We start from the raw sequence: 144179 nt of genomic DNA, 5'->3' as shown, positions 1-144179 counted from the left end.
GACAGCGGAGATCACTGAAAATCATTCCACTGAAAACAAGACTTGACACAAGAAGTAACACAATAACATTACAATCTTACTGTTTTTTTATGAGAATGAATTCCCTTCACACTTTGAAGAAATAACCTCAATCTTCAGTTCTGAGAGATGTTTGTGTTTGTTGTCATTTGTAACTGAATACAGAATAAATGCAAGCTCTAAAATATAGTGAAAAGGCCCAGATGTAGAAGGTGATATATTCATCAATCAGAAGCATCTAAATTTTGCCAAAGTTGGAAATCATCACACTTTATACGCTTGTCATCATACCAGACTACAGTTCATTCAGAATCCTGAACACACATATCTTGAAACCTTCTTCTATTTTCGCTGATTTCCAAGCACATCAGCCAGTTATTAAACTACATTTGTAAAACCACCAACACATTTGGTGAAACCACTCAAAACTGCTTTCATCTGTGTTCAAAACCACACAACAGTCTCACAGTGCCACACACACAGAGCCAAAATAAAAACACTACTGAGCATTCAGTACACACTAAAGTACAGTTTTCCCACATTTCTAAAGCACAAACTGACAAGGAGTCCTAAACCATTTTCCTCAATCAGTTTTTTCTTTGACAAAACCTCAAAACCTTAAGTTTGCAGATCTCATTTAACCTTTTTGCTGATCCTTAAACACAAATTGTGCGTAAAACATTTTGAGATTTTGCCAAATTGGAATTAGTGTTTTAGCAATACAGAAAAAAAAGTAAGATATGCAGAACTGCACCAAAGTGTTTTTTATAAATTCAGCTTTTCATTTTATCTCATTTATTTATTTTACTTTCTGGTAAACCCAGTTTCCAGCTTAAAGAACCATACCTTTGGTTTCCTGCACCATCCAATTCATACTGAACAGTGCAGTAAACCAAGTCAATACAGCTTTATGTATCACTGCAAGGGCAGCAGCGCTATGCAAAGTACACTGTTGTGTAGTTTTGCATCACAGTGTGCAAAATGAAAATGAGCAGACTCTTGAAACTTGCCTAAGTGTAATCCATCACAGCCGGCTTATATCAAAGTAACATTATTATAATTATTAAGACTCAGCAAACATAACACAGAACTCAAAGTTTTCCACAGAGAGGGTCGCACTGTGCCATAATTATAGAGAAGAATCAGCCAAACAAAAATAAAGAAAAAATGTTTGGAGATTTTTATAGCAGTGCTAACGAGCTTTTCAAAGGTTTTCTTGAGTTACTTGGTTTGCTACAGGTTGTTGTAAATCCTCCGGGCTGTAAGTTTTGGTCTATAGCAACGTGTTGTTTGACTGATCGATTTTATCCTACATTATACGTGTTTTTGTCTTTAGCAGTTAGAGGCCCTCTTTGCTTCTCATTCATTTCTGTAGGAACAGTTAGCTGTTATCTGCAGGCAGCTGTTTGTGTTTCTGTGGAAACCTGCAACTGTGACACTCATTACTGCTCTTCCACCAGTTGTCTCCCTCTGAACCATCTGCACTGTTTTCAACCCCCTCTGCAGCTGTGTAACTGCTTTATAATCTTATAGGTGTGAAACTGGACTTCCAAGGTGGTCTTTGTGAATGACTTCTGAATTTGACTGGAAAGGCTGCAGGAAGTTTAGGTGCTGCTGGATCTGCTCAAAGATCTCCTGCAGCAGGACTTTAGATGTCACTTTAAAGTTGTCTCTGTGTAAAACTGCAGAGGCTGCATTTAGGCCACCGTATGACTCTAAAAGCATAAAAATGTGGTCCATAGATGTAGCAGAGATACTGACAGCAAAATGAACGTAAATGATCAGACACAATAGCACCAGTGAAAGTTACATTAGTGGAATATGTACATTATTGCAGGAAATGAATTACTTCATAGGAAGTGAGTTTATTTAACTACTCTATAGACTGTTTGGAAAAATAAAGGTAAAATACAAGTACCTTAAAATTATATGGAGTATTTGGGGGAACCATCAACCATTAAGTTGGGGAGATCTCTCAACCGTAGACAACTGCCAAAAATCTCAGCAGACGTTAAAGGCTTGGCCAGTTGATTGGACACTTAAGTGAGCATTTAAATTTGTCTTATCTGGAAATGTGTCCTGGAAGCAGCATTTACATTCACACTAGTTCAAACAGGCCATTAGCACAGTCGCAGAGCACCTACTGTCATGTGGACAGAGAAGCCGGTTTACCACCTCAAGCTGATCACACCAGAGGCTGATTAACATGGCAGACTGTTCACAAGATAATGTCTCTGGTAGCTATTACTAATGATTTATTTGTAGGTTGAACAGAGCTACTGCATGGCTTTGTTACTTTACAAGGACAGAATTAAACAATCACATTAACTATGTTGTACGTGGAGTCCTGGGCAAATCATTTGAGCTGTAAATAAAATATTTGCAGTTTCACTCAACACAAAAGACACAGCGTTAGTTTGCGTTTACATTTAACATGCAGATGCAAACTAATGGAAGCCCTCTGCGTCTTAACGGGACAATTAAACTATGCTGTGTGATAAAGGAAACTAAGTAGGGTTAAAGGTTTTTGTTGTTTTGCTGTAATATTGGACAGACCCAGACTAGCTGTTTCAACCTGCTTACAGGTTATGCTGAGCTAAGCAAAGCTGTTACAGGGTAGCTTTGTGACGTTTTCCCATTTATAAAATACAAATTTCCTTATTACAGGATTCCTGTGCCAGTGCACCTATGGTTATGTAATCAAATTTTAATAGAAATATTAGACATTATAAGGAAATGTTTTTGACTTGCACACTATATTATTATATTGAACTTTTTAAGTCATTTTAATCGTTTCATGAGTCTAGACAGCTTTAACCCATTCTCTTCCTGTGTATCCTCACAGTCCTCCACTCTACAGAGGAATGAAGGCATTATAGGCATGGAGACGGTCAGGCAGCTGTGTTACCCCACGCTCCTCCCTGGTGTCCGTCCATACCATTGTTTTCTCTCATTGTCTCTACTAGTGTCAGCATGTATAGGTCAGCCTTTCACTAGTAGATACCCTCCTCCACATTCACCCACACCTCCAGGCCCAGATCAAGGAAAAGAGAGTCAACATCAGCTCTTGGACAGACCGACAGATGGACACAACACAGGGGGAAAGAGCTCCATACTTTGGCCGGAAATTCTGGAGGGAAAGATGGACAAAAGATGAGGAGGAGGCAAAGGCGGGAGGCTGCACTGGGTGTTTGAGGGGGTTATGAGAGGGAGGAGGAGGAGATGGAAGTTAATAGAGTGAAGTGACATCTGCACAAAGCTTTGAGTACATTCTGATAACACACCACAGAAAAGAGAGAAAACGTGAATTTAAAAAAGGAGGCATTATTGAGGCACCCTGAGCTCCAATTTTGCTTGAAAGGTGCACATAAATGAAGTTGTTTCTTTCCATTGTTATCATTACTACTGCTTTAAGAGTAGGAAGGAAATCAGCCTTTTTTTCAAACACAGCTGCAGCAACATAGCCTTCCTGTGTTCGTCTCCTCTTTTATGATTATAAAAGTACAAAACAAGGCGGTTTAAAAATAGAAAATAATAACAAACCAAACACAGAAAGCAGAAGAGTGGTAAAAACATGGGAGCAAACGGTGAAGATTCCCAAATGTTCCTGAAGGTTTCTAAAAAAAAAAAGAATATTAGCTACAAAACTAATTTACACTTTGAATGTGATGAAGCTTTTAATAATTTTCTATATATGAAAACTGAGATGGAAATGTAGCTGGGATAGTTTCCACCCCCCTGAACTGGATAGGTGGAATAAAATGGATGGATGGAAGTTTTGTGGGTTGTGTGTTCACACTGTGAGGGAAAAAAGAAAAGAAAAACAGCTTTATCAGGAGTATTTGTGTGTGAATACCCTTGGCTGTTTACAGTTTCTACTTAGTAGATCTTTATCTGTGCAGCTTGCTGGGGAAACTGATGCTGATACCATCATCAGTTTTACAGGGCCTCCTCAGAACAAACTCCATGTACTGATAACATTTAAAAATCTGCCTCATTTAGCATTTGTAATTAGAAGAATTAGAACAACTTTGAATATCGTTGAAATTGTTAATGACACACTTATTACAAGCAGATAAAACCTTGTAAATAGGTCAAAACGTGGGTTTAAAACTCCGTATAAATGTGTCTCACAGCTTCTTTGCTAACCACTCAGCCACCAAGTGTCCTTGTCCTCTTTCTGGACAGTAGATACACTAAACACTTAGCAGCACTGCAGCTGTAGCAGCACCGCATTTCACTCAGAAAAGGGACAAAACTAAAGGCAGAAAAAGACACAAACACTGAACACAGCTGAATCAAAGAACCACTGAGAAGATAAGGCAAGTAAAAGCAGGATGTGCCTTCAGCCCCTTGGCCTAAAGCTGAAAGTCTCCACTAATTATTTCATTTCAAGATTATTACATCTGTAATACAGTGAGAGAAAAAATCCAGACCCGAGGCCAAAGTAAAACGTCGAGCATTAAAATGAAGCAAGTTCTGAATGAACATTCCTGGACAGTCATCATTCTGTGATGCCTCCCTGCGTTTCTGAAATGGCCTAAATTGTGTTGCTGTTGCCGCATTGCTGACAAACTAAAAGAAAAGTGTGGCATCATGTCTAGGAATAAAATTGCCACCCTTGTGGCACTGAGACAGTCCCTTTGTTTGACTGCTAATGTGAGCCATGGGCACTTGTCTCTGTGTGTGTGTGTGTGTGTGTGTGTGTGTGTGTGTGTGTGTGTGTGTGTGTGTGTGTGTGTGTGTGTGTGTGTGTGTGTGTGTGTGTGTGTGTGTGTGTGTGTGTGTATACGCACATACATCTTGAATATTGCATAGAAAGCAGCTGGCAGCAGTTGGGCTGCCCATCTGTCAGATTCAGTGCTGGGGCTTCATTTTTAGGAGATCAGACAGAGAGTTATTAATCACAGATGAGGTCATGGATTAAAAATTAATAAGTTCCACAAGTATTGGAGGTAACGTTATTAAATGTTCATAAACTCAACAATTAGCAGCTCTTGACTATTATCTCCCAAATGATTGATTCCTTATTAATACTGAATTAATTGGGTTTCATGCCATTCATCAGAGTAGGGATTAACCTTCCTGTTTAGAAAGCAGTCACTGTATTGAGGCAGCACTAATTTAAAAAGAGTGACTCCCACATTTTCTGACCAGCGATATTTAAAAAATCCTGTAATTTCACTCTTCATTCTGCTGGTTACTCTTTTGCAGTTAAAAATGTCCCTTAAATGAGTCACATGACAACCTTAAAACTGTATTTATCACTATTTATTATGAAGTTTCCCAAAAAGGTCATAAATGCATTCACTGATTCAATGTTAGAGCTGCTGCAACCAAGTCATCTTTATTAATGGTATGATGCCACCTACTGGTGACACTGGCACAAGACAACAAAGGAAGAAGCTACAAAACTTTTTTCTCTCTCTATTCTTATTGAAATAAAGGTATTCCAAGAGAGGATCCACAAATTATGCAGATAATCCCTGATCATTTCCATAATCGTGGAGATTATGCAAACTGAACAGAATTGGGTATTAACTGGTCTGTTACTGTAGGAAAGGTTTCTCTCAGAAGAGATATTTGACTTCCAAGTGTTTTTTTTTGTGTGTGTTTTTTTAGTTTGCTTGCCGTCATGTTAACATGAGTTAACTCCTCTCAGCAAATGGCATTCATTTGAAGCTATAAGAAGCAGCTTTGGCACCAGTTTCTCCTGACAGTCTTTTTTTCTCTTTTAATTGGTTTTCTGTGACTTATCCACGCGTGAAAGTGATCCGTTATACAGTAATTTAATGTCATTCATCACAAGCAGCTACAATAACAGTGTTTGGCTGACACAAAATACCAAGACACCGCTGGTCATGCATTAAAGGTACAGCAAGGTGCCATGCCACACCAGATCACAATACAAGCCTTCACAGTGTCACACAATGAAAGAAACACCACAAACTAATATAATATAATATAATATAATATAATATAATATAATATAATATAATATAATATAATATGAAAGGTGGAAAAATATTACGTGTGTTAAAGTTGTTTTGTCTAATGACCACATGGGGGCAGTGTTTGCACTGTTTACACCAGTGATTGTAAAATATGTTTACTGGAGTCATTAGCTTGCACCTGGTTGCTCTCATAGACTGTATATATATAGTAGTTTATGGTTGTTCACTGTCACTTCATGTTCTGTAGATTTCTCAGTAAAGTGGAAACAAAATCATAAATTCTGTGTTACTGGAACGTGTCGTCTGTAAACAGCACAATAACAGTAAAAACAGTAAATCACAGAATGACTGTGTACTGTGGAGATCTGCTGACACCGATTCAAAACACAAATTATATTTTAAAGTACAGCCACAATTGGATGTATTTATTATTCAGCAAATCCAGGAGTATTAAGTCCTCGGGGTGAGCAGAGGCCAAAACAACAAACAAAACATGTTGCCACACCAATTGCAGCCAGTTAGCTACGTAGGCAAATTAGCATACTTCTATATACATATATACAGACATCTTCACAAAAACAAAGCAGGTGTTGCCCAAAATTAAACAAAAATACAATAAGATTACGCCTAGGATCAGTTAACTTTATGTGGAAAATGTTAACCCATTAATTAAACATGTAAAGGAGAAAATGACTAGTTGGATGAAGCTTCCTGTATCTTTCTTGGGCAGGATTAATTTAATTAAAATGGCAATACTTCATAAAATAACATACCCTATGTCTATGCTCTTTTTAATTTTAAAAAGGAACCATCTTAAGGACATTAGTAAGGCTATCTCTGACTTTATTTGGGCTGGTCGTAAACCTAAAATCAAATCAGATATTCTACAGCTTTCTAAGCAACAAGGGGGATGGGGCCTACCTAATGTAACACACTACATAATGTTAATGCAAGCTAAAATGATTTCAGTATGGGCTGGCCGACAGACAAAGCCACCATGGTATGTCATAGAAACGGTACTGTGTAAACCCTTTTCCCCAATAAACACTTTGGACAAACGTAGACATGAACTTCCAGTTATGGCCAGTTAAAACCCCATGATTACAAATGTCATTAAAACTTGGCAGTGTTTGAAAAAATTATTTGGGATACAGCGTACACTTTCCTGTCTTACATTGCTCATAAATAATACAGACCTATCAGGGGGGGGGGCAATGGAGCCAAATTTAAAAACTGGGAGGATTTAGGAATTCATAGTGTTTATGACCTCTGGGATAAAGGGAAATTTAAATCATTTGAAACCATAAAAACTCAGTATAACTTACCCAAAACTGAATTCTATAAGTATCTTCAGGTTAGACACTTCGTCGAGAAGATACTTTTGGATAGCCAGAAACAAAACCACTTTGTCTCTAAGTTTTATTCAGTTCTACAACATCGTACTGATGACAGGTTATCAATTTTACGATTGTCTTGGGCAACACTTTTGAAAACAACAATAGACCCCAATGAATGGGAGGATATTATTTTACTGCCTTCTAAGATATCAATATGTAACAGATATAAGGAGATGCAATATAATATATTACATAAAGCTTATGTATCTCCTTACATGTACAGTAAATTTACAACTGGGACCCCTCCAAACTGCTTAAAATGTAAAGTACAAAAGGGAACTACAGTCCACTGTCTCTGGGAATGTGAAAAGATTCAGAAGTTTTGGGAGGCTGTGTGCAAAGAGGTCAGCAGCGTGATTGGACAGCAACTAAAGTCTGATGCATTATTATGGCTGTTGGGACTTTTACCTGATCCATTTAAAAGGTATAAGGACACAATAAACTTTCTTCTTATGGTGGCCAGGAAAGCAGTGATGAGGAAATGGGTGGGTGATGAGCCACCATCACTTCCGTTGTGGAAAAATATGATCTCAGATACAATAACTTTGGAAAGGCTGAGGTTCTGTGTCAATGGACAATATCATCTGTTCAAAGCAAAGTTTGGTATGGTGCTGAAACGAATGCTGATAAAGATTAAATCATATGTAGAATGACTATGCAAAAGGACCTATAAGTGATGCTATATGTTATCTGGTGTTTGCGTCACTGTAATGGAGCTGCGTTTTCTTTATAAGTGTACAAGCTGGACTGTTAAATGACTAAAATGTTCAATAAAAATATTATTAAAAACAAACAAAACAAAAATACAACAGCAGTCATAACTTCACACTGACCCATGAATCATTCAGGCATAAAAAGGCACCAAACTCAAGGGATGAACCATAACAGACAACTTTGAAAATAACCTTAAGAGACTTTATTACAGCAGCCTGTTGCATAAACACATCATTTTCCCCATTTCTTTCATTGAATCTTTGAAAAAATGCCAAAGATAACACAGTTTGACATCCGTAAAATAGTATTGTTGCACCAACAAGTTAATTCAAATAGAGCTATTAGCTGAAAACCTGACGCATCTTGGTGTGGTGTGCAGTGGGGGGCAAAATCTATCTCCAGCATATGAAGAGTCTGCAAGTCATGTCTTTAAGAAATAGGGGGAAAATCCAGCAAAGACCTGACGCATGACCCGAGAGATAAATCTGGCCCTTCAGTTGGTCCATCTAATGCTCGCTGAAGCCTCATCAGAAATAGTCTCAGTAGAAGGCTGGCTGTCAAGAAGCCATCCATAAGGAAGGGAAATTACACAAGAACTGGACTGAAAATCAGTGGAAACAGATCTGCTTCAAATTGTCATCAATATGTACAGAGGAGGTCAGGAGAGAGGCTCAACAGTGAGTGTGTGCAGCCATCTGTGAAACACGGTGGAGGCTCTGTCATGGTTTGGTGCTGCATTTCAGCCAGTGCTGATGGAGATCCTGTCAAACTTGATGGAATTATGAACCAAAGGTGCCATCAGATTTTGACCCACCATGCAATACCGTCTGGAAAATGTCTGATTGGCAACTGCTTTATTTTTCAGCATGACAGTGATCCCAAACACGCTGCCAATGCAGTAAAAGCAAACAGCAACGTAAAAACACACAGTGGAACACAATCAGTCATGGACTGGCCTCCCCAGAGCCCAGACTTCAACATTATCGAAGCAGCGTGGGATAGAGCACCACTGAATAATCACCGCCTGGTCATTCTGTCAAAAATGAGACAGTGTGAATGGAGTTTAGCCAAGGACGTATTTGTGTGCTGACGTCTCTATTCTCTGCAGTCAAGGCTCCAGATGACAAAGAAAAAAAACACCTCAAATGTTGTGATTGAATCACTTAGCATTTGTTTGTTGCTGTCAAACTCTTGAACAATGTGTTGGAGAATCTGGGGACTTTGCTTCTCAAGACTCAAACTTCTCAGCAAAAAACCCCACCCCACCAGATCCCTTGTTTGGAGGAGGAGACATTTTAAATGTGCTTATTCTATAAGGTTATTATGCAGCTAATAATAAAACTAAAAAAATAAACAGAGAAGAAATGGTGGCTCTGATGGATTACCAATTTTAGCCTTTCAGGTAAAAACTGAAGAGAGGTGGATGAAAATTGTTGATAATCTCTTCCTGGAAGATGTGAAAAAAATAATGTACAGAAAATAAAGCCCGCTTTAGAAAATGTCCCAATTAGACAGGATTTCTATTTTTCCAAATCTACAGAAAAAAAAAAAGCCAGGTTGCTTCAATCATCTGAAGCCAAACACAGTGGGGACTGATGTTATCTAAAGATTTAACACAGGCAAACAGCAGCTTAGCCTTCACTGTACAATGAAAATGGCTTTCATTCAGGTTTAAATGTCCCCAACACAACCCTGATCTATGCAGTGATGACACAAATAATTTTACTTCACACTGAAGCCATCCATTTAAACCCTTTAAGCCATAAACATTAGTTTGACAGAGGTGAGAATTGTATTTTCCCCAGACTACCTATAAATGTGCAACTTTCCTTTGCTGGTAAGAAGCAATGTGAGAGGAAACGCCCCCACTGGAATTTACAACCTTGCCTCCTTTCCTTGGTTCATCCCTTGTGGCTTTTCTTTCATTAACAAGCTGTCATCCCTTTTACAAAAAGCTGATCTTATGTCACAAAAAAATCTATAGTAGACAAATGTGGGGAATAATAGAGAAGTGAAATCGATCCGTAAAGCTCGCTATTCGTTTGTGTTCTCTTTTTTATCTGGGCAATCATTAGAGCTTCATTTTGAAACACAAGACTGCAGCAAACAGTGTGCACATTTCTCTGATGCAGTGCTCCTTCTTAAACCTGACGTCAGCATAATGTTGTCACATTATTTTTGCTGAGCAGTCTGGGTGTTGGACACGGATAAAAGTTGTCCATTATATTATATATATAACAGTCCATTATATTTGACTCTGATCATATTCATGGATCCGGGTCATATCAAATGTTACATGTCCATGGACAACAGTGACATGCAACACATTTTTTCAGCTGCTAAATGGAGTTTTCCATGTTAAATCCAAGTAGCCTGCAAATCCAGAATCTGGATCAAATCCAGATGATGTTCAGTTTGGCACTTCAGTTCTTGACCCTCCGCAACTGTGTACAAATATGGGGGGGGGGGGGGGGGGGGGGGTGTCTCTGGCAGTGCTTTCTTCAATAACTGATGGATGACTTTGTTTACTGTATTAGAAATATTGAACAGACTCAACTCACCCGCTCAAAAATATTGCTCCAAACAGAAAACACATATTATGATTTCTGAGAACCGTTTTGTGTCTGTGCTTATAATTTGGTTTCTAAGGGAATGAGGATTCTGATATGTACAAGCTTCACTTCACTGATGAACTTCACTGTGTGAACACAAACTTCTCAGAGCTCCCCCGGCCCGGGTCTAGAGGGGGCCCAGATGGGAGAGAGAATAGAATAGAACTTTATTGTCATTATACACTGCTCAAACTAAAGGGAACACTCAAATAACACATCCTAGATCTGAATGAATGAAATATTCTCATTGAATACTTTGTTCTGTACAAAGTTGAATGTGCTGACAACAAAATCACACAGAAATCATTAATCATTTATTAACCACTGGAGGCCTGGATTTGGAATCACACACAAAATTAAAGTGGAAAAACTTTGATGTAATGTCCTTAAAACAAGTCAAAACGAGGCTCAGTATTGTGTGTGGCCTCCACGTGCCTATATGACCTCCCTCCAACACCTGGGCATGCTCCTGATGAGGTGGAGGATGGTCTCCTGAGGGATCTCCTCCCAGACCTGGATAAAGCATCCGCCAACTCCTGGACAGTCTGTGGTGCAACATGACGTTGGTGGATGGAGCGAGACATGATGTCCCAGATGTGCTCAATCGGATTCAGGTCTGGGGAACGTGCGGGCCAGTCCATAGCTTCAATGCCTTCATCTTGCAGGAACTGCTGAAACACTCCAGCCACATGAGGTCTAGCATTGTCCTGCATTAGGAGGAACCCAGGGCCAACCGCACCAGCATATGGTCTCACAAGGGTTCTGAGGATCTCATCTCGGTACCTAATGGCAGTCATGCTACCTCTGGCGAGCACATGGAGGGCTGTGTGGCCCTCCAAAGAAATGCCACCCCACATCATTACTGACCCACTGCCAAACTAGTCATGCTGAAGGATGTTGCAGGCAGCAGATCGCTCTCCACAGCGTCTCCAGACTCTGTCACGTCTGTCACAGGTGCTCAGTGTGAACCTGCTTTCACCTGTGAAGAGCACAGGGCGCCAGTGGCGAATATGACAATCCTGGTGTTCTCTGGCAAATGCCAAGCGTCCTGCACGGTGTTGGGCTGTGGACCCCCATCTGTGGATGTCGGACCCTCATACCATCCTCATGGAGTCAGTTTCTAACCGTCTGTGCAGACACATGCACATTTGTGGCCTGCTGGAGGTCATTTTGCAGGGCTCTGGCAGTGCTCGTCCTGTTCCTCCTTGCACAAAGGCAGAGGTAGCGGTCCTGCTGCTGGGTTGTTGCCCTCCTACAGCCTCCTTCATGTCTCCTGGTGTACTGGCCTGTCTCCTGGTAGCACCTCCAGCCTCTGGACGCTACGCTTACAGACACAGCAAACCTTGCCACAGCTCGCATTGATGTGCCATCCTGGATGAGCTGCACTACCTGAGCCACTTGTGTGGGTTGTAGATGCTGCAGTAGTTTTGTTTGGACAGTAAAATACAGCTTGCCCTCGCACGTTTCTGCTCTTCGCCTTCCTTCTTCAGATGAGGACCCTCCCACACTCGCACGTAAAGAATCAGTTCGTACAGTGTGGAGGAAAAGCAGGCCCGTTCTTAAGCATTTTGCCAGTTTGTCGGTGAACGCTCTGTCTGTCTGTTCCTTATGCCACACAGATGCTGCAGTAGTTTTGTTTGGACCATAAAATACCTTGGTGACACAATAGCATTCTCTCCCACGTTCGTGCCTTTCAGCTTCCGTGCCCAGATGAGGACCCACCCACTCTTGCATGTAAAGGGTCAGTTTGCAGTGCACAGAGGAGTCGAGTCCGTCTCATGCTACCACGAGTGTGAAAACACCACCAACATTCAAAAGTGACCAAAACATCAGCCAGAAAGCATAGATACTGAGAAGTGGTCTGTGTTCCCCACCTGCAGAACCACTCCTTTATTGAGTGTGTCTTGCTAATTGCCAATAATTTCCACCTGTTGTCTATTCCATTTGCACAACAGCATGTGAAATTGATTGTCAATCAGTGTTGCTTCCTAAGTGGACAGTTTGATTTCACAGAAGTTTGATTTACTTGGAGTTATATTGTGTTGTTTATGTGTTCCCTTTATTTTTTTGAGCAGTGTACATGCAATGAAATTTGTTCAGAACAACCATACAAGAGTAGGACAGACAAGACTAACATAGGGGAGATGGGTGTCTGCAGCTGCAGCCACTAGGGGGCCACCAGCACAATCAATCCCAGGAAAGGGAAAACAGAAACAATGGGAGAGTTAGGTTAAAAAAAATTCATCAGGCCTCTGTCATGTCTGAGGAGAGGTGGAGAAGGCGGGCCCTCTTCTGATTGTATCCCGATGTGCATGGTGTCCATCCCGCTTTACATCACCCATCGTTCATGTTTTACACGGGGTTTTAAAGGTTGCCACAGTCAGGACTGAGTCACGGTTGCTAAAAACTTTACAAGAAAATATTGAATAAGAGGTTGTGCTGCATGACTGACTTTATTTTCACTCTCACATTTAACTTTATGACACGCAAATTTTCAAGTGGATCGCCGATATTATAATGTGGGCTTTTTAATTAGTTATAAATGTCCAAAGTGTGATAGTAGTTAAGCAAATTATTTCAAGCATTAATTATTTTAAAAGTTGTGTAGATGTATTGATACGGTAGATGTAATTTTCTATTTTAAACCAATTTTGATACACTGAGAGTCAACACAGGTATTCTACACACTGGGTGTTTTAGATTAAAATCACTGAAGATTTGTACTACATTTAGGGTTGGGAAATATATCGAGCAATATGAAACAGATGTAATATGTTTTGAAATTTGATATGGTAATCTTGTGATATTACTTGTGAAAGACTTTTAAGCTGTGGGTTAACCTTATTCTGCACTTTGTTTTTGTCTTTTTGAAATATTTACCTAGATAAGTGCCGAGTTCATGCGCATTACCATCCTGCTTATTCCGAAGTTTACGGTGCAGCTGGACCACTAGCTTGGCCAAAGTTCTCCGCAAGAAAGGAGAAGCAGTAGGACACAAAATCAAAAACTTTATGGCTGTCATTGACAAGGTTTGTGTATAATTACTTGCATACTAACATTGCTGCATATAGTTTGCATAATTATTCTGCCACCCCACTATCCACCTTTATACTAACCCAAGTCACATAAGACTGTACTCAGCTATGGCCTTTCACACTTATCCCTGCCCTTGTTGTTAACTGACAAGTGCACCTGTAGCCAAATGGGATTTTATGAATGCATCTGTTACCTTACCTCTCACTTTTAGGGACATTTCCATGTTCCAAATGTTAATGACTTTTTTATGCAGCATATTTCCTCTTTTGTTTTGGAGAACGACTCCATTGCAACAAGAAGATCTTGCAGCCTCCAAGCACTAGCTTTGTATCTCAAAGAAGACCCTGGAAAGCTAGTGAAGGAGTACGGAGTAAGTGTCAGTTATAAAAGGGACATTTTCATTCAAAGTTGAGCTAAATAAGCACTCATCAAGGCATCAAATTTTGTAATTCACTCACCAAGATTCAATGCCTTTGTGATAGAGAGTTGTTAAGTTTTACCACCACATTCACTTTCATTGGGCCTACAGATATCAGATAATATGATTTTCTAACTTTGATGAACCTACCCACTACCAGTTATTTTTTAGAAGTTTTTCCTTAATATTGTTTACAATATTAAAACACTATTTTTCCTTAATAGTGTTTACATTTATCCGCCCACAAAGAAGTAAAATAGTGCTGGGGAGGCCCAGGGCCCATTCTAGCCTGCTCTTTGGGTGGGCAGCTGGAAGTAACCGGTGGGCTACTTGGATGAGGACAAAACCATAGGTTAGAGCAACTAACTAGTGACCTGCAGGTTGCTAGTTTGAGACTCTGGCATCTCCTCTCTTAGATGCTTGTAAACAGCAATAAGGATGATAAACACCTGACCAAAGCAACATTTCTGACACTAAATGATTCAGTGCCTGTGCAGCAGCTGTAGGATGGTTTCTACAGGCTGAAGAACAGCAGTCGCTGCAGGAATCAACATCACTGCACTTATTTTTCTTTAAGTAGGAGAGTCGGGGTCCTCCTGAGGAAAGTTGGAGGGATTGGCATTTCATTTTCTGCATCCTGGTGAACTTTTTCACCAAATGTACTTGAACACCTCAGATGTGTTTCAGCAGGATTTCTGCTCGTATTAAAAACTTTCTGTACTTTTATGTCACACAGCTCTTCCTTCTAGCTTCTCCATCACACTGTGTGTGTGTGTGTGTGTGTGTGTGTGTGTGTGTGTGTGTGTGTGTGTGTGTGTGTGTGTGTGTGTGTGTGTGTGTGTGTGTGTGTGTGTGTGTGTGTGTGTGTGTGTGTTGCACCAGCACAGTTTATGCAGCTTGCAGAGCAACATTTTTCTGAGGTGTCCATTGACTTACAGTGATGAAGTAATTGGGAGCAACACACTGAACAACTGAAGTGAAACATGACACCAACACTGCTGGGCTTTGGTACACACAGAGAAAATATGCACAGGTGTTTGTTTATATAATTAAGAACTTTATGACTTTTGTGTTTTCATCTAGTCAAATCCATCAGAAAACATTTAAATGTCATATCTTTATTTTTTAATACTTACTGCTACAGTATGTCTAGTGAGTTTAATAATATTGTTATGATGCAGGACCTCCATCAGTGAACACAGAAAAATTTGACTGCTCTTTATGACCATTTTGAACACACACATTGTGTTATACATGAATACATGAAAGAATATGTCTTACTCAGGCTACTGTAATGAATTATTCTAATTGTTACATAACCCAATGAAAACAACTGAGATGTTCACCTCTCTCTGAAAGACCATCAGAGTCATGGTGCCGTGTCTGCACAGAGGATGTTTATCCATCAGCCCAAAGGGTGATGGATAAACAACATGAGTGGCACTCTGTAGCAGTGATAAATTTACATAATGCTTTGATTACAATTTGGGGTCCATGGGGCACTTTTGGCCCTGGGCCATAGTTTGTCGATGTGTGTTCTGCAAGCAAGTGTGACGGGTCAGCAGACATCTGTAACACCTCTGGGCACTTGCTTTGGAGTATCTCACTTTATCAACTTCTACCTCACTCGTCCACCAGAGGTCAGCAGATGTTTAGCAGTCCCTGGGTCTACCTATGAGTCTGTGTGTGGTCCTGTTTGAAGTGTTCAGTCTACTCTTGTAAAAACACTAAATTAGCCACTGTGCCCCACCACCACCACTCTTTGCTTTAGCAGGCAGGGACGTGAGATGTAATGTGCCTTTAGGTGGGCCGTCCGCTTTAATTACTGCACTCTGTCCATCATTGCCCACAGTCAGCAAATCTGTCTTTGTTTGTCATTTCTCCAAGGAGACGGCTGCTTTGATCTGCTGTTAAAGGCTCTGATTGCTCAGCTCAAAGTTACATGACAGACACAAAAGACTACAGCCAAGGTGGGTCAACTGTAAACCTGGAACTGAGGCTTCAAGTCCACATAGATGAGTGGACAGGAACTTTAAAGCACCCTATAAAAACTCACAGACTCACCATTACAGTAACTTATGTTTATGTTTGGCCCACCACGATATTAAAAGATAAGAATGAGAGATACCAAAACATAAAGCAACTTGAGGTGCCAGAGATTTGACGCTATATAAATGAAACTGAATTGAACTGAATACTGCTTCAACCAGTCCCAGCTCTCGAAGAGGCCAGTCCATGTCTGATAGTGTTCTATTGTGAGTGTGTTGTTTTTTATCCAGGCATGCTTTTACTGCATTGGAAATCTGTTTGGGATAATTGTCTTATTGAAACATGTTGAAACTGTGCTCAGACGTTTTCGAGGTGGCACTGCATGGTGGATCAAGATCTGATGGTAGTTTTCTGAGTTCATTTTGACAAGATCCCCAACATCGCTGACTGAAACGCAGACCCAAGCAGCGACAGAGCCTCAGCCATGCTTTACAGATGGCTGCAGACACTCACTCTCTCCTTACTGTCACATTTGGATTTGTGACTCCTAACTTTCTCTTTCCAGGTATTTTTTAGTCCAGTTTTTGTGTTATTTTCCATCCTGCAGCCTTTCCTCCCCGTTTCCCTCCCACTGAGCCACTGAGATCATTTCTGATGAGGCTTCAGTGAACAGTAGATGGATCGGCTGAAGGACCAGATGCATCTCTCAGGTGCTGTCAGATCTTTTATGGATTTTTCCTGAGGACATGATTTTCAGGCATTTTTAATCTGCTGCAGATAGATTTTGCTACTTCTTTTTTCCCCCTTCATTTGTCCAGTGTCCTCAGTTTTGTTTTGTTTTTTGTTAAGAACACACTGCACACCATGCTAAGATATGCCAAGTTTTCAGTTAGCAGCTCTTTGGGAATCACCTTGGAGCAAAAATACTATTTTATGTCTGTGAAACTCTGTTATCTTTGGCATTTTTAATATAATCGACTAAAGAAATGGGAACTAATTATGTGTTTTTAGGCTGCAAGTAACAAAGTGCCAGAAGATACAATTAGCTCTTTGCTAAATTGGCTGTTATGTGTAGACATGACAATGAATGATTCATAGGTCAGTTTTTTTTTTAAACACACAAACACACACACACAGGTCTGGCTCCATGAAAGAAAAATATAAAGAGGGGTGGCTCAAGACTTTTATATTTATTAAAACATTTTTATTTATTCTATTACCAAAATTAAAACATAAGAATGAAAGCAGAGGAAAAATACATTTTCATAAATGTAGACAACAGAAACAAACCCACAAAGATTTATGTTCACCTATTAAACTCTTTCATCTCATAAACCAGTGAATTAAATGGTCTAAAGCACTATTGCTTTGGACTTTCAAGGACCTTTTAGAACAACAGGGCTCTGTCTGATCTGTAACTCAGAACTATTATGCATGATGAGCTATAAAGGTGATCTCTGCCTGTAGGTCCTTGAATGCATCCCTGTTGCATTATGCCTTTTAACTTGGATTCTCTGGAGGGAGCTTTTTCATATTTCTACGCCCCTCAGAGAAGAGATGCTTGCAGCTGCAGAATGAACATCAGAGCTGAACAAGCATATGCTTGAGATGTGCGGCTATTTTAAAACTCTGTTTATCCGTCCACTGTCAGAAAGTGCACTGTTTTGTAAAATGTTTAAGATGCTTTTAATTTGTAAAACTGGCAGTGTTTGTTTGTTAATGTTTCAGGAAAAGAGTTTGCATAAAGTACAAATGGACATCTGCTAATGCAGGTCACATATTCCTGTCAGGTTTTCAGCTTATATCATTAGTCTTAGTAAAATAAGCTCATTTTCAGACCATTTTCTGATTTCAAACATTCATTAGAGCTTTATCACCAACCAGACAGTTTGAATACACAGGGTTGTCATCATTTCCTATAACAGGGCTGAGGAGCTGAGTGTGTGTGTGTGTGTGTGTGGGGGGGGGGGGGGGGGGGGGGGGGGGGTCAGCACCATAAGCAAACAGAGAATGTGAAGAGAGGAAATGGCTTGCCCCCATAATCACAGCCCAGGAGCAGCAGTGCATTCAGCTCGCAGCGCCAGGGTGCTTGGCCTCTCTCTGTCTTCTTTCAATGCTGCAGCACCCTGCAAGAAGTGCTTTATAGACAAGCTCTGACACCCACAGGAAGTGTAAACAGAGGTCAAGTGTTAAAGTCCAACCCGCCAATTCTCACCTCCATTAAAGATAGAGGGGGTCCCTCAGTGCACCTGGGAAGAGCTGCCCCTTTCAAACTCTGAATGGTTTCAAAAATAACCTTATCAGTCAGTAAAGATGTGAAATATCTACAATTTATGAAATAAAATGGCTGCAGTGACATAAAAAAGTAACATTTCATTATTAAATGTGGTTTATGCCATCTGAACAAAAACATAACATTTAAAAGATTGGAAATGAAACTTAGAACTACAAGGTAAACTGGCAAAAAACAACCACCAGCCTTTATTACTTAAAAGATTAATACTTTTTTTAACAGTGTGATTACAGACAGCATCCTATTTTAAATGTCTTAAACAGTTGATCTGGCTTTGTCAGAAGGTTTAAAAATGCCTTCCACAAAAATAAGTTATAAAGGATTTGTTTAAATAAATGTGATGAAAAGACAAGACAAGATGGTTAAGCTTGATTAACAGACTGTTAGCTGTGGGTTTCTCTTTATTGCAGAAATGACAGAGCAGTATCAATCATAATTAAATATTTGATATTTGATTTGATTCAAAGGACCAACATCCTCCGCTTCTCCGAAGTCAGGTTGTAATGGCAGTGGGCTAAGCACGGTATTCCAGGCGTCCTCCTCCCCAGCCACACTTTCCAGTTCCACCATCGGGGATCCCATGTTGTGCCCAGGGCAAGTACAGCATGGTCTGGGTCTACCCCCAGGTCTCCTCCCAGTTGTGTGTGCCCCAAAAACCTCCAACGGGAGATGCCCAGGAGTCATCCTAACCAGATTCCCAAACCACCTCAGCTGGCTCCTTTCACCGTCGCAGACTGCTCCGGGGGATTTTAAGTGTAAGGATTGTTTTAAATACTTGGATGAAAATCCTGTGCCAGACCTTTACTGCAGCTGCCTTCAGTTGCTACTTGTTTTTGCGTCTCTCTGCCTTCAGTTTTGTATTTAATAAATGAAAAGCACGCTCTACTGGGTTGAGATCAGGTGAAGGACTTGGCCATTGAAGAAGATGGATGCCTATGGGTACGGGAAAGCGCCCTTAATTTTACTGTATTTATGAAACAGATGTTGCCAAATTTGTAGCACACAGTTACAGTTAGGTCCATAATTTGTTGGACAAAGAGATGATTTTTGTAGTTTTGCCTCTGTACACCGCCACATGTGGCCTTGTTATTACAGGACACATGAAGCAAACATAATATCTGGATTCAAAGTGTTTCTAATCTTCAAAGGACTGAATGCACTGACCATCTCAGCAACACCAAAAGACCTGAAAGATCACGGAAGACAACCAAAGTGCACGATGACAGAATTATTTCCATGATTAATTAGAACAATGTCACATCTTGATGTTTTCTGCAGTGGTGTACAGAAAACTGTCACTTAGGAGTTTTGTCTTATAGTGGACACACAAATTTCCTGGAGCTGATGCTGATCAAAGCATGCATGGTGGTGGTATGATACACATACACCACTGGTTAGGCTGAGACAGTTTGTTTGCTGCTGTTAGTTGGTTAGGTTTAAAACTACTTGGTTATATTTAGTTAAAGATCGTGGATGCAGTGCGAATAACTGCATGTAAAATCTCATATTTCCATATTTGTCACTGCTGGTTGGATAGTACTTCATAGTACAATCTGATGTAAATTTATAACATTTACCACGTAACAACCGAGCAGCAGAGTATGAGAGATATCAGTAGAGATGATGATATAGATTATATAGGAATGGCACTACACTCTTAACCCAGATATTAATTGTAATTAAACGTTTTAGTAATCATTACTTATTCTTTCGTGTTTGGTAAAAATGTTGTCCCATTACTAAATCAAATTAGTTAACTGTACTTTTCTACACAAATATAGAGTGTAATGAACTTGTTAAGCAGAGATTACTAAAGATATTATGTTTTTGAAGTGAAGGGGCGGGGCATATTCAAACTCAGTCCTGCTGCAACATGCACCGTGGCAAGTTCAACGACTCCTGACTGGTAAGTGTGAAGAATAACTATTTTAAATAATTCTAGCTATTTCTTTGCTTAAAAGATAGCTGAGTTCCATGTGCAGATATAACTGAAAATTATAGTTACAGCCTACCGCCACCATTATCGACACTTTGGTAAAGTGAGGGGTTTTGGAATCGAAGTTAAATATCGCGAGTGGAGTGGCGAGCGCGAATGTTAGCATTGGCTTAGTGTTAGCATACTGACGAGTCTCAGTTTATAACGGACAGTTACTTTAGGAGAGATGTACTTTGCTGAAATAAACCTTTATTACACCAAGTTTAAGCCGAGTGTATCCTGTCTCTGAGGGTAATTTTTTTTAATCGAAAAAGCCGCTCCAGTAGTGTCAAGACAGCTAAATGCTATCGTTAGCTTAGCGTTTCACATCGTTCGTAACAGCATGTGCTTGTGTTAACCTAGTCCACGTTTTTTTTCTATACGGTTTCGTATGTACTGAAATGTAATGGTCGGACACAAAGGTTGAAATCTTGTATGACTAAAGAGCTGAAGCTGAGGTTATCGCCAGTTCTTCTTCTCCACCTCTGATCTCCAGACTCTTAAAATACAGAACTGACAACAAGTTAGAAACGTTATTAAACCTGTCAATTGTCTGCAGACAGAAGGGTAAGCCTAACTCATTTGGCAATATTTTAACTCTAATGTGAAATGGGAAAACAAAATTTTCAGGCTGAGAACAGAAATTTCAAAGGGAGACAGTATTTCAAAGTACCATATTTCCTTGATCACTGATGACATGGTTGTGGACAAGTGTGCTAAAATTTTTATTATTTTTTGTTCTTACAGGTCCGTGTGAAGATGCAGTGGAAGTGCAAATACTGTGAGTTTACATCAGAGAAAAGGGGTTACCTCTTAAAACATTACAGGCTAAAACATGGAAGCTACACCAGAACTGTACCATTTCCTTGCTTACACCAAGAGTGTTTATGCACATTTAAGTCCATCAGTGCACTTAGGGTCCACTTATCCAAAATTCACCAGAAAGACCAAGATGCACAACTGTGTGAAACACTGACCTTTCACTGTCAGTCCTGTGATTTTTCTGCTGCTTGCACAGAGGCAGTTTTTATCACTCACTTGCGGAGTACACATTTAAAAGTTAATCACAGAGTCCACTGTCCATATAATGGGTGTAACTTTCATACTACTGTGTACTCCACATTCAATGCACACAGAAGTAAACAGCACAGAACAGGCAATTGGAAGATGTTCAAACCAGAAATAGTGTCTGGTAGTGAAACCAATGAAGTGGCAGAAGAGGAACATGGGCCCCCAAACAACACTGTTGATTTAGAAGGCAGCGAAGAGTCCAGCAATGAAGAGCATCATGATCTTGGGAAACAGTTGGAGCACAACCTAGCTGCTCTTTTTTTAAAGATGCAAACCATCCTCCACATTCCACAAAGTTCTATCGATGAAGTTATACAACAGCTCCTACATTTAAGTGAACTGTCCCAACCACTGCTGCACAATTCAGTCAAGGACATTTTGAAGCTACACACAGATGTAGATGATTCAACTGTGAAACAGGTAGTCAGGGCTGCCTCAGAGAGCAATATCATACTAAAGTATTGTGGCAAGGGTGGCTCCTTATCAACCTCTAAAAGGAGAGCAGCATATGTAAACAAAAACTTTGATGTGGTTATGCCAGTTGAGTACTTTATTGCCAGGGAAAAGAAATCTAGTGCTGTATATGTTCCTATAAATGCCATGTTACAGAAAATGTTGAACAGGGCAGACATTTTAGATAAAGCTCTTCCAGTACAAAAACATGTGCCACATGAGTACAGTACATACAGAGATGGTTTGTACTGTAAAGGAAATGGCCTCCTTAACAGCGAGGAATTCAGAATCGCTGTTGGACTTTACACAGATGATTTTGAAGTGTCCAATCCATTAGGGACATCTAAGAAGAAACATAAAATGAGTGCAGTGTATTGGGTGCTTGCCAATGTGCCATCAAAATATAGGTCCACACTCCAGTCCATTCAACTTGCTCTTTTATGTAAAGCCTCTGATGTAAAAGAATATGGCTATGCTAAATTTCTTCATCCTCTGATCCAGGATCTGGTTTCTTTGGAGCAAGATGGCCTATATGTTGAGAAGTTGGGAGCATGTGTCAAAGGCACAGTGTTGTATGTGGCTGCTGATAACTTGGCTGCTCATTCTTTTGCAGGATTCTTTGAGAGCTTTGGAGTGGACAAGTTCTGCAGGTTCTGCATGGCAACGAGGAGTGAGATCCAAGACAAGGAGGTAAGCTCGGGCTCTTTTGAACCCCGAACTGCAGACATTCACAACAAACAGGTACAGGAGGTACAGCAGGATCCCACTTTGGCAAAACAGTATGGTGTAAAGGGACGATGTGTACTAACTGACAGTCTGGAGCACTTTCATGTTGCTCGTGGCTATCCCCCTGACATCCTACACGACCTTTTTGAAGGGGTTGTTCCTGTTGAGTTATCACTCTGCATTTCAGAACTGATTTCTAAGAAATATTTCACATTAGAAACACTGAACCATGCTATCAAATCTTTTGCATATGCTTTTCATGACAAAACTGACCAGCCTCAGCCTATTGCCCAAGGCTTCTCTACCAAAGGGACCATAGGTGGAAATGGCCATGAGAACTGGGCTCTAATCAGGTTGCTCCCACTTCTCATTGGCCATAAAGTGCCTGAAGGGGACGATGCCTGGAACGTTCTGATGCTCCTTAAAGATATTGTTGAATTGGCTGTAGCAACAAGGCACACTGAAGAGTCTATACATTTCTTTGACTGCAAAGTGTCAGAACACAGAGAACTGTTGCAAACTACATTCCCAAATTTCAAATTGCGTCCAAAACACCACTTCATTGAGCATTATCCTGAGATGATTAAGGCATTTGGCCCACTGTCAGATGTCTGGACAATGCGTTTCGAGGGAAAACATAAATTCTTCAAGCGGGTCATTCGTAATGCACACAACTTCAGACATGTGGCACTTACACTGGCTGTAAAGCATCAGAAAATGATGGCTTACTGTTTGGACACAAGTTCGTTTTTCAAGCCCTCAGTTGAGCTGGACAAAGTTACCACAGCACTGATCACATCTTTCCCCGAGAATGTCCAACAAGTTTTCTGCAAGAGAGTACCCCAGCTTACAAAGGTTCTGGTTGCATCATCAGTCTCTGTAGATGGAATTAGATATTGTGCTGATATGATACTCTCTGTCGGTTCATGTTCAGGCCTCCCAAATTTCAAACAGATCAAGCAGATTGTGGCAATAAACACAGAGATCTTGTTTGTGTGCAATACAATGACGGCATGGTACCATGAACATTTCAGATCATTTGAACTCTGTGGCAGCGCAAATCCCTCTTTGTGTGTGGTGGAACTAAAAGAGCTGAATGATGTTTTCCCTCTGTCAGCATACAGATTTGGAGAAAATTCAGCAGTGACACTCACTCGCTATATTCTGTGTTGAGAAACCACAAGTGTTGTCAGTACTAGCATTGCTCTGGATAGAGTCTAAATGTAAGCCTAATTGGTAATTTTGTATCTTTTTTGATAAGCCATATGTTAAACTGAATATCTATGTCTTTGTGTATATATTTCTAATAAGCTATTTTTTTTATTTCCAAGATGGCAGCACACCAGAAGATGACCTTGAGAGTAATTTTCACAGAGACAGATATAAGAAAGGTTGTTCTGAATACAAGACCTACTACAGTGGAGGATTTGATAGGCAAGCTTAAAGAATCACTGGGACTTAATTTCAACTTCAGTCTCCAGTACCAAGATCCTGAATTCAATTATGAAGTGTGCAATCTGACAGATATCGAAGATCTTCCTGAAAAACCAACAGTCAAGGTCATCCCTCTACTTGAGTTGGTATCTGTCTCAACATCTGAAGAAATTTTGAGTGGCACACCCAGTGTAGCAGATACAGAGATCCTCTCTACATCCTCGCAGGAGCGACAGAAACAGTGGCCAGATTGTTTTGATATCCCAGATTTTTCTGTTGATGTAGCATATAGACTTAGGCAAGCAGATCTTCAGTTTCTTCGTGATGGTACGCACCTGAAAGTAACAAAAGAGCTGAAACATGAGATTCTTGAAAGATTGGCAGAGAGCATGTATAGTTACACAGCATACCCAAATAATGCTCAGTTCGAAAGTGTTGCACAAGCCCTCATAAGCAAGCACCCCTCTCTCCAGGAGCGAGGCTCAACCAGTCGCTGTAGCGGCTGGAAAAATAGTCTAAAATTTAAAATGGCTAATTACAGAACAAAGCGCAGAAGATCAGGGTGCCTTGATGTAGCAGTAAATGCAGGGAAACGAGGAGGGCATTCAACTGAAGGAGAACCAGCCAACAAGAACATCAAGAAGGCAAAGAAAGGCGAGATCAACTTCTTACCCAACTTTCCAGACGGATTTAATCAGGTAGCCCTTGAGGGTGCCCGCAAAGACTTGGTTAATGAAATGCAGAAGAGAACACCAAATGGACAGCTTGTAAAAGAGAAGATGGATCTGACGTTTGCATTGAGAAGAAAAGAGGTGGTGGAGTCAGAACCTGCCGTATGTGAGATGGTGGAACGTTGGCCTGCTCTTTTCACAGAAGATCAGGTTAGTTCATTCATGAATAAAATAATGAGAACTTTTTTTTTTAAATATGTGTCTGTGTTTCTCTTAGGAAACTGCCTTTATAAAACCTAAAAATATTTATCTGTTAGCCATTCCCACTGTCAGCAAAAAAAAAAGTAATTTTACCATGCAGGACATGGTAGTTGCTATCTACAGCTGCCTTTATCTTTTTTTGGTAAGGAATATTGTATATTGAGTTGGTCGTTATTGTGAAATCAACACCCTGATGCAGAACTCTGATTTCAGATTATTCTGAAGAGGTTTATCATCTATTAATTCCCTATTCACGGTACGCTATCCTGCTTATTAAAAGGTTACTTGCCAACAAAAATATATAATTTGACACAAAATATTAATAGTCTGTTTATATGTAGCAATGGTCTGCTACACAAAAGTAACACAATACTACAAACAATCAGGGCAGTAGAAAAGCAACTCCTGTGTTGTGTGCGGTACAAAGTTTTTGTTAAAGAAGTTTGACTAGAATAACTGAAATATCCCCAAATTTAAAGTGTTAAGTGAGTGAGTTGAAGGGGGCTTTGTGTTTTACAGCTGACCATGTCCACACCTGTGCAATTTTTATTGCTGTCCTCACTCTGGTGCTTCCACCTTCAGTTATTATTTCTGTATTTTGCAGGTATGCATGGAGTTCAACAGGATTGTTGGCAAGAATCTCAAACAGGAATTCTATGAGAGCATTGATCGGCACAGTCCTCGTCTTATCGAGATTTTTCGATCCAAGAGAGGGAACATTGGCCAAATGTTGACACAGCTTTCCCAACAAACAAAGGTTGGTCCTATTAATCACTTGCATTGTGTGCAACAGCTCATGTAATGACTTGGCTTTAAGTCCAACTGTATTTATTTTCATGCTTCACATAGATTGTTGAAATGATTAAAAGATTTTGAATTTAGGGATGGAAAAACAAGGCTGAGTTTCTGAACTTCACTTAAACTTTCAGAGAACTTCAGTAAAACCTGCTAGTTCTTCTCAGTGTTAAGGGTGTTACTGTCTCAGTGGGTTAATTAACCATGAGCCATGTATTTCTTAAATTTTAGGGAATGTGCCTTCAAAAGTCCTTGATTACCATTAGGGATGCACTGATATTAAAATGTGGGATGATATCGATACCCGATATTAATATTGCTGTTATGGCAGATAACTGATAATGTATACAATATATATATTTCACTACCCTTTCGACACCTTGGAAAAAACAAAACAATCCCACAGCTGACATTGATTCTCTGCTTCAGATGAACTCCTCACAATCTTGCGCTGCATTGCTGTCACATGACCAAACAAATACCACATGACCAACCTCCTCCCCTGCCCGTCCGGAATCAAATGACAAGAAGATGGAAATAGATATGGGTTGTTAATATTGGCCCAGTTTTGTTTATCGGACCAATACTCACATGTTAACAAATGACTAATATTGGCTGATACCGATGTTAATGCCGATATATTGTACATTCGTAATAACGATGCTTAAGAAGATGTGGGGACTTTATATTTTTTGATACAATCAATTGTGCTTAGTTACTTGCTTATTTTTGTCATTTTACTGCCCAAAAGACTGCAGAGCCAACTGATATTCGAACACTGGTGCTCAGAGGACTTCCTGTTATCCTTGGTGACAACCCCACAGACTTCTACAAACCAGCCTTTGTAAGTAATTTTACTTAAAGACTACCTAAAGGAACAATAACAACTCAATCTTGAATTTTCACTCTTATACACGGTTCTCATGGGTCTTTGAAATACTTTAAATTCTTTAATATTTACTTTGCAATAATGTTTTGCAGCTGTGTTGTATGACCTATTTATCCAAAGTCAGTGTATTACTTGAATTAAGTGCCATTTGACACGGCCCCGGTTTGGAGAAGCAGCAGAGGTACTGGTGTAGGAAACTAAGCAATATACTGCTGTGATCAGTGTTTATAACAACATTATTTTAGCCACCTAAAAAATCTAGATCAGTGAAATGTACACTATACACAGAATATTTTCACTGCATTACCTTACTGTCAGTCAGACTTCTGACATAAAATTACTTTTATATAAGTTGTATATAGATTTCTCCTGCCAAACTTCATAGACAAAATCTGTTTACTTTGCTGAACAGAGGAACGGCTCTTCTACTGCTGCCTCAGTCTGTTCGATTGTGTTATTATTTGATTGGTTTGGATTCACTAAAATCACACAGTAGCACACATTTAAGGATCAAGGACATGCTAGACTAACAACTCTTGTGTTCTGTGAGGTAAAATTACTAATTTTTCCTATGGCATTTGGTTGGCATGAAGAGAGTGCTGTAACTTAATTTTCTAGTCAGATAGGTCCGTTGGACAGCAGTTTGAGATGCTGAAAATAGTATGCGTCCACTAAAACTGATATAAATTTTTTGACTTATCTAAAAATACAAGTTGCAGCAGTACATTGCTTATCTACCTACACTGATCCACCTGCTGCTTCTCCAAAGTGGGGAAAGGCTGACCACCATCTACTGTAGGTAAGTATGCTGACCATCTGTAAGCACCTCATGCAACCCACTTTAAAGGGATAGTTTTTTTTTTTTTTTTTTATATATATATCTTAATTTATATCTTATGCTATGCTGTGTTGGGTTCATGTCAGGATTTGGGCATAGACAGACAGGCGTGGGAAAACAGATGGCAGTTCCAGTGATTGAAGAAAACTTGTGAGCATAGTTTTAAACAATTCAAAGGATAAGGTATTGTTCCACTTAGCACTAGCACATGAAGATGCTGGATAGATGTTCTTTTGTGGAGCTCCAACTCATTCAACATTTACACTAGGAAACTAGGGCTGCATAGCATGATAAAACAGATATGACAGAAATTTCAATTTGATTGTGGAAGTTATTTTTTTTTATCAATTATTGATGGTCACTGAAATATCACTGTTGTGCTCTTGTCATTTATAAAGGACTCAGATGATGATGACTCTTTCCGCAACATTGACATTGGGATCCTCCTTGTTGAACCTGAAGGTGCTGTGCCCTCATCCTCCCTGCATCTCAGTCCAGCCTCACTAAAAATTGTCATTGAGGGAGAAGTGGTGATGGACAACATTCAAGACCTGCCAAAAGCTATGTGTCTTCTCTTTGGACTTGCATATGCAATGCATCTCAGTTACCCCATTTCTATGAAGTTCACGTTCCAGTTCATCCAACAGGTATTTCTTGAGCTGGGCCACGTTGAACTAAAACCAAAGTTACAAACATTGAAAAACCAGCTTGCGATGTAACGAAATGTCTTGTGTGTTGTCAGTGAACAGTCAGGGGGTTGAAAATATACTCAATGCAGATGGAGTTGATAAAGTTGCTCTTATCTAATGCAGTTCAGTGCAGCAGTACTGCCACAACTTTTATTTCTTAAGAAAGTTTGTAATGTTCAGCTTACAGTGTTATAAGAGACATCAGTGTCCAGCCACTTGTACTCTAAAAAACAGGATTTAGAAGTGTATGCTCAGGGCTCCATAGTAATATTTAGTTGATACAGTTAAAGGAAAATTCAGCACTTTTCATGTAAACGTCCAGTTTGTGTTGATGGTAAATGTAGTCATTTGAAGCAGTAAATTCAAAATAATGTAATTCTTCCTCAACAGCAACATTACTGCTTATTTTACAGGTTTTTTCAGTCAATAGCAGCACAGGAATTTATTGCTTCAGTTGATTACATTTACTAACAACACAGACTGTACATTTACATAAAACATGCAAAATCTTCCCTTAAACATAGTTGATCTGTTCATTTTCCAAGTTGGAGATTGTGTCCTATTTTAAGGTGTCCAGTTTTTTCAAAAGGATGCAAATATTTTTGTTGAATGCTGCTGCATTTGTATTCCTTCTCTAAACATGTTAGAATTGAGTTCAAGCACATATGCCTATTTTTACTTGCCTTTTGTATGGCAAACTTTTTTTTGAATGGCTACTGTTTTGATACTTTTTTATACTTCTGAAAAACATGACAAACTACAGTTAAAATTGTCTTTTGCGTAAGTATTCTGCAAAAAATAAAATATTGGAATGTTGAAATGTATTTGATTTATTCTCTTTACAATTTAGTGTTACATTCAATACAACTTGAACATAAAAAGGGTAATAGGAAGAGGGTAAGAGGAAATGTTATTAATTATATTAACAAAATATAAATAGCTTTAAATGTTAAATTGCTTATTTGCTTTACAGTTTAGCTTAAAAGTAATTTTCACTCTTAATCCAAATTAGTTGAGTTTACTAGAAAATCGCGTGGAAACTCGTTGCCTTAAACCATTCTAGTTTTTACACAAAGATGAAACTAAACATGTTTAGTTGTGTTAACTTAGAACCTTAGTGCAATGTATCAAACATGTTCAGTAGTATTTACTAAAATTGATTAGCTCACATAAATAGGAAGAAATTTATATGAGGTAATCAATTTTAGTTAAGACTACTAAACATGTTTAGTTGTGTTAACTTAGAACCTTAGTACAATGTATCAAACATGTTTAGTAGTATTTACTAAAATTGATTAGCTCACATAAATGGGAAGAAATTTATATGAGGTAATCAATTTTAGTAAAGACTACTAAACATATTTAGTTTCATCTTTGTGTAAAAACTAGAATGGTTTAAGGCAACGAGTTTCCACGCGATTTTCTAGTAAACTCAACTAATTTGGGTTAAGAGTGTATGGATAGGAATAGTAAAGAACAAATAAAAATATAATAATAATATAAAAAATAAAAGATAGCAAGAAAATAATAAATAACAGAAGAAAATAATAATGTATATTTATCTTATATACAGGGGAAAAAACTGTTTTATGGCAGCAGCAGAAGACAGCAGGCAGTTTGCGCAATGAAGAAAAAATATTGCAGTGAAAACAGGACAGCATTTGTGCAATGAGCACGCACTGAGGTGAGTGTAGGTTTGTGTGCATAGTGTGTATGTAATGTATGTGTATGTGTAAGGTGCAGTGATGATGTTTTAAGTCCAGTCAGATGTCAGGTGTGTAAGTCTGGGATGTGGGTGAGTTATACAGTCTTACTGGGCAGGAACTATTTCCTGTATCGTTGCTTTGAGCAGCGGGGTTGTGAGGATCTATTGCTGGATCTACTTTTGAGGTTGTGTACTGTGTTGTGAAGGGGGTGAGAGGCATCGCTCACGATGGCTTTTTGTCAGCAAATATATCTTTAAAAACAAATCCAAACACCCAAAATTCAGCAAGAAGAACAGCAGGAAACGATGAGTCAAACCTTAATTTAAAAAAACTGGAATAATCAAAGCTTCTAAACTTCCAATTAAATTGTAACTTTTTGTTTGTTTTAACTTTTTTTATTGTGTCCCTTCTGAACTCAGTTGAAATCCATTTCACAATATTTGGAGCAGCTTACGGTCTGTTTCCTAGAAAAATTGTAATCACATTAAAAATATACATACAGTATAATTTGTTTCTCCTTTCAAAGTGTCAGCGGTTACCTCCTTATACTTCTGTACCTACTAGCAGGCATTTTTAGGCACTGAACATTAAGGCTATTATGAAGCCTACCAAAGCTCAGTGCTGATGTGGTACTACTGGTACCACATCAGCGTGGAATGCAGTGTTGTAAGGCTGCAGTCATTTCACATATCCCATGAAGCCAGGCTGAGTTACACCCACAATCATCTGCACCGGCTACACATACTGTACGGCAACCAATCAAAGTTCAGGCATAATTTTTGACAGTGCATGCCACAATGCATGCACTGTAAGAGCAGCAGCAGTAACTCCTGAAAGTAAAATGGAGTTCAGGGTTCAGCAGCAACTTCAGGCTATGCAGTGCTGCTTTAGATTACTAAGCTTAGCGTGTTAGCGTGCTGAATTTGCACTAAACACAAGTTGGGAATTCAATCAGTTTTGCAGGTATTTGGTCATAAAGTTAATTAGTAACAAAATGAAGTTTTGACCTAAAGTGGGGCCAGAGGAGAAGCTGGTAGATCGACACAGTTCTCAGAAAGCAGAAGAAGGAGAGCTGAAACACATTTCATGGCAAGCAAAACCTTTAAAAGAACCATCTTAAAACCACAAATGTCCCCCTCATGGTGGTCCTGGAAGAAAATACATGGGAGGAGGTGTTGACTGAGGATAAAAGTACCTGTTAATAATTTACATAAATATATATTTAAGTACCTGACTGACATGATAACTGAGTTGCTAGCATGGCTACTGAAATGCAGTTTTTATTATGTCTCCCCATCATCACTTTATTTTTAACCAAATGACTGATTAAAATCCCAATTTTTACAGTATTAAAAGTTACTCTGAGGGAACTGGACCCTTATTTTGAATTTTGTTTTGCAGAAATCAACGATCGACAGACTTTAGCCCGGCACGATGGTCGCCTGCCTGACAGCTGGAATACTCTGATGCTTCGGTCTCTGTAAAGCAAGAAAGTTAATCCTTCATTAAGGCGACAGTATAGATGATTATGTATGTAAATGGGTGGAGGATATCAGCTCATACACACACAGCTCCATTCACAGCTCCGGTGTCGATGGTAGAGAGCAGAGCTGCAGTAAGCGAAGGCCTTCTCTGCTGCCACACATGTTAATGGAAAACACACAGTCTACACAGTGGCGTGAAAAAGAGTCTGCTTTCAATACTGTAATTACTTTATTGATTGAAGTAATTACAAATCTCACCTTTATGCTGACTTTTGCTCATCTTCTGCTCTTTCAATGAGATGAGGTCCTGTAGAGCTGAATGAAGTACATGTATGTGCGCATGCACGCCGGACAGGCAGCTAAAAGGCCCGTGGACTGAGGCTGTGATAAGACTGCAGGTAAACACATTCAGGTCTCAGGATCTGGGCCAGTAAAGTGCCAAAAGAATCAAATATACACAACACAGTCCCATCAGGCTTTGAACTATAGGACTGATATATGATTGAAAGATTTTGATCTATATAACACTAATGATTGATGGCACAGGTATAAAGTGTTTTACAGTCAAAGACTTGTTTGCAAAGGCCTGTAACCCACTCAGCTGTACCCTCAAAGGTTGTGACAAGCCCTGACTTAAAAAAAGGTGTAATAGCGATGAATGAATTGTGTGCTCACACATTTATTTATTTAAGCACTATTGAGGATTAAAGAGTCATTTATATGAATACTTGTGCACACTTTTATCTTTGTGTATTTTTAACCTGCAGCTTGAAGTCAAATAACTCACCCAGACAAGCAAAACTTTGTTGTACTCTGTTGTAAAACGACAATAAAACTTCTAATCATATTAAGAAAGGCTTCCTTGGTAACTAGAGTATTTTAGAGGCCTAAATAGATAAAACTATATTTGCACTTATAGATTTTAAATCAGAAATAGTTTGGTGCATAGCAACAACAAATTAAAACGGGCAATAAAATGGAAAAAATAAAACATACCTGTTCTGTGTTATGCAGTTCACATGCTGTAAATTATGGTTATTTTTATGCTGATTTCTCTTATTTATCTATTTCTTTGCATCTAAAGGTTATGTTTAATATTCTGTTTTTTCATCTATATTAACACTGTGAGGGATACAAAAATACACAAAATTTATATTTCATTTAAAATTGTATTTTAAATTAAATATGTATAAACTGAAATATGACCATTGACAACATTACAAATTGTCCAAAGCATGTTGGTAAGTGTAGAGGCAGGAATCACTTTTATATGTCGATTTTTTTCCCACTCAGATTTGTTTTTATACTGTGGTTTTATACATAATCCCAGAGGTTCAAGCACTGAAGCTCATTTTAAAGACTGTTTTTGCCTGTAGTAGGTTTACTTGCTTCTTTTAAGAAATTAAAACACACACACACACACACACACACACACACACACACACACACACACACACACACACACACACACACAGAAAGTAACAATCTCCAAAATCTTGACAGTCTCTAAGAAACTTATGGCCCATGTTTTGGTTTCAGCTTTAGGCCACATCAGTTTCTTCATCTGACCGCCTACAGTGAATGTGTATTGGAGTCAGACGGCACAAACCTGCCCATTCACTGGACTCTCATTCATAGTCAAGGTGAGGGCCAAAGCCCAGCAGCCCCATGTAGTGCCTAATGGCTCCCACTGGCAAAGTGATAGAAGCAGGTCGTTCTTGATCGTTTCGTAAGTGGCTTCATAATAAAGTCATTAGTGAGGAATGTGTGTGGACAGGAAAGGCCGAGATTACAGTGCATGTTAAAGATGTCGAGCAGGTGAGAACAAGATCCCTTTCACCGCAGCAATAATGATGATGATGATGATGATGATAGTGTTTCTCTTTACTTTTGTGTCATCGAGTTGTCGGCGTGCAGAGCGACACAGACACAGTTTGTCACTTTTATTTATGTAGCTCTCACTTTCATGCACCATGAGCCAAAGTAATATTTGTGACGTCCAAAGTTTGGAAATGATGACTTTGATCGTTAAAGCTCCTCATTTATTAAAGAGGAAGTAAAACTTACTAACAGGAAAACAGAAGCATGAGGGTAAACATGTATTTCCAGGAAACATAGAAAATGACCACATACTCAAGTTTTAGTGCACATTTCCTCCAGAGGTGGATTTTATTTTATTTTACTTGAACTTCTGTTTCATAGGATAATGTATTTTTTGCTTCAATAAATGTGTATAAAAGCATGAAGCTTACTATAGCACATACTGTTTAATATATACCAGTCTGAGAATGTTAGGTTTGTTTCTACTGACTACTTTTATTTTTTTTATTATGCTTGTGTGCTTTTGATTAAAAACAACACCTTTGTTGCTGCCATTATAACTTGGGTAAACACTCAAAGTATACTTTCACAACTGAATCCCAAATGAAATGAGAATCTGAATGCCACCCCATCATTGACACACTACTGTGATTTTTGTCTCCTATAGGAGTGAAGCCGTGCATGCTTGCTGGTTGTATTAACTTTGATGGCATCTGTAGGAGCAGCTGATGGTTTTCTCATATTTAATTGAACGTGATGTGTATGAAGAACTGTTGTTTAAATCTCTGATGATGAAACTGGGTTGTTAAATGTGTGGAATTGTTTCACTTTCTAGTAAATTTTGGATTTTACTCCTCGTGTTAATTTGCCTTTATAAATGCAGTTTTGGCTGTCCACCAAGTTACCTCAGTTTTTTTTTTTTTTTTGGGGGGGGGGGGGGGGGGGGGGGGTATTGTAAGACTCTTCTATCTTTGTGGAGTTGTGCACCATTCACAGAAGTTAAACAAATACCAAGAGGTGACAGAAAAATGAGCCATCACTGCATGCACCCAGCTGCTGAATGACTAAGTGATGCTGATGAGTTTCAAGCTTTTGCTGAGAGTCTCATTTGGGGAGGATGGCCTGTAGAGCTATTAGGGAGCAGCCCTCAGTTCTCTTTCTTCTCTGGAGCCATGACTATGAAAAGGGAACTCTGGGACAAAGGTGCGTGTATTCCCTGTCTGGCTCCAATACACAAGCATGCTGCAGCAACACTGCAGCTCTGCGACTACCTTAACTCTGAGATGACAGGGTTTTATTTAAGGTTAATTCACAATATAATGAAGCAAGTGTTTTGTAGATAAAGTAGCGCCATTAGATTTCAGATTTGCAGGTGAATTTTTGGAGGGCTTGGCTGAAAATAGCAACAAAACTCATCTTTAGCAAAATGGTCATAAAAGGCAGGAAATGTCCATCAGCAGTTCCCACAGCTCACTGTGAAGCCTTTAAAGACTTTCTTTATCATCTATATTCCATGTTTGTCCATCATAATAGAAAAGAAACATAGAAATTTACACATTTATCGAATTAGAACATTGTTTGTGGGTTTAAAATACTATTTGAAAAAAAAAATCTGGTTCTTAAAATTAATCTAGACTATTTTTGCATTTATGTAGTAATAGTCTTGGCCTGACAAAAAGAAGGTAAGCTTGATCATTTTAATGTTATCACTTCTTTTGATAATTTTCTACACAACAATACACATTTTTTCTCTCACAGATAAGGCCTTGTTCAATAAATATTTTTTAAAGCGTTTTTTTCTGTGAAACCTCTTAAATGTTCCTTCCACCTTGAAGTCTTTCTTGTTTCAGGACTAAATGTGAATTAAAGGACATGTCGGGGCAGAGGGTTTACACACCGTTCCTGGGGTGGGTGGTCCGGTCGTAGAGGCATCAGAAGAAGCATCCTTTATTGTTCAGGCCGAGTCGAGAAAGTCTGTGTTTGCCCTCTTCATTAGACAGTCTAGTGTCAGCCAAAGAGAATAAATAAATCGACCGGAGGTCAAAGGGAATGAGCGTTTCGCTTCGGTGTTTAAATGTGTTTTAACAGTTACTTAAGGCTCGGGAGACGCTCTCTGTCACTTCCAAATGATGGAAATGAGCCTGGAAAGTTTGCAGAGCTGGCAATAATCCAGGTTGAAAGCGAGGATGTTTTTGTCCTAGTAGTGTAAAATCACCTCCTTAAAGAAAAAAGAAAACAGGAATGATAAAAAGAAGTTTGATCGTTTCATCTCCAACACAAGTGTGCAGTGGCAAACTTTGATACTCCTGATGAGACTGCTTTTCGTTTAATTCACTGCATTTACTATATTTTATTTGTAGACCATAAATAAATCCGAGCTCAGATTTGAGGCTTTGGATTGTTTTAGGAATCAGCCAAAGCCTTGCCCTCTCTGAGCAGCTACATTCGAAGGCCGGAATAGATAAGCCTGCGGATTAAGGCAGTAATTGAGATTAGCGGAGCTGCAGTTTGGTAAAACCAGCAGCGCGGCTCCGTCACCACATCCGACCCGCTGAATTTGACGCCTCAATTACGCAGGGCAGTTACTCGGTTTCAATAAGCACACCGTTGCTGCTAAAAGGAACACTTTGGTAAACGAGCGCATTCGTTTTATACTGGAAACACATTACAAACTGTTAACACACAGGGGTGATTCTGGATTTACAACTGGCAAACACGTATTTTAGCTTCGAACTTAGAAAATAGGCTACAAAACAGAAAGCAATACAATACAACACATTTTCCGTAGCTTAAAAGAAAGTCTCCAATTATGAAGTGACTTGTTACGCTGCTTAAAGCATCTGTCGGCCAGCCTGGACTTAAAGGGCACCAAATAAGATGATTTAGTAACATCAAGGCTCTCCCAGCGGTAATGATTACATTTGGACTTAAGATCCATGCAAGAATTTGTAGCCCAGCAAATCTCTTGAGTTCCCTGCCCCCAGTCCTCTTCAAAAGGCTGCTCATTCAAAGGGTTAGGATGTTTGACAATCCCAGCTTGTATTACTCTAGCAATTAATTGGATACCTTGTCGGGATGTTCGTCTCTCTCATCTGCTACTTAGAAAGACAAAGGGCCGATGGGGGGCTGTTGACACCTCTGTGTGTCTCTGGGGTATAAATTGAGACTCTCCTCAGAGGAGCAGTATTCATCTTCCTGCTGCACTCGGAGAAACAACTTGTTTTCAGCAAAGACCTTCAAGAACTAATTTTAAACAGCCGTCATTATGCAAGTACCGAACGGACCGGTCGGAGCTTATGGACACACCGCGCGTAATTACGCACCAGCATCGCTGTACCCGCAGTACCAGGGAGGACAGTGCGATTCATCATCGAAGCCACCCAGTGGGAAATCTTTCACTATTGAGGCTTTGCTCGCCAAACCAGAGGACAAACCCAGCGACCGTACGAGTCTTACTCAGCGCGGAGTGAAATACGAACCAGCAGCACCTGTCCTGCCTTTTACCGGACACGTAGGCTTACAGATGGGACCAGCAGCGTACGTCTACTCACCAAACATGTTGCACTCAGCGATCCACAGGCAACCTGGATATTCTATCTACTGCTGCCCACCTTTCACCTACCAGTCCTCCTGTCGCGGCGCACTTTACGCTCAAGGTAAAAACAAAACGTCCGGAAAATAGTTTGTGTTTTTAAAACAAAGTCATTTACGTGGCGGTGTAATTTGTAATGTGTCATCTCCTCCGCAGCTACAATGCCCAAAGTCAACGTAGGGCTACATTCGCTCAAAACTAAAGGTGGGAAGTCAAAAAGGATGCGCACCAGCTTCACCAGCGAGCAGCTGTCCCGGCTGGAAAAGGAGTTCGCCCGGCAGCAGTACATGGTCGGATCGGAGCGATTCCTCCTGGCTTCTTCTCTGCAGCTTACCGAGGCTCAGGTAAGAAAATATTACTGGAAAAACACCGTTTAAGTATTTAGGTATTAGTATCCTCGCAATCGCTCCGACACACGAAACCATTTCTAAGTGTGTCTTCTTCTTTCTCCAGGTCAAAGTCTGGTTCCAGAATCGACGCATCAAGTGGCGCAAACAGAGTCTGGAACAGCAGCAGGCCAAACTGGCCAAACTGGGCCTGGCCGCTCCACCAAAAAGCCCCGGATCTCAAGGCAACGAAGATGAGGGCGATGCGGATGAAGAGTTCTCCGATTCAGAAGCGGATATTAACGTATCCGACGACTCCAAGCACCACTGTTAATCCAACCACTGGACTTCTGAAAACCAAAAAAGAGAACTTTTTTTTAACATATATATCTGAGAAACGAGGCTCTTGTCTGCAACAAAAAATATTTAATAGATTTATGGTTTGTTTTTATTTAATTTTCTACATTTATTGCCTTTTCATGAGTTCACTCAGTTTTTGTATATCTGAAATATTAAGAAATATATTTTATGAAATGAATGGAAATCTTGTCCTCTTCATTCCTTTATATTCACTTAGATGGATTTCAGAAGTTTAAGGCAACAGTCTAACTGACAACAAAGGTTAGAAAAGTTCTGATGTTTCATCATGACTCACCTCAGTAGGTTAATGTGGGAGGGAAATGGGAACATGTTACATCATATACTTCTGTCCACAAAGCAGAATTTTTAATAGTTTGAATAAAAATTTGCTGGATGTTTGGGGTTCATTTTGCTGCCAGAGGAAATGGATCAGACAGTCATGAAGCAGCAGATTAGTTTATGTTTTAAACTAATTAAAACTCTTTGTAAACTACATTTATGGAGATTTTAAACAAATGTTAACCTCAAATCTGCTTCCCTGTGTTTTAGAGAAAGACTTGAAATGTTTTCAGAGGCTTTAAAGAAAAGATCACGCTCACGCTTAAATTTTAAAGCCATCATATGGAGGAAACCAAAAAATGCTACTCACCAATTAAGCAAGACTGGTTTTTATTTGATTGCTTCTCAAAGGAGACAACAGCCCTCTTTAATACGTCCTAATCATGTCATTGTTATGCCTTTCTGGACTTTGCTTATTTTCCGTCTCATCTCACTCTGCCAAGTCTGAAGATGATGGAGAGATTTCCTCCCAGGTTGGATCCCATGTAAAGTCTGTGTTCCCCTCTGATTTAAGCTAAGCAAATAAATAACCAGCTCAGGGATTAGCTGGGATATCTGTAACCCAGGGTGGTAGGGGTCACTGTGTCTCAGAGCAAGAGAGCTGGCTCTCACTGTTTAATCTGTTTAAATGGTCAATACGCCTGTTCTCGCTGCTTCTCAGTGGACAGGGCTCCCACATGCCCACCCACTGCCGGCAGGTGTCCTGTTTCTGCTCTATTGAAACTTGACGGCTTTCCTTCCAGGCGGAAAGGGACTCATGCTGTCTGCCTGGCAGACATGAGGGATAAAATGGGACAGAAGACAGCACGTAGAAAGGATTGGGATGTATGAGTCCATCAGAGCAGCTAATAGGGGTGCTCAACTCGTGTCTTGTGGAAAACTTAGTGACATTAAACAAAGAGGGCTGATGGGAACACACAGCTTCTTCTCAGTCCACTCTTATTAAGTAAACAAAGTGACAAACTATCTTTGCAAAGGCTGTTATATTCAACCAGCCATACAATCAGTCACATGCTCACACGCTGTATAATACAAAACTTGGTTCAAAGACTGGCAACACATCATTGGCTTGGCTTGTGTTTTGCTTGTGAGCCCTGAAAATATATTGCAATTGAACCAAAAGTGATCCACATCCTACTGAGCAGCATAAGGTTGACCTTTCTGTATGATTTAGAGCACCTTCAGATGATCCCGGACCAGCATCCTCTGGTTTCTGATGCAAATTCAGACGGTGATGATTGATTTTATTCACAGTCCACTGATTATTGTCTCAGTGTTTGGTTAAATATGCACAACAGTCCAAAATCCAGTGGTGACCTTTACAGAAGAAAAAACACACAAAATCTTTCTGTTTTAAGAAGCTGAAACCAGATAATTTATTTAAGTTTGTTTGACAAATGACAAAAACAATTTTCACCAAAGCAAATTAACAACTAACTGGCCTACATCTCTACTGATGCTGATGCCTCAACATTTAGACCATCGAATTTATAGTCGTTGAGCTGTATTTCAGAATAAAGTTACTTTCCAAGTGCAACATACAATATGTTTCATGACCAGCAGGGAGCTCAAACAGACTAAACCACTCTACCAAAAGAAATAATGGGCAGAAAGATGAAATGGAAGTTGGGAGTACAGCCGTCCTCTGTGGCTCTTCCATTCTTCACTACTGTTAAGTACTCTTTTTCCAGCACACTGGAAAATTTGCTTTTCTCCTTTCACTGCTGATCAATTTAACTCCACAAACGGTGGTAACGTCTCCTTCTTGCAGCACGTCTGCTGCCGTGAGAAGAAGACAGCTGGTAACCGTATCAAAGAGAAGAGTTTAATAAATGGTACCAGAGCTGATCTCTTCCCTGTCTCTTGTCCGCCACCCCCTGCCTGCTCTCTTCTGGTGTCTCTGCTTGGCCTGATTATGGTTGAAGCGCCGCTGAAGGAGCAGAATTTGTGTAAAACCACAGAGAGCCGTTTCTGATGTGATCATCTGGGAATCAGAGCCCCCGTCTCCTCTTCTCTCTCCACAGCCCAGCGTAATCCCATTGAGGGACAGAAAGAAGCAGCCAGAGGCCTGGGAAAACCTAGAGTCCCAGGGAGGGGTGGTGGGGGCCAGCGGACTCATCGTCTCAATTAGCACAGGGCACCTTAACGGTTGGAGACACGCCAACGCTGGCTGTGTTTCTTAAGACTCTCTGCAGGATCTGAATTGAAGAGTTTTTTCTTTTTTTTCTAAAAGGCAACTGTAACATCTTCACTCGTCTCCTGACGTGTTTCTCTCATCTGCTCTCACGGGCTCTGCATTTCAGCACATTACATCATTTGTCATGGTGGCAAACACAGTAGGCAATTTTGTCTGTCCACACAGTATCTTCAGTGTGTCTTTGCTGGGTTGTGTTAATCTGAATCAAAAGGTCTGCAACTATTTTGATAACTCATTTGAGAGAACAGACTAATCTTTGCTGGTTTTAGCATTTTAAATGCTGTCTGTCCTCAAAGCTCAAATCCTAAATACTAGTTGCACTCACATGTTTGGACATCGGGGCTTCTATGAATCATTTATGTTGACTAAATTCTAATTTTTAGAATCAGTTAATTGATTTTTAGTGCATATGGTGTCACAAAATAGGCAAAGTCAGTCTCTCAGAGGTGAAGATGATGCCTCCAAGTAGCATTCGTTGCCTTAAAAACAGATCAAAAGTAAAGACAGAGAGAGGTTATCTGATTTACACTGAAAATGGCATAACATTGTGAAAAGCAACAACTTGTAAAATTCCATAAACATATTATCAGTAAGTTGCTGCCAGTACATTAATGTGTACTTTATGTTGTTTTTCTAAATGATTTAGAAGGCTGTGAGTGGAGCTGAAACAAATGTCTAAATACAATCAATTATTATTATATTAACCAAACGTTTTGTAGTAATACTAATGTAAGCTGTTTTATATTGTCTGGGAATTAACTGGTTACTGAGTTGTGAGTTTCTCCCTGACAAAAATTTGAATACAGTTCATCATATGACTCTGATGAGTTCTTCTTCTTCACCTTCAGATTGTAATGCAGCTTTGAGAAGGTGTGAAAGTTCTCATGGAACGAAACAACCGCCAGCTCCAACAGGGAGAGTGCACTTCATTTTAACCAACATGCGTTTTAGGGCAGGCGATTGTATTGGGGGGGGGTTTCTTTGCATTTTATTTGCAGAGGTGAGGGCCACTCTACTCAATCTAATAGTCATTAGCTTTCATTACAAGCGTTTGAAGTAGAGGCAGCTCTTTGTCTCGACGTGAAAGGGCCGCATTTGACATGCACAATGACTTCTGACACGGGCGCGGACGGGGGGGCTCGCCTCATGCTTGGAGAACATACTCCTTTCTTTCTTTCTCAGGAAACTGCAGTTCCTGTTAACACTGCATGCAGCGACGGAGAACGCCATTCAGCAAGTTACAGGCCAAAGAGAAAGCACTCCCCCAAAACTCATCTATTGCGCAACTTTTACGCACGCCACTACCACAAATGAAGAACCACTTCAAAATTATTGCACGCATTTGTATAATCTCAATTCACATTTTAATCGTGTCGTATCATATATCAGCACCAAAACTGAGATTTCCAACAAATAAACACACGCAGTCTGTCCCCGCGCCGTGTTAAAAGTGGGATGTTTGTTTGTGCTGAGGAAGGGAGCCGGTGGAGGAGAGGGGTCCGTACAGGTGACTAAACGACCCCACTTCTCATGCAGGTGGCACAAACACAGCGATGTGCTACTTTTCCCACCTCGTTATGATGGGGTGAAATTTTCCAAGTATTTAAGTGGAATACATTAGCTGAACACACAACGCTAATGCGAAACAAAATGGCCAATTAGTTTATTAATGAACGCGGGAGCTGAGGAAGGGAGTGAGTTTGCGCGTCAGCCGTTTGGAGACTGATTTCATCTTATGGCTTCAATCAGCATTTAGGGGGAACGACCAGGCAGGAAGAGATCGCCTAATTAACAAATAAAGCCAGTCTTTAAGACTAATGATGTGTGCTGATATTTAGCACACAACCACAGCTTATTAAAAGCGATATACTTTCACAATATTTAATTACAATCATTATTTTTTTCTTGTAATTAATAAGTGATAGTAATTTTTTTTAAAGCTTCACATCAATAATAATATGCAGCAGTTTGATCAGTTAAAACTTGGTGGATTACTTGGTCACCCAACTAGTCCTCTTTTCCTCCCACGCACAGCAGAGGCCCCTCGCATGGCTTCCCTTTGACCTCTGCAAAAATTTAAATCATATACACGTGCCCTGCCTCGTATCAACCACTGGATGGCAGCATTGGCATATGAGTCGGTATTTCCCGGGGAGCCAAGTGGAGTCTGTTTGGCGGACCGCTGAACGCTCAAACACGCCCAGAGGGTTTTTGAGTCGCTTCGTCATAAAGAGAGTAGTAACGAAATCATCGAAATATACACTGTAGTCCACACTATAACAGTTTGTGGGAAAAAATCTACACTATTAAATAATTTGATTTATTTAAGAATATATATATATCTTCTGCCACTAGAGGGCAGCACTGATTTAAACTGTGCTGTCAAAGTGGGTTAAATTTTGACCAATTGGACAGTTTAAAAATATTATTATTATTATTATTGTTGTTGTTGTTGTTGTTGTTGTTGTTGTTGTTGTTGTTGTTGTTGTTTTTGCTGTTGAAATTGGATAGTTTGCCAGTTCATCTCAGGTCAAACATAATAAACATCTAAAATTATAATCTACAAATTGCTGCTAACTCTTTTAAGGGTTTTGAACTTTTTGTTCACTTTTTCTACTGGATCTAGATCCGGTTATTTCCGGCTCCTATAGGCTGACTACATCGAGGAACATCTAAAATAGAAGAACTGTGTCTCCAAATATACCCCGTTTCGAGATATTACATTGCACATTTCACATTTTTGTCCATATTATATATATATATATATATATATATATATATATATATATATATATATATATATATATATATATATATATATATATATATATATATATATTTCTCTGGTCACAATGGACATAATCGTACCCAGTGTGAACCCGAACGTCTGTCGTTTCTGTCGTTTCTCTCTTTTATTGGAGTGTTTAAGCACTAAATTCAAATTAAGTCTCAGCTCTTCAGTAACAGTCACAAAAGGATTCACGTTGTTCCAGCTACTACATAGAAATGTCACTATAAACCTTAAAAATCCATTAAACGCCCGGCGCATATTCCTGAAGCTCACTTTGGTCAGACTGTGAGTAATAAGGAGCCTCGGGGGTGAGCCAACAACAGGTACGGAACAAGGTTAGACCGCTTTCCTTTGTTTTTGTTACAGCAGAGCGATTTGATCATTTATTAACCAGTCGCGATCAGGGTCAGTGCGTAAAGGCCCACAGGGTTTCATCATTAAACGCAACGGCATTTTTAACCGGCTCAGTCAGCCCTGAAGTTCCTGCTGCTGATGCTCCGTGAGAGCGCTTAGATATAAACCTGAGTTGTGTGACTGATTCCTGAAACATAGGCGGTGTATTCATTTGCGTTGCTTCCTTATTCCCGTGGCACTCTCAGCTATAGGCTTATGTATGGAAACTACCACTGACTTCTAACACTAACATTTGAAACCGAGTGTGGAGGTTCAATTTACAGAGTTAAAACCTCCATAGTTTCATTTAATAGCTATTTCGTGGCAATCCTTTCACTAGAAACTTATAGCGGGGCCGTAGATGCTGAATAGCTCCAGGCCAACTGGATTAGGAATTTATGCTCCACCAAGAATTTGTTTCAAAATAATATAATAATATTTATGTGTCCCCACAATCTTTACAGTGTAATTATTGCAGATAAAAGAACTCGCCCCGTTTAAGGGGCAGCCCTATATGACGCTTTTTGGACAATGACCCATTCCCAGAACCGACTGCTGTCTTTAGGAGCCTTTAGCTCTAAACGCCTAATCAACAGCTTGTTTTACCTCATAATTTCCATCGGTAATGATTTTCTAATGCAACCTCTACGCAAAGGAGCATATTAAGAGGATAATTATTAACTTGGTTAGCGCACAATGGAAGCTGAGCGCCGAGGGAGCAGCTCCAGTAATGACAAACAGGCTGCAGCTTAAGTGCAGCTTTCTCCTGTTAAACTGTCCTCACAGAGGACAAACTGAGGTTTGTTTTCTTAAAAGTGAGCTTGGGGCAAATTAACGACGCTTTAAAACGGAAAACTATTTTAAAAGAAAAGATAAATGTGTGGCATGAAAAACACCCTTTAAAAGATATGCACGTTGTGACGGAAAGATGCTCTGATTTCATTATGAAGAATTAAAATTTATGCTTAATTGAGTAAATGTAAATTTTATACAAGAAGAGTAAACTACTAATACTGGACAGCAACTAAACATAACATCAGTAATAAATACTCTCGGTTTTTTTTAATTATTATTATTATTTCCTTTGCGGCGACTCTTACCTGCTAAGTCCGACATGTACTTATTGAACCCGTAGAAAAACATTTTAAATCCACAGAAAATTACAGTTTAATTTAAAAGCACAAAAATAAAACCAGCAGCGAAACAGGGACGCTCCTGATGCGCTGAGTCTGACTCACAAGAGCTTTCTTTGCTGAATCTTTTTTATTTGCTCAAAATAACATAAATAAATTAAAGGCAGCTGTGGAACTGGGACTGCAATTAGAATAGAAAGGAAAAATAACCGGATTTTAAGGTAAAACCCAATCAGTGCATTTATGGCATGTTTACTTTTACCACACTAAAGCACAATAAATCTTTTTCTTTCTTTTTTTTCCTTTTTTTGTTTTGTATAATGAGAGTGAAAGCGAGTCTAAACAAGGGTGAAAGGTCCAAACTGTTTCACTGAGTCAGCTTTTTTAACTTGTTGACAAGCAGGAGTCAAACACACTGCTGTGAATTCCTGAACTGAGTGGATCTGCACTGGGACAAGTGGAACTTTCTCACTCCCGCAGGCGGATTTTTTTTCTTCTTTAGAAAAACTCGCTATTAAGGCTGAATTGAACATACAATGACCCATTAATTGGAGCATACAAGTTTTCTCAGCGTGCCTCTGTAACTAAGCTGCCCGGTTTTTGTATGATCTGTGAAGCAGGTACTTGAGGAGACCTATTGGCAGGTGCTCTGCTCCAATCAGCTCTCTCTTTCTGCGCAGCGTCAGGCCACATGGAAGGTTTCGGGCGCTTTTCGCGGTGCGCATTTGTGCACAGAAACCCTCCGAGCGCGCACAGGCTCCGCGAATCAGGACAATTTGCAGCACTGTTGAGTTTTGTAGCAGCATCTTAAAGCTCGTGTAGACAGACCCTTCACCACCCCTGACACCCCCCACCATCTTTGGTCATGATGCTTCTCTGAGAGTGGGCTCGCTTTTATTTTTATTTCTTTCAACACGAGGGGGGAAAAAGGCTTATCGCTTTCTTTTTGGTTTCTTTTTCTGCCAAGAGATGATGTTTTCGTCTGCAGGCAAGCGCTGCTTCACGATAGAGTCTCTGGTCGCTAAAGAGAACCCTCTAACAGCCGAGGACCCCATCCGCCCGACGGCTTTAAGTTACTCCAACCCGACGACAGATGCCTTAATGAACAGTTACCAGGCTCCACCACCGGCCAGATCCCTCTATCAAAGCCCGGACCTGGTGTTTCCGGAGACGATGAACCACCCCTCTCTCACCGTGGCTCCTCACCAGCTCGGAGGCTCGCACCTACAGCACCCGCACTTCTTTGGGACGCAACACCGGGACCCGCTCAACTTTTATCCTTGGGTCTTACGGAACAGATTTTTTGGACACAGATTTCAAGGTACGTGAAAAGGTGGGGATGCAAAAATAATGTTGTAATAAAAGTTTTTTAATTTCACTTAAAGATTTACACAACTGTGGTTACTGTGAGGTCCGCTGTTAGCCTGTAAATGCCAAGATTTATAGCCTAAAATTAAACGTGTTATTCTGTGCGTAAAATGGCGAATAAAGTCAAATCAAGCGCACCGACTGACCAAACTCAAAAATTCAGCGTTTGCATGACAATCTTTCCTTCAGAGAGGATTTAATATTTGATGTGATTAAAAATATATTTGCACAGGATTTCTGAACAATATAACAAAAGCATTTCTTAGTCGAACAATAAACCGGAGCCGCAGAAATCACAAAGTACGAGAGCACTGACAGTCTCCAGCAAGCTGTCGGGTTGCTCTCATATTTCCACTCTCGTTTGCCCTGCAGCTACTCTCTGAAAACCACAGGAAAAGATAAGCACCCATGTTGCCCCCCCCCAATAAAACTTGCCCTAGGAAGAGGCTACAGGTTTTTTTTATTATTATTTTATTATTATTTAATTAAAAAATCTCGCACAGAAGCCGCTCCACAGAGGCAAAACAGATCAAATCTACCATAATAATCTCACTGTGAGGGGGAAAAAAGGGATGCCGAGTAAAATCCGATGCAGATATTGCAGCTGCAAAGGATTTGAACACAGCCTGTGGTGACAAATCTCAGCCACACCTACTACCGATAAATACACCTCCAAGACCGGTTATAGTAAAACATGAAGCATAATCTGCAGTTATTTATTTATCATTTATAATTGCATTAATATCTGGAAAGAAAATTAAAATTTAAAAGAAAAACAATGATACAAACCCATAAACTGCCCCTTCATGGCATAATAATAATAATAATAATAATAATAATAATAATAATAATAATAATAATAATAATAATAATAATAATAATAAATTGTTACAGCCTTGGGCAACATTTAACAGAATTTGGACCAAACAACCCTCTGAAATATTTAGCCTAAAACAAACATAATTTCCTCAAAATATTTTTAGCGTCACCTGCTACAAAAATGCAAAACAGATCAAACTAAAGACAAGATCATTTTCGCTTTGTGTTTATAATTTAGCTGCACTCTCCGGATATTTTAAATATATAAGATATGTTTATTTTACTACTAAATGTCGATCTTGCAGCCATGCAGCTGGGCATATTTATTTAGTGGTAAATGTATGATAATCATTTTGTCTCGTTTGCAGCTTTTATTAAATAATGAGTCAACTTAAAGCTCATTAAACTTGTTGTGTTTTTAGTCGTTCTTGTGCAGTTTTTGTTATATATAAACGATCTACAGCGGGTCATCCCCACAGCCACGGTCAAATATACTTATTAAAAGGCACGAATCTGCAAATATATATATATATATATATATTTTATCTTTATCATTATTTTATTTTGTTTTAACCAGGATTCTCCTACACTTTTTTATTGTCGATTTTACTTAATTAACAACAACAACAAAATGAACCATTGTCGTGTTTTTGCTCGGAAGAATAAATGTGGTTGAGCGTTTTGCAGGTGTTGCGTGAACCTTTGCCCGTCACGGCTGACGTTACTGGTTTGTTGACCTCCTGTCAGGTAACGACGTGTCCCAGGACAGCCTGCTCCTCCACGGTCCTTTCGCGAGGAAACCCAAACGCATCCGGACGGCCTTCTCTCCCTCGCAGCTCCTCCGGCTGGAAAGAGCCTTCGAGAAGAACCACTATGTGGTCGGAGCCGAGAGGAAACAACTGGCGAACAGCCTGAGTTTATCTGAAACGCAGGTACGTTAAAATAATGTGTACTTGCTTAAATTACCAATATTATCAATACTATTACTACTACTGATAAATTATTATTATTATTTCTAACCCTAAACAACGGCATTAACATTAACAGCATTCAGGCGATAATAATATTAACAATAATCAAACAAAACAATTATAATTTATTATTATAATTTATACTTTTTATTTAGCCTGTGTTTTGAAAACTGTTATATTTATTTTTATTTATCTGTTTAGATGGTAAACTGCACTGGTTGGAATGGACATATGGTGTTATAACGCAGATTATTAGACTATTAATGTAACGGCAATTTTATTTAAATAGCGCATTTCATGACACATAAACCTAAAATGCTTAACATGAAATATTAAAAAAAAAATCATGTAGGTCTACGATGCCTTAAAGCGCTAAAAAAAAAAATAAAAGAAACTTTACGCACGCACGCACACACACACACACACGCACACACACACACACACACACACACACACACACAGAGTTACTGAGTGTAAGCCTGTGAGAATGAAAACGTTTTGGGTTCTGGATGCAGACCAGCTCTAACTGACCTCAGGTCAGCTTGAACAGGACCTGAGGAGCTGAAAGCACCCTCAGCTCACTTAGATCGAATTCTGGGAACATTTTAAAGATGTGCACCTGATGACCTGAGCGGTCTAATCGGGTTATAGACTGAGCAAGTCAGAGAGTTACTGGGGGGGGGCAAACCATTTGGAGCTTTATGAACTAATAGAAGGATTTTAAAGATAACGCTGTATTGAAATAATAAAGTGACTCCAGTACTGGGGTGATGTAATCCAAGTTCACAGTGGTCTAACCTGCGTGATATGAAGGCATGAGACAGTTTCTCAGAGTCAGAGAATTTTCTAACTTTGAGTATTTTTTTTTTAAATGGTAGAAAGCAGTTCTGATCTTATTAAAAACTGAGATCCAAAATACAGCCCAGGTTCCTGACATGCTCACTGTGTTTCAGAGAAAGGGATAATAATAAATATGTACTAATTATCTGTCTCTGACTTTTTGGACCAACGACAAATGGGAAATTATAAATGAACAATAATTAACAGCATTTTGCATCACATAGCTATACGCCTTTGCACTTACATTGTTTAACATTTACCTGACCCACATTTTGCAGCAGAGCCTCTCAAAGGCGTTTCACTCATGTATGCTCTATCGTAAGCTGTAGTAAATATTATTGATGCTTAAGTTTAATGAGCCCACACTCTGTGGGTGTCAATTAGGTTGCCTAATAGGCAATATTAAAAGATATTTCCTCAGTCAGCAGTGTGAATATATTCTGCTTGCAAGTTTCTGTGTCAGTCAATGAGAGGCTTGCAATTAAGCAGCAATTGAATTATGCAAATTTTAAAGACTGTCAACTGAATATGAATGAACTCACTTTACTGGGTCAGCAGCATTAACTAATATCATCTAAATGATGATAACAAGGTCGATATCTCTTAAAGTTAGAAGAAACATTTCGACAAGATTAATCAAGTGACTGGGGTTATGAAATGAGCACAAAATACTGATGAGGAAAAATAATTATGGATATAATGTATATAATACAGTTACACTCCACCCCTTTAGCTAAACAGACCATTTGGCTCTTTAAGAGTTTTCTCTGAAGCCCCCTCCCCCCAAATAAAGAGTAAGATAGAAGAAAAGTAACGTAAGTGTGAGCTGCATGTAAGGCTGCATGTAAGGCTGCATGTAAGGTGGTCAGCCAGGTTCATATTACAAGGTCATACAACAGATCAGCTTTTTAGCCTGATCTTTGCCAGCTTTTAATGCCATCCTTAATCAATAAGACGGTGCATTTCTTCTTTTTTTTTACATTTGCTAAACAGAATAAACACTGATACAAAATATTGCTGATTAACTCATTTTATTTCATGTTATTTCACTTATTGCATTTCCCCCAATACATGTCATCCACACAGTTTGCGATAGCAGATCATTTATTGTGCTTTGCTATAAAGAGAAAGGAGCTGGAGACGGTCTGTGTTTGGTATTTCTGTGAAATGAAGGATTTTTATTTAGATAGAAATTAACTAATTGTTGTCCCTTCATTAGTCGTGCCAGCAAGCACAACAAAACTCAAACACAGCCAGTATTTATCTTATTAGCTATGCATGTGTTTGACAGCTCAAAAATGTGCAGCTCAAGAGATGTTTGTGAGCTTCTCTTAATTTACTCCGGAGTCTCACACCGACTGCTTTTCTCCTTCCAGGTGAAGGTGTGGTTCCAGAACAGGAGGACGAAGTACAAGCGACAGAAGCTGGAGGAGGAGGGACCGGACAGCCAGCAGAAGAAGAAGGGGAACCACCACATCAACAGATGGCGCATTGCCACCAAGCAGACCAGCTCCGAGGACATTGACGTGACCTCAGAGGACTAAATCTGCGGTCCAGCCTCTGACAATGCTGCCCCTAAACCTTGCGTCCCCTTATGACGCATCAGAGGACCAATACTATTTATTATGTAATATTATTAAGTATAATTAGACACATTAGAGGAAGACTGGAGGACTTAATATGTGATCACTGCTCATCTCTTCATCAAGGTGCTATACTCAGTGACACTGGGGGGAAAACATCTTATTTAATGAAATCTGTTCTGGTTGTCTCTGGATGAGGAGCGACTCTGTCATCATTTGATCATTTTGGTTGTGTGACAGCCAAAAATGAAGAGACATGACACCCTCTACCATAGTGTTTGTTTTTTAATTGTACATAGACCAGTGAAGGGTATTTGTTTCATTAAAGCTGTATTTTTTTTTTTTTTTACCACTTGCGTAGGTCATTAACACATCATTGCTCACCCTGCTCCACCACCTGTGTACCATGTTCATTTACATTTCTCCTCAATTACAAGAAGGAGATGACGCACACTTTGAATCCGAGCGGACACGCTGGTCACAGACCAGAAGAAACCAAACAGGAAATGGACTGCGCATCACAGAACACGTAAAAAGATCATGAACGATTGTATCCCTACTTTCATGACTTCAAAGCCACCTCGGCGCTTTGTTAAACCTCCTAATGAAGACTCTTCACAGTAATGTGACTCTCGGCCAGCTGCGCGTGACTCTGGGACAGACGAGAAGCCGCAGAGACCTCTGGTGTTGGGGTCAACTGGAGCTACATAATAAAAGTTCACAGCTTTGTGCTTCTTCTGCCGTGGCACATTTGTGATTGTGAATGTGTCGAGATTTCATCAAGCGCTGTGTGTAGTGCAAATCATATATGAGAAAAAAAAAAACTTTGAGCCAAACGTGTAATTACAGAAAGATGGTTTAGGAAATAAAAGTAAAAATCATTTCTCTGATGGGATATGTATTTATGTGTGTGTGTGTGTGTGTGTGTGTGTGTGCTTTCTGACTTTGCACACTGCAAGAATACGTTCCATTACAGCTGCAGATTTGACTCATCTCTTACTTTCAAATTTGAGGTGCATGCAAATCCAGGTGAAGCTGCTGCTCCACTGGCTGAAATGAAACCTGTCAACACTGGAGCATAACTGAAAGAGAAAGTCATGAAGTGGATGTGAGGATGAGGAGGGTGCGAGTATTGAGGATTTTATTGTTTTACGCTGTAAATTACAGCTGAATATAAACAGCTTCCTAAAAGGTGAAACTTTAAGAAGCTTTTATTGCATATTAGGTGGCTGGCGCAATCTAACAACCCCTCAGGTGGGCTCTCTTGAGAGTGATGTGTCAGGTATGCTGCAGGACAGCTGCACAGGTGTCAGGTGTGTTACCTGTCAGTCTGTATTTCCTCTGAACTCCAGCAGAAGGACACAGAAATAATTCCCATCCAGAGGGTGCAACTCCTGAGAAAAAAAGAGGGAAAGTAGTTGGTATTGTGCAGCAGCCTTTTCACCAACTACCACAGTAATCACCTGTCAAAGGAAACGGAAGGAATCTCTGCTTAATGACCCCGAGGCTTCAGAGATGAGCCTTGACGTCTGACCCTGATGGCTTGTTTTGTAAGCTAAGAGGCAGGAAGATGTGAGAGTAAAAAGCACTGCAGCAGTCTCACCTTTTTACAAAAGGGGTGCAATATGTCAGACATCTGGAGGTGCAAAGGGGGGGTGTGTGTTTTGTTTTGAGTTCCAGGATATTCTATACTCACTGCAGGTGCAAATGCATTGTAAAAGACGCTGAGCATTTCTCATTATCTAAATAAACACAATCAACTGTGTTTTTAAACAGTACAGTAGCTCAGTCGTGACACTAAAAGCTCTACATCTATTCTTGGCAAGCAGGTTGGTTAGCTAAGAGGTCAGCACAATTAACGCGAGCTGCAGCTCTTAGTTGTCTGTTAGGAAAACAATTAAAGGGAAAATCGTGCTCATCTCTCTAAACGCTGTGTCTCCTGTCGCCTGAGTCAGCAGAGGGGAAGGGTTAGGATGAGAGTCGGAAAGCAGCGTGAAAAAACAAGAGTCTCTCCAGAGGAGAGTCCCGTGAGGCAGGGGGAAGGAGCCCGCTGATTTCTGCTGCAAAGGTGTTAGAAATCTGGATCCCAGCTGCTTCAGCTGGGATTATCTGGTTACCTGCTTTCTGTTTTCTCAGCTAAAAGCACAAAATTACGCTGGCTTTAAAATTCCACGTTGAGTGATGAGTCACGCAGTGCAGCACACAGAATTACACATTACAATCTAATTACCGAAGAAGTCTGCTCTGTGCCCTGTTACATACGCTTCACACTACAGCTGAAAACTGAAATCAGAGCCCATCCCACCATCATCTGGAGATGATGGTGAAACAGAGACTTGTTGGCTAAAAAAATAATGTCCAATATAGATTTATTTTATGTATTTATAAATAAATAAATGCAGTATGCTAGAATTTTGGTGCAAAGGAAAAATGATGGGGTCAGATATTCCACAAACTAATAAGCAGCTTACCAGGAAGATACTCCTTCATCCACATTATAAACTTCTCAGCTGTGATACATACTCGTGGGGGTGGAGCCACTCATGTCATCACATATTCAGCAACATATACACTGACAAGATATGTCAGTCCAATATAGGCCGACAAATATCAATATTGTTCAGGCTGTAATTAAAAAATCCAGTAACATTTGACTTGTAAAATGGGAAAATTTCATATATATATTCCCATCAGCTACAAAGTTACGACTGAAGACACCGCATACACACACACACACACACACACACACACACCCAAAAAAAAATCTAAAAAAAAAAAAAAAAGTTGTTCATAAATCCACTGTGGATTAAATTAGTAGCTCAAAAGCTGAATTATGGCACTTTGTAACACACAGTTAACAGGCCAGAACTAAACCCGATGCCAATAACGTACTGAAAGATGTACGTCTTTATGAAAGGTGTTTTGTTTTCATTTACTCATCTCACCCTGGTCGTGTGCCATAACTCACACCCAGGAACTGTCTCTGATCCTGCATGTGGCTTCTTGTCGAATTACGGTGCAGTGCAGCCTACCGTGCTGTGTTCCCCGAGCAACCAGACAAACACACTAATCACACATATCATAGCAAACGGCCTTAATACGCTAAGAAGAACGTTTATGTAAATCGAGTGAGAATATATACACAAAGACAGAAAAAACAAATCTCTGGTTACAAAACTAAGAAAAGAAAAATTGTGAAATAAATATCAAAAACACAATTAAATGGAAACAATGTGTTTTTATTTGTATCTATACAATATTTGCCTAATTATAAAGTTTTAGCTTTCACTCAGAACCAAAACTGCAACTTTCTTACTATCTGATAATTCACATTAGAACTATTTTAGAAATACATACAAATCAGTGCTTCCAAACATGAGTCACGGGAATTAAAGTGAGGGCAGAAATAATCATTTAGATCCAGAAAGTTTCTGATTTTCTTTCATCTTTGCAGCTTTCTTCTTCCCACCTTGAGTAAAATACTTCCAGGTCATAGACACACATGGCAAGTTACTGATTCATATTTAAGGGTCAAAAGCAAAAAATGTCGGAAGCTTTTGTATTAAACAAGCAAAAAAGGCATCATAATTTCATTCACAGTATTTACACTTTGATTTAGACACGTCCTGCCCAGCCGCTTCAATCTGCCTGTTATCCATCCATCCATCCACCCTGATTTAAACTGATCTTTAGTTAGTGATCTCTTCATTGTGGAAAAAACTGCAAGCTTATGAGTATAGCTAACCTAACTACTCAACCTAACCAGGCTGTTACCCTCTTTCTGACTGCTACAGTTATTTGGCATTGTCTCCTTGTGTTGTGATATATATTTTCTTATCACTGTTACTGCTGATTCTTCATATCAGCTGTTGTTGTCCAAATGTGCGCTGAAGCCACTGCAGCAGCCAAATTTACCACAATTAATTCCCTGGCAGCCTCGGCTGGTTTGTACCACTAAGAGCAGAGCGTTCCATCTTCACATTTTGGTTGGTACTGATCGATCAAAGTCCTTTATTGTATGTCACAATCTTACAATCTGTTGCCCTGGCGATCTCTGGCTCCAGCTGATTTACACTGATCTGTGGGAAACAAGACAAAAAGGTCAGCAGTGCAAATGGAAATATTTGGCACAAACTGTCAGATATATTTAATATTACATGTGTATGCTGCATATGCATCCGTATATCACCTGAATGAACCACTGCTTAAAGATTTGAAACTGACTATAATTCTTAAAGGCTTTAAATGTTCTGTATTTACTGCTAATGTGCAAAAAGAGCCAATTTGTCAGATTAAAGTCTAATTTGAGGTTTGCATCACCTAATATTTGAACCAGAGACAGATGGCTGTCGGAGTTGGAGGCAGAATCCTAATCAGACATCTTGGTAGGTGTGAAATGGGGAAGTGGGACAAATTGAGTAGGCGGGGGGTCCAAGGGAGTGGGGCATTCATATTGCTTTTTGGGGAGATCTTTTTTTTTTCCTTCATCTGCTATCTTTGTGAAAGTGCAAAAAGGACTTGTGAGGAAAAAAAAAAAAACAGGCCCCTCTGTGGAACTGGAGGCAGCTTTTCACAGGACTGTTGGCGGCACATATGTCTGAAGTTTTTTGCCATATGGCTGTCTGAGCTATTTCAAGTGGTAATTAAATCCTAAACATTTTAAAGCCAGAGCTGGTTGGCTTGTGTCAGCAAGTCACTTGGCAGAGAGAAGACAAAGAGAGAGAGAGATGGAGTGGAAAAACATCATCGTGCCATTGCCATTTAATGAGTAGGATGACACATACCGAGGCAATGAGGCTAAAGTTAGATCTCAGCCTGATAGCCTGGATGGCATCAGTGGCGGTGAATAAAGGCAATGGCGGCTCCGGGCAGATCATAACAGAGCAGGTTAAGTCTCAGAGGGCTACGCCTCAGGAGGAGATCCTGAAGATCTCCTCATCTCCATCTCCCGCCCCTCAGCCCCAGCCGGTCTCAGCAGAGGGCTCCTGAGCCTGCTTCTGCTGGAGGTTTCTTCCTGTCAAAAGGGACTTTTTCCTTCCCACTGTCGCCAAGTGCTTGCTCACAGGGGTCGTTTTGACTGTTGGGTTTTCTCTGTAATTACTGTAGGGTCTTTACCTTACAATATAAAGCGCCTCAAGGCGACTGTTTGTTTGAATAGTCACCAACATCAGTCATTCAGCCTGAGTCAGGGTAGCTTTACATTTGCAGCTCTACGTTTGGGCTGGCTGTTTGCAACGAACAAAATCTCAGTACGTAGCACGAGCATCGGAGCGCTCTGCAGGAGAACAAAAGAGTGACACCACAGAAACTCCAACATAATAAATGGAAGGCACATCCACAGCAGCTATTTTAGAAGTTCATTGTTAAATACTGCTTAAGTCTGTTCTATTGGATTCAACTTAAAAAAAAAATACTCCTTAATAGAGAAGAAAATTTGGGGATAAAGCACCTCTGACATCTGTGGAAACAAACTGATGGCTAGTGGCAGAGCCAGGCCGAAGGCAGCGAGACACACGAGACTGTGGACAGGCAGGACGAGCCTCCGATGTCTCTGCAGGAGAGGGAGCCTGACAGGACACAGAGAAGAAACAGGTGGGTACTTTTACACGCCAGCAAACACAACTTAAGTGACATAGTTGTATCTGGCACTGTTTGGGATATCATCCTCTACAGACCCACAAGGTAGACGGTACACTCAGACCTTGTGCAGAAGCAACAGGTTCTCACACACAGCACAGTGCAGCATGGGGCAGGAGTCCAACCCATGAGACACAGAGCATTCTGCTCAGGTGCCAGACAGCAGAGGACCTCCATCATTATTAGGCAGGTTGTTGTATTGTTGTGGCTGATCCATTTTTTTGCACTCTAGTGGATTTAAAATTTTCTACACCAATCATCACAGAAGATAATTCAGTCCAGTTAAGACAAATAAACCCCGGCAAGAAAGTCATATGTCGGGATCTGATATCAGTCATGTGGATCTGCAGGCGAATAGATCAAAACATTTGGAGAAACACATTATCAGCTGACTCATTGTCATTCCACATATTTAGCTTAAAAAAGCATTTAATAACCATTTACGCAGTCAAAACCTTTAACAATATACTGCAAATGGTTTCAAAAGCGCATTAACGGCAATAAAAGAAAACCCATTTTCTCTATCTAAATAAAACGGGACATTCGATAAATCTAACTGATGAAATATGATTTCTCCTCTCTCGCCCTCCACTAGGATAATCCCCTCTTCAGTGAGCAGGACAGCGAAACTCAGCAGGAGCTTGAGAAAGAGCCGCTCCGTCTCCCCACCACTAGCGACGCCTCTCCCCCTAACGAGGAGAGCTACTGCCTAATGAGGGAGCTCATTAACACATATGGCTGCCATGGTTTAATTAGGCTGCAAACACGTGCAGATACACACACGTGGAAACCTGCATTTTTAAGAGAAAAGTCAATGGCAGAAAAGTTGCGAGGTGCGTGAGACGTTAATGGTAAGGGCACTTCGGGTTTGGACACACACACAAGTTTAAAAACCTTTCAATCAGGTGAAATCAACCAAAACATAATTTGATGTAAAACTGGCTGTACTCACATGATCTGACTAACCTGGCTAGTGGCCATATTTCTGGTCAAGGTCTTAGTCAGGTTTAACTGTTTACATGGACCTGAGTCTCACTGTTACCATGAGCAAACTGGCTATTAGACTATCCCCCGCTGACCTGTGGTGAAACACAGGCACCAAATGAGGAAGGGGAAAAGACACCATCATAACCAAACATCATATTGTTAGCCTTTCTGCCTGTGACAAATTCCATTTGTGTGCATTTGTATGAAATGAAACTGTGACACTTGCTTATTTTTATTCATTCACTGGCTTCTTTCAAGCCATCGTTTGATTTATTTTGACAGGTCAGTCAGTTAGAGCAGAAAGCAGCTTTCCAAACCTGCGTCAAGCTTTGAAAGATGATTGGGTAATACAGACTTCTCAAAAAGTTACAAAAAATTGTGAGCATGTGTACTTTTTAGTCATTTTTGTTGTATCATATTTCTGTACGAAGGAGCTTTAAGATGGTCAGGTTTGACCCTCGTGTGTTGGCATTTCACCAAAGCAATTTCTCTCATAAAACTGCAGAAAATATCCAATAATTTATATGGTTAACATGTTAGAAAATAGCACTTGAATAAAAATGTAAATGCTGGAGCAGTAAACCTGGGCCCAAATCTGGTGACCTGGGAATCATAGACAAAATGGAAATTCCTGTTAATTCCCAGATTAATGTAGCCTGGAACATTCATAAATAAACAAAAAGCCAGAATAACACTGCACCCCCCTCACAGCTACTGAAGCACATGAAGGACAGAACCTGTAGTCACTCCCCCTGTATCTGTTCTCAGCAGTGTAATCCATCATTGAGGGGCCGCCCACGGACGTGTCTCCATCCCCTTGTTCTCGCTCCATTGAGAGCCAGTGAAGGCGAGCTGATGTAGAGGATGGCTGAACACCACCACAGTCAACCTCGGAGAGCTACACTCGCTCCACCACTCCTTTCTCTCTCGCACAGTTCAGTCATTCAGCTGCCAGGAATCCCAAACACACCTGGGCAGTCGGCCTCACTGACTGAGCCCGCCTACTCTGAGCGGTCCGGACAAGTGTTGTCAAGGATTTACAGAGATGGCTGCATTCCTGGGCACGGCACAGGCGCAGTCACACCATCCATCACCGGGCATCCACATTTTGTTATTAAGACACCATTACAGTCATTACACAACACTGAGCCTCAGCGGTGGTGAGCCTTCCAGAGTATCAAATCAGTATTAAACCACAGTGGAGTAGATAATAAGAGGATCTGAAATATTCTTTTCTTGAAAAAAATGGGATAGCTTTATAATTAACTTGCAGTCATTTAATTAGAAGACAGCTGCACCCTTGAATTATTCTAACTCATGAAACTTTCACCTCCTTCATTACTGCAATAAAAGCATAATTAGCTTCTTTTAAAAAAATGGTTTATACAGATTGATAAAGAGAGTGCTTCCATCCATTACGACTCAATTAAATTTGTTGCTTTTCCTGCTGCAAACACTGGGTGTTTGGTCTTCTTTTCCTACAAAAAAAACCTACACATATTAAAAGGAAATGCATATTAAGGGATGCATTTAAAGTGCCAAGCACCAACATCACTATTTAAAGAGGCAGAAGAGGTCAGCTTCAGCACCACCAATCTACAGAAATTCAAAACATTTCCAGACAGATGACAAAGAATCAGAAAACATCTGAACTACAACATTCCTCTGCTGGCTTTTCTGTCTGTCTTCACTGGACACAAAGACAGCTTTATTAGGTACACCTTCAGAGCTGCCTTAATTCTTCATGTCACAGATTCAACAAGGTGCTGGAAACCATCCTCAGAGATTTTGGTCCATATTGACGTGACAGCATCACACAGTTGCTGCAGGTTTGTCGGCTGCACATCTGTGATGCAAACCTCCAAATCCCAAAGGTGCTCCATTGGATTGAAATCTGGTGACAGTAGAGGCCACTTGAGTGCAGTGAACTCATTTTCATATTCAAAAGACCAGTTTTGAGGTTATGTGAGCTTTGTGACATGCACATTACCCTGCTGGAATTGCTGCCACATGACTGGCTGATTAGATATTTGCATTAAACAGCAGCTGAACAGGTGTACCAAAACATGCACGGATGCAGCCACGTTGCCTAAATGAAAATGTGGAAGAGAGTTTCTTACTTTTCCAGTGCAGACATGATCAAGGGAGGAAGCACCAGGATCGGCATGGGCATGACTACTCTGGTCAGAGCTGTCTCTAAAAGCGCCTGCCATAAGAAAACATAAACCAAGAATGTTAAAAATAAACATATGTTTGCTTTAATCTGGGAAACAAGGCAGGTTTGAATGCACTAATACTGACGAATGAACTCAAAACCCAAACGCTTCAAAATATGTACCATCGCATTAAGCAGTACAATGTATTTGTTGCTAGACAGCAATATCAACATGATCAATTTAGATAATTTCCTTTTCTGAGCTAAGGAACGTACATGCCTGGCAGCTACTTTTGATGTTCCCACCACGTTCCCGTTGTTGTCGAGCACACTGATGCCCTCTGACAGCTCACAGTGTCTCATGAGCACCACGTTGCAGACATTTGCACTCGCTGTGAAGAGATGAGAATATTTTTAAAGATCGAAGTGAAAAGTCTCACTGCCACTAGGAATATAACACAGTTATATTTCTAGACAGTGACAGTTTTTTGTTTTTTTTTTGGCTCTGTAAACCACCTCAGTGGATTTGGAATGAGGAAATCAAGATGCCGTGGACGTCTAGGCTTGCTGTTTTTATTAGGGGGGAAAAAAGCAGTTTCATGGCCAGCAGAAGGCCTGGAGTTTATTCCAAGTGTTGAATTTGCATGTAGTAGCTGTTCATGGGAAGTTTTGGGATACAAGTGATTCCTGTGGGTACCAGTATGGGCTGGACTAAAAGAACAAGAAAAGATGCCCATTGAAAAAAAGTAAAAAGCAAGGTTTCCTGCTCAAGAGTACTATTATAAGTCCTATAAGGATGAGGGATAAACTTTGTATGTTCTGAATGGTATGGATGGTTTCAGAAGTTCCTTTTTTTTTTTTTTTTTTTTTAAACCAAAGAACTTCATGATCTAAACACCACTTCAGTGTCCCGTGATTAATAAATATTTGCTCAAAAATAATGAAGCATCTTGGCTCCAGGGACGGCAATATCAGTCAGTCGGTCACCAAATTCAGAGTGAATACCCTCTGGCTCCGACTTTTCCTCTTGGATTTCTATGAGCGTGACCTTTTGTTTTCTTGTGAAACATATTTTAAAGTCTGGACTGACATGAAATTTGCTACAGGCCCCGATTAACTATAATAACTCTGATGAGCCTTTAACTTTTCAGTGAAAATCAGTTTTTGTCCAAAATGTTATAATGTAAGCATTAGAATAAAGCAGCGCTATACCTGGTTACAGAGCTGGTAGCACAGCATTCAAACAGGAAGCTTGTTTTTCCTGAGAGTCACTTTTTTATTAACTGTCAGCAGCCAGTTAATGAAGAATTAATGGCAGCTGGGACAGGCTGAAATTACATGAGTACATCCTGTCATTATACAGGATGTACAATGAGACTGGAGGGCCACTCCTGTTTAGTGCCATGCAATAGAAAGTCAAACTCTCTAAAATCAAAATAAAAATATAATAATCTAAAAATATACAGAAAATAAGACACAATGTATAAAATATACAAAAAATAAATGTATAAAAATATATACAGAAAATAAAATGTATTAAAATACAGAAAATAAGAGAATGTAAAAAAATATATACATTGTAAGAAAAGTAAAATAAGTCTATACATATAATAATGAAGATGCTGAATATTGCACTAGTGAATGAATATTGGATATTACTCCTCATTTCTGCATATTTTGCTAGGAAAATGGGAAATAGGTGCAGGGCTTTATTAAATCATGTGGAACACAAATGAAAATACAATATATAGGCAGAAACAGAGTTTGAATGAGCTTGAAAGCCAATATTTGGTGTGACCACCTTTAACACAGTCTGAACTCTCTGAGGCGGCTTTCTTGTCATTTCTTCAGGAATATTTCTCCAGGACTCTTGGAAAGCACCCAGAGCGCCTCTTTGGATGTTTCTGCCTTTTGTTCTGTCCTCTGGTCCCACACTGCTTCAGTAAAGCTGTGGGGGTGTTCCACTGAGTGTGTGTCTATCCAGGTCTGTGTTTACTGCACTGGTAGTGTGTATGGGATCACTGTCATGCTGAAAAATGAAGCTGTTCCAGATGGTGTTGCATGGTGGATCATAATCTGATGATACTTTACTGTGTTCATGGCAGATCTCCAACACCACTGGCTCAGATGCTGGCGCAAACCATGACAGAGCCTCCACCGTATTTTACTGTAGACACTCACTGTTGAACCTCTCTGATAACCCCCTCCATCTATACTGATGTTGATTAAGATTTTAAATTAATCACTCCATTCGATGGAGTGACCTAAGGGTCAAATGACTCTGACGTCTTGTGCCAGATGAAAAAGCAGCCAATGTCCAGAGAAAAGCCCTGAAAGCCCTTCAGAAAGAATTACTGTTGAAGACCACCTTAAAATAAAGTCTGGCTCCTTCAAAGCAAAATATAAAGAAATCAGGAGTGGCTTAAGACTTTTGCACAGTACTGTACTTTCAAATTAAGTAACACAGTAACTGCATTAACCTGACACACAGATTGGTGCTATACCTTTATATGCTTGTATATTATATTAAATATCTACAACTGCCTTTTATTTGTGCATATTTTGGTTACATTTGAATGAGCTCGTACAACAACAAGGCTTCAGTCATTCCTATTAATGTTAGATGAGGAGCCCATCGTTGATCCACAGTATGTTTCACTACACGGGGATACACATTTGGATCACAAGACTTAAAAAATCCCTCTTGCCTACGTCCCCTCCTGTTCTCTATGGAAAACCATCTCTTCTAATCAAACTAAACTGAACTGATAATGTTCAGAAAACTCAGATCTGCCAATTACCACCGCCGAGTGAAGACACTGAACTGCTGTTTACTCTCCTCACTCCTCAAAATGAAGGACATTATTGCCGTGTCATTTGTGTCATTCAGAAAACCGAAGCCGTGTCTCTGTGAGACGCTGACACACACACACACACACGCACGCACACACACACACACACACCAGTCAGATCAGCAACAGAGAACAAAATCAAGGTGGCTGGCAGGTTGACAAACAGCGGTGTTGTTTCCTTCTGATTATTCACGACAGCCAAAATCAACACAAATGTTATGGTAATATAGATTAACCTTTCTTCTTGACTCTAATAGGAATAAGACAAACTCATTTTAGAGAGTTTAGTGGTGGTGCCCCGAGCCTTTTTAATTTAAGACAACAGCGTTCAGTTATCTTTGCTAAGGGCCGCGGGGCTGGCAGGTCGCTTTGTGAGGGGAATTCAATTGACTGAGCAAATAAGTCTTTTTACCTATGAGGGATTTTTTTTTTTTTTTTTTTATCCAGACCAATTAATAATAAAGAGACAGACAGGATTTTGGCACAAAACAAACACCAACAACCACGGCAGTTAAACAGAAACTCTTAAATACATAAATAAAGGCATCAAAGTAATTACAAAATTGACTTGATAAATGCAAAATCTGCACCGCTAAATGCTGAAATATCTGGCTGCAATTTGTAATTATTTAAAATAATTACATTTGTGTACATTTTAATCATCATCTAATAACTAGTGGTACACTCACAGAAATACATCCAAGATTTATTTTTTTCTTTTTACATAATTACTTTCTAAATATCACAAATAATGACAAATAAGACAACAAATAATTAACCCCCTAAATTTCTGCCAGCGTGGCTTTCCCTCCAGTTAAGGTTTTCATAATCTAATTGAACGACAGGCCGCTGCTTGATTAGGTTATTACAAATAAATCTAGCCTTAAGTAAGCAAACAAAATCAAACGGGCGAAAATTCAAACAGCCCTTTGCTTCCATTCGCTTCAATTAGCCTTTTTAATTACCTCTTCTATTGGCCTACCAAAACAACAACAGGAACAACAATGAACAAACAGAAATCAGGTAAATGAGGCCTTGACATAGACGCCACTTTAAGGGTAATTATCCAATTTGTTTGCGGCAGCAGAGTTCTAACAAGCAGCCAATTACCAGGCAAAGGCTGCACTGTAGAAACCTGTTGATTTAATTAGAAGAACCGCTATGGTAAGGGGGGGGGGGGCAGGAAAACAATTTAATTATGAGCCAGCAGCCCGGGGCATTCTGGGACACGGGTCTATACCCCTGGGTGTGATTGTGTTTGCGGGAGAGTGGCATGAAAATCAGCTTTGTGGCTGCACACACAAAGCCGGCTCTCAACACATCTGTCAGCCTGCGGAGCGGAGAGCGGACAGAGGGGAGCAGAGTGAAACAAAACCGCTCTATTAGGCTTTCATACAGGGAATTATTATGATCACAAAACAGCTAAAAACAAAGTATAATTGATCAAGACTAAAGAAAAGAAAACATATTACTTGTGTTGTTTTTAGATATTGTAATGACAATTACTGCTGAACCTTTAGCCAAAGGCACTGAACTGAACTCCATTTGATTTTTTTTTTATATATAAACCTCCAAAATTATTATCATTATTACTATCTAAGCCACAAACTTTCATTTTCCTTAAATGTCCATTATAAATATAAAAGTCCTGAGCTTACTCCCCGTCTGTCCCATGAGAAGTTTCACTGAGCTTTTCTTTTTTTTTTTTTTATTTTAAACTTACCCACTGCTGGGAAGGGGATGAACCTCTGCACCAAAAGCCTGGTGGTTGGGCTGAAGTGGCTTGCTCTCTGGATTAAAACATTTAAACCAACCTGCAGGGTAAAGCAGACACAGATGACACAATCAGACACTGTGTGTTTTGAAAAGCCAACGCAGAATATTTGAAATGAAACAGACACCGTCAGCCTCAAATAAAAAAGCATCAGAAACAGGTTCACTGGCAGAACGTGGACTAAAATTACTGGCAGTGTGTTTAAACATTTGATGAATGGAACTTTGCCGTATTTTAACATTTCAGATTGCTGTGTTCAAAAGCCTGTATGCGCTCAAATAACACACCGCCACGCCACTTCATCCTCCAGCTCTCTCTAGCCCCGCGGGAGGTCGTCACCAGAGCGGACGTTTAATTGGAGCGTGCCTGCCCCCCTCCAGGGATGTCGTACCAAACTCCAGACACCCCGCAATTTCTTTCTGTGCTTGCTGCCATTGTCAAGCCTGAGGGCATCAGCCGGATGAACACCCAGCAGGACCAGTAATTGGCTTGGTTGGAGCTCCTTGTCCACACTAAGGGCTGTGTGAGGCAGGTGTGTGAACGTGTATTATGCCCCTATGACATTTTATTCTGTGATGACATGGAGGTAAGAAAAGAGGTTCAAGTGACTGGGGTTATTCTGAAGTCTGCTTTTTCATGGTTAATGTTGACATCCACCTTATTTAATATTTGCCATTTTTCTGCCAAAACCATTTAAGATATTTGGCATTTAGCTTAAGAGGCAATGCTGTGGAAGACTACATGCTAAAACTGTGCACCAAAGACCCGAATACAACGTCTATTTTATGGTTTGCAAGGTGGAACCTTTAGTTTAGTGTACATAATAGTTATTAATAAATAACCTGCAAAGAAAACACAGTTTGATTGGACACTTGTTCCAATCTTTGGGACGTGAAGTGACTTATATCTGCAGAAGACAAAAGTCTGCTGCTATTTAATGCTGCTAATTTAAGTGACTTATCAGTTGGCCTGATGGATCCTTAGGTGCAGAAAGCAATCAATAAGTCTAATATGTTGGCCGATATTTGTCTCTGTCAGACACATAAAACATTAAACATTTTTATTTTTATGCGTAGTTATTAATGAGTCCTTATTAGCCCTTACAATGTAGTTTAAAAACAATCTTGGTTTAATGTCACAACAAGTCAGATTACTCATTTACACTCTCACCTTTATTCTTTTCCATTTTCATTTATCTGCCATTGTAAATGCAGACGCCAATATACCAGAAAATAGCTCATTTTGACCGATATATGACCTCAAACCATCAGGTCATATCAAGTCACAAAAGGAAGAATTAGTGGAACTCACAGCAATGGACACGGCACTGGTAACTGCCCCAAGGTATCCCTGCAGGAATTTGGAAGCTGGAGCTGGCTAAAGTGGCAGCAAACAGGATGAGACATAACATTTTAAAAGCAGTTTAAGTGAGCAACGAGAAGAAAAGACATTTGTAATGTGTGCAGTAACGCCCCAACTGGGAAACCGTGCAGGTACTCGACCTTGGAGGCATTTCGGTTACAGTAGTTAACACAGGCATTGTGACTCTGGTTCAACCACTGCAATAGAAAGGAGAAAGTGAAAAGAAGGCCGATGTAACAAACTACAATGATGGATTTGTTTCATTAAAGGCGATTCTCTTGTGTATTTAAAATAAGTTAATAGAAGTTCATTATTGACTTTGGTAAAAACATATCTTAAGTGATAGGTTCACCCACTGGGTTTATCGAGCATATGAGCACAATCAGTGACAGATGACGGTCCATGATTTAAACAGTGGCAGTCTCTGTCTCACGCCAGCAGGATTTCTTATAATTAATTCTTAATTTATTCTATTTATTATTGCATTTAAAAACAGCATTTCCCATTCATCCCACCACTTTACAACTGGTCGTTATTAGTTTGAGCAAAACAAGATGGCTAACATGGCGGCACATGAAGGATGCAATGATTTATAATAACAGATGGTAATATATTGTTGCATAAATATGCCTGATCTGATTCTCAAGAAATACCTGCCAGAAGACGGTGGACACCAGTGTTTGGTTAGGGAGGAGGAGGCCAACAACCTGCCAAAAAAAAAAAGAGAAAAAAATAAAAGGACTCACATGGATAAACTATTATTATTTGTAGCCTTGGTACAAATAATAATTTTGGAAGAATAGAATTTAGGAAAACCACTCTCACCACTGGTGTGCCAAACGGGACAAAACCTGGTAAAAGATAATTAGTATTATCACTCTCACCATTCTTTTGCCTAATCATTTATGGTGCTTTTTCTCCAACTACATTTAACGTGAGTCGGAGAAAAAGCACCATGTGTAGAAATATAGAAGCAATTAAAAAAAAAAAAAAACATAGCTCTATTACGTCTATCTTTGGATTATGAAGATAATTCCCATTGTTCTGATATACAAGTGTAATGTTGGTCCTAACGAGTTAATTGCTTCTGTCTTTTCCTCCTTTTCTTCTCACTTCCACTACAAGGTCATCTTACAATAAAGGGCGCTTTCAAACTGAACCAAAATACTAACATTTGCTTCTTCACAAACCCCAAGAAGCTCTCTGTCACCACAGCAGAGAGGTTTTAATCAGCGCCCAGCTGAGCGTGACCTTTTCGAGGCCTGAGACAACCTGAAGAGCCCCGTTGAGCCATGACAGTTCCTAAGGTGAAGAACGCCTCCACGTTGGACTACTTAAAAAGCTCTCAGATCCCACTTCTCCGAGCTGAGCTACTCTACCTGACATCCGAAAAGGCATCAAGATCTTCTCCCCTGTGTCGGGGTGGATGACGGCCTGTAATAAGGGCACATTGGAGACAATCGAACAATAATGAGATCAGTTTGGATTCATTTGGTTCATATGACTTACAAAGAGAGATTTACTGTGAAAAAAACTGAAGAAAAATTAATGTTCATTGGAATTTATATTAACTTGGAAACTACTGAGAACATGGTTTATAGTAAAAATTTAATAGATGGAGAAAAAAATGATTACTTATTTGTTTAATCAAGTTAGTCAGTTAATTATATTTCAGGAACATTACTCCTGAAATATGGGCACTTGGGGAAACTTTGAAAAATACCTCGGCTTCTTTGATAAATGGTACTGTTTGACATGTTTACCAAAATAAGAAAAGTAATTCAACAAAACTGGTGTATTATCTTCGTTTGTAACAATTTTAGTGCAGAGGTTGTCACATATGATGCTTTAAAACTAAAGTATGAGTGCCTTGCAAGAAGCTACACATGCTAATGCTAACATTAATTTTTTTATTTTATTATTGCTTAATGATAATGTTGACATTTTGAAAGTACCATATACCATGTAGACCACTGTCTCTATCCAGTGTGGGATGCAGCAGAAACCTAATCCTAACCCTTAACTGCATGTGTAGAATAAATCAGATTCAATCAACCATTGTTTTTAGCATGTTAGCATGCTATAATTTTCTAATTAATATTAAATGCAAAGTAAAGCTGAACCATAGCTTTATATGGATTATGTCTTATGGCTAAATGAACTACCCTGAAATAGAGAATTAACCATTAAAGCACAGATTAAGTCTACTGAGTGTTGCAGAAGTTCAAGGTTCACTGGAGCTTCTAATGTTCAATCTCTGCTACTTAACTTTTAAATGGTTTATTGGATGTCAATTCTTCTCATATGTACAAAGACACTATTCAACATTCTGCCAGTATGCTATGCACACTATCACAAAGTAGACAGACAGACTGATGTCTCACTGCCTTAACAGTGATGAGATCTGCTGATTGGAGAAAGAACGGAAGCCATTGTAATGCTTCCTCAGGCTCATGGAGCCAAATTTTGACTTGTCAAATATCACATAGGTAGACATGATAGGTATCCCACTATCTGAATATAAGAAGTTTTCCTCCTAGTACATATCCAGTCCTGTCAAGATTGAGAAAAACCTAGGGACTAGCTGAACCTACAAAGATCTGACAAACTACACAAAGACAAAGTTTTTAGTCTTTGACACTCAGCAAGGAGTACAAACTTAGAAGTACATGAACAAAAAAAGCAACATGCTGAAGGAGAGGTCAGTAATAGCACAACCCTGAAAGCCTCCAAGAGCACCAACTATTGCATGTACTCATCCCAAAACAAACCTGGACAGAAGCCAGTCTTCCAACATTTATATGGAGCCCAATTTGAGCTGAATTTGGTTTCATTCCTGCAGAGTGTGAAATAGTTAATGTAGACTGAACTGCATATCCTACACACAAAATGGAAGGAATTGCCATTTTTCTTCTCATTTGGTTAAAGTTTCCTTTGGGTGGAATAAGTGGAATAACTGATGAACAAGATCAGCTCCAAACAGCAAACAATGATCAAAGATTAAGATTGGTCTCATTACTTACTTTCCATTAACATTAAGGCAAACTGTTGTGTCTCAAATATATCAAGTGATCATTTTCGATTAGGTTCTATTGTGCTCCTCACAATAGATGGCCATAAAAAAAGAGATAATTATTAATTTGTGCTTAGAGCGACTCGCACAATAAAAGTTTTGCAACTATTCCATATTTATGGAATACACATTAAATTGTATCAAGTTCTACTTGGAAGAATTCTCTTACAAGTCCTGTATACACACATCAAACCTGATACAGTCCACTGCATCCCTTCTGTGGTTTGGAAAATTAGTGCCAAAGGAGAGGAGATCATTTTGGTTCATCCGTATTTAGAGCATGTGATTAGATCCTTTTTAGGGACGAGTTCAATATGAACAAAAACAGATTTAATGGCTTTTAATTTTTATTTTCCAATGAAAATACACATTTGACATTGCAGAAGGAGCAACACACACAAGGATTAGACAGTCTCTAAATTAAAGAAATACTAAAAAAGCACAAATCTAATTCCATGGTGCTGACATTGCATTTAAAAATATATTCATTAAATAAGTAATCAATTTATTAGAATAATTATTTAGGTGAGTCATAATTATTAAATATATAAAACTCCAGCAGTGCTGGACATTGGCAGTCTGTAAATAAATATCAAAGCTTTAAATAATTTTCTCCTGCTTTAACCAGCTGCACCTGCAGTTCACCGACTGTCAGCCGCCTTTCATAGCTGGCACTTCCAGCTAATTAACACTGGAGGTAAAACCAGCCGCCTGCGTCAGCGTCTAATTTTAATACAGTTACTTCAACATTAAAACATTTTTTCCTAATGTTGCATTTTCTCGTTTTTGTCCACTCTTCCATATATTTGCTGTTTAAACACGTCACACCATAAGTGCTTTGAATGTGTTACTTTTTTAGGTATTTCACAATACTGACATGACAAACGCAGGGATCATATTTTATGTGCATGTCACAATAGAAAAAGTAAACAAAAACAGATCAATCTTACCTGCTTTATTTTCTGGGCTTGCCAAAGCTGAAAAATAAAATAAATAAGAAAAACTATGAACCTTGAGAGTCTTTATTTGGTTTTGTGTTTGTACAGTTTCTCCATTCAGTTCAGTTCAATTCAAATGTATTTATATGGCACTAAAACAGTCGCCTCAAGGCTCTTTATATTGTAAGGTAAAAACCCTAAAACAAAAAAAAAACAAAAAATTCAGAAATTCCAATTATTATATTTTGTAATGTTTGAAAGTTTAAGTATTAATGGTACAAAATTGGTCAAATTATTGTTTTTGGTTTTTTTTAATTAAAATGCTTTTTGAGCATTTTCTAATGTTGTAGTGCATCAGCAGATACTATACATGAAAAAAAATATCAATTTCAAAGCTAAATATTTCTTAGGATGACATCTGCGTGGTTAAATAATCAAAAGCACAAAGCAGACTGCTGATAACCTTTTATCTTATCGATAAGATATCTAAGGCGCTTATCACAGAGATGTTATCACAAAGCACTGTAAAAAATAATTTATTTAAATCACTTCTCCATCATTTAGCATTTTAAGTTGCTTCAATAGTGTAGATACTAATTGTCAAAATACTTAAAAAATATAAATATTTCCCTGGCACAGACATTAAGGGAGCCATTTTGGATCTACGTACATGTACACAAAGGGCCGTTAGTGCCTGCAGTGCACAGATAATCCACTCAAGGGCAGAAGACACATGTCAGATTGCATATAACAGGCTTTTCAGAAAGGTATTCAGCTTCTTCAGATGCCGATGTCTCACAAGCTCATGTTGATGTGAGTTTACCAACTCAAGTTCGCGAATCTTTACCTGAGCATCTGTCACTCCTGGGGGCAGATTTCCTCGCTTGAAACACTCAAGCAGCTCGACACACTCCTGCAGGCGTTTCTGAAGCGACAGAACATAAAAGTCAACAAAATGTGAAACCAAGTCTGGGCAGCCTTTCCTGAGGGTCTGTAAGTCAGCTTAGCCATGCATTTTCCCTCCTGCTATTTAAGTCCAGGGCTCAACGTGTGATAATTATGTTTTACTAAAACTTCCGTGCTGATTTTCATTTGACAAATGAGTTCCCTAAAAGGTAATGAGTAGCTTACTGTGGTGTCTAATACAGAGGAAAATACCAGGTCATGAGGACCAATTTGCTTTAATGAGCTTGCCATCTGTATGTGTATGTGTGTTCATTTTTCTGCAATTGTGCGTGGCAGTGTTAGGTGTGCACTTTTTTACTGTATGCACAGGAGGTCATGTGTGCGTGCGACCAAAGGTAAATCAGGCCTGTCCCTGTTCCACTGTCTGCATTAGGGGCAAGTTGAGGCGACGCCTGGCCCAGCAAGGTGCCGTGTGTGTGTGTGAGTGTGTCTAAGCATATGCACTTTCCACCCCTCCCAGCAGCCCCATATGTCCACACCTCATCACATCCCAGGAGGTACTGCTGCTATTAGTGTCACCAAAGAACCCACTAACAGCTTCATTACCCAGAGTACTAGAGCTGTGATGGCTCCATGAGCAAAATTACCACAACACAACCAAGTCCTGTGGAAATGTTACAATGAGCAGAGCAGCCTAACATTTACAGAGACTATCCTGTATCCTCCTCCACTAAACGCAGCTCAGTTAGGAAACCACTGCACTTAAAGGTCAAATGAAACCTGACTTCTCTAGATAATCCCATCAGATATCATCTGATGGAGTTTAATTTAAGTTGTATGCAGATATTGTGGTCCTGTGACCAGAGGAGGTAACATGTAATAAATCCAGAAGTTTGTCTACCTCTGTCACGAGGAGTGTGCTGGGGTCTATCACATCCAGGAAGTGTCTGAACCGACCAAAAAACGTGTTCTAGGAGTCGAGGGGAAACAGAAATGCACATTAATTAAAGAACAGTTCAGAAATTTAGCATTTTATATACAAAGCAATTTCTAGCACTAGACTGTAATTATTTTTTATTTAAAGATCATTATAAGTGACACCAAAACATCAAACTGTAGATGCAACTTGTGACCTTCTTTAGTTTGTGCTTTAAACATATGATCAGTGGCATACCTGAGCTGGGATGTATAAGTTCAGAAAGTTGAATTTTCCAGCTAGTGTATAAATAATTTTTTGATCAAATATATGCAGCCAAATCAGGATTGTGAATCGCGAGCCACAGAGATTCCAGCTGTCACCCAGTAAACAGCAATATTACCGCTCGCCAGCTGTTTAAATACACCAGGTGGAGCCTCCTCATTAATGCCTGTGACAAACTGTTTCCTATCAGCATCTTTTACACACCCGAAACTACCCACACCATGCTGCAATTAATTCCAATAATGACTGTGCCAGAAATACCTTTCGATCATTTATTCATAACCGAGCATAAGGAATAATTTAGGGAAATCAGCAGCACGCCGCACAGCCTCGAAAGCTGCCGATCCCTCCCTAACTGGAGTTTAATTACACTAACTGTTAATTTGGATGAAAATCTGGTATCTGACTCACTGCTGTGCCTCGTGACTTCCTGAGCATATGGATGGTTTGTAAAAACATGGCAAGGGAGGGGGGGGGGGGGGTGTTAAATCTGTTATATTCAATTACTCACCAGTGCCACTCCAATTTGACCAGTCTGAGTTGATCCTGGTGAGTAGTGTAAGAGGGAACTTATCTCACCTTTACTCAAAGGGTAACCGGGGCCTAATCTTATCATTCGGTTGCCTCATATCCTAATTCATGAAGACACAACCTTTTGGGTTGGACTAAAGCAACCGAACGTAGACAAATACAGCTGATGTTAAGAAATCAAAGCCATCTCAATGATGGTTTAAAAAAACTATGACAGCACAGAAATGAGAATAAAAAACCAGCATCTGAAAGTTTACTGATGCACCTACATGAAGCTGGAGAATTCAGAACAAACAGATTAAAAGATGGTTGATGATATTTTGTGAATGTCCAAGTAAAATGTGAAAAGAAGTTAAAACTTATGAATCTAAATCATACACACATTATTCGATACACCTTGCTACTACTGGTTGGACCCCCTTTTGCCTTCACAGCTGTCTTAACTCTTTGTGGCACAGATTTAACAAGGAGCTGGAAACGCTCCTCAGAGATTTTGGTCCGTGTTGACCCGATAGCATCACACAGCTGCACATCCATTATCCACAAAAGTGCTCTATTGGACTGAGATCTGGTGATTGTGGAGGCCACTTGAGTACAGTGAACTTACTGTTACAGCCAAGAAACCAGTTTGAGATTATGTGAGCTTTGTGACGAGGTACGTTGTCCTGCTGGAAGCAGCCATCAGAGGATGGGTACACTGTGGTCATGAAGGATGGGCACTGAGAGCAGCAACAGGTAGGCTGAGGAGATGATGGTCATTTGGTATGAAGGGGCCCAAAGTGTGCCAAGAAAATATTACACCACCACCATCAGCAGGAACTATTGATCCAAGGAAGGATGGATCTATGCTTTCATGCTGTTTATGTCAAACTCCGGCCCTACCATCCAAATGTTGCAGCAGTAATCGAGACTCATCAGAACAGGCAACAGGTTTTCCAGTCTTCTGTTGTCCAATTTTGGTGAGTCCAAGTGCAAACTGCAGCCTCGGTTTCCCGTTCATTGCTGACACAAGTGGCACCCGGTGTGGTCTTCTGCTGCTGCAGCCCCTCTGCTCCATCGTTTGACGTGTTGCGCATTCAGAGATGCTCTTCAGCATACTCCAGCTGCAACAAGTGGCTGTTTGAGTTACTGTTGCCTTCCTATCAGCTCAAAGCGCTCTGGCTTTTTCCTCTGACCTCCTCTGGCATCAACAAGTCATTTTCACCCAGAGAACTGCCACTCACTGGATATTTTCTCTTTTTCAGACCACTCTCAGTAAACCCAGGAGATAGTTATAGGAATATGCCAGCAGCTTCCAATTTATTAGGCACACTGAAGAAATGTTTTCTGCTGATTCAGCTGAATGTTTTTTAACAAAAACATTCACGCATTCAGCCTGTGGTGCTGAACCACTGAACCCTCCACAGAGAGCTGTCTATGATATTTATCTAATTTATCTGAGGCGGAGAAAAGCCCGATGCCACCGTAAGGTCACTGATGATAAAGTAATGAACCTCTCTCTAAAAGAGTCTCAGCAAAGACATTGTGACAGTCGGATCTGGTGTGTATTCACTTTAGCTGGCTGTCAGGGTAACAAATAAACTGGCTGAAATTTTAAATATTAAAAATAAAATGGAGTACAAACAGATCTCGTGGAATACCTGTAAAATACCGCTCGGCTTGTATTTACGTATTTCTGTGCTGCAACATGTACTGTTAGGTCCAAAATATCTGGTTAATGACAGTTTTTGTAATTTCATCTCTGTGTACTGAAATGCAGACTTTCAGCTTTAATTCAACGGCTTAGGAACGGCTTGTGAATTACAGCTATTTTTATACACAGGCTCAAAAGTAAGTGGACAAATATAATTTGAAATGTGAGGACTGTTTTTAATACTTGGATCAAAATCACTTGGAGTTAATGACTGAAGTCGAGAAGTCATGGGCATCACAAAATGCTGTTTCCTCCCATGAGATGATCTGCCAAACCTTTACTGCAACTATCTTCGGTTGCTGCTCGTCTGTGGGTCCTTCTGTCTTCAGTCTTATCTTCAGTAACTGAAAAGCATGCTCTGCTGTGTTGAGATAAGGGGACTGATTTGGTTTCTTTGACTTGAGAAACTCTTGGGTTGCTTTGCCTGATCGGTTTTGCAGCATTTGGCTGAATGTGAGCAGAGAGTACAGCCCTGTACGCTGCAGAATTCACCCTGCTGCTTCTATCAGTAAACACTAGTGATCCAGTTCCTCTAGCATGCAGACATGCCCATGCTACAGCATTGCCTGCATGTTTGACAGATAATGTGGATCATGAACTGTGGTAGTGTACAGAGGGAAATTTACAAAAACGGCCACTGTCAGAATATTTATGGACCTAACGATATATCATCACCTGCAGTTTGTCCGCCTGAACGCTGATTAAACGCTTACAGAGAATTACCTCTGCTCTCGTGCTGCGTTCAGAGTCCAACTTTGTTGGTTACACTTACAGCCTTTGAAATACAGCTATAAAAGCCAGGAGGAGTCACTGAACAAATTTACAGAATTACCTTTGAATTTAATAATCCGCCTACGGGACACCGCATGTAACCACACAAACACATGATATGCAGAGACGGTGAGTGGGTGTGGTCTGTTTATCACGCAAATTATTTCCAAAAAGTACACTTTGTTACCGCAACTCTTGGTTCAGTGTGCAAAGCTCTGTTTACGAACACAGACAGAGGATCATAAAACCTAACAGTACCTGGTCGAAACGAGACTTGCCATACTGGAAGGCGGGATATTCAGACATGCTGCTTCCTATCAACGCCAGTCCGCTTCTTTTCTATGATTATTCAATGCTTCCCCTTCCCCAAAACTAACTTTCTGCAGCTGCAGGACTGCTCGGTCAAGCCTGCTGCCTGTGTGGCCAGGTTGCATTATTGGAGCTGTAGTTTTTCCGGTCTGCTGCGCTCTGACAGGATGTGGCTTTAACCCCCATAAAAGGGTGACTACATTTCCCAGAAGCACACGCATCGTTTTAGCCGTTTTCTAAAAAGCAATGTTAGTGTTGAAAGAGGGGCTTTTGCTTGGAGCGCAACAGTTAAAAGCTGGTTTGAGTTTACAGAGGATAACATAGCCCCCTAGTGGTGGTTCTGAAGTGAAGTCAGTGGCAGCTTGCTATGGAAATCCAAACACTAAGACTTAAAGAAGCAAAAGTAATTTAATGACTACCTGAATGTCAAACAACAGTCTGCAGAAACAAACCCAGAGTGCAAACATTACAAGAGCTTTTACAGCCAGCCCTGTGCAAAAACGCAAAGAAAGAATTACCACCAAGCATAAGGTGAGCAAGAAACACAAAATATTCTTTATTAAATATACAAAATTTGTGAAACAGAATTGCATCACGGATTGTAAACTTTCCGATCTTACATACTACCTTAAGAACATTCCACCAGCTACACAGTTGTGGACAAAATACAATCAGTTTGAACTGAAAAAATAAAAACAAAAAAAAAACTTCTAAAATGGAAGACATGATAGAGGATGTGCCGAGTCGCATGTAATATGTCTCTACAGTCACCTATGCACTTGGTATTGCAATCGCACAGCGGGACTGAGATGACAGGATAGGTCTGGATGCTTGTGTATGCTTTGAGCTCATTGGCTAGTTATCTGTTGTGATGTCAAAGGAGGCCAAGTGCTTAAATCACGGAGCGATTAGAAAGTGCAGTACGGTGTAAAGAAGATCTAACTATACCGATATCAGACGGACAGGTACAGTTTTATTCTGACAGTTAAGTAGTGCAAGAACATCCACAAATGCTGTTAAAAGTGGCATCATATCAGAATACTTTATGGTGTATCACTCTGCTCCATAGATTCAAGGCTTTGCTTTTTTTTTTTTTTTTTTCTATACATTATATTTTTTGGCATTTCACAGGAAAATTACTGTTTCTACTCACTGTTTCTATTGTTATGCATACAGTATATTTTTTGTGCAGTGACCTAAACAATATCATAACAAAGCATTAGAAGAGTAAAAAAAAAAAAAAAAAAAAAAAACTATCAGTGAACAGATGGCTTTTCTATCAAAACCCGCCTCGAGCCCCGACAAGTTAAAACCAAGTTCTAGATTCGTAATGAACATCAAAACAAAAACAAAAATAAGGCAGCATTTGGCATTTCAATACGGCATATATGCTGTAGAACGCGGTATATATCCCTTTGTAACACCTGAAAGCTGTAGCGATATGCGTGCTTGAGCAGAAGCAGATGTGACACCCAGACACTGAGGGAGGGAAGTCAAGTACCAGCATGTCGCAGGCATCTTCTTAACGTGGTGTCGAGAACGCACATGTGGGAAGGCAGAAGCATGAGATCAAATAGCTGGGATGGCTGATCCTGATACTGACTGGATACTGAGTGATACTGTCTTCACCTGATAACACCATGACCCATACAAAAAAAAAAAAAAGGAAAAACTTTTAGCTTATGTGGCTGAGCATTTTGGGTAATTTCAAGACATGCCCAAAGAACAAAAAGAAGAAAAAAAAAAAAAAAGAAAGAAGAGGAGGCAACAAGCAAATAAACAAATAAAAACAAACCATTCACTTGCTGGCTAAGAACACTTTTGAACATTCAGAGGCTACAATCAGTTCCCAGTAATGTGCACGTGACAAAGGCTGAAATCTGCTCATTTGGTTTGTAGTTTCAAAAACAAGTCAGAGCACTCAGTACTTATCAGGAACATTTGTAGAGTCTTAATCCAAAACCACACACACACACACACACACACACACACACACACAAACAAACCATCTGGAAAAAGTGGCACTAATCAAACGTCGCAGAGAGCCATACCAAAAGAAACATATCAGTGGTTTTGCACATTTTAATCATGAACTAGACTTCAGCTCACTTTGCATGATTTCTAACATTTTTCCAAAGCATATTGAAAGATTTCTTCCTTCCTTTCAGATAGCCAAAGTTCTGAGATCACTTCAGTCAAGGCTCAACTTGTAGAGACTTGAAACTTTACCTCTATTGGAGGAAATGTTTTGTTGCCTTTGTTATTTGTTAGTGATGTGTTGCCATTGTGTGCTGCAGCAGGGGTTGGCGGGGCTTCATTTGGAGTCTGTACGCGGTGCTCAAAAAGCCAAATCCAACATAAACCGTCGCAATTTTTACACATGAACTCCAGACAAAGTCTGAGAACTTAGTTTAGGGGATTGTCCGATGTCGCACTTTTTCATACACAACAGGAAATGCGTTCACACTACAGGAAACACTCTGTTTAGTTTAGGCAAGGATGCTACATTTCTGTCCTCACAGACACCTCCCTCAAATGTCAGGATTTGTAATCTCTTTAGGTCATTTACATTAAATGGAATATAATTTGGCTTTTGAACTAGCAACTGAAAACAATAAGGGATTTGAAAACATCTCATTTCACTTCATAAACTGGTGAGATTTTCTGTTAATCAGCTGCTATTGTCTATGTTGCTGAGATGTGCCAAGACAACAAAATGCTCACCCTGATCGATCCCGTCTGGAGAAGCTTCACATCACTTTGATTTTCATGCAACACCAAAAATTAACTGAAGCTAAAAAAAACCAATTACAACTAATGGACTAAATCACGCAAAACCACCAATATGGCTCTTCAGGTTGCCTGCTCTGCTCTAGCTACAAAGCTGCAACACTTATGGAGAAGTGTTGGTGTTGTTTCATCTTGAGTGAGGATTTAGTTGGATAAACATCATTATGGATTAAAATCCTACAATTTTCTCTCTTTTGTGATAAGGTGATAGAAGTGATAGGTGAGGTGAGAAGGAAAATTCATTGTTTCTACAATCAGGATCCCAAAATGGAAGCATCTGGGTTTTTAACCCACCAACTGGCTTTGTTAACCTGAAAACAACCTGAGGACGCGCACTACATTCATAAAACCACTCAGACTAAACCTTTCACCAAGGACATGTTTCCATACAGTAAAGCATGCCGGCTGGAAAATGTCGCCTCGACATCTCTCAGTGCCTAAATATTTGTATCAAAAAGGACAGCATAGCAGTGAAAAGACTAAAGAGCTGTTGTGGAGGTTAGAGTGAACAGATGCGACGTGAACCGCAGACTTCATCACTTGAACTTGGAGCGCACTTGCAGGAGGGTGGGCTTCTGCTCCATGATGCGCACCAGCAGTGTGTCAATGTAGTCCTCCAAATCTCTGACCTGCGGCTTCAGTTTCTTCAGCTCCATCTCCCGCTTGGCCAGCAAAAGTTTCTGACGCTCAAACTCCGCCTTCTGCCTCTCCAGCTGTGCCTCACGTTGCACCAGCAGGTTGACCAGTTCACTGTGGGTCAGATGGTAGTATGACCCCGCTCCTTCTGTCAGTGACTGAAGACAAACAAAAACAGAAGGATAATAAGAAAGATGAATGGATGAACAGGTACAGCCCATATCTTTTCAATGCATTCGTTGCCAATGACGTTCAGGAGTTACCTTGCAGATCCAGTGTGTTTATAAAGCTTGATACTAGAGTATCAAAAGGAGTCCCTCAAGGTTCAATTTTAGGCCCCATTTTATTTTCTATTTTTATAAATAATATTGGGAAGACTGTGTTTATGTTTAAAGTGCACCTTTACGCAGATGATACGATACTGTACTCAGTTGGCTCTTCTCTGAGTCAGGCCATTTATGAGCTCCAGATTGCCTCTGAAAAGCTGCAGGCATTACTGCATGGCCTAAAGTTTGTTCTTTATACTAAGAAAACCAAATTGATGTTGTTTTCAGAACTCAATCCCAGATCTTGACAGTAGCACAGTGATGCAGTGACTAGGACTATCGCCTCACAGCAAGAAGGTCTTTGGTTTGAATCCACTAGCTGGTTGGGGCCCTTCTGTGTTAAAGCTGCATGTTCTCATTGTTCCCACATGTTTATTTTCCTCGGGCTTTCTCTCACAGTCCAAAGCCATCCAGGTTAGATTAACTGGTGATTTTAAATTGCCTGTAAATGTGAAAGGTTCTTTTTCCTGTGCGTTAACCCTTTGATAGACTGGCGACCTGTCCAGGGTGTACCCCGCCTCTTGCCCTTTGACAGCTGAGGTAGGCCCCAGTGGATGGATAGACTGATGGATACTCCCAGATCTCAAATAATGTTGGTATTCATACCATAGGATAAGACTTACTGGATAAGGAATCATCCTACAAATACAGTACATGTATATCTGGGTGGGTGATACTTAGAAGTACTTAGAAGAAAAATTTGAAGGTTAGACTTTTATTATCAGAATAGGGCCTGTCTTCATTTAGCAGTTAGAAAAACACTTGGACAGGCTCCCTTATTAAAAGTTCTCAATTATGGTGATTTTATTTGCTCTGGACTCCCTGTATCACAGTCTTTTACTTCATTTCAAATTCACTGTCCAGTACACATCCCTGTGTACTTTGTGATCTTGACAACTTCACTGGTATACTCATATTAACAAATCAAAAGGGTAAACTCCCCTTCCATCTCTCTCTAATTTCTTAACACAAACAACTGATATGATCTTCACTCTTCTAGACAGCTCCTCCTCAGGGGATCCAGGATTTGTCTTTCTGAACTTGGTAGAAATGCATTCTCTTATTTTGCACCGTGGTCATCCACCAGCTGTGGAGCTGAGGTTGCACGATCTCATTGTTCCCGCATGTTCTTTTTCCTCCTTCAGAGCACACTAAAGCTGAATGCTTTTGCCTCCCTGGGAGAGTTCAAAGCTCCAAACAGGCTTCTGTAACTGAAAAGTGCAATTGCTATTCTTAAGCTGGACTATTTTTTATTATGTTACTAGTTTGTTTAAATTTGCTTTATTTATCCAATTGTTTTTGTTGTTGTTGTTTGTTTTTAAAAACACTGTACCTTCTTCCTTTCTGTCTCCTGCTCTGCGAGCTGGCTGCTCCTTCCATGTTGGATGGTGGACTTAAGCTTCTCCAGGCCTGTGGCCAGCACTGACCGCTTCTCCTCAGTCGGCATGGCAGTGGGCAGGGGTTTCACTGGATGGGGGCTGGATGTGACAAGAGATACACACAATATACACAGTCACACAGCCACACTTGATACAACACCTCTCTCCAACTCTTACAAGTCAAGTCAAGTTTACAGTTTATATGAAGTTCTTTCGGGTGATATCAGGTGAAAAATCCAGTTGCCAAGCTGGAGGTCCACAATTCTCGGACATCTGTGACTAAAAAACAGCCAACTCTGTTCCACAATGTGCATCGTGGCTATTTCTGCACATGAAATGATGATAGACAATTCAACTGATGAAGAGGACTTTAGTTTACTGAATTGAAACCCAAGAAACCAAATTGGTATGTGGGTAAAAAATGACTCGTACTGGCCAAAGTGAGGCCATAATGAGCTGCAGGCTGACGTTACTGCCTTTTACCAGGGCAATAATTTAAAAGCGATGCTTTATTCTGAAAATCACAAACAACACAACCTTACTTTGTAAAGAACAGAGAGAAAGAAAAGGTTTCGATTTGATTCCACACGGAATGATTTTATATCACCACTGTCTCACCGCTTCGTTACAATAATTTAGATGCAAGCTAACAACCAACCACAAGCTAGCTCTCTATTCAGATCAGCTTGAAGGATCTTCAGAAACTCTACAACAACACAGGAAAGAGATTTTTCTATATCAGTGACCTACATTCACATAGGAAATCAGAGAAGACTTACTGCAACGACTTTCATTTATACTCCCAATCAGTAACAAATCTTTCTTTAGCCCAGGTACTGCAGGTTAAACCATTATGCTCAACATAACAGATTGGCCTGTGGACCTCCAGGGTGACACCAGATGTTTAAGGACTCCTTGCTTTAAGTGATTAAGACCAGAGGAGGTTAGACAGGTGTAAGATGCCTCATTTAAAGAAACAATGGTGAAAATTGAAAAGATCTTAAAACTGAGAGACTTAATTACATGCGCTGGTGCAACCAATCATGTAGAATTGTGTTAAATATGTTATTACCCGGAGGTGAAAAGGAAATGCTACCAGTGATAAAACAACACCTATTTTGTCTCATGAAAAGAAGCCTGTTTTCTGGTTGAGATTTTGGCAAATGAATGTGGCTGTGTGAGAACATTAGCTGGCCCTGTGGGGAAAATGGAGATATGTGTGCATGTGTGTTTGAAGGAAAGAAGTGTGTGGTAGGAATCAGGGCAAAATAATAACTGCTAATTGGCCTGAGGCTTTGTTTCCTCTCCCGTTACCACAGCCAGGACACACGAAAGACACCTGCAGAAGAGTTCCGTTAACACCAGTGATGCTTGTGTGTGTTTCAACAAAGTGACAAAAATGGGAAGATCACACCACAAAGATGATACCCCCTGAGATTTGGCACAGAAGAAAAGCAGGCGGAAGCAGAGCACCAGAAGGAGACTGAAGAGATGACAGGATAGAAATTTCTGCAAGTAGGATAAAAGTCCTACATCTTCACCTCTTCACTACGCACTGAGCATGTGCAACCTCACCTGTTCTGCTGATTGGCTGCCTGCTGCTGCTGCTCTGGCTCCTGCTGCACTGGCATTGGCACTGGCTTTGGCACGGTGACTTGCGCTGCACTGGGTGTCACCCTTGCTGAAGCATTGGCAAAGGGAGGGAAGGTAGAAAGCGCTATAGGGGAGCAACTATTTTCAGGAGCAAGAGAAGGAGCAAAAGAAATCAGAGAGGGAAGGTCAGGGCCTGGCTGAGACGAGGTGGAGCCCTGTATCGCACCAGGATCACTACCAAAAGAGGGTAGGAGGAGTTCATCGAAGGCAGGTGCCAGTGTGCCCTCAGACTGAGAGCGGTGTAGTGTAGCAGTCTGTGCAGCAGAGCATGTTGAGGACGCGTCGCCTAAGACCTCAGCAGCCCTCTTCAGATTGCAGCTCATGAAAAAGTCTGTCTGTGCTGCAGGAAATGCTTGTAAGTCATCTCCCATTGTGAAGCTTGGCTCAAGAGTTGTCTTCTTGTCCTGAGCCCCATGGAGGGATTCTTCAGATTTGTCAGTTTGGCTGATGTCTCCATTAGATGACTTGGATGCATTTGTGGAATCTAAGCCCAAAGCAGCATCAGGAGTTGTTTTAATATCCTGCATCGTCTCATTTGGCTCAGAGATGCTGGAACATTTGGAGGAAGAGTGAGATGCACAGGTTTGGTAAGCCTGTGAGTCGGTACTGACATTGAGACTTTGGAAAAAGCTGCTGGAGCTGTGATCCGATATCTGCCTGTGCAACTGAGCCTCATCAAAGTCTTGGCTAGGACTGTTCGTGACGTGACTGATGTTGAGTAAATCCCCAAAACTGCTAAATGGCACATGAGAATGGAGGCTAGCATCCTGCCCTCCTAAATTTTCACTCCCAAAGGGTTCATCCAGTGTAGCCTGCTTGACATCAGGGGAAGAGCTTATGATGTGTAATGATGGTAGTGTGAAGGTTTCTTCTTTATCTGGAGTGGCAGGATTTCTCACATCTGTACGATCATCTTCAAAGCCATCATTTAAATCTTTAGAAAAATCCCTTATAGAGACCTTTAATCCAGCTACACTTTTTTCTTCCTCTTCATTGTCAGACTGTGAAAAGATGACAGACTTTGGTTGTGGTTCAGAGAGTTTCGGCAACAGATCAGGGTACACAATATTAGAAATGTTAAGCGTTTGAGCGTCTGTGCCATCAGCTCCCGTCTCCTTTGTGATCGATGGAAGCGGTTGAGCAAATACTGTGGACTGCTGCGCCAAAGACCCCTGTGAAGCACTCAAATCTACCTTTTCACTATCACCATCCCCATAATCAATAACAGTTTGCTGAACATCAGTTAAAGATAGATCATTTGACCTGTCAGCAATGTCATCCTCAGATTCTGAGGGCATTTTACTTTTTACCTCAGCTGACTCAGAGGTTTTTACAAAGCCAAAGATGTTGCTTTCAGCGTCTTCAGACGAGGATGCAGAGAATTTATCAGAATAAGAGGAGACACACGAGAGGAAATCCTCTTCTGCTGAACTGCCGAGACCTGAAGAACTAGGGTCTGGAGAACTGCTGGTGAGTTGTACAGATGGGGTTTGACAAGGAGCTCGATGCATGTTCGTGTCAGGTAAGTCACTGGTAGCGCTGGTGTCTTGATTCATTTCAGTGTCAAGTTTTGGAGCGTTAGTGGAATTGTTTAAAGTTACATCGTCATGCTCGAAGCTTCTGTGTTCTGGGATTGTTTCAAGGAATTGTGGAAAAGTGTTAAGGTAATGTGTGTTAGTGTTGATCACTTGGCTGGCAAGTTGATGATGTAGTGCAGCAGTCACATTTGTGTTTTGACCAGCAGCTATTATGGCTTTATTATTACAGTGTTCTAGTAGATGATCGCTGGGTGGCTTTTGCTGTGTTTTGCAGTCTGTAGTGAGATCGTCAGGAGACTGCAGCCTGCCAGCTGCAAACGCTTCAAAGGATTCGTCCCACTCTGAATCTGGTTCCACTCTGCTAACAGACATAAATGGATTGGATGACTTCTTGAGTAATAGCGTATTCCCTTCAATAGGTGTTGGAAAAAGTGGTCTTGTCCCAGCTTCGGTGACCTCTTTGGTGTTTGCATCAGCAGCAGTGATGGAGTCCCCTGCAGCCGAGTTGCCGTAGGTCAAGACAGAGTTAGAGTTACTCGGCTGTGTAAAGAGCTGAGCTATAGGGGGCCGGGAACTGGAAAGATAGGGTAGAGGAGGCAGTGATGGTTTAAGTTGCTGAGTGGTTAGCATGTCTTCATAGAAAGGATTGCGTTGGATTAGAGAGAAGAAAGGGTTGCAGGGGGATATAGGAGGTGGTGAGGTCTGTGAGTGGATGAAGGGGTTAGTATGGTGCAGTGTTGAAACCACAGAGGTAGGATCAACAGGGGGGCCCGAAGGGCGGTGACTAGGTGGAAGAGGTGGTGGGTGGGGGTCAGTGCTGGGCTCTAATTTAGGTGAGACCACCAGGCTGTGAAAGGAAGGCACACAGTCCTCTTGATTAGTTAGGATTGTTCACACAGAATAACTACAGCCTGAAGAAGGCTTTTCTGTCTCAAATCACATCTTAAAGCTCTTCTTGCACTATTTGAATCTCAATAAAAAAGGTGCAGCCTCGTTTAGTCCTTAAAACCACAATAAATTAATTTTATAAATTGGAGCCGCCGAGTGTGCGCACACACAATTTGAAGCGTATCAAAAAGTTGGTTGATATGTGACATGACTGAGTTTAAAAATAGTATTTACCACTGTGAGAGACTGCGTAGTTAACATATCACTGTGAACACAGAGTTTGATAAGCTCAACCTCTACAGCTCATAATAGCATTTAAAAGATTCAGAGCATCATAGTAGGAAAGTCCAGCTGCTGTTATTATCCTCTACATACAAAAATGTTGATTAGCACAAATTTAAAAGGCGTTCTGTTTAGTATGTAAGATTTTTAGACACCGGTGTGCTTTAATCAAAGCAACAGCACAGAGAGAATTTCTATAAATTATAAATAGATATTATATTTTAATTGTTGACATCACCCATACATGTTTACATGTCTTCCAAAACACTCTGCAAGAAAAGTTGATGCAGCTGGGTGTGGTGATTACTCCACGCTACCTGTGCCAGTTTGGCACCTTTCTCAACACAAGTATCTAAAAGCATGTGGGTGTGTAGGCTATGAAAATGCATAGTTACACAGCCAGCAGAAAGGCACTGTGTGTACTATGGTCCAGAATAGCTGACCCCTACTTCTACGAGCAGGTGCTTACCAAGCCAATACTTTGTTTACACTCAGTACATGAAAATATTATGACACCGACTTCATTTTTTTGCCTTGGTTAAGTAAACTGATTAAAAATAAAAATCATAATTTGCAGTTAAATGCTTTTTTTTTGGAGACCTGAATTCAAGATTAATAATATATTTACTACAATTTGCTGCAGAGAGCAGTACAGAGGAAAGTACAGTAAAGCAGGTGACACCCCCAAAATAAATTACCCACTTAAGTATGTGCTTGTGTTAGAAGTGGATATAAAATATGATGGGGTTTTCTTCCCCCGCTTTCCCCCTGTCCACACACACGAAACTCACACCGATACCCTTACGCACACTCACAACCTGTAACAGAACAATGATTTTTCCAGCTCACATCATCATCTTTCCAATGAAATGAACATTATTACTGAACCGTATCACAGCGTGCACAGGGCTTAAAGTTGACAGAGCTAATTTCACAAGAGCAGCTCCCCTCCTCCATCTGCATTGCAGATACCTGCTGTAACCAGAGACTGAAACCAGGAGGGATATGTGCAAAGCTGGAAGCAACTTTTAGCTGGGATGCTGGTACACAGGAAGTAAACATCTACACCATCATTTAATCCTCTTTGAATGGGTATAATTCAAGCTTTTACTGCAATGTGAGCGTCATCGGTTTAAGCAAATGCTGGTAAGCAGCAGGTATCATGTAATGTCATGCCAAATGAGGAGCTCCCAACTAAATAGAGTGCTAATCTACAGCCAGGAGGAGACCTGTTTAACTGCTAGCCTCTGATTGCCAAAAGCTCAAGAATGTGTTTTTTAATATTTACTAAACTGAATTTTTTTCAGTTTTTTTTAAATTATTTGTTTGGCAGCAGCCACCGGGCGGCTTTAACTGTTACAGTTTGGTTGCCATGTCTAGTGGTACTTCCATGCCTGTGCTGAACACCTGTGCTCACTGGCTGTATCTGGCAACCTGCTCTAGAGATGCTAGGAGAGGAGTACAGATGGATGAACTGTTATCCATCGATAGCCAACACCTGTTTGTGTAGAGATGAAAAATAAAATAAAAGCTAACGAGACTTGGAGCACTAGAGTAGACTGAATATCAAGTACAATATACACACATCTTTTTTTCTTTTTAAATACAGGCACTGAAAGATTTTAATTATTTAATTTAATGATCTTTTGAATTAAAATGCACAGTTAAGACCTTTACCTAGTAACACTAGACCAGTTTTTTTTTTTTTTTATTAGTTCATTTATGTCACTTTCTGCAGCAGTAAAATCCAAATAAACTGTGAATCAAACACACGTTTCTGCTCTGCTGCCAAAATATCAACTTACACATCAAAAACATTCTTTGATGCCCTTATGTTTGCCAAAATAAGATAAAGGTATACGGGTCACATGCAATTACACACCTCAATCTATGATACCGGATATCTAAGCGTGCAGGTACAAACTCTCAGCGGGCACTTTTTTTGGTTGCTTTTGACCTTCATTCAAATTATATTTGTGCCAAAGTTGAATTCATCAGCCGTCTGATATGTGTCAAGCGTCTTCTCTATGATCACAGTGTGCATCTCACCTGGGTTTGCTGTGCAAATCCTTTGATCCAAACCATCCCCTTTGCTTCTCGTCAGCTGCAGCAGGGGCCCGCTCGCACTCATCCTTGGACTGACTCTGTCCCTTCACCATGTAATCACTCCTCCCATGAGAGAAAAAGTTCCTCCTCTGCTTTTTCCCCTGGATCTCCCCCTCCACCGTGGAAGTAGAGGACCACGACGCAGCTTCTGTCAGAGCAGCCTGTCCCAACTGTTCCTCTTTTTCGCCCAGCATTGGGCCACTTTTCTCCAGAGCCGCCACTATGGCGGCTTTTTCCTCTTCGTCCGGCTTGTCAAAAGACCAGCGGCGCCCATCTCCAACACCACCTTTAAGGAGGTCTGTGGAGGCATGCTGACTGAGGTTCTGTAGAGACACGGAGAGAGGCAAAGACTTCTGCAGCAGTCCCAGGCCTAAAGAACCTGCAGGTTTTCCTGAGCCTGGGGCCTGGGGCTGCACATTGTAAGAATGGCTTCCGTTGACACAAACAGTGGGCTGAGGCACTGCGATGGTGATCTCACCGGCCTCATCGCCAAACTCACATTTGAGAGACGAAGACTTGGGTGACGTGTTTGCTGTGTGCTCTGCAAATCATGGCAAGAGGAGGAAATGAAAGGAAATTGAGGAGAGAGGGAAACATGTAACTTTGCTCAATTAAACTGCCATCAGCTTATTCAGCTGATAAAGCCTTGCTGACATTTTATTGACATCCTTCACAACAGAACTGATCAGTGTTTCTGGTGGACATAGGTGTAAGAATGAATGGAAGTTTACCTGTGAATCTTTTCTGGTATAATGAGAAATCTTTGTCGTACAGCTTTCTTTCTTTCTTTCTTTCTTTCTATTTTTACTTTAAAAATGGAAAATTGTTATTATATTGATGATTACATCAGGATTTTTCTGTTACAGGTGGACAGATGGACAAACTTATACTGTAAAGAATAAAGTGATATGTATGATATGAAAACCCTCAAATGATGGAGAGAACTCTTGGTAAGCCCATGGACCTCTGTTTTTTTCCCCTTTAATTAAAACACAATAGCTAACAAATCCCTGTTCCAGCCATTATTATTTATTGCTAAATAAACCCCAATTTGCTTGTGCTCATAACTTAAACTAACTATAATCATTTGATCTGATTAGTTGTTGTACAACCTGCACAATGATGAACGACTGTGAAGCAGAAATAAACTGACTACATCTGCCTTAGTGAAGAATATTTCACTTTCGTACAACAAACCTGGGATTTCATGCTCACCTGGGCTGTTATCTGCTGTCAGGTTGCTGCTGTTACTGGGTGAGTTGGAGAGATCAGAGACCACCACACTGATACCAGCCGTGGGACTGAGGCTCCCACCCCGTGACGATGACTCGCTGCTCTCCGAGCCCAGAGAAGTGCTGGACCGAGTGTCGGACGATTTTCGCAACTTTCCCCTTAAGAAGAAGGTTCTCATCTTGCTCCTTCGGACCTCGCCCCCTTCATCGTCCTCATAATCCTCCTCTCCACCTCCATCACTAGGCAGTCTTTGGCGCATCCGGTACAAAGAGCCATACCCACTGGGCAGGACGGCCGAAGACGAGTCCTCGTCGCTGGATCTCCTCTTCCCTTTCATGCGCTCCTTCAACTTGCTGAAGGTGGAGGCGCCCTTATCTTTGATGACAAGGTCGTACATGCTAGCTGTCAGGTTGTCCCGGGTGAACTGGATGGTGACTTGAATGTCTCCCCGTTCCTTCTCCTTCTTCCCCGTCTTAGAGTTGAGCCTGTACCACCTGCAACAGAAATGAATCTGTTAGCATGATTAACATACACACTGAGTTTACCATTCTGTAGTAAAAACAAGTAGTGCTACTGCATATTCTGTGCTGCTTTTCTCTAGTTTATATCATCTTAAAGGCTTACAAATGCTATTTTCCCCCTTCCCCTTTTTCTCACAAGTTTGGTAAATGACTGATCAAAAAGAAAGGGGGAAAAAAAAAAAAGGAACAAGTGCCTGAGATGATGCATCATGCATCATATTAAAAAACAGGCCAGTGTGCATTAAAACTTTAAGGCAAAAGTTTACTAAATCTTCTAGTGCAAATTTTGTCAAAGAGAGAGCTGAAATGTTTTGGGGTTTCATTTTTAGTTTTTCAGCATAAAACTGATCAAGAAATATAAAACAGCTGGAAATAATAGCCATACTTTTCCCCCTTATGTACAGAGTTAAACTGCTTTCGTGACAAATCACATCATCAATTAATCAGCACTAACGTGAAGCCATGAAGTAATGTGAATGACTGTATTGTTATCATGAATGGGGCTAATCTGTCTTTGCACAGGGTAACAGGGTGTGTGAGTGTCTGTGACCTACTAATACACACAGCTGTGTGTCCTGACATAACACAATACCCCGGGGAGGCCCCTTGTTTTTGTTATTAGACCCGGTAAGCAAGAACAATGAAGTAAAACAACGTTCACTTCTGATTCAACAGTCAGCGCCCCACAAATACACGAAGGACTGAGCACAAAACTGCCCAATGAGACGCAGTTCTTAGAAGTGCGGTGCGCCCGTGTGGAACGGTGCCACACCGTGACTCATAGGAAAGTCTCATTTGATCTGCAGTGACTGGTTTTTAAAAAAAAATATGGGTGAGAAAAATTCCCCAGTTAGCGTGTTTAAGCTGCCAACGGGAAGTTGTCAACTCTGTCAGGAAGACAGGCCTGAAACCAGTATCTGCTTATAGATTTTTCACTTCCTCTGCTACTGGGCGGTCACACTATCATCACCTCACACCTCGACCACATCGCCTCTTTGTTCATATAAGCATTTTGATGCTGAGGGGTACAGAGGTGGCCAAATTTCATATTCAACCATGAATTCCAGGTTAAACAGAATATCCATATTCAAGCATTAGGTTTGGAGGGGCTCCACAGAAATACTTTCTTTGGAAAGTAAAGAACTCGGTTGCTTCGTGAACGACTACAATGTTCTGTTCTGTTGAGCCAACAAGAAAATCTAAATGTCATGCTCTGGAAACTCAAACGTGCAACTGAAGAAAGTTACAACAGAGCTTTAAGTATCAAAGGCAAAACATGAAAGCTCCTGCATGAAAGAGAACGGGGACTACCCCACTCGTGTGGGAGAAAGGAACCTCACACACTCGCTATCTTAGAAACCCAAATGCTTTTTATTTACCACCCCTCACAGGAGCCCTTCCTTTTTTCTCTAAGCTTACACTATGACTCTGCAGAAACACTGCAGTTGAAAATGAACACAACGTGTCACAATGCAGACACTGGAAAATTGAAAATAAACTTGTTGTTTGTCACATTGTGGACCATGTTACAGTACATCAGGCAACTATTTGCTAAAATTGTTTGTTGAATTCAATTTGTGTGGTAACCTCTGTGTGTCAATCATTATGTGATTTTAATAAAAACAGATCATCTGAATTCATATTATGTATTTACAAAGCCAACCTTCTTTATGTATTCCACTTATCCTCTGTTTTCTTACCACAGTGTAAAAGATTGTTTCAACAATCATGGGAAGCTTTTCAGCTTGTTTGCATTTCTGTAAAGCAACAGTAAATTTCATTGACCCAATTATAGACTAGTGCAGAAATGGTGGGAGGGTAGAGGGTGAAGCCAACAGTGTGCTTTAGCCAAAGTCCTTATAGAAGCAAGTCTTGTCACTTGGCAGCCATCTTGAAACACTTCCAGCTACTTATTTAGGAAGTTATTTTGAAGCATTCTTTAAAGTAACTTGAATTTCAATGATCAATACAGGGTTCGGGCAAGAAAAAAAAAATTCATAGTCCGGTGGTATCAAAGGATCGGACGGCTGGCTATTGGACGACCGCTTGCTAGTGCTAATATCCGCGCCCACTAGCTAATCGTGGTGATAGCGATAGTGAACTGCTGGCATTCTCAGACAGACACAGCACCGGGAGATCAACCACTGGCTAGAACCCTGCAAAAGTATATAAAAACGTGCATGTATAGAATTCAGTCAAACACGATATAAAGATTTAAAAGATTTTTGTCACACTGGAAATTAAACCATCATCTTTGGTGCTGCAGAATTCTCCCTTAGACTTTCAGGATTCTTTGAGCGCCTCGTCTCTGGTTTAGCATGCTGTCATGCTGATATTGTGTAGACCTAAATATTTTAAAGCTTGGTAAAATTATTTTTATGAAAGCCAGGCAGCTTTATTTTTGAAGTATCTCCACAAAATAGTCAAACTGAAGTTTAAAGTTTAAGCTTTAATGTTATGATAGAGATAAACTGAAATAAGATAATATGAAATAAGAAGAAATCTAAATTACAGTTAAGACCTGATTACATTAGAACACACGTATGTAAAGTATTGGAAGTTAAACCTATTAGCAAAACTACATGTTTGCTACATACATGCTAATGTTCCAGTTATTATTTGATAGCAAACAAACATGCCTTATTTTTTTTAAACCTTCCTAAGTATTGTTTTTTTTTTTTAAATAAAGATTAAATCACTGAATTTATAACTTAAATACAAACATTAGAAAATTCAGGTTCCAAATGGTCTATCAGTTTCCAAATGCAAACAAGCACTTGGACACTATTAAAAGTAAAAAGCTGTCCAAATTCTTTCAGCTCCAATTAAATAATCACTGTGACTGTTCTCCCCTCTCTCGATTATGTTGCAATAAAGGTTAACATGCAGGCAGTGGTCCATCAGGCACTGCTATAAGTCTGGGCACACCTGGTGAAGGAAAACTAAATCTCAGTGACATTTGGATGGTTAGTTAAGTTGGGCTAGCTGACGTATAATGATATGCTACCTCGTGGCACTTCATTACATGTTTATCACTACAGAGCTGTCACTAAGGTCCTGCTCAGCAGAGATGAATGCAATGCAGAAAGCATGGACAAAACGTCTGAGACGACTCCATCCACAACAAGAGAAGCACTCAGATCTCAGGCAGCTCACTCTCTGAACTGTATCTAATTTTATTAAGTATACATTCATTTAGTTTTCTTTGCTGTTTTGAAACATACTTTGCATTTCTGTAAAAATCCAATAATGGCAGCATAACAGATGTTTACCTTGATTACAAAGACATTATGTAGGAGCAGGTGATGGATAATTAGCACTGTTCTGTAAATAACTGGGCATGAATAACTTGAGCTTATTATATAATATACTACAGTATATTTCTAACTAACGGCAGCTCATTATCTTTCTCTTGACAAAACTTTCTTTAAAGACAGAACATATTTTGGGGTCAACTTAAAGGAAAGCAGATATGAAATATAAAAGTGAGGTGGATGCAGACTATTATGTGATATTTAGAATCCCCATACAGCAGTATCATTTCCTAAAAGCTGTCAATACAAAGACCGTAGAAATTTAATCATAGTTTTTTGACCTTGAAGAAGAGGTCATAGGTCAAGTGTGACATCCATCCATCCATCCATTAGACAACGCACACCACAGTTGAAAGAATCATAGTTTATGAGTTATAAAGTTTATTGTTAATTTTTGACCAATAAATCATTAAGTTGACCTTGAAGACCTCGGTGGATGTAACACAAAGCTTAATGGATTGTTAACATGACTCCACCCCGGGGGGGGTTCTTTATTCAAAGAGCAAGGTGCATAGCACTGCAAAAAGTTAACCTTTTAACCTGGAAACTGGGTCGTTATCATTACTTAACAAGCTAATAAAGAACAAATGCTTAGCCTATTAGCTGAACATACGCATATGATCCAAATTAGCCCATCAGCTTGCAAAGATCCATCAACCCAGAGCACAAAATATACCAGGAGTCAGTTTTAGATCAAAATGTTGAAAAATTGAAACACCACAGTGAAAAAAAAGCAGATATTCAGAATTCAGAGTTAAGAGGCGTTGCCCCACTGGCATTCCTACAATACCAGGCCACAAATATGATAAAAAAATCTAAACTATTCTGTGTTTGAGAAAAAGTTGATGTCCTGGTGACTGTGGAGCAGGACTGTCAGGCTGATAAAATAAAGCCAACATACAATCATCTAAAACGAGTCATAATTCCAGTTTGGTTCAAACCATCTTCCGTTTGATTACAGAGGAAAAGAGACAGGAAAGTTCGTTCTAGCAACAACACTGGCGTAATTGTAGGCTGCAGCGAAGAAATAACACAAGCCACATAACTGACTGCACAGCCTGTTACATAATCATCATCATCCTGCCACTGACCTCAAGTTCAGCCCTGAAAACACGGTAACACCCAAGAAGAATGTCCCTGAAAACAATTGATAAACCAGCTCCTAAAAGCACAACTCGGAGCGTCGCAACTAATGAGCAGGTGGAGCTCAGTGGACGGGAATGTTTTTCACAACAACCATCACACCTCGCACAAAGTAGGCAACAATGGAAATCTGCCACGTGAGCACGTTGTTTTCATTAACTGAACCAGATATCATTCACACACGTGAAAAGACGTAGGAGGGAGCAACACTCCAATGAAGCAAGCACACACAGCCTATTAGCCTGGGTATCATGTCTCTATATTTGCTGAATGATGAGTATGAGGCTGAATTATTCTAATCCTGATAAGGTATTTACATTGGCGCATTTCATTAAGTCAAATCCTGTTAAGGGATTATGGAGCTACGTGTCAACAAAGTAAATTCCTCAGCTCTGAACTTGTCTTTTCTCTTTTTTTTTAATGTTGTGAGAGATTCAAGCCAGCACAGATTTTTGTGTGGGCCTTTTCTCCTGTCAGTAATATTATATACCAGTGCTGCTACCTCAAATGCCTGTTAGGTGTGGATTTGAATTTCACATCGATGTGCCAACAATAGTATCAGTCCTCCTCCTGGCACATTAGCCAAGGTGGGGTTCACATTCCAAACACAGGACCGGGGAGCTATGTAAGGTTTTCTCAGGGATACCTACAAGCAAAAGCTTTACTACTACCATTATCACATCGCACTGCTGGGATTATAATTCATTAGTATATGTATATGCCTTTCTCTGAGCCTGCCCTTGTGCCTTTGCCTTCTCAAAAACACATTTATAAGTGGTCATATAAAAATAATGAGAGTGAGAAACTGGCCTCTTCTGACACAAACTATTTCTGCTTCAGAGGAAGTTGCAGAATAGTTTAAGGCCTATTGTACGTGCACCTGTTCTTGCGTAATGCATGACTAGGCCTAACAAGAATAAATATGAATACAAGTAAACACACAAGAGGCCTAAATACAGAAACTGCAACACAGACAAAAGCAGCAGCCTACATTTTGTAGCCCACATACTCCAGCAGAGCACAGCCTATTACTGAAGAGGAGCCAGTTTCCCAAAAGCATCATCCCACACAGAAACTGTACAGATCGCTAAGGCCTTCGTGCTGAAGCATTTTTGCTTCTAAGCATCAAGTGAAAAACTAATGAAGACAACAGCTATTTTTGGACCCAAATGTTCTGCCTGTTTTTGGAACTTGTTTCAGTTTACACAAGTTTTTATTCTCGTTAAAAAAAAAAAAATGCCATTCCAGAGCTGCAGAGCGTAACAAAGTATCTGCTTCCCCATCTTGGAAAAACAGGAAATCACAACACTCCGCCCCATCCCAGCATGATACCATCACCTCATCTCCCTGATCCACCACACAGCAGACAGGAAGATGTTCTCTTTCTGAAGTTGCTGTCTTATTGCAGGCTTCAACTTACAGGCTATATGTTAATCCCTAGAAACCACACTTCAGGGCAGACGAGGGCTGAAATTACAGCACAAGTAGGCTGTCAAACCATTTTATCCAGTATGTACTCAGGCTCTATGGGGCTCTGTGAGCCTCTATGGAATCAGGGCCAGACACAGGAGTGAAATGAAACCAATGCCAATGGCGTACAAGCTGTGAAACTTAGCAGCACATGATTTAAGGTTGTATGTTTAAGGTTGTATCGCTTATCTAGCAGAGGCATCGGAGGGTTTCGGTTTCAGTGGGGCTCGAAGTACTCTCCATGGGCATGAGTGCAGGGCGCATCTTGCACTACAACTTCAGAAAACACAGGCAAGTGAAGAAACCTCTGTCACCTCTCTAACACTGTCAGATTTAGAAATGAGGCTAACAGCTTTTCTAGCAGCTCTAGAAGGCTGTGCTCACGCTAACGACTTCAGCAGATGAGAGTCCAAAGTATTTTTAAAACAAACTGCCAGTTGACCAAACCCTGCAACACACTGCAAACTGCGGCATTACAAACATAATGCAAAAACACAGGGTTGTCCTTTTAATTATACTCGGTGATAAATCTTCATCAAGGCTCAGTTCTGGTGTCGATGTGGATTTTCTGATGGAAACAAAAATAACAAAATAGTAGATTAGTTCATTTCTGATACCAACTTATATTATACGCAGAACGATGACTGCCATACATAATCCTATGTATTGCAAAGCTTTGATTGGTCAACCATTTATCCAAAATGATGAAAAGAAATTGAGCAGAAAGGTCACAAACCATGAACAATTACAACCAAAAGTGCAGGACATAGTGCAAAAAAAATACAGCCATCAACGATTACACAAAGACCCTCAACAATGACAGCAGACCATCGCCTCAATATGTCGGTATGCATTAAAAAAAAAGGGGGGTAAGTAGTGTTGTTCATTTGTGTTACCAACTGGACACTTCCCATGACACTTTCCCAAATTAATTAGGCCAACAACCCCTTCAGGAGTACTATGGGTAACACCGGTAATACGGCCTAGATACCTGCTTCATCAGCAGAAGAAGCAGACAGGCTGCAAGATCCAGACCACATTCCACATCTGGATGCTATGAGCAAAACCTACCCACCAACTTTGCTCCTAATACTTTAAAAACCACATATCCACAGATACGCATCACGGATCAATAAGTGATAAACAAACCTGAAATATAAAAAACTAGAAATTTGCCAACCAAAGCAGGCAAATTCTAATAAGGGATTAGACAGATATGCCCCAGCATATTAAAAAAATACAAACGACAAAGAAAAGCAAATGCAGGTTACAGAATACAAGTGCAGATAATGTTACTACATTCTGAGACTACAGCAAATAACACACTGTAATCAGTTTTCAAGTTTGATCTGGCTGACTGAGGTTCTAATATGCAAGGCCATGTTGTGAGAAGTCCAAGAACTCACAGTGCAAAGGATACAAGGTTCTTGCTACCTTTGTCTAGCTGGAGTCTGCCAGTTTGCAGAGATTTATGTACAACAACCACTGATAAATAGCTTAAGTAGTAAATAAGTGAGAAACTAATGAGAAGAAAATGAGGCTAAAGTGCTAAGGCTTTCAGGACTGGGGAACACACTGAAAGACTTGGTACAACTTTTCCCTATCAACTTGATTTCTCTGCTGATGTGACTGCTTAATTCAACGGTGACACTCAACAAGAAAGCAAGTGGTATTCATTACAGATTAACTTACATTATCTAAGGCCTTAAATGACCTTAGTTTTATCACATCAAGGCTTATTACCTTCATCACAAAAAAATAAAATAAAAATCAAGGGATTGTTTATACTGGGCTGTATGTATGTTTACATACAGCCCAGTAAACTTAAGGGATTCCTCATGATCCCAAATTTAACAAGAATGTTGGCTTTTCTGGTTTTAAAGTAGGATATATGAAACAGCAAAATAGGAGGCTGTGGGATCATACTCAACTTTGATGAAAAGTAAGCATTAGACAGGCAGGTACCCTCTGCCTCTATTATTAACTACCATATTACATAATATGTCAGGTTATCAGCAGCTTGTGGGCACATTGCTAATACTGGACAATAGCTAGCCTAGCATCACTTTACAGTGATTTTATATTAGCGTGCTAGTTAGCTGCCAAGCTAGACATACATACAGGAAGAAAACCAAGAAAGGTCAGGCTGCCACATTAGCTGACCTAGATTTGGAAGCATGTCTACCTCATCAAGCAATTGTGGCCTGCTAACAGCAGCGATCCTCTTTGTACGTCTCCTCCTCTTTACTTTATGGATTTCTAGAATAAAACCAGATGGTCTGATGAGATATTTGTGACGCAGTCACGCTGCCTCTACGTGACTCAGGAATATAACCCTCCAACGACCAGTTAAACGTGGGCTGCTGCATACCCTGCTATCTGGATCATCTTTACAGAGGATTATCTGAAAAATAACTATGGAAAATGTTTTCAGAAAGCCATGCTACATTTATATTATCTAGGATGACATGTCAGGTCACGCCTGCAGCTACAAAAAGTCTGTCAGGATTTTTCTGGATGTACATCTTTCTACCTCTCTCTCTCTCTCTCTCTCTCTGACACACACACACACACACACAAATAAATGTACACACTGTCTTCCTGCCTCACTCAGCAGATAGATGTTCAGCTCTCAGGCCTGAAACAGCATCACAGATTTTCTTCCTACAGATATACAACAGGACTGGGGGACTGAGACAGAGAGAAGAAGTAGTAAAGCACCAACTCTAAATATATGATATGAGCGCAACAACAAACAGTCAACCAGTAAAGACTCACTGCCCTGAAGCAAAAAAAAAAAAAAGAGCTGAAATGTAAAATTATCCCCTTGGGAAGAAACTTGATTACAAAGGAAAACTGAGGATTGATTATTTAGCAAACCCCCCCCCCCAAAAAAAATGAATTTTGTGTTAGAAACATGGGTTCCTTGCTATGTAGGCTGCTCTGGCAGGGTTTCTGCAGCTTCCTCCTGACAGACCCAGTAGGGGAATTCACCCAACGCCCACCATTCCAGTAATCTGCTCTGCACCAGTAATTCAACATGCAAATATATGGTGGCCCCTCTTTTGAGGGAAGCTCCAGCTCTGTCTTTGTCTCATAAAGAAATTACTGACAAAGGAATATGTTAAATATGTTTTTCTAATTTATTTCATTGCTAACTGTGAATATGAACTGTGTCCTTGAATATTCTTACAGAGTTATGCAGTACTTCTCTAAAAATGTTAGAGAGCCCAGACTATTTATTAAGTGTTTGGAACTGACTCAGTTTTTACTGTAAGCAACAATTTTATTTTCACTATAGATTAATGATTTCAGTTTTCAGGACCATATTTTTTTTTTCACCTTTTTTTGGTCCAAACTCCAACATTTTCAAATAACATAGCATATTAAAATAAATAAAGCAAATCCGATTGTAAAAAAAATGTATTACCAATACCGGTGTCTTGAATTAGGAAAAAGTACTCAACACTGTGCTTTTAGTCCTAAATGTGTCATTTTGTTCACTTCAATAAATTTAATCCTTTTTTAAATAGAATAATTCATATAATAAATTTACACCACCAAACATTAGGTTTTGATCACTGAGGTTAATTTGTTAAGCTAGCAATACCTAGCAGCATCCTCATGAGTTTCATACAATAATATACTATAGCACTTGTACTGCAGCATTGCGCGAGCCATTCCTGGTAATTTAATTGACTAGGTAAAAACTTATAAACTTCAAAATCCACACAGCAGAATGAAGCATCGAATGCAGCTTTTCTGACCTTTATAAGGAATGATGTAGCTAATTTGTTTAATGGCTCGTTCCTTGACCTTGAAGTAACAATTGTGTCTCGTCTAGGTAAACAGTAAATCAGACATATCGATGTTAACGATAAACACACGGTTAAATTCATTCCTAACACTTCTGCTCTTCTATTACTGGTTTTAAAAAGGCTAACACTCCCCTTAAGTCAAAAGGCTCAGCTCAAAGTGAAGTCCTGAGTCAGTAGTTAAATTGCAAGTCATTTATTGATTGTGCCAAAGTTCACAAGTCGAGTCAAATGTGCAGAATTAACTCATGGTGTCCAATATAACTACATCCAAATTTAAAGCTCATTCCTCATTTCCACTGACTGACTGGAACATGCTGATTCAGAAGTACACTGTATGGAAAATGATGAATCTCACAGACAATAAAAGTCAGAAGAAAGGTAGCAGAAATATACGGCATGGAGCTCTATATCACTGTGAAGCTTCCACCTCCTCCAAAGGGCTTTATAAATATTAGAAAGACGCTCACCTCGCTCCTTAAGCTCTACTAAGACAACTATGACACTGCGGTCACTGAGCAACTCCACTCAGTGCATTATTCTGTCTTTTCACATGTCAAATTTCATGTCAGTCTAAAAGGAAAGTCACATTTACTCTTGCGTCATTTGCATTGAGTTAATGAATTGGTTCTCCATCCACCCTCACGTAGGCAGTTAATTAATTGTACTTTCAGTATGCTTTTATTATCAGATCTTTCTGCCATCATTTGTTTCCTTCTAGGTTTGATCATCATCCAAATAAAGCTCAACCAAAACAAACAGCAAGCCTGAGGAGCCATTATTAGTCTACGATAATAAATGCTGACTGAAGAGAAATTATACCGGACTTTCGGTCATGGTCGTGCTTTTTGTTTTAACATTTCTCAAATGTACGGTCGCCTAAATCTGTATCACCACTCAAGGCGGGATTCAAATCTCAATACCTGACTCGGGAGCTGAGCCAATATGACTGAACTCTATGTTTTATCGCATCAGTTGTTTCTTTTCAACAAGTAAAGTTACATAAAATTATCAAACTGATGAGAAAAAAATTCTCCAAAACAAGGTCCCGACAATTATTGAGTGAGGTATGTTAAGAGTCAGCCACTGACTTCTGCTGAAGTTGATCATTAGTTATGATCACTGGTATGGACCACAGTGGTGTGTACAGTACTGTACAGCTACAAAAAATGCCAAAGATAACAGTTTGACAGATATAAAATAGTATTCTTGCACCAACAAAGTGATTCCCAAAGACCTATTAGCTGAAAACTTATCTCAGCGTGGTGGGCAGTGTGTCCTTAAAAAATGTTGAGAAAAGAAGAAGCAGTAAGCCTTAAAGAAATATCTACAGCACACGAGCAGTATCTGTTCTTCAGTTGAGCCAGTTCACCAAAGCCTAAAGGCCTCAGTGGAAGGGTGGCTGTCAAGAAGCCATTATAAGGGAAAAGGAACAGTACCAAATTATACAGGAACTGGAGGGAGTGAAAAATCCGTGGCTGATGAAGTGATGAATTCAAATTTGACATTTCTGATTCAAATCATCATTAACGTGTATGAGGAAGTCAGGGCAGAGGTACAACAGTGAGTTTCTACAGCCATCTGTAAAACACGGTGGAGGCTCTGTCATGTTTGGAGCTGCATTTCAGCCAGTGGTGCTGGAGATCTTGTCAACATTGATGGAATTATTAACAGAGAAAAGTACCATCTGATTTTGATCCACCATTCGTAAAACATCTGATTGGCAACACTTTCATTTTTCAGCATGGCAATGATCCCAAACACAGTGCCAATGCAGTAAAAGCATACCTGGGTAGAAAAACACAATGAAACACTATCAGTCATGGATCAGCCTCCCCAAAGCCCGGACCTCAACATTGCTGAAGCAGTGTAGGATCATCTCGACAGAGAAGAGCTTTGAATGTCCTTCAAGAAGCCTGGAGAAATATTCCTGAAGACTGCTTAAAGAAATGACAAGAAAGCTGCCTCAGAGAGTTCAGACTGTGAAGAATAAAGATCATCATTCCAAATATTGACTTTCAAGTTCGTTAGCATCGTACAAACCCTCTGTTTGCCTTATATACACTTTCTGCATCTGTGTTTGCACATTTCAAAATAGCTGCACCGATCTCCCTTTTTATAAATAAGGGGTAGCTCAAGACTTTTGCACAGTACTGTATTAGAATCTTTAGTTAGCTAATCAGTAGTTGATTTGATGATATTTGGCTAAAATGTTAGACAAAGCTCTTGTGTAAGCATTAGTTTGAATCAAACTTTAAACACTGATGCCCTTGAAAAATTCAGTAAGTTTGGCAGAAAACACATTAATATGCAGAAAACTAATGTAGCAAGCACACAGTACTTATCTCAGAAAGAGAATAACCTTTACCCTTTAATGGCCAGTATCTTTTACAACTTCTCGCTTCATTGGTAAAGAAGAGGATTGGATCTGAGAGCTCTGAAAGCACTGAGAGATACAGTAGGTTCTGGCATTATTGCAACTGACAACAATAAAAATATATTAACAGACTTATGCCTCAACATCTTACGTTACCACCTGCATTAAGTAGCATAAAAGGAGCAGTTCCTCCAAACTGTGTCGTTGGATGCTCTTCATCCAACTACACATTTTTGTTGTGAGTAGCAAGAGGTTAACCTGCATTGGCCGTGACAGGTGCTGCCTGCTAACGACCAGTGAACATTCACCGAATACCACGTGAAGACACTGAATGTACCACAGCACCAAACTGCTGACACATCATCATCATCACAGGCTGCCTCTAACCTTCAAGTGACCAGCTCCAACAGGGCCGACGGGAGGGGACTCGTTCGCCTTTAGTCTCAGATTCATGGCTCCATTTGAGTGAAAGCACAGTCAGGTCAGGTGGTAGTCAGTTCTATAAAACTGCTTTACATTAAACAGAAGCTAAAGAGAACGAAGAGACATTTTGTTTACCCACATGACAAAATATCCCATCTCTCAGTGGGGTGTCAGCATGATAGGGGCAAGATCATGTACCAGCTCTGAGCAGCACTTACTGCTACTGTCAGATTTGATGTTTGGACCTGAGCAAAAATGAGGTCCTGGTTGGGTTGATGAGAAGTAAAAGTGAAGTTCAGCAAATTTTGGAACAGTAGCTGGAGAACTTAAAGAAAAGGTTTGCTGCCACTGCCTTTGAGCTAACAGTGCAAACCCCATCATTTCTCTCTCTAAGTGCTATACGTCATCATTGCTCAACCTCAATCCAAATACATTTAGGATTATTCTCTTGAGGTGCTGAAAGGTGTTATCACAAAAAAAGTTATTGTATCCATGGTTAGAAAGATGCAATAAATGCCGTCTTCTCTGACCATGAAAATAAACAAAAGTAAAGTGTAGGATCATAAATAAGACTCCTCCAAAGATTTATCACTAGGCTTCCTGCTGTGGAGGGTGGGGCTTTTGTGACACAACATGTTATGCTAAAAATACCTTGAAGCTTTGGGATCATGAAACTGTTGGTTAATCCCTGGATTTGGGACAAGCATTAATCCCCACCACCCCCCCCCCTATACGCCATGCCACAGCCACGGGGAAACAACATTTTTAAGAAGCCACCACAAACATCTGATGTAAACACTGTGGAGGAGGTGAGGTTTCCAGAAGTTGTAGGGGAGCCTTGAGGCTCAGCGAGAGGTGCGACTGTGCTCAGAGTTAGTTTGGTGTATCTGTGGGAGGAGGGAGGGTGTGTCTGCAGGGCCCTGATGCAGCACCAGAGATTTGACAGCTGTGTTTGTGTCTCACAACAAACTGTGTCGCGAGTGAAACAGGACAAACGCGGACTGGAAAAGAGAAACTCCCTGGCTGCTTCAGTGTACATGGGAAAACAGAAAGAAGCATATTCACGCAGTATTTCGCAACATTGTAGCAGGTTTTCGTACTGAAAACAAACACACACACGCACACACGCACACACACACACACACACACACAACTACTACAAGCATAGACAGTTGAACTTACTCGTTTTTCACGTATCTACTCTCGAGAAAGACTTTATCTAGCGGGATCACAGCCTGTCCGAGAAACACGTCCAGCCCAATGAGCGCCCTGTGCATCACCGTCAGGATTAGCTCGTTGCTTCCAGCCGGGTATCCGCTCTGCCCGCCGTTCTCCAGCACACCGGGCAGCAGCTCGAACGAGCACTCCTCCTTCCACTCCGGCTCGGTGGTCTTCTCCGCCACGCCGGTCGAGTATTTCTCTTTCCCGAGCTGGATGATGGTGTACACATCGCTGGTTCCGTGCTTGCCCTTGCCCCGTAAGCCCCTGCCTCTCAGAACCGTCACCTGAACGTGTGTCGGTACCCATTTGTGGTCCTCCTGTACGTTTAGCGAGGACATGTCCCTCCCCAGACAGACAGACCGACAAACCGACCGGCTGCGCACACCGAGAGAGAGGAGGTGGTGGTGTCCGCCGCTTCCTCCCGGTTCTGGTTGTGCACAGTCACATCAGCTCCGGGGTCGGCGGGCGGTGCCGCATTATGGCCGTCTGGCGTCTCTGCAAAGTTCCCGTGGTTGCCGGTTTTGTGCCCTAACTGCTCCTGCGTTTCGGCAGTCTGCTCTGCGGCAGCAGCAGCGTCCGTCCCCGCACGGCGCGTCCCTGCCTCTCTCCCCCTGCCGCACGGGCCTGTCTGCGGCCGCCGACGTCACGCCTTACTATCCTCCTTCTAAATGCAGGACGAGGAAGTTCAGCGCCGACTCAACACATGGCTGCATGTACAGCGAAAACACACGGCTGTGTTGGTAGATAGGGCGAGGTGGATCCCCTGGGTGAAGCTTGTTATTCAACCACATCAACATCACTCCGCCCTTAAACTGTTTTCACATTGCAGACATCCTGATAAAGGCCCCTGTGCTACCATCTACGAAACTACAAAACCAGATGAAGTTTCCATGATATTGTATGACTAACTAACCTAACTTCCTCCACTGACTTGAAGTCAGCATCTGTCCACTTATACGAGCCTCTAAATGTGTCACATTGCCTTTATGAGCAGTTTAATAATTATGCGTTTTGTTTATGAAGTAAATGCTTTGATCACAGACTCTGAAAACATTTCTGGAGTTTCCATCAAGCGCGTTAGTCCTAAATCGCAGATCTTTTAACAGATTGTGTCACGTAGATACTTAATCAACCATTTAGTGTCAAAAAATCATAAATGAAAGGAGCAATAATTTGATTCAGGGCTCACAGATGAGTCAGCAGATTGCTGTTTGACTACGTTTCTGTCACCTTTACCTTAATTTAACACTTGTATGCTATATTCCCTTCAACACAGTGTGTCTTTAGCCACGTTGTTCAGTTTTCCATCACTGATCCAGACAGTGGATGGATTGTTAAACATTCATGATTCCTAGAGGATGATTTGTAAATACTGTAAATGATTTTGGATCCTGACCAAACAAACTGCAGATTTACCGGCCTTAACAATCACTCACTGCGTTAGCACCATGCTAACACACAGCCTCACACAACAGCTGGCAGGCTCATGAGAAGGCCTAGTTTGGCTGTTTTATGAAGACTTGTGGGAAGTACTGTACAAATGGAGTTTAGCATTGTGTTTTGAGGGCATCTGTGAGGATTAAAAATATAAAAGCCACTAACATCACAATGTTCATCAGTACTGCAGGCGGGATTTTCCCTATCGAAGGTCATGACATTAAGTCAACCATAATTAACATGTTGAGTACTATACAGATATTGTTGGCACATCCTGTTTTCACATGATGGTTTCACCATATTCAGTGTTTCCAGAACACGACCGCAGATTATCACTTATTGTAGACTTTTTGTTTCTAATGACGCAGGATCAGGCATGAACGTTATTCTTTGTCTCTATGACAAGAGATGCTCCGTCCCTGATAACTGAGCTCTCAGTCAGAGCTGCCTCATGTTCACTGCATGTTTTAGCTATTCGTGGTTGCTCGTGTCATTTGTCAGGCTGTTTACAGCTTTGTATTTATGCCAGTTTATTCTGTTTTCTTTGGTCTTGTGCAGACTTGTGATCCTCTTTTCCATCATCCACTCTTTCCTTTTCTTCAGCAGTGAGACCCCGTTTGCCTCTTACCAGCTGTCATTGTGAAGAAGAATTTGTTCCCTGTTGACTCGCCTGTTTCAGTCCATCTGAACTGACTTGACCGGAGAAAAGGCGCCATGTGACCCAGGGTCACATGTGAGGCTGAGAGTGGGTGATGCCTGTTAATGCTGCGGCTGTAGGGCTGAACTGTCCACAGCTTGAAAAGAATGGTGACAATATTGCCACAGCAAATTTGACAAACATCCACTGCCTGTCATTTGCTGGTCTTTCTATGGATAAAGTTAAAAGGTTCATTTATTTTGATTAAAAGTAATTTCTTTCTCCTCTCCTTCTCAGTCAGCATCACAAACTGACTCAAGGTAAGTGACGAGCAGAAGTGTCAATCAACAATAATTAATTTAAAAATAAACTAACACCAAGGAGGATTGATGCCAAGTAGAATGAGAGAGAGCACACACCTTGGCCACCTCGTACAGCTTGGAAAGCCCAGGCGAGCTGTGTCAGCTCCCAGCCAACTGTTAGCAAGCGTAGGCCAGAACAGCCTCAAAGACGGTGGGAGGAAAGTCACAGCTGATTTCCTCCCTCTCTCTTTCTTCTGCTTGTGCCATGATTACAGGAGTAGAATCTACTGTGCAGGACTTGGTGTGCCGGTCACCAATCATTTCCATTTTTTTCTGCCATAAACACAAACTCATGCTTCTAGTTTTCTCCAGCCTGACTCCAGCCATCACTTTACTCCTGCTCTGGACTCAGTCAGATGCTGTCTTTTCCAAGCATCGCCCCAGCTCTTCCTCTTCCCACCAACACTCAGTAGCTCGTATTTCCAATATATTATCAGTTTGTTCCTATTTTTTACTTTTTTGTTTTCTCAGCCTGCCTATGTTTATGTACACTGCATCTGGATTCTCAGTTTTATGTAATCCCTCAGACAAACCCAGGACTGTACAGAACAAAAAGCTGCAGCTCTTAGTTTGAGAGTCACTAGTTCACAGTTCGTACACATCACTGAGAGACTATTCATACAGTGTGTAAAACTAGTAGATTTCCAGCTAGTTATGGTCAGCACTGGAATCATCTTGATGAAGGTGCAGGAATCTTGACACGAAGACACTAAAATCATCAGTAAAACCAAGATTACATGTGTAGGTATGATAAATCCCGCAAAAAAAGACTATTTTACTGAATGTAGAGACAAGCAGCCAACAGATAAAATATACATTTGGAAAGAATTCTGAAACATAGAGTAGAGAAACATACAAATATATAAACAAAAATATTGAAATACAGATTAATTGTAGCCCTGACCTTAAGATAAAATGTGTTTTACAAGGTAAGCTCAAGACTGAAGCATTCCAGCACAGTTCAGTAAAATCAGGCGGTAATAGTATCCAAGCAGAGTGTAACAACCTATTTATCCAGTGGAGCTGGAAAAAATGAATGTACAGTATGATGATCACACATAGGCTGTGAACAGTTTTCCAGGATCTGTCTGATGGTCGTTTTGCTAGGACCTATATATATATATATATATATATATATATATATATATATATATATATATATATATATATATATATATATATATATATGAGAGAGAGAGAGAGAGAGAGATACATATAGATAGATAGATAGATAGATAGATAGATAGATAGATAGATAGATAGATAGATAGATAGATAGATAGATAGATAGATAGATATGGATCTGGTATTTTCAGTAAAATTGGCAATAAACAGTTTATTTACAAAAACTGAGTGCAGTGTGCTAAAGTGGTGCAGTGGATGTGAAGGTGGAGCTATATTCTGTTGGGTTTGTTATCATCAGTGTTCAGTAGTGTAACAGCTCTGTGGTAAGAGACAGTGTCCGTGGCGTGTGCTGTCCCTGATTGTGGCTGTGACCCGCCTGGTGCAGCAGGTCCTGTATATGTCCTCTAGTTTGGGGAGCTGAGTGCCGTGATCCTTTCAGCAGTCTTGATGCGCTGGAGAGCTTTCCTGTTGTCTGCAGTGCAGCCAGAGTACCACACTGAGACACAGCACATGAGGACGGACTCGATGGCTGACCTGTAAAGCCTCACCAGCAGCTGTTGTGGGAGTCGTGCTCTCTTCAAGCACCTCAGGAAGTGAAGCCTCTGGAGATCTTTCTTGACCGTCGCTGTGGTGTTGACGGTCCAGGTCATGTCGTGGCTGATGTTGACCTCGAGGTACTTGATGCTCTGCACAACCTCCACTCTCTCACTGCTGATTGTGATCGGGCGATGGACGAGGAGCCTCAGTCTCCTGAAGTCAGGATCAGCTCCTTCCTCTTTGAAGTTAGCCTCATGTTTCATTAGATGTGGTGCAAAGGTTGTCATTTAAGCAAATGAAGAAGAAAAGAAAAACTCCAGATTAAAGTCTGAAGATTGTTTGCCTGCCAGTCAGAATTCAACTTTTGTCTACAATCTTCTGCCATCCTGCTATGAAATATTACTTCATACGTCATGTGCCAACTCAAAGTAGCATGTTTTTTTTTTTATTTTCTTTTCTTGAGGAGATATTTTGATGGTATTTTGACAGAAGCACTTGAAATTTTCCACTCAGGTAAAAAGCCTGAGTAAACAGGCTGGCTGTCAAGTGGTGACCAAGGAGAGGGAGGAAACATGGGCCACTTAAACCTCTGTAACCATGAAATCTGAAGTGGAAGGAGAGGTTAAAAAGGCTGTGGGGTTTCTCCTTCATAATAACTGCTTCCTCTGGCCAAAAATCTCTGATGCATTTCTTTATTTTAAAATGGTCAAACCTTTCTCAACACTTGGCCTTTTCTGTCTCTAATAAGAATGTGAGTGACTGCTGGATAAATATAAACAATGTTTTGACTCTCACGCTTCCAGTTCATCATAACCCTCAAAAAAATTATTTTACAATTTATTAAAATCACATTATTTTAGATACCAGCAATGTGTCAGTAATGTTTTGTATGAATTTAATAGCCGTGGTAGTAATGAGATTTGGGAATGAATTAGTTTTAGGGAAACTAGAAATGCTGCTTTCAGAGCTTCACTTGTTTTGATTCACAGAAATGAAACATGGAGCAAAAAAAAGTGTTTTGATAAATGGTACAATTTGCAAATTGCAGTTTTCTGGAAGATGCCGCTGAACTATTTTAGCAATGCCAAGATGGACTTTTGGCTGTGGAACGATATGCTGGCAGAGTAACAAAGCAGGTTTGATTGGTAGAAGTCCAGATTTCTGTTATTGTATCCCCAACGAGGGCAGAATCATCCGCATCATCAGAAAATCAACCTCAGTGTTCAAACCTGTTCAAGCTGCCTTGGGGTGGCTGTAGCTCAGGAGGTAGCACAGATCACCTACTAATTGGAAGGTTGGCAGTTTGATTCCAGGTTGCATGCCAAATTATCCTTGGGCAAGATGCTGAACCCCAAGTTGCTCTCCAATGCAAGCATTGGCATACGAATGTGTGTGAATGTTAGACAATAAAAGCACTTAGTTACATATGGAAGTGCTTGTATGAATGGGTAAATGTAAACGTGTTGTATAAGCGCTTTGAGTGCTCAGAGTAGAAAAGCACTATATAAGAACTCGTCCATTTACATTTGGTCTTTACCTGGATTGTGAAAAAGCCCTAATATGCAAAAACATTTGACCTCACTGTGACCTCTGTGAATAAAGTGAAATCTTTTTCCTCTATTCATGCAAATCAAAATGCAGGGGATGACCAAGAATGGCTGACACGCCTTGCATGAGTTCTGAGGGCGCACTGAGATTTTACCCACATGGCTTAAACTTTTGATGGACATTTGGAAATCTGATAAAAAAAAAAAAAAATCTGATTACTCAAACATCTTATCTCCCTCATCTGTTGAACTCCCATTTCAGTGAATGCAAGTCTGCATCTGCACATCTATTCAAGTACTGCTTTCCTGTTCGCCTCCATTATCTTTATTTCACAGCTTTAGATGCATTATAGATTAAAATTTGATGTGTGAATATGATCACTGTAACATATGATGCACTCTTAATTCATCATACAGTAACCACAAGTAATATTCCAAATATATGGCGCACAGGGGACATGTGTCTGCATTGTGGGTTCTTTGCAACTTAAGGTTATTTATTTTTGCAGAACTTTTACTATGAAGCATGTTACATTAAGGTTTTGCTAATAATTCTCTTCACCTTTGGTTATAGTGTGAATGAGTTTTTGATAGGGTCCTATGGCGCCCTCTATGGGACCTCTTGAACACTCCCGTTTTATAGCAATGTGAGCTTCTTCTGACAGCAAGTCATCCCTCCAGGGCTACAAGCCATCATTCAAACATGGACAAAAGTGGAAATTCCAGAAAACAGTCTGTACATTGTCTTTAAAAAAAAAAAAAAAAAACTTTCAGGTTGAGCTTCGAGAAGCTTTGACTTTGGCATTGTCCCAGTCTATCACATGATAGTGTTTTCTTTTTCCATATCAAATAAATCAGACTATTCTATAGCTGTGCATAAGTCATCTATTCCCAAAGAACATCTACTAAATAGACTTTACTTTTAAAAAGAGCCAAAATTAGTATGAGAGCCATAAAGGCACCTACCAGGCTCTAAATGAGGGGGTTAAATGTTTTGGACAGAGTAATCTGTCTAATTAAGGTGTTATCCCTGCCAATCATAAAGACGACAGAGATTTCTCTAGAAAGCCCCGTGAAGAGATCGACTCTGAGTTTAGGGCCTCATCAAAGTGGCATTCCTCATCTATTCTGGGAGCCGAGCTGTCAATCATCCCCTCATCAGGCTCACAGATTCATATCAGACCCCGACACCGACAGCTGTTACATAACCGCCACTAATCCATGTGTAAAATGCTGGGATTGAACGCGCACATACATATAAACACACACTCCAGAAGACAATAAGACCGAAGCAGCTGCCACACACACACACGCTGTCCGCAGAGCCAAGAGACACAGATAGATGAGGCCTGAGATGGATCCAGTTCAAGCACCAGAGTGCAAATGGCCTACTTAGAGTTTAAAGTGAGTAATTAGAAACCTAATCAGGGCTCACTTTCTCACCCCTCATAAACGTAATGAAATGCCGCACTTCTGTCCTCATACATGACACTAGAACCGACCCATATACGCAAGGCCCAGAACAGCTGTGACTGCCTGTAGCTGCTTCTCACATCACAATATGCTCAGTCAGGGATTCATTAAACCTACAAGATTTATAAAAAGGAATTAATTTTAGCTTCACATTTAAATACCATATTCATATTCCCATTATTATTATTATTCCTTTGTTTTTTTATTCACCACAAACAAAACAATTATAGATTAATTACATTTGATTCTTTTAATTTATTCAATCATTAAATCTTAATTAAGCCAACATAACTTTTAAAAGTCCACGCTTTGAAGTTAGAAGTGAATTTTTTTAAAGGATCTATGAGAAACAGCACCGTCTTTAAACGATGGTAGGTCAGCTTTACTGACCTTCCTTACGTGTGGGTTATATATACTTCAGTTATTGTGTTGTTGGGTTTTTTCTTTATCATTTTTATTGCAAAAATTGTGTCACAAAAGCCAAATTTGAGCTAAACTGTCTAAAATGTAAACTTACTGATACAGAACATGCACATGTCAGCAGTTCACGGCTGCAGCAGCATCCTGCTGTATCACATGTTAGTGTGCACATCCCAGCAGTAATATAAAAGCCAGAAAGCAAAGACGTGTTAAAATGGACAAATCTTTCATTATGGTAGATAAATACAATACATTAATAAAGACTTTAAATTGTTCCTATATTGTTCCCAGTAATTAAATATTCATATTTCAATGTTACCTTTTAGAAAAACATGTTTTTATTTTAAATCTTATATTTTGATATAATTTTTAAATTATGTAGTAAGGGCTTTAAACAGCTACTTAAAATGATAAGTGATATATTGAAATACAGTTTTTCTAATGGCAATTTTTAAGTTGCAGAATTTTTACTATTTTTACTAAATAAAGAACAAAATTTGCATAAAGAGATAGTTTTATGATTCTTAGAGATGCCAAATCAAATATTTCAGTAACCTGTAAGTGTTTCACATGAGAAGATACAGATGGAAACAATATAAAGACATGTAAAAATAATCATTCATATAAAAGGCTAATGAAGTTTAAGCCTGAAGCGATTTCAGTTTAAATAAGTATTTGTTACATTTGCAACATGTTAGACACTTAAAAGCAAAAACACGAGTTTATTAAATTTGTTATAATGTAAATGATTTCATGTGCAGTTATTGCAGGTTCTGATCACTCTTAGAACATATGGATCAGTAAACAGATTACTCCTGTAATCTGTAATCCAAACTGTAGTGTAAAAAGAGTTGTTTGGTTTGCTTTTTCTCTGCTTTCATTTTATTACATGGTCTGTTTCATTGTGCTGCAGCTGTTAGTGGGCCATTTTAGTTTTTTCACTACTAGTGATATTAATGGGTTTCACGTGAACACAGATATTTAGGATGCACGGAGTGGGTCGGGTATTTGCTCGGCTTTGTAAGGAATTTTCTCAACTTGCTGGAGAAAAGGACTCATGTGGAAAACTGATCCACACCAAACACTTCTCTATTAAAAGCTTAGTAAGAGCATGAAGAACTCCACTGTTTATTCAAAAAACTAACATCAGCTTTGTGTTTCCTTATCTGCAGGTAGAAAGTGTTATACTGACAAAGCAAAAGACAAAAGACATGAAGCCAAATATAATCAGCAGACTCACAATCCGCTCAACAACGTGCTGCTGCATTCAAAGGTCCACATTGCCCCCATTCTTATTCAGGTAGCGTCAGATGGCACTACCTGAATAAGAATGGGGGCAATGGGAGAACCTTGGAAGTGAGTATTTAGATTAAGCTGTAAATAGAGATGTCATTATATCATATGAAAAATACATTTTAGCTTTTAAAGTGGGGTCTCACTGTTTGGATCACTTTTAATGGCAAAATGAAAATGTCACCACCAAGAAACCCTGCAGACATTACTCTGCACATGTGTAAAGTTCCTCTATTACAGTATTATATAATGTAATGTACTGAGTCTACTCTGTCATAATAAATAATAATAAAAAAATATGCGATACCAAATAGCAATCATAGCCTATTTAATTAAAGTGTTTTTTCTACATCTTAGCTAAATTACTCATGTGTTTATCTTTTACTTCTTCTGTGTATCTAAAACTTAAGCATCACTTTGGACATGATTGAATGACACAGGATTAAGATTAAGATTTTTTTTTAAAGAATAGCTTTTAAGAAAAGTTTTTTTAAATTATTTTTCAGTAAGCATCAAGGTGTACAGAATAGGCTGCCTATAAATGACTTTGGTCAGTAATTAAACTGATGAGATAAAACTAAACCAAGAAATATTGTCATAGTCAGTGGTTCGTTTTTTCTAAAAAGTGGGCGTACGTGTGATATTTCCCACCGCACTGAACGCAGCGTAGCTCCCGCTGCCTGTAGACGTTTGGACCGCGAACACAACACACCACTTGTGGCGAACAGCTGGCGGAGAGCAGCGTGTTTTTCTTTGTGGGCTCGGTAATAAGGTGTTGGTTTACCAGCTCTGGGGATGTGGGCTCTCCCTTTGTAACGCTTAACCAGAGACTTAGTGTTCTTTGTCCGATTTATATTTTAATTATCTGCTAAACTGCGGCTGAGGGCCATGTGGGAAAGAGCCGAGGACTGACCTCAGCAGCTGTCAATCACCCAGCACTGAGGAGGAGGTCAGATGCAGCACACACATATTCATATTATTCATACGAGGGACAGATTTACTCATGTAACATCTGGGTGTGTATAAAGAGGGAAGTAAGTGTTAACACTGCCCATTTTTAAAAAACGGTGCTAGATAATGAAGCAGAAACATACATACAAACATTTAAAATAGTTTAGAAGTTTAAAACATGTTCAAATCAGCACGAAGAGGTAACGTGTCGTTCAGTCTAAATATGTTTGTATTTGACGCCATCTGTTGGTGGTGAAATCCTTCCATACCACATTTACCGGTGTGTGTGTGTGTGTGTGTGTGTGTGTGTGTGTGTGTGTGTGTGTGTGTGTGTGTGTGTGTGTGTGTGTTGAGTTCCTTTTATGACTTAATCCTCCCAAACTTGCAGTCATAGCTTACAGAGGTAGGCACAGAGATGGACAGAATCACAGATTAGACTGTAATCTTTAACATAATAGATACTGTAAGTGTCGTGGCTATTTTTCCCCTCTTTTGCTGTTGCTTACTCAATTTCTGCCTCCAAAGGCAACCATCAGTTATCCCAGCAGCAACTAACAGAGATCAAAATGAGGAAAACAAAAAGAGCAGGAATGGAAATCTCGGAAGCCCTTTCCTGCTTTCTGCTCGTCTGTGGTGAATATTAAGTGTCGGTTGGATGATTTGTCCTTGTGTTTGTCCTCCTTTGATACTTCCTCTCTGGGCGTCACAACCCCCCATGAAGAGGCTAATCTGCTCCCAGCGGGGCTCCTTCCAATGAGGAGCTGAGAAAGAAATGCTCAGACATACAAGCTATTGTTCCCAAGTCAATACGGGCCAGTCGCCCTTTTACGTCAGCAGTAAGTAACCACTTATAGAGATGAAGTCTTTATCGGGAATATAAGTTTGAACTTACTTAATATAGCTCATCATTATGTTCTGATGTTCTGAACATTTGTAGATCTAGTAATGAGCTTGCTTTAATAATGTTCCATTTATAATTGTGTCGGGGTCGTCACATGTACATTAGTATATTCCTTGTTTTTGGTGTGGATTTTAATTAGTAGTTCATAATTTTGATAACTTATTTCAGATCTTGTTGAGCGTGCTTGGTTTGTCATCCTGTTTGGCTTCATTTTAAGTTTTAAGCACTGCTACATCATGTGATTATGGAAAGATTCAGAAAGGAGGCATTAAAAAGTGCCAAATCATACAGTCAATTACACTGAGATATTATGGCAGACAGCTTTGATTATTATGGTAGAAATACAGGGCCCATAGAGGGGGTGCAACAAAAACACAAACATTTCATTACTGAGATTCTAATCTTCCATTTTTTATTTTTCAGTACTTTTCTAGCTTTAATGGTTAACAAACACATTTGCATTGCAAGTAAGTGAAAGGTCTCTGGTTAGAGACCAGGAGGAGACACAAACGCTGCCTCAGAGGGTCACAGGCTAGTGTGCTCATCGTACTATAATGCAATACGGTTTGCATCAGCTGATCTGTTACACCAACTACTGGCAGTCACTCTGCCAAATATAAAGCACCACTGTAGCTCTTATTATTAGTAATATTATAACCCACTCCCTTCCTCCTGATCATCACTGCAACTGTGTTTCTGCTGGTTTTAAGTTGGTCCCTGATCTTCCTGTTCTGTCTCTTGCCCATTTTTATGAAGTCTCACAATTAAATGTTATTTTCACATTAGCTGCATTGAGTTTCCAGTTTGGGGCTGATATTTTCATGCTAATCTTTCTTGATTGTTCACAAGCAATCTCACTAATTACATGATTTCATTTACAAATCATGTACTATTTTAAATCCATCCATCCATCCATTTTCTTCCGCTTATCCAATTCAGGATCATGGGGGGGCTGGAGCCTATCCCAGCTGCCACATGGCGAGAGGCAGGGTTATTTAAGCCTATATTCCACAAGGGAGTTCTCACTAATTTAGCAAACAAGTGGTAAAGTCTGTATTGTGCAAATATGATGTTTTCAGAGTACAAACATTTCAGATTTTGCTTCAAAATGAAAAAAAAAAAGTTATAACAGAAGGCTTAGATATGCAGCTATTGCAGTTTTTCTTCTGCATTGGTATTTTGTCAGGGAGTGACACTGATTCTCACCTCTCTTATCAAATAAGTCCGGCCAAAGACATTTTCAGCAGCTTTCTAAACAGAACAAGAAGGAAGGAGAGCATAAAGAAAGAGCAGCCTCCCTGCAGTCTTTAAGAGACAGAACTAATACAGTGGAACAAAAGAGAGAAGCACATCTAAAGTGGAGTGAGCAGGGATAGTTTAACAGAGTCAGTCTCGCTGTTTGATGTCCCCGGGGAACGCAGAAATCATGTAAGCCCCCTGTAATTTACTGTTTGGGGTTGCCTGGGTAGGGTTAATTCCCACGAGGACCTTCTCCCAGTGTGTTTATGAAGCCACGATTTGTAAAGCTGCTCTTGTTGACCCCCCGCAGGTCATTTTAGCTGAAGAGCAGCGTGACCCTCCTTAGGACTTAGTATGAATGCGTGTGTGTGTGTGTGTGTGTGTGTGTGTGTGTGTGTGTGTGTGTGTGTGTGTGTGTGTGTGTGTGTGTGTGTGTGTGTGTGTGTGTGTGTGTGTGTGTGTGAGACAGAGGGGATGATTTTGGGGAACTCCTCAAGAATAATGATCCCTTTAGGAAAGTTTAAAGGAAAACTCTTTGGCTTTTGGAGCCATAAAAGTTGAAGAAAGGGGCTTTAGGTGGTCTTTCTCTGACTGAAAACAGCTACAGAAAGCAATTAGGTTTACTTACTGAGTGTATTATCCATTTTTACAGGAAAAAATGTACTGAACCTGAATTAGGTAAAAACATATAAGGTGTATTTAGTAGTAATCTGGAATGAATTCACCACATTGAGGTCATTTAAACTTGATCTAAACAAAAAAAAATAAAGTTTGTTGGGCATACAAGGACAGAAACTCATTTAAGAGCAGGGACTAACACTGCTGTGTCACAACACAAGGGTCATGAACTGAAACCCAGATACAGCTCTCACTGTAGGTGTGGATATTTGGAGGTTTTCCCTAACCTCATTTAACCAGGGTGAAATAATTGTACAGCATACATCTTTAACGACTTTAAAAAGAGTTGGGTGCACAAGTTTGAAATTATTTAGGATTTTCTCTAATCCGCACAGGGTCAAAGGTATACATACAGGCTCAAATATACACATACGCCCCATTAATATTTGGTTAAACATCTCTTAGCAAGGTGCACCTCAACCAGACACTTTTGGTTGCCATCAACAAGCTTCTGGCATAATTCAGGCTGGATTTTTGACCACTCTCCTTGGCAGAATTAGCAGATTTCATTTAAATTGATTGGTTTCCTGACATGGACCCGACTTTTAAGCGTAGTGTACAAATTTTCGATGGTTCAGGTTGGGTTAATCATGCCCCTCACACATCCTCCACAACAAGCCCAGTTTGAGTGAGCCCTTCTCGTGTCCCGCCGTTCGACTTCAATGGCGTCCAGACGTGCCCGAGGAGTCGCAGCGCTTCTTAGCTGTCACGGTCAACTCCTGATTGCTGTGGGAGAAAAGGAAGGTCAGGATTACAGGGGCCTGTTTGCGCTCTGGGGCCGCGAGTAACCTTCAACCTGCCCTCCAAACAGACGCACCGACTGCCACTATTGATGCAGCCGAGAAGCACAACAGCACCCCCCCCCCCCCCCCCCCCCCCTTTAAACCCGCTTGTTGTTCATCACTGAAGGGCCAGAGGAGTTCATTGGTGATATTTGCATCAGCAAACAGCAGCATTTGGTCAAATGAACCTAATCTGATGCACCTAAAGCCGCGCAGTTTCTTATTAGTAGTAGTAGAAAATGACACATTGGCTGCGTCAGATGTGCATTTTATGAATTGAATGCTGAAACATGTTCTTAACTATGTGATGTATACTTCCTGTAGTTGTTGAAATTCATGTATCTGAAACGAAATCTAAGCTAAATGAACGGATTTATTGGGATGTAGATCTTCCCGTGTTTTTTAAGTTTGACACACGTAATGATCACATAATGAAAAAGTACTGGATGTTTGCCATTTGATATTTTATTAAACTAGTATCTTTAATATTTTTTTGGTACACCTCTGTCCTGATCTGATGGTTTGATGTGAGAGCTAAATATGCTGTTGAAGCACCCAGCACCTGCACATGAGCATTGAATGGGTATTGCTCTGCTTGTGACCATGACTCTGACAGAGAGAAAGCAGTTTCTCTGTCACGGTGTCATCAATAGTGAGATTGGGGTTAATGTTAAGAGGTGATGGTTTGATTCACAGAGGTGTTCAAACAAAAAAACCTGACAAATTAAACCAAATTCTGTCACAATATGTGTGGCTAGCAAATTACTTATATTTCCATAACTGCAGAATAAATAAACAATAATTTAAGAGTTTAATTATTGCTGACATGATCTGATTTATGTTAATTGATTCCCAATGCATGTCATCATCCTTAAATAGCTGCACTAGCAGCAATAGCTCATTCCTTATTCTAGTGCAATTACGGTGTTATTACAAAATGTATGGACGCACTCAGTGGCTTTAACTTAAAATGTGATTTATTGACAAAGTGAAAGTTACCTGTGAGCTTTCAAGGACATAATTACCTGTGCAGGATCCAGTCAGGGTGTTAATGCTGCTGAATTGAGAATCGAAATACCGTGCGAGGATGGAGGAGACGTAACGGGCACCGATCTGCTGATGAGATGGACTCTAATCGGGATTTCAGCTGTGGCCAGTGTCAAAGCCAAAGACGTTTGTCCGTTTGCATTCATTGACAAGATCTCCGAGGTTATTTGTCAACATGGCTCGTATAGCTGTGGTAATCTCCGTTCCTCGCCCATAGACTGATTGATAATTGATCCCTGTTCAAACAGGCTTTCTTTGGGCCACAGTTGCCTTTGAATGCCAAACGAGTCATTCTGTCCCGTCCTCTCACAGCAGCCTAATCCGATAAACGAATGGGAATGAGTGTCGTCCTCTGCTGATGTGAACCTTTCACTCTGCCATTTATCTCAGATTGTTTACTGATGAGGCCCCCGCGATGATGACCAATGATCAGGGTCACACACAGAAGCCCGCTGCTTTGAGCAGTCACTACAGGAAAACCACAATAACCAAAAACAGCAGCAAATGCAGCCGATGATTAAGTAATCTGATTCCCAAACTCTTTCCAGGAAATGATCCATGAAAAATAAATGCATAGCACCATCCTCTGAGCCCCTTTCATTAAAAACCTTTCAGTGTGTTGGGCCACCACTTTTATTTTGAACTTTGCTTACATACATGGACATAAAAAAGATCCACTGATGCCGCCTCCTTCTCTGGGCTTAATTGAGGTGGACTGAGGAACAATGGAAACTGTCCTGCAGTGTTCACGGACGCCACGTCTTTCAGGCCAGGAGAGGGAGCGGCTAGCATGCTATAGATGCAGCACTCAAAGGCCAGCGTCCGTGATAGTATGTGGGCACATTAGTGCACATCCCATGGATGTCTGGTTCAGTTTTTAGTCTTTTCTGAAAAACATGACAAAAATGACTTAGACCATTATTTTAAGAGGGTGACGATATGCTGCCATGCAGATGATGTGTCAGCATACTTCTTCATCCATGTCCTGGCTTAAGTGTGTTTTTAGAAAAAAAGCATTCAATCAACAACTAATGGTAACAGAAATTGATCGTATTAGTTTAACAGCCTTCATTTTTTGTACTCACTCTCTCTTCTTTCAGAATCCAGCTACGCTAGTTAGGAAAGAAATAAATGAATACATGAACGCTGACACAAACCTATCAGGTGAACCAAAAGAAACCAACTTCAAAGGCGATAATATGTGTTGTACTCGCACTTAGTTGTCAGACAAGGAAAATGCCATTAATTGCCATCACTGCATGCATATTTACACGCTGCAGAGGACTCAGTGTAATGTTTTCTGTGTGCCTATGCTGAACTTCACTGCTGCCTTCACAGTGAAGAGGATAGGTCAGTCAGTGATCAGCCCAGGCCCAGAGCAACACAATTTTATTTGTAAGGCATGACACAGGGAATGACATTTAACTTGTTATTATTTCCTGGAAAAGATTAATGATAAATTGTCCATTATTTTTCCTTAAAAGTGAAAGATAAGACTGCACTCATTTGCCCTAAAGCCAGAGTGCCACCACTATGCAAAAATGACAGCCAATTATCGGGGCCTAGTTTGGGATAATGACTTTACAATGAATCTTTTGATTGAAATGTAACTGGGTTGGCCCTGGGCAAAGTGAAAAAAGAAAAAAAGAAAAAGGAGAATAAAAAAGTTACAGAAACAATAAGCACTACAGAGCTGTGTCTCTAGGTCTCTCTGACTCTCTCTCTCCACTCCTCTTTAGAAATAGCTATAGGAGAAAGCCAGAGATATGCATATACTGATGAAAAAATTATTAAGTCGCTGAGCGCTTGCAGCAAACATAAATTAGCATATTCAGGGTAAATATGCAGACTATTTACGATAATAAGACCGGATTATTCAATTCAATGAATGTTAAATAGATGAGGAAATGGTATGTGTCTTATCTAGTCAAAGCTTCTATTCATTTTAATCGCTTCCCAATTGAACTCTTCATTTTATTCTCTCTGAGTTATTGTTCCCATTCCAGCCCGCGATGGCACCTATGGGTCCTGGGAGATTTCCGCCAGTCACGTGGTTTAAGTGGCATTCACCTTATTCTCGGCGGGAATTGAGAAAGTCGACGTCACCCCGAGGCCAGCATCATGATAAGCCCCTTTTCATTATGCACAGGGGCCGATGGAGAACAAGATTAGCAGGGCCTTGTGTGCATAAAGGCGAGAACATACAAGTCATCTAGATTAAATAAAGCAAGCACAGATCCCAAAACAAAACACATTTGGTTTCTTATTGTGTGCATTAAAACTTTAACTTTGAGTGGACCGACTGTTTGTGTGGTTTTTGTCTCTATGTTAATATATTAGCCTTTCTGAAACGCATGCAGGCACACCACTACTGCTGCAGGCCTTTATTCTCTTTAAAGTGTTTCATATAAGATGATGAAATTACACATAAAAACTAATTATTAATCAGCCCGCACGTGGAACAGATTGAATGGAAATCATGTCAGGTCTTCAAAGGGTTTCCGTAGGCCTGTTTGTCCCAAAATAAAGTGCAATTACCAAACACAGTATAGATGACTAGCATCTGGGAGAGCAGTTTTAAGTCTCTGGACAGACTTTATAGTCCTCGTGGGTCAGGACATCCACATAGTAACAGGATGGCGTGAATGTATTGCAAGATGGTCTCTAGTTATGCACATAAAGAGAGTCCACATGAGCCAAAGACTAGGCTGACTGAGAGTATTTTGGTGTTACTCTAGATAATAAAGTGTCCTGTCTTCCATGTGGCTCTCATCCACAGCCAAAGAAACCCACCTGCAACTTACATGGTTTATGCTGAAAAAGAACATCAGTAGTTTTTCCAGTGTAACTGTTTACAGCTAAAATCTACAGAACAAATCAATATACATTTGCTGCTTTAGTATTTTTAAAAAGACGGTCATGCATGAGGGCTTGAGTCAAAATAAACCAAAGAACATCTCACCCAGCACAACAGTGTGGCCTCTTTAAGCACCAAAAGTTCTCTGTATTTACACTGCAATGAAATCAGTAATACTTACCTGATAATTTGTACTTTTTAGAGGGAAGAGGTTTTCTCCCAGCAGTCCTTCCAAACAGCATTTGCTTTTTTAAGATCATTGCTGATGTCTTTCCTGCTTGGCATTGTATTAACACACACCTGAATGCTCCAGACCAGCAAACTGCTGAGACTTCCTCTTGTATAGAAGTAGTTACGTTTACTGATAATCATTTATTACATTCATTTGAGTAGCAGGACTTGGCTGCCTGCAACTTTACCCTCTTAATTCAGTTAATATGAGGTTGTATTTACCTCATTTAGAACCTGCTTGGGACCAGATTATTTTCATTATGTCCTGGTACATAAACTCCTTTTTTTTTTCCATTTTCAGTTAGCTTTTAACTTCTTTTTCCCAACATAATTTTCAGTGTTCTATTTAATCCTCAGTCCTTTAATCTTCGCAAGTAATGTCTTCATCACTCAAACAGATGAAAGTCAATCACAGTACGAAAATGCAGTCACTCATTCATCACTGCTCTCATCCTCTTTTGAAAACCCACACACTGAAGTCTCCATCTAGTGGCTCAGAGGCTATAATGCTTTCTGATGATTTTTAAACATCCTTGTTTTATTTCAGGGAGAAAATGGTTTTCCTTTCTCTGCCACATGGTGGCATTCTTTTACCAGTATTTCTCCTCGTACCTTATTTGTCACTAATAATTGATACGAAGCCCAGTAAACCCATTAATATCCCAACAGTAGATTTTCATGATGCACAAAAAAGTGTTTCAGCTTATAATATGGGTGCTGATGAGGCCAATGCAGGAAAACGTTTAAGCCCAATCAGGGAGAACCTCTGCTTTATGGACCTCACATGTTGAATATGTCATGAAAGCAACTGAAGTGTAAGTTTATTCTGAATGTTATAATAAATATATTATTACAGCATTTCTCATTCACATAGCTGGAACTAAGCCAGACATCCTTTTAAGTGAGCTGACAATTGTAGGAACTCTTATTATTCCAATATCTCATATAAATATTTACAACAGCCCAAACTGAATACAAATAAACATAAATTAACTGGCTGCTTGAACAAAAGGGGTAAAAAAAAACAAACAAACAAAAGTTTAGAAAATATTCACACAGATACATATACATGCAAAAGCCTTACCTCCATCTGTAATGTCAGAAATGTGACTATAATAATCAAATACATGTGTTTAAACACTTCAGTGCATGTACTGTTTCACCTCTGTTTGGTGGTGCTTTCTGGTAAGCTGTCACTGTTAAGACTTGAACTGTTGTTCACGGCAGGAAATCACAGCAGGTAGTTTGCAACATTTAACATTAAAAAAAAGATAATAAATATTTTATAAGTTGGTAATTAATGTAAACAGCCAACCCCATAATGTACACAGTACCTGTTAATGCCGCGTTTCCAAGGCTTTCGTGTGGCAGCGTCTTGGCTTTTTATGTATTTATGATTAAAAATGAAGAAAAAAGAGGGGATGGAGGGGTGGGGGTACATCTCCATCCGCTCCCCCCTCCCTCTCAGACACACTATAAAAAAGCCTGACATTAATTATTTGCTGTTTTGCAGGCAGGAGGCTGCCCTTTTGCTGAAGGGAGTCATTTAACCCCTTTTGCATGACGCCTGATTTCAAATGAACAAAACGGTAATGAAGGCAACGGCGTTTCCTGTGGCTCGTCACAAAGCTAATACAGGGAAATTAAAAGTGATAAAGAGCTGAGCTTCAGCTGCTGTCTCGCGCACGAAGACTGCCACGAGAAGCTTTGCAAGTCAAGTGGTTTCCATCCACAGGTTGTCGTGGTTACTGCCCATTTTGCCACCTATAGGAGCGACCTGATGCCAGCAGCCACTCCGTTTGATGGCTGGGGGGGGGGGACTTGAAAGGAGTCAGTTTTCATGTAAAACAGGGTCCCAACATTAACAGCAAATTGCGACTCGCTTCTCCACTTCTGAGCCGTAACATCAATAACCGTTACCACGGAGACCCTTGATCTTTCTGAATGACACTAATAACAAAAACCTGCACTTGTTTTCTTTCATACTGTAAAAGCTTTTCTGCATCAAGGGATCTGCAGCCGACATTTGTCATGGAAAGGTCTGCTTTTTAGAAAAGATAACCCCCGTGGTCAAAAAAGTACTTCATCTTTGTTTCTTCTCTGGAATACCTCCAAAGGGAACATTACTGGAGCTCATTTGGACTCCCCCCTCCTCTCTTTCCATCCCTTTTACTGTTATTCTGTCCATCTCCGGATCAGCCTTGGGGAAACTGAGGGATCTGAGCCTCACACAATACTGATTCGGTCTAGGCTGAGTGGTGGATGCAAACTCATGGGCATTTCCTGTTATATCTCAGTTGGTTTGTGTTATTTCCCCAAAAAAGGCTCCACAATTATGGTCAAGATAACCAGACGCTACATGTAGGCACATACAGAACTGCAAAAAAGGCTTTCATCCCTTAAAAATACCTCTAAGACATGTTTTCTGTATTTTGTCCTATTTTATGTCATCAACAGCAACAACAAAAAAACTGTATAATAATTCAGATTTTAAAAGAATAACAGCAATGATGGCTGAAAAAGTGTTGGCACCTCACAGGGACAGTCTTCTTCAAGTAATGATTCTTTCTCTTGAATCGAGTCATTGCGAAGTAAATCAGGACAAATCTAGTAGTGGACAGACAGGCTTACAGTTTTCAGAGTCACAGTAACCAAAGTGATGGTGTTCAGAGCCCGGGGTGCAGAGGCTACAGTGTTTATGTGCATCACCTTTTGTGACTTTGGAGGACCAACACTGCCAAAACAGAATGACTAAATAAATGACAATGCCATTAAATGCATTCAAAATAATAATAAAATGGAGGAATTCATTCATTATAAAATGTGACACAAATTAATATTTTGCCATTTCATTTTCTATTTCATTAAGATGATAATTTAGATTTACTAATTTATCATTTTTTCCAAAATGAATTTCCTCCCTATTTATTTTTCCCAAACTGATCTATTTGTGCATTTTCTTTTAGCATGTTTTAGCATTTCTGCTCACAGTTCTTCATTGCATAAATGGATGAATTCTAAGTGTACATGGGGTCAGCTTTGTGCTTTTGATGGCAGACCCACAACACAAGCGACTGCCTCAGGTCTGGAGAACTGAGGCCATGAATAACACAGCTGTAAATAACACTTCCACTGACTTCCATCTTAGTAAAAGCGACATTTCATTATGTACAATGGAGCAGTGGCGAGTACTGTTGGCTCACAGCAAGAAGGTCATGAGTTCAATCCTGATATACATGTCAGTCAACAGCCTTTGTCCAGTATATCCACGATCCCTCCTCTGCACACATGCAAACCATCTCAACCTGATTAACATCTGTCCCTCTGATGTATTCATTTCTAATCCATTCTGCTCACTCCCAATGAAAACTTAAACATCTTCAGCTCTGCCTCCTGTCTTGCTGTCAGCGCCACCATCTCCAAACCATACGTCACAGCAGGCCTCACTACCATCTTTTAAACCTTCCTTTTCACTCTTGCTGCTATCCTTCTGTCACTCATCTCCACCCACTCCAAGCTGCCTTCACTCTCTTCTTCACCTCTCTTGTGCACTGTCCATTGTTTTGGATGGTTGACCCCAGGTACTTAAACCCATCTACCTTCACTACCTCTGCTCTTTGCAGCTTCACCGTTGCGCCTGCCTCGTTCTCATTCACTCACATTTATTACGTCTCGCTTCTACCTTGCTTCTACTGACTTTCATTCTTCTTCTCTCCAGTGTATATCTCCACCTCTCCAGGCTCTCTTCCACCTGCTTCCTACTCTCACTACAGATCACAGTGTCATCTGCAAACATCATAGTCCATGGAAACTCCTGCCTGACCTCATTTTTCAGTCTGTCCATCATCATTGCAGACAAGAAGGGGTTCAGAACCGATTCCTGATGTAATCCCACCCCCACCTTGAGCCCGTCTGTCACTCCTACCACACACCTCACTGTCCTCATATATGTCCTGCACCAGACTCACGTTCATCACTCCCACTCCTGGCTTCCTCATGCAGTACCACAATACCTCTCTTGGCACCCTATCATATGCCTTCTCTAGATCCACAAAGACACAGTGCAAGTCCTTTTGACCTTCTCTATCAACACTCTCAAAGCAAACAGTGTGTCTGTGGTGCTCATTTTCAGCATGAAGCCATACTGCTGCTCACTGATCATCACCGCTTTTCTTAACCTAGCTTCAACAACTCTTTTCCACAGCTCCATGGTATGGCTCATCAACTTTGCCCTTCTGTAGTTACTAAAGTTCTGCATATAACCCTTGTTCTTGAAAATTTGTTCTTGATTGGGTTAAACAATCCTGTCAAAAAAATCCACTGTCCTTTCTCCTAGACATCTCCATACCTCCACGGGTATGTTATCTGAACCAACTGCTTTTCTACTCTTCATCCTCTTCATAGCTGACCGCATTTCCTCCTTACTATTCTCTTCACTTAGTGATTCACTTACTGTCCTCCATCCATTCTCTCTCTCATTTTCTCCATCCATCCATCCATGTATAAGCGCTTTGAGTGCTCATACTTAGTAGAAAAGCACTATATAAGAACTAGTCCATTTACCATTTACCATTCATCCATCCATTTTCTTACGCTTATCGGGAGATGGGTCGCAGCGGCAGCAGTCTAAGCAGAGAAGCCCAGACGTTCTTCTCCCTTGCCATCTCTTCTCGCTCATCCGGGGGGACATTTCTAGCATTTCTAGGCCAGCTGAGAGACATAATCTCTCCTGTATGTCCTGGGTCTGCCCCAGGCCATTCATCTACCCAGAACACCTCACCCAAGAGGAGTCCAGGAGGCATCCTATTCAGATGCCCAACCACCTCAACTGGTGCTTTTTGATGTGGAGGAGCAGCAGCTCTACTTTGAGACCCTATCCTCAAAGGAAGCTAATTTCTGCTTCTTGTATCCTTGATCTCGTTCTTTCAGTCATTACCCAAAGCTTGACCGTAGATGAAGGTAGGGACATAGATTGACCGGTAAATCAACACCTTCGTTTTCACGCCTAGAAATTCTGTCCATAAAAATTACAAACAGAATCGATGGCAAAGCCCTGGTGGAGTCCAACACCCACTGGAAATGAGTCCAACTTATTGCCGGCAATGGGGACCAAGCTCTCGCTGCAGCTGTACAGGGACTGAATAACCCGCAACAATGGGCCAGACACCCCATACTCCCACAGCACCCCCACAGGATAGCCCGAGGGACGTGGCCATATGCTTTCTCCAAGTCCACAAAACACATTTAGACTGGATGGGCAAACTCCCACGCACACTTGAATATCCTCGAGAGGATAAAGAGCTGGTTCAGTGTTCTGTGACGGGACGAAAACAGCATTGTTCCTCTTTGAATCTGAGGTTTGACTAACAGACGGACCCCTGGCAAAGACTTTTCCAGGGAGGCTAGGAGTGTGATTGTTAGGTTCAGACCACCGTTAAATAAAAGAAGACAAAGAAACCCTTAGTTGATCTTTGTACCTGCAGGGAGAGTCTCAGTCAGCCAACACATGTGTGTGTGACGTCAGGAAACAGGCATTACCTGCTTTCCTCACCTGGAGGGTTTGGGTATGTACGAGTATGTTTTGTAAGTATGATGAACACATTGTGATACATAGAAAAACAGGTAAACGCTTATCTATTCTTACAGCGATCCCCTGATAGTTGGAGCACACCCTCTGGTCCCCCTTCTTAAAGATGGGGACCACCATCCCAGTCTGCCAGTCCAGTGGCACTACCCCAGATCTCCACATGATGTTGCAGAGGCGTGTCAACCAAGACAGCCCTACAACACCCAGAGCCTTCAGGAATCTCGTCCACCCCAGGGGCCCTGCCACCAAGGAGTTGTTTAACCACCTCAGTGACCTCACCCCCAGTGATGGGCAAGTCATCACCCTCATCCCCAGACTTTCCCACTACTCCCACTACAGAAAGCGTGTCAGTGGGATTAAGAAAGTCCTCGAAATATTCCTTTCACCTCCTGACTATGGATGACACTGATGTCAGTAACACATTACTTAGTAACACGTTACTTTAATCATTCATTTTCCTTTCTAAAAAGATAAATTTTTGCTTTCTTCTTGTGTCTCGGGGAGTGACATCTGGCCGATGCGACAATTAAGTCCCGTTTTGAGCATGAGGACAATAATAGCACACAGCAACACAAACGTAAATAATGGAGGGAGGAGAGAGATGTGTATTTCCTAGCTGGAAATACAGGCACTATTTTGAGCTGAGCTGAGCTGAGCTGAGCTGAGCTGAGCTGAGCTGAGCTGAGCTGAGTTGAGTTGAGTTGAGTTGAGTTGAGTTGAGTTGAGTTGAGTTGCCGGTGTTGTGCCAAAAAGTGATCGTCTGCCATGAAGTGATTCAGATGTTTCTATGTTCTTTTATGTGTAATGTCCTTGCTTATATTGGTTAATAGAGTCAACATGATTTTGGTCCACTTTTTTTGTTCCACACTAAAATATTATTATAAATAAGCAGATGGTCCCTGAGGATGAAGCCTGTTAAGTATGATTATTCCCTGACACTTTCTCTACTGTCAGCAGTAAGTGGTTATTTTTATATTTTGGAAGTTACTGGAAAGATTGCTATAAAGTTTAGCACACACTTGTCCCTCCCCGGGAAGAATTTTGGTCACTGCAGCAATCCTTTGTCTTTCCATCTAGCACTGTCATCAGGTCAGTGTTTATATCACTTTAAGGACAAATACTATGCAAATTCAAAACTATGGACTTTCCCATCAGCCTCTGACAAACTTAGCTTTTAGTGGTAAGTAACTAATTTTAGCGTTTTAGCATGCATATCAAATGAAGTTAAGATGAGCATAGGAAGCATTATATAGTAAGTTATTTATTTTTGCTCAGTGCTACTGTTGTTAGTTGTGTTCTTTGCATCTCTTTATTAACAATCAATCAGTGGGAGCTGAAACCTGTTTGTATTCCCAGCCTTGCACAGTCCGTAACATGTCAATTATCCCTGATTACTGCAAACTGTGAGGGTTGCACCCCCGGTTATGCTATTATAAAATCTCTCTAAATACCATAGGAGACTTTTGCCCAACTGCAATTACACTGTTCATTCATTAGATGCGAAGCTCTAGAGTCACTTTATAGCCTCTCTATCCATCTCACACTACTTCATGATGCCTTACATCTTCCTAACCCCATACTGTGATGGTGGTGCTGGTCTCCTAGCAACCAGCCTTCTCAGAGGAGGTGACAGCATTTGAGTGGGCACCCTCACCTCTACACATTCACCCCCCTCTCACCTCCAACACCCCCACCACCCCCCTCCAATTCACCAACCGGATGCTCTTCAAGGCAAGTAAACACACCTCACTCTGTGCTGCAGTATGAAGTTCACCATATTAGTATGATAATGAGCCTGAATGATCAGCTCACTTTCATTCATATTTGAAGCAAGGAACCACTACATGAGTGTCTCTGGTAAAACTGGGCATAATATGGTTTATTGTTGTTTACATCTAACTCCATTTACTATTTATCCACTTAACAATTTCTTGTTTCATGTTTTAAAGGCTGTGTTGTTTATATTCACACTGCTCAAAAAAAAGTTAAAGGAACACTTTGAAAACATATCAGATCTTAATGGGGGAAAAATCATGCTGGATATCTATACTGATATGGACCGGGTAATGTGTTAGAAGCAAAAGGATGCCACATCCTTTGATGGAAATTTAAATGATCAACCTACAGTCAAAGGCGCCTTGAAAATCAAAGTGAATAAATGATGCAGCAGGCTAGTCCATTTTGCCAAAATTTCATAGCAACAACTCAAAATGGTACTCAGTAGTTTGTACACGCCCCACATGCTTGTATGCATGTGTAACAACATCGGGGCTCCTAATGAGATGATGGACAGTGTCCTGGGGGATCTCCACCCAGATCTGGACCAGGGCATCACTGAGCTCCTGGACAGTCTGAGGTGCAACCTGGTTGCATGGATGGACTGAAACATAATGTCCCAGAGGTGTTTTATTAGATTTACCTCAGACGAGTTTGGGGGCCAGGCAGGGGGATCAATTTCTTCATCCTCCAGGAACTGCCTGCATACTCTCACCACACGAGGAACCAAGAAGAACCCAGGACCCACTGAACCAGCGTAGGGTCTGATAGTGGGTCCAAGGATTTCATCCTGATACCTAATGGCAGTCAGGGTGCTGTTGCCTAACCTGTAGCAGTGTCTCCCTCCATCCCCAGACCATCACTGACCCACCACCAAACCGGTCATGCTGAACGATGTTACAGGCAGCATAACGTTCTCCACGGCTGCTCCAGACCCTTTCACATCTGTCACATCTGCTCAGGGTAAACCTGCTCTCATCTGTGAAAAGCACAGGACACCAGTTTTGGACCTGCCAACTCTGGTATACCAACTGGGCTCCATGGTGCCAGGCAGTGAGTACAGGGCCCACTGGAGGACGTTGGGCCCTCAGGCCGCCCTCATGAAGTCTGTTTCTGATTGTTTGCTCAGAGACATTCACACCAGTGTCCTGCTGGAGGTCATTTTGTAGCTCTGGCAGCTCATCCTGTTCTTCCTTGCACAAAGGAGCAGATACCAGTCCCGCAGATGGGTTAAGGACCTTCTAGGTCCCTGTCCAGCTCTCCTAGAGTAACTGCCTGTATCTGGAAAACTCCTCCATGCTCTTGAGACTGTGCTGAGAGACACAGCAAATCTTCAGGCATTGGTATGTATTAATGTTCCATCCTGGAGGAGTTGGACAACCTGTGCAACCTCTGTAGGGTCCAGGTATCACCTCATGCTACCAGTAGTGACTCTGACCCTAGCCAAATGTAGAACTAGTGAAAAAATAGTCAGAAAGATGAGGAGGAAAAATGTGAGCCCATTCCTGTTTTGGGCGTTGTCTCATTGTTGCCCCTCTAGCGGACCTGCTGTTAATTTCATTAACACCAAAGCATCTGAAACCGATTAACAACCCCCTCTTTACTGACCAGATCAATATCCCAGAAGTTTAACTAACTTGATGCTGAACTCTGATTAAAAAGTGTTCCTTTTGTTTTTCGAGCAAAGTATATATATATATATATATATATATATATTACTGGTCTTAATGAGCTACTTTTTACACAAAACAAAGCTAGACAATAGCATCAAAATCCCAACTGTTTGTAATTCAGATGTCTCAGTCATGCCTTCAGTATTTTATTTAATTTCAAAGGTCATACAGTATTGTCTCAACAAAACTTTTTCCACCTTACCTTTTAATAAATATAATGTGACACAATTTTTGAAAATCCTTAAACTGTGATTTGATCCCCAGTGGACCCATTTTTTCCTGTCCTCAAACTGAAAAATGCTTAAAATAGTCAAAATTTGACAAATTGAGGCAGTTATTCGTCGATTTACGGTAGCATAGGCTTATTAGGACACGATTACTCTTGCTTGACTACTTTATGAGGTTGTGGATGTAAATCATGTCCCGCTGCGCTCACATTTTGGGATGGCTGCAGCCTGGAGCGACACTGATAAAAATGACGTGAGTGGTTGACGATACTAAATGGCAGCGCTTGAAATAGCCTACCTGCCAGCCTGCTCACCCACTTGCTGATGCGCGCACGACCCCATCAGAAGTGTTTCAGCACCGAGGTGCGCTGGACAGCTCCTCCAGTTGCTTTCGTTTCCAGGATTTGCATCTACTGGACAAAAGCGAGGTTTTATTTGCTGAATACATTTTGTTACTTTAATGAACGCAAATTTTCAAGTCACAGTGGAAGAGATGAATATTGAAAGACCATCAAATGTCTCCTTTTTTGATTTCATTGGAGGAGTTCAAGTTCTTCAAGGGGAGAATACCAGGACAGCCATGCCTGTCATCTTGATCGGTATCTGTGTGTCCGGAGCGGTTGGGAATTTGCTCGTTTTGCTGATTTTCATCCGTGACTTCAGAAACGGAAAGGGCTCAGAGGTAAAAGCACTTCTCGCGTCTTTGGCTTCCACGGACTTGGTGATTCTGTTACTGTGCGCCCCGGTGCGCGCCATCACTTACTATAAGCAGACCTGGACCTTGGGGAGTTTTGTGTGCAGCACCACAGACTGGTTCCAGCACTCGTGCGTGGTTGCAAAAACTTTAATGCTTGCATTTACCACCAGAGCCAAACACACTTTGATTCCCACTAACGCCACGGGGCCCCTGCACAACCCGACGTGGATTCACGGAGCCCTGGCGTTCATTTGGATAGTGTCCATGATGTTTCCCATTCCTCAAATGCTTTTTGCCTCTATGTTACCGTATGGCCGCGATACTATTTGCGTCTCCGAGATGCCAGTGTGTGCGTCTGACTTCATGAGTTTATTCTACAAGATTTATCCGACTGTAACCTTTGTGGTGCCAGTCATCTACACAGTTGCCTACTACACCAAAACGCTGCACACTGCGGTTAACCACGCACCAAGACCGCAGCACCAGAGCAAGGTTATCCTGGTTTTATTGTGTCTAAGCGGCGCCCTCGGGCTCATGCTGCTGCCAGAGTGGGGAACATTCACCTGGATCAGACTCGGCTACTCCAGACCTCCCGTGGGTTTAATGATGTTTGCGCAAGTCCTCCTTTACGCATGCAGCTCTTTGTCACCGGTCATCTTGATGACCATGTACGACGATGTTCGTCAAGGACTGATCAGTATCTGGTTCATCGGGACCTGCAGAAGCAAGAAGCGCGTCCCCCGTAAAAAATGTCCAAAAACGGAGGGGAACGGAGCAGAGGTCGGGGCAAACGCGGTCACCAACGCGATCTCTCCAGGGAACGAGAAGACGTTCCCAGATGTGGAACACGTTTGGACAGGGCGCAGGAATACGCACGTGGAAGAGGACCAGGATCCGGTTCCATGGGAGAGAGAAGAGAAAATGTTATAATGCCATGTTAACGTTTCTTTTTAGCAGAATATTTCTGCTCGTTCTGGACTGGTTGCTAGTTTGTTGATCAACAACACAGACCCTGGTGGAAAGTCTGTAGTGGCCTGTTTGCTGTCGTGAGCTTGACTAGATGTAAAATAAACTCATACAGTATGTTTTGGTGTTACATATGTTTCTATTCTATTGATTTGAATCCGTCTTTTTGCCTGCAGTTTTGCTACACTGTCACTTAGGACATGTTTATTATGTAGCAGAGAAGATTTGTACAGATAAAAAGCCAGTTGTAAATATTCTGAAAATTCAAGTTGTGATTGTGTACATGTGATGCATATCATGGATATTAAAATGTTCTCAAATATGAATCACTCTGAGGTTTTTTTCCTAAAACACCCACCCCACCTTAATCACGGATAAAATACAATTCGACCATCAAATCTCTCCATTTAATTCAAAAGGTTTTGCCATGCCGTGCTCCGTACAAATAGATCATTCCTCCATATTAAATTCACAACTAATCCAGCTGCATAATTTAGGTCAAGTGAATAATGACATTTCACTGAAAGCAGCATTCACCTTTAGTAAGAAGTAGTGTGTACGCTGGAGACTCAAAGACCTTTTTTCCTCCAGTATGAATCAACAAAGTCATTTTAAAAAAGTGGAGTATTTCCCTCAAAAGTTTTGTGTAAAGTACCTGAAAATGAATACTCAAATAAAAATACATGAAAATTATACTCCACAGGCTGATTTTAAAATTATTTCTGATGTATTTGTCAAAAGAAAAATATTAAGAACTTAATGCCAAATAAGCAAAGGATGATTGTCAATATACAAAACAGTTGTAATTAACAGTATATAAACATTGTGTAAATGGTGTATAACACACTGCAAATGTACATAATTTGAAAGGGAAACCAACATAAAGCATCTCTGTAAGATGTTGGGCCACCACATGCCACCAGAACAGCTTCAGTGTAGTTTGGTGTTGACACACCAAGTCTCTGGGACCCTACAGCAGGGATGAAGCACCATTCTTCCAAAATATATCATTTTGTGTTTTGATGAATGTGTTAGAGCGCTGTCTAAATGATGAGTCCAAAATCTCTCATATCTGTTCAATTGGGTTGAGGTCTGGTGACTTGGAAGGCTCTAGCGAGCCACTAACCAGAGTGGGACTAAAAAAAATGAAGCACCATGAAACTGGCTCCAAAAGTCAATCAGTACCTGTAGATTTCCCTATTCAAATTCACCACTTTTTAGCATTAAAAGCATCTTTACAGTTTTGTACAAAAAAGAAAAAAAAGATTTTTGGCCTCTGTGGACACTTTCTACCTTAATAGCAACAAGTTAAATAGATTTCCCAGTTACACTTAACCAAAGACTGTCATGAATAAGCTGATTAAAGTAGTGTTGAATGCTGAATGCCATTATTAATGTAAACTCTAGATCATTTTCAGATAAATTGTTTTATTAATAAAAGGAATCAAAGATGAGCTGCTCTATAGTCATGATTTTTTTATTTTGTTTCCATTCACAGTTCTTATGGTGTGATCAGAGCCACAGCATCTTCTATTCGCTCATCAGTAAATCAAACTATATATTTCCAGTTGTGTGATATAAAATAACCATAACACCCATGCTGGAGTCATGATTGGAACATTTACCTTGTTTTTCTGGTCCTAGGATTTCAGTTGTAGGAAATGTTACTGTGAAATATGGTACAAACATGGTACAATCAGTGCTGCATTTTGCAGCCCTGATTTCTGCTTATTACACAAGTCAGTATTTAATAGATCTAATACAGGTGAGGTTAGGTCATCATATTGTTATCTATGTATCACTATATTAGTACTCTGGTTTTGCCTCATAGGCATATTTTTCTATTCTCATCTATGACCATTGTTGATACAAGACATTACTTGGTTATTACTTTGGTAATTACTGCAAGCGGTAATAACTTATTACCTTCTTGTTGCCACCTTATTACCAAGCTGTAATAGAAAGTGCAACCAGAAATGTTAATGTTTCATTTCTTAGCACTAACTAGATAATGCCTGTGTCTGAGCATTGCACCCTTACAGTTTGTGGATTCAGCTTGCTACCAAAACACTAAAGTCGAGGTTGCAAAACCTGTGGGTGATGCTGCAGTGGCTATGTCGATCTGCTGTACTGCCAATGGACTCACCTCATTATGATAATCAACAAACCATTCATTGGCTGAATGGGGGCATTGCCAGCATGGATAAAATCCTTCCCATCAGTGTAGAAATATTTAATCTCAGGAGGTGGTCATGGATAAATAGGGGGCTGGAGGCTACACCCTGGACAAGAATATGCAGACTCCACACATGAAGGCCCCAGCTGGTCAGTGAATTTGAACTGAGAACCTTCTTGGTTGTCACTGAACGATATTAAATGAAAAAAAAAAAATCTCAAATCTGTGTTTTGCCCAGTGAGACCAAAGAAAAGTTTACTTTTTAAATTAAAATTATCTGCTCCATACAGCTCTTAAACAGCCTGATTTAAATGATCCTATTTAAAATGTTTATTTCTTTATATCTAAAACGTGACTAAATAAATATCTGTAGGTTGATCATCAATCAGATTTTTAAAACTCTCAAATGCCATTGCTGATATGGGTGACTTCTGATTTATTTAGTTCAGGACTCTTCAACTCCAGGCCTCGAGAGCCCCTGTCCTGCAGGTTTTAGATGTGTCCCTGCTCCAACACACCTGAATCAAATGGCTGAATTACCTCCTCAGTATGCAGTCAAGTTCTCCAGAGTCCTGCTAATGACTTCTATATTTGACTCAGGTGTGTTGAAGCAGAGACACATCTAAAAGTTGCAGGACAGGGGCTCTCGAGGCCTGGAGTGGAAGAGCCCTGATTTAGTTCATGAAGATCTCTACCCCACATCAAAACAGAGCCACCAAATCCCCTCACTGTGGGGCTCAAGTTTTTCCTCTAATTTGCAACATTTTGTACATGTGGCCTGAAAAGATTATTGTCAAGTATAACACATGCATAGGATGAATAATTCACCTGCAGCTCCAGGGCCATTCCGCATGTTTTATTTTTCCCTGAGGCTCGGTGAACTACCCAATCTGTCACAGGAAAGCACGGATGTCAGTACCCGAGCCTGATACGCTGTTCATATGTCGAAAGCTATTTGGTTGAAAATAGGCTTGAACAGCAAAGCTAACTATCAGAGAGAAAGGTGATGCTAGTGGCATAGTGCCTAAAGCCTATAGCATTGCTAAAGAAGTCCAGTTGTGTAGAAGTTTATGAGAAATCAGCTCTTCAGTTCCCTGATGATCTTCTTATTGAAAACAACAGGTTGTTTATTTAGTAAATTATGGTCTCCAATATTAATAAAAAGGGTCGATAAAGACAAATAATAATAAACAAAAGTGTATTTTGCCATACAACTTGCTGGCTGATCTTAATACCTCTTCATTGCTATTCTCACAACATGTTTTGTAGCCACTGCTACGTCTCACTGCTTGCCCCCCCCCCCCCCCCCCCCCCCCCCGCCCATTGCCACTTGGAGCTATATTTATATTTAGATCAACTGAACAAAAAAGTGGTAAGAATTTACCAAAAAAGAAAAAAATAATAATTTGCAGTAACTGATGTGAACAAATTAACATTTAGAAATGCAAAAATCATGTTCTTATCTTTCTGAAATGTGTGTCCATATGCGCCACCTGGGTGCACTTTGCTGGGGGGAATGGGGGGCTTTGCCCCCTCTGGTCTAGATGTGTTGGCCTCTGCTGAATTATTTTTACATGCCCAGTGGGGACAAAATTTATCCGCTCCACTAAGTAGTTTTTAGCATCATGTTGCTATGTGTGAGAGCCTGCTAGAAATCCTTGATATGCAGAATTTAGTTTTATTGTTTTTGTATTGTTGGCTTTGCAACTGATGACGCAGCTGCTGTAATGGGCTAATATAGAGGACCAGACACACTCCTAGGTGAAAAGAGCAATCCTAACATGATTGCCATTCACTGAATGAATCACAAGATATGATGACGTAAAACGTTTTGTTTCCTCTCCTCCCCTGATATTTGAAGAGATGTGGGTAAAAAAAAGGAGCGATATGCTGCAGATGAACACGCCACAGAAAAGCAAAAGAAGGAAAAAGAAGTCTGACATCAAAACAAGCTGTTTTCTTAGACTAACAACTACACACACACACACACACACACACACACACACACACACACACACACACACACACACACTGTAGAGGCCTATTTATACTTCAGTAAAGCTGGAAACATTCACAGATTCAAACGAGCCTTTACTGAAACCTTCAGTTAGTCATTTTTTGACTGACAACATGTTGTGTTGTTGAATTTTGAGATTTCTTTCTTATTAAATATTGAAGTTAGATAACACAAATGATTTTTATTTGCTTGCAGTCTAAAAGAGAAGAGGACTAAACATTAGACTGAGACCACACTACCAATGCACACAGAGCTTACACCCCCTCAGTATTTAGAACACATGCATTTGCCCAACAATAGAAATATTGAAGATGGAGTGGGCATAATCAATATTAATTAAAATTATATAGTAATATAGAGTCATTGTTTTGTTTTGTTTTTTCAGTACACACTGAAATTCTGTTTAATGTATCAAAGAGAACAAAGCGAGGGACAAAATTTCCCATAAAACAGGAAATAAATTGTCTGATGTTCACAATTTTTTACAATGTTGCTGCCTGGCACTTGTTGTGAAAGTCCCAGATTTGCTGGGACACACTGCAGTGTGTGTGTTCATAATATCATCCATCATTCAGCGGCTTCTCCAGGAACTGTGTCTGCATTAGGGTTTAATCCCGGGATCCGGGATTCCCGGGAAATGCGATCAGAACCATTTCCCGTTTCCCGGGAAACGTTAGACGGGAAACCGGGAAAAAAGTCGCGCGCGTCGATTTAGAAAGCTTCAGAAAGTTAAATTTAAGGAAATATTGAGAGAAGGGTTCGTTTGATGCGAAAAGCATTACTCTTCATTTCAGGCACGTTCAGCCTCCGTTTGAGGCTTCAGCCTTCATCTCAAGCGTTTTAATAGAGGTATTAAACAGTTGTACTTTTTTCCTCTTTAATTTGTTGAAATCGTAGGCAATGTGTTTACCCTAAGGTATTTTGTATTATATAATTCTATATTATATATTGTTATATTGCATTATATAGCCTATAAAATATGCCTGCCCTGAACAATAAAGAAATATCTGTTTAACTTCGAGTGTTTCTTTTCCTCGTTTGCAGCCGCTTACTAACAATCATGAATTAGGATACGGGCCTAATGTGTGAAGAAATTATCATGAAATAGATTGCTTTAACATATTTCGCTTTTAAAATGGAGTTGAGGAAAATGTATATTTTTTAGGCTATAAGGATTGGCCAGTTTTTCAAAAGACGATTCACAGCGAACCTACTTTAACCCTCAGACACGGTGTTATAAATTTGTTGTTGCCAGAATGGCAATGACCAAGTCGTAGTGCATTACTCAAGGCCCTGTGTTATGCCATATTATAGTGTAGTACGGTAGTTAACTTTTCAATGACTATTACAGCGTTCCACTGGTGGAGATATAGCGCAACAGATGTCGCCACGACAGCGTGGCTGAGCCTTTATCAATGCTGTGGAGATGAACCGTATTGTTTTGCACCAGCAGTTGTAAAATAGCTTGGTATAATTCCATGTACAATGGAGGAATATTTGAATTATATTTGTTAAGGGAGTGTTGAGGAACGATACAACACCGCATAGCTCGAGCACTCAAATGCTGAGATGTAGGTTTTATTGCGTTAATCAAGCCGACGTTACCCCCTACTGGGCATAACAGGACATAGCTGGAAAGCTACCTCTACAATATCACAATAGGTTAAGGCCGACACAGGCTACAGAAGGCCTAATTAAAATAAAAAAATAAATAAACTTTTTCCCGGGATTCCCGGGAAATGGCTCGTCATTTCCCGGGATTTGATTCATGTCATTTTCGGGAAAAATATTAAACCCTAGTCTGCATGACTGTCACGAGACAGCATTACTCGAAGCCCCAGTCTGATGACCTGTTGGCTCAGATCTGTGGCAGAATTTCATGGTTGGACACCAACTACAGTCTCAGCTGGAGCGCACCTGTCCATCTGTCTCTGGCCAGTGTCAGTTCCATAATTGCTGTGTCAAGTATAATTAAAGCGCCTGTCACAAACTGACACACCCAGAAAAATCAGCTTACTCGGTGATGTGACTAAATGCTCAGTGTTGTTAAGGGTCTCAAAACAAAAAGTGTAACATTTAAAAACTGGCCATTTTATTGTATTTAGGTTTTACAGCTTGAGTTTGATGTGCCTATGCTACATTACAACACTATAACAACATTATAACTGGAAACATTACATGCACACATATCACTTTGAAATTAACACTATTTATTAGAGGTAATGAATACAGCTCTCATTGTAGAACTTGATAAAAATGATCAATTCATGCATAATTACGCCATAAAAAATAGGAATATGGTTTCAGAGTTGGATGATTGCTGGTTGAAGCAGCAGTGTGTGACCAAGCTGCTGACCAGCATGAGGAGGAGGTACCAGGAGGTTGTGGCTGTGTGTGCTGAGGCCCCTCGAATAAAGGGATAAATTGCCAACATGTCTTTTTTTCTTCAGACTTTAATAATCCAAAAAACACCAAACAAGAGTCAAAGCAGAATAAGCTGTTTTTCAGGGGTGCAGCCCACCTACTCAACCCTGCTGCTCAACCCACAAAAATGCCTTGTCTTTACAAATGTGGCTCCATTTAAGAGGAAATAATCAGACTTTGCAAGAGTACAACATATATTGCCAAGAAGCATTGTTAAAACAAAGAAGTAATTGACCAAACACAAATTTAATTATTTTTTGTGCTACGTTTATGTATTCATATATAATTTGCTCCTTTTACATCTTTCTCATATAATAATAGTATTATATGTACAATAATTGCAGTATATTCTTTTTGAGGTTAACTTAGAAGTTTTACCTAGGAAGTAAAACCTACCTGTACTCAGTTTAGGTGAGTTTAGGAGTCAGAGTTCTTTACAGGTTTCTACACACCTTTCATAATGGACTCGGGGCTAGAAAATGCTTAGTCTGCCTATCTCCTGTTCCCTAATCATTGGAGGTGAAATTATTTGTGGAGCCTTGTATAATAACATGATTGTGTTTTTGTTGTCTGAACACATTTTAATGAGATAGATGCATTAAAGTGCCCATGAGCTGATGCTCACTTTCTGCCTGAGGACAGAAAGCAGATGGATATTCCTGTCCTCCAGCTGTGCAGTGTCCTTCTGAGCTTTGTCCAACTCTGCCTCCACAGCCAAGACACGAGCTGCCAGCCAACACAAAACAGCCACCAATTAACTACCTGCTATGACCTCCACGACACCATGGCGACCATAGATCAGTCGTTAAGTTCTGTTTATCTTGTTTATTTCTTAAAAGGGCAAAGCCTTTCTCCTCTTGTTTTCCACTTCCTGCTGCAGACACTGCATGTTTTCTTTGACAGTATCCCATTTTTATCCAGTAGTTGCTTCTAAATGAGTTAATTAGACACAAGTCGGTTAGAGCAACTGTCTATTTCTATGCCTCTGTCATGTGTACATCACTTCTCCTAAAGTGCATTAATAAAAAAATTTGCTTTTTACTTGTCCTAGACTGTTTCATCTAGAACTGTTTAGCATGGATGACTAACCACAGTTTTGTCTTGTTTAGAGCAGGTGGGCGACCAACTAATGGATCTTATTTTTTTCTTTACAAAACCTGGTCATCCACTAGTGGTCATGACAACACTTTTCTCATCTTCTTCACTGAAGGTGCATGGGGTTATGAGTAAGCAGCTTTTAAATAGTGAAGTAGGGAAAAGAACAAAACACCAGACACGTCTAAAGCGCCTGAAAGAACCTTTTGGATTATCAATCATTTGTTAGCAAGATAAGAAAACCTTCATTGGGCTGCATGTTATAGGCCATTGAGTTCATTGATAGCTTGTTCTTTGTGGAAATTAATTCTAGACCATATGGCAGACATCTGATTAAGATACATTATCAAATTCCTAAGATAGCCTACAAGAACAAGTGCAAAATCTACAAAGTAACACAAACAGTGTAAAATACACATTATGCGAGATGTTTTTTGTTCATTGTGGCAACAGGTTCATGTGCTGAACAAAGAGTGGAAAAACTCCTCATAGGAGTCTGCTGTAACCCAACAATCTTAATCACTCGATTATTTGATCATCTGATCTCCATGTGCCACCACCTCTATAAAGACAGACGTTTTGGCAGTTCACTGGTCTGGAGCATTCAGGTATGTTGTGCGTTACATCTTCCCAGGAGTGGATGTCCCGGAAAATTCATCCTAAGATCAGATCCTGCAAAAAACCCAAGAGCTACGTCTCATTTAACCTGCCTCAGACAGCAGGTTAAATGATAAAGTTCATGACAGTACGGTTAGAAAAAGACTGAATAATTGTTTCTTGTTTGGAAAGGTTGTCAGGTGAAAGCTTCTCTCTAGAAAGAACACGGCTGCACAGCTCAGGTCTGCAAAGCTGCATCTGAACAAACCACAAGACTTCTGGAACAGACGAGACCAAAGTGGAGATGTTTGTCCGTAATGCACAGCGCCACGTCTGATAAAGCCAGACACAGGACATCAGCACAAACACCTCGTACCAACTGTCAGCATGGTGGTGGAGGGGTGATGATTTAGGCTACAACCGCTGGACCACTACTGTCTGTAAAAACGTTAATATCTTGCCATCGATTATGCCATTTTTCCTTTTACAGTGCAACCATTTTTAACTGGGGGAGAAAATGTTAATGTAATAGGTAATGTTAATATGTATAATATTATATAAAAGCAGGCCATGTGTATGCTATACAGTAATACTACTTATAAATCTCATGAATAGAGCAGTAGAGTACCATGGTAGCAGCTGTAAGCAACGTCTACACTACATCTCACCAAGAAGAAAGTGATGCCATTAGTATCTAATACCACCACATCAGGATCATGTGAAGTTCAGAAAGTTACAGTCAAAGCAGCTGTAAACAAAATCTTACCAACAGACTGATGCAGGAATGACATGTTCATGTAGGCCAAACAGTTACCATCACAGAAAGCCAACGGCTTAAACACAGAGAGATAATAGCTACACATTTAGTCCATGTTTAAGACTTTTAAATTTAACACAATCACAGGGAGTAAAATGTTAATATTACTAACATCACCACCTCTGAACTCCTGTGTTTGAAAGCTTGAAAGTCCCCAACTACAGTAACTGTATTTTCTATTATAGCAGATTACACTCCTTGTTCAAAACTATTGATTACATTCACTTTAAAAGTTGCAAAGCTTATTAATCCCAAAGACCAGTATACCAAGAAGACTCTGTTTGGTTTGATGTTATTAACAAATTCCAAGATGACCGTCAGTACAGTGAACTGATTTCTTTGTTTCTGGGTTTTCGATTGAATGGTGACTTTTAGGGGATGTGAGAAGGAGAGACCCAAGTTGCTTAATAATCCTCAGGCCAGAGAAATAATCTGAAGGAACTTCTGTGACAGAAGGCTCCGTTGAGGTGGAGACTCTTCTCCTGTAGTATCCCCTGAAGCAGAAATTATGAGAGTGGAGGACTATGGCAGGCCTGAGCTGCATCAGTTCAAGCTCTCAGCCCCAGAGTTGGTACTGCCTGATGCCAGAGTTTCCTCTCTCTCTCTGTTTTGCTATCGTCCCACCATCTGCCATTGATGCTGAGCCATATGAGCATCTGAAGGGAAAGAAGGCAGTCTGGGGTTGCAGCTGTCAAAAGCACAAGTTTAAACTATTGTGCCAAAACTAAACAACACTAAATAGAGAAGTAGCAAAAACTTGAGTGAATGATAAACGCTGTTTCATAAATTCAAATGCAAGATGGGAGGTGAGCTGCCATTCCTGCTTGGGAATGCTTAGGAAGTCCACACAAATCAATGCTTATAACTATATTACTATATAATTTTGTTATAAATTGTAATTAAGATGAATTATATTCATGTATTTGGTTACCTCTAGTGAGAAACAGCCAAAATCATTTTTTTGCAAAAAATTTTAGCAATTTTTTATTGTTGCGCAGTAAAAATGTCAAACTCTGACTAACCTTTTTAAAAGTAATAATAATAATAATTTCTTGACAGATTATTTCAGCTTAGTAGAGTTGGATGTGGATAATCAGATGGTCACCAGCACCACCATTAACCCACATGAGCTGCCTCACCGATCTAACCTTTGAGTGGTTGTGAAAAGGAACCTGCTCTTAGTCGTCTGTGTGTTTACCAGTAAAGCAGAGGCCGCCTGTGGCTCCAACGCCCTGGCAGATTTGACATTTTAGTCTGCCTGAGTGAAAAGAAAGGTTACAGGTTGAAGAGGAAAAAAACAAGCCTCTAAAGCTCTTCAGCATGATTGTGCTCCTGCACATAATTTATTCATTGGCAATAGGCCATGTCTCCAAATGTCTGCCCCAGGTCATATGGTTTTATATTCACTTTATTTTAAGAGTTTTTGTAACATCCGAAGACACAAAACCAAATGACAGCCTTTTTTCAGACAGTCAGTTTTGATAGAGATACTGTATGTGCAACATTATTCCCTCACATTTTTCTTCGACATTTTATCCACATTTTTCTTTGTTTTCCCGACTTTTTTTCTTACTGGAATGCGATCGACTCAGGAGTGACTCCCACTCCAACATCTGAGGTAAATGCAACGCAGCTTTTCTACGACCACTGATGAGTAGCAAAGAAATAGCAAGCGTGTTTTTGTCAAAGTTGATCTAGACGCAAATGCTGCTGCCACGGACAGTTTAAAAGATGGACCCATCTACCATGACATCATCCTCTGCTTTCTGAAGTTCCATTCTGAAGCCTCAAGGCAGCATTTCCACTGTCGCCTTCTTGGTTACAAAAAAAAAAACAAAACAGATGTGACAAGGATGACAGGTTTGACCATGAAACTGCACGCTCATTGGCTATCACCTTGCGACCAACAAGTATAGACATTCTCATTTTGAAGCATACTATGACCAAGATTGACAAATAAGACTTAGTTTTTGTTTAATATGACCCAAAATTAGTACCACATGAATTCAGTAGGAAAGTGTTAACAGAGGTAAGACTGTTTCTCCACATGCTGCTAGGACCAGAACTCTTTTTGCAACTACAGCTATCGCCATCTGGTGGCCTTCAGATAGAATGCAGGTCCAAGGCATTTGCTTTAATCTATTTACAGCTTTTTAAACAAGCAGCAGGACAGTAAAGTTCACTGTAATGTCATCCAGAACCTAAGAAATCAAGAAAAATGTTTGTCATTAGAGCTACAATTTGTGATTTTTAAGCTCTAGTCCAGCAGGAATAATTTGGAAGGTCAGCTTGTAAAGAAAAAAGAAGAACATAAAATTAGTCTTTATTTTATTCCTGTTACATTTCAAGTTACTTTTACATTCTTTCACTTTTGTTTGATTAAACATTTCTAGTCTGAAGGCAGTGGTCCATCCAGTCACCAGACCTCAACCTAATTACCCACATACTGAAGATTTTGGGCTGCTGACTCATAACAGCCAATCATTTTCATGCAGGTGTACAGTGCAGTCTATACAACATTACATTTATCTAATGCTAACTAATGCTGATTGCATTATGCTTCAGTTTTTTCTATTGCTGATTTGACTAGGATTTAATGTCCACATGGTTTTATTAAGGGGGATCAGTTCTCTGCCAGAGCATTTTCTGCACCAACTAACTGCATAACCATTTTTGTTTATGTAACCATTCGCCTTTATGTCTGCCTTTTATGACAGAGATCCAGCTCCTGACCCTGGTGAGGTAAGTGCATGTCTGAGCTTTTCATGATGCGCATCACAAGCACATACAGTCGAGGCATTCATAATCTCTAACCACCCAGTAGATAATCAGGTTGGTTTTCCCAACCCAAAGCTCTGTCTGTCTCCTTCACCTCACTGAAAGATGCAGCTGTATTTGAACAACAACTATGGAATAACTGTAGTCATTATTGGTCCCTTTGCCACAGGGACTAACCCTGCAATGGTTCAGTTAGAGCGCCATAGAGCCATGAGGGGTCACTCCATGTTATTCATCTCTAAGGCTTAGCATGTCAGGAATGGTCCTTAAAGGTTACTTTTGTGAGAGCTTTAGAAAACTTTCAGGGAATTCCTGAATCCTTAATTTTTTGATGGAATTTTTTGTCTTCTTAGGAGGACTCCTATTCATTTCATATCCATCCATTCTCTTCCACTTTTCAGGGACTGTGGGAGGAAACCCACGCATATACTGGGAGAACAAGCAAACTCCACACAGAAAGACCCCGACCAAGGTAGAATCGAACTTAGGACCTTCTCACTGCGAGGCAGCAGCGGTAACCACCACGCCACCATGCTGCCATCCATCTGGGTCTATCATATCTACTGTATAATATTGAATGTAAAAGATGGACAGAGTCACTGTGGTGTCACCCACTAGTTTCTGGGGACATGTTTTAAAGATTTAGTGTTAGTTTTGGCTGCTGCCATATTGCTTGTCTGACCCTATATGAGAGGGTGGAGTAGAAAGTTATCAGTTGTTGCTTCTTCCACTTTACTTCTTTTCCACACCTTCCTTGTGTATGTGATCCCAACATGAGTCAGTCAACACCTTCAATTGATGGCTCATTTGCAGATAGAGTAACGTGACACTCGTCTGTATCATCTAGTTGACCATCATCAGCTTGACTTGCTCACCTCTGTGTGGACAGTCCTTCACTAAGTGGAGCTTTGAGCTACAATCTCGAGGGTTGTGCCGGGTGGCTTTTTGTTGATCATTCTGGGTGCCTTGCTGTTCTGTACTGCAGAGTTGTTACTGCTGAGTTGTTACATTAGCAGTTTGAAGTGTTAAAGGTGATTTGCCTCCAAAAATCCTCTTCAGAGCTGACTTCAGTGAGTGCACTGTCTTCATTTCACATCCAAGCATGTAATACCCAACAGTTTGAATACTCTGTTGGGATGTTGCAACTTATATTTACCCAACAAAGAGTACTGCTTTTCATAAATGATCATGATCAGAATTTTCAGAGCAACAAAATGCCCATAAATGCACAGTACTAAAGCCTTTACTGTGGCCTTACATGGCATGCCTGTCATGTATTTGTACCAGGGTGCTGTAGTTGCTTTTTTGTTTTTAGCGCCAAAGGGCTGTGGCAAGAGTACAGTCCTGCTCTTTTATTTAGATGTACATGCCCCCACCCCCCACCCCCCACCCCCCATTCAACTGTGATGGATTGGTGATGCTGCCTCAGGCTCTCACTGTGGCTTTATTTGCCTTTCTGTGTCCTCCTTCCTGCTAAGGAGGGTTTACCCAACAAAACAGAAAAGGTCTGTATAATAATAGCAGATTTTTCATCATTTTAATTCTGCATGTTACCCAAAAGTTAGGCTTCAAAGAGGTGATTCTCACCATTTTAGAAAAACAATTTTTTGAGTCATTAACAGAGAAATTAAAAGAATGACTCATTCAGCTCACTTTGATAGATATTTTTGTTAATGAACTATCCACTCGAGGCCCAATATGAACAGCGGTTTTGTCTAATTACAATAATAACCTGTCACATTTTCATTCAGCACATGTGGATTTCTTCACTCCACAGCTGATTAAACACAACTGTGTTTCAGCCTCTCTTTGTCTCTCCTGGGATCATCTGGCTCTGACCTGTTTTTTCATTCACAGTCCAGTTGTTCAAAATGAACACTTTAAGCAGTGATGAGCAGACAAAGAGTGCCGCCACATTTGTAGAAACACCCTAAAGAAATGTACTGAAGGAGATGTCACGTGCTGGGGCCACCCACTGATGCGTGCAGAAGTCATATAGTGGTGAGTCTCTTGGAAATATATGATAATGATGTGATTGTTTTGATTTAGCAATCATTGAAATGTTTTTGAGAAAAACATAGTCAAAACCATTATGCCTAAATAACCACTCCATCCTGTTATCATCATTACGTCAAAACATTTCTTTCTAGCTCTTAAACAAACACATCCTTCAGTATAGAAAACCTTATACACACAGTCATGTGAAAAAGAAAGGTTTCACAGGAGTGTGTGGAGGGTTGGGTCTGTAAAGCTGCTTCTGGAACAATGTCCTCTGAACAGACAAAACCAAAGTGAAGATGTTATCACTGCCTAAGGTGGTTTTAAATGTTATTGAATCACGGGGTGCACCTAATTTTTCACAGGACTCGTGTCAGATAATTGCATTAACAGTCCTCTTTCAAGTCCGGTGAAAACTTTTATCTTTACATGACCATAGATACCAGCTAATTACCAACTGGCAGCAACTCAGCCCTTTTGGGCATGTGGACATGGCCAAGATGACCTGGAGAAGCTCGACGGATCAGACTATCAGAATGGGGAGAAAAGGTGGTTCAAGTGACTTTGAATGTGA

At 40.3% G+C, this 144179-nt stretch overlaps 6 protein-coding genes across 9 annotated transcripts; 4 read left to right on the top strand and 2 right to left on the bottom strand.

The window, feature by feature from the left end:
- Window positions 1–20177: 20177 nt before the first annotated feature.
- On the top strand, window positions 20178–29029 carry LOC115773109 (uncharacterized). Of its 2 annotated transcripts, XM_030719621.1 has the most exons (8): window positions 20182–20337; window positions 21154–21187; window positions 22544–22620; window positions 23774–23879; window positions 23988–24971; window positions 25627–25779; window positions 26569–26661; window positions 27943–29028. In XM_030719621.1, exons 5-8 carry the CDS (start codon window positions 23988–23990, stop codon window positions 28261–28263), a joined length of 1551 nt encoding a protein of 516 aa, XP_030575481.1. In that variant the 5' UTR covers window positions 20182–20337; window positions 21154–21187; window positions 22544–22620; window positions 23774–23879; the 3' UTR covers window positions 28264–29028. The 2 variants fall into 2 exon arrangements, with proteins under 2 accessions (XP_030575480.1, XP_030575481.1); XM_030719620.1 differs by lacking the exon at window positions 23774–23879 and having other exon boundaries at window positions 20178–20337; window positions 27943–29029.
- Window positions 29030–36509: 7480 nt separating this feature from the next.
- Window positions 36510–37496, top strand: noto (notochord homeobox). The gene is made up of 3 exons (XM_030719651.1): window positions 36510–36900; window positions 36993–37180; window positions 37290–37496. The coding sequence occupies exons 1-3, from the start codon at window positions 36510–36512 to the stop codon at window positions 37494–37496; spliced, it is 786 nt and encodes a 261-aa protein (XP_030575511.1).
- A 7625-nt stretch (window positions 37497–45121) lies between these two features.
- On the top strand, window positions 45122–50777 carry emx1 (empty spiracles homeobox 1). Its single transcript, XM_030719362.1, has 3 exons — window positions 45122–45696; window positions 47310–47494; window positions 49750–50777. Exons 1-3 carry the CDS (start codon window positions 45345–45347, stop codon window positions 49915–49917), a joined length of 705 nt encoding a protein of 234 aa, XP_030575222.1. The 5' UTR covers window positions 45122–45344; the 3' UTR covers window positions 49918–50777.
- Window positions 50778–53193: 2416 nt separating this feature from the next.
- On the bottom strand, window positions 53194–74299 carry sfxn5a (sideroflexin 5a). Of its 2 annotated transcripts, XM_030719227.1 has the most exons (14): window positions 74095–74293; window positions 70542–70610; window positions 69582–69659; window positions 68747–68773; window positions 66103–66157; window positions 65549–65574; window positions 65377–65430; window positions 64864–64920; window positions 64673–64738; window positions 63311–63401; window positions 59012–59127; window positions 58701–58786; window positions 55406–55523; window positions 53194–54035 (listed from the first exon to the last, which is right to left on the bottom strand). In XM_030719227.1, the coding sequence occupies exons 1-14, from the start codon at window positions 74140–74142 to the stop codon at window positions 53958–53960; spliced, it is 969 nt and encodes a 322-aa protein (XP_030575087.1). In that variant the 5' UTR covers window positions 74143–74293; the 3' UTR covers window positions 53194–53957. The 2 variants fall into 2 exon arrangements, with proteins under 2 accessions (XP_030575087.1, XP_030575088.1); XM_030719228.1 differs by lacking the exon at window positions 55406–55523 and having other exon boundaries at window positions 74095–74299.
- Window positions 74300–75228: 929 nt separating this feature from the next.
- On the bottom strand, window positions 75229–101820 carry rab11fip5a (RAB11 family interacting protein 5a (class I)). 2 transcript variants are annotated; one of them, XM_030719472.1, is made up of 6 exons: window positions 101222–101819; window positions 86959–87470; window positions 85687–86284; window positions 80852–83314; window positions 79231–79375; window positions 75229–77729 (listed from the first exon to the last, which is right to left on the bottom strand). In XM_030719472.1, the coding sequence occupies exons 1-6, from the start codon at window positions 101596–101598 to the stop codon at window positions 77472–77474; spliced, it is 4353 nt and encodes a 1450-aa protein (XP_030575332.1). In that variant the 5' UTR covers window positions 101599–101819; the 3' UTR covers window positions 75229–77471. The 2 variants fall into 2 exon arrangements, with proteins under 2 accessions (XP_030575332.1, XP_030575333.1); XM_030719473.1 differs by lacking the exon at window positions 80852–83314 and having other exon boundaries at window positions 101222–101820.
- A 26552-nt stretch (window positions 101821–128372) lies between these two features.
- On the top strand, window positions 128373–129999 carry LOC115772817 (probable G-protein coupled receptor 151). Its single transcript, XM_030719215.1, has one exon. The coding sequence runs from the start codon at window positions 128501–128503 to the stop codon at window positions 129665–129667; it is 1167 nt and encodes a 388-aa protein (XP_030575075.1). The 5' UTR covers window positions 128373–128500; the 3' UTR covers window positions 129668–129999.
- The last annotated feature ends 14180 nt before the right edge of the window (window positions 130000–144179 follow it).

This window comes from Archocentrus centrarchus, chromosome 22, assembly GCF_007364275.1.
Source record: "Archocentrus centrarchus isolate MPI-CPG fArcCen1 chromosome 22, fArcCen1, whole genome shotgun sequence".
NCBI classification, from domain to species: Eukaryota; Metazoa; Chordata; class Actinopteri; order Cichliformes; family Cichlidae; genus Archocentrus; species Archocentrus centrarchus.
Note: the sequence above shows the minus strand (reverse complement) of the source record. Positions and strands in the feature narration are given on the sequence as shown.

Bases quoted from the DNA above. Each gene is read 5' to 3' on its own strand.
- LOC115773109 (XM_030719620.1), top strand. From the start codon at position 22,588: ATGGCAACGAGGAGTGAGATCCAAGACAAGGAG. The intron at 25,780-26,568 runs GTTGGTCCTATT...ACTGCCCAAAAG, and splicing joins AGCTTTCCCAACAAACAAAG to ACTGCAGAGCCAACTGATAT. The intron at 26,662-27,942 runs GTAAGTAATTTT...TCATTTATAAAG, and splicing joins ACTTCTACAAACCAGCCTTT to GACTCAGATGATGATGACTC.
- noto (XM_030719651.1), top strand. From the start codon at position 36,510: ATGCAAGTACCGAACGGACCGGTCGGAGCTTATGGACACACCGCGCGT. The intron at 36,901-36,992 runs GTAAAAACAAAA...TCTCCTCCGCAG, and splicing joins CGGCGCACTTTACGCTCAAG to CTACAATGCCCAAAGTCAAC. The intron at 37,181-37,289 runs GTAAGAAAATAT...TTCTTTCTCCAG, and splicing joins TGCAGCTTACCGAGGCTCAG to GTCAAAGTCTGGTTCCAGAA.
- emx1 (XM_030719362.1), top strand. From the start codon at position 45,345: ATGATGTTTTCGTCTGCAGGCAAGCGCTGCTTCACGATAGAGTCTCTG. The intron at 45,697-47,309 runs GTACGTGAAAAG...ACCTCCTGTCAG, and splicing joins TTTTGGACACAGATTTCAAG to GTAACGACGTGTCCCAGGAC. The intron at 47,495-49,749 runs GTACGTTAAAAT...TTCTCCTTCCAG, and splicing joins TGAGTTTATCTGAAACGCAG to GTGAAGGTGTGGTTCCAGAA.
- sfxn5a (XM_030719227.1), bottom strand. From the start codon at position 74,142: ATGTCTGAATATCCCGCCTTCCAGTATGGCAAGTCTCGTTTCGACCAG. The intron at 66,158-68,746 runs GTAAGATTGATC...CCCTTATTACAG, and splicing joins AAGCCCAGAAAATAAAGCAG to GCCGTCATCCACCCCGACAC. The intron at 54,036-55,405 runs GTGCTTTATCCC...TGTTTCCCACAG, and splicing joins TGTTTCCACAGATGTCAGAG to ATCAGTGTAAATCAGCTGGA.
- rab11fip5a (XM_030719472.1), bottom strand. From the start codon at position 101,598: ATGTCCTCGCTAAACGTACAGGAGGACCACAAATGGGTACCGACACAC. The intron at 87,471-101,221 runs GTAAGTTCAACT...TTTCTGTTGCAG, and splicing joins AGTAGATACGTGAAAAACGA to GTGGTACAGGCTCAACTCTA. The intron at 86,285-86,958 runs GTGAGCATGAAA...CATGATTTGCAG, and splicing joins GACAGCAGATAACAGCCCAG to AGCACACAGCAAACACGTCA.
- LOC115772817 (XM_030719215.1), top strand. From the start codon at position 128,501: ATGAACGCAAATTTTCAAGTCACAGTGGAAGAGATGAATATTGAAAGA.